General features: G+C 32.5%; 5 protein-coding genes across 8 annotated transcripts; 4 read left to right on the forward strand and 1 right to left on the reverse strand.

Annotated features, from left to right (window-relative positions):
* The first annotated feature begins 1,216 nt into the window (after window positions 1-1,216).
* Window positions 1,217-11,121, forward strand: LOC125048768 (putative inorganic phosphate cotransporter). Its single transcript, XM_047647642.1, has 11 exons — window positions 1,217-1,350; window positions 1,871-1,992; window positions 6,584-6,763; window positions 7,908-8,046; window positions 8,538-8,755; window positions 8,827-8,976; window positions 9,203-9,335; window positions 10,111-10,235; window positions 10,304-10,423; window positions 10,678-10,807; window positions 11,000-11,121. The coding sequence occupies exons 1-11, from the start codon at window positions 1,314-1,316 to the stop codon at window positions 11,029-11,031; spliced, it is 1,386 nt and encodes a 461-aa protein (XP_047503598.1). The 5' UTR covers window positions 1,217-1,313; the 3' UTR covers window positions 11,032-11,121.
* A 5,226-nt stretch (window positions 11,122-16,347) lies between these two features.
* On the forward strand, window positions 16,348-47,563 carry LOC125048767 (putative inorganic phosphate cotransporter). 3 transcript variants are annotated; one of them, XM_047647640.1, is made up of 12 exons: window positions 16,348-16,491; window positions 17,999-18,187; window positions 36,051-36,181; window positions 40,451-40,630; window positions 41,503-41,641; window positions 41,967-42,193; window positions 42,273-42,422; window positions 42,666-42,798; window positions 44,437-44,561; window positions 45,497-45,616; window positions 46,315-46,447; window positions 47,092-47,563. In XM_047647640.1, the coding sequence occupies exons 2-12, from the start codon at window positions 18,160-18,162 to the stop codon at window positions 47,163-47,165; spliced, it is 1,440 nt and encodes a 479-aa protein (XP_047503596.1). In that variant the 5' UTR covers window positions 16,348-16,491; window positions 17,999-18,159; the 3' UTR covers window positions 47,166-47,563. The 3 variants fall into 3 exon arrangements, with proteins under 3 accessions (XP_047503596.1, XP_047503597.1, XP_047503595.1); XM_047647641.1 differs by lacking the exon at window positions 16,348-16,491 and having other exon boundaries at window positions 17,913-18,187; XM_047647639.1 differs by lacking the exons at window positions 16,348-16,491; window positions 17,999-18,187 and adding an exon at window positions 31,568-31,699.
* A 9,535-nt stretch (window positions 47,564-57,098) lies between these two features.
* Window positions 57,099-95,068, forward strand: LOC125048897. The gene is made up of 27 exons (XM_047647851.1): window positions 57,099-57,246; window positions 57,886-58,015; window positions 58,609-58,804; window positions 59,610-59,742; window positions 60,377-60,509; window positions 62,754-63,003; window positions 64,035-64,225; window positions 65,205-65,441; window positions 66,247-66,368; window positions 66,773-66,905; window positions 67,572-67,714; window positions 68,144-68,249; window positions 68,949-69,064; window positions 69,759-69,941; window positions 70,693-70,855; window positions 71,124-71,309; window positions 71,517-71,688; window positions 72,122-72,274; window positions 72,588-72,664; window positions 73,198-73,305; window positions 75,454-75,531; window positions 86,384-86,465; window positions 87,550-87,648; window positions 88,179-88,295; window positions 88,988-89,092; window positions 94,319-94,467; window positions 94,952-95,068. The coding sequence occupies exons 1-27, from the start codon at window positions 57,212-57,214 to the stop codon at window positions 95,066-95,068; spliced, it is 3,714 nt and encodes a 1,237-aa protein (XP_047503807.1). The 5' UTR covers window positions 57,099-57,211.
* LOC125048828 lies at window positions 94,793-120,658 on the forward strand. Of its 2 annotated transcripts, XM_047647741.1 has the most exons (11): window positions 94,799-95,064; window positions 95,856-95,947; window positions 104,439-104,528; window positions 106,345-106,463; window positions 107,565-107,695; window positions 116,751-116,891; window positions 117,505-117,682; window positions 118,009-118,131; window positions 119,410-119,533; window positions 120,094-120,214; window positions 120,479-120,658. In XM_047647741.1, the coding sequence occupies exons 2-11, from the start codon at window positions 95,857-95,859 to the stop codon at window positions 120,642-120,644; spliced, it is 1,284 nt and encodes a 427-aa protein (XP_047503697.1). In that variant the 5' UTR covers window positions 94,799-95,064; window position 95,856; the 3' UTR covers window positions 120,645-120,658. The 2 variants fall into 2 exon arrangements, with proteins under 2 accessions (XP_047503698.1, XP_047503697.1); XM_047647742.1 differs by lacking the exon at window positions 118,009-118,131 and having other exon boundaries at window positions 94,793-95,064.
* A 21,833-nt stretch (window positions 120,659-142,491) lies between these two features.
* LOC125048914 (cysteine synthase B-like) lies at window positions 142,492-143,673 on the reverse strand. Its single transcript, XM_047647876.1, has one exon. It carries the CDS (start codon window positions 143,604-143,606, stop codon window positions 142,629-142,631), a length of 978 nt encoding a protein of 325 aa, XP_047503832.1. The 5' UTR covers window positions 143,607-143,673; the 3' UTR covers window positions 142,492-142,628.
* Between the last annotated feature and the right edge of the window lie 506 nt (window positions 143,674-144,179).

Here is a 144,179-nt window from a genome sequence, read left to right on the forward strand (position 1 = left end):
ACATTTGTCACATTTTTCGGTTACGGGCCCATCTTTATCTTGTCCCTACCACGGTTGATCCGAAGAGATTCGAAGCCATTAGTAACAAAAATATATAATAACGATAACAATGATAGTAATACTAATAATTCTACTACAATTAATTAAATTCTGTAATAATCTTAGTACTACATAGTAGTACAGTAATAAGTTAAAATGAAATAATTGTATTTGTATTCATGTCTATGATAATAAAAGCCTTTTGTTAAACTTTATCTAATTTAACTTTATTTAACCAATTTCTGTAAAGTTGCATATTGTAGATCATTTTTCGAAAAATAAGGTCATAAAGAAGTTTCACTTCTTACGTGTGTACACCTAGTACACGCACATATTTTTTTATACTAAAAACCTTGTGTAACCTTGACCATGCAAGGTTGGAGGCAGTGGGGCCTAGGGAAGACGGTCATTGGCTTATGCTTCGCCAAACTCTTACACATTATTACTAAAGCAGCAAACAAAACATTTACTCTTTTGATGAGCTTTTCGTACAGAGCAAAAAAAACATTAGCGTCTTTCTATAATATTCTTAATTTTGTGAAAACGTTGTAAGTTACACAAATTCCGTATCTCAGACGTTTTTTATTAGCAATATCTCTGTCGGATAAGTACATCATGGAAATATTCATTGATAAACTTATGCACTAAAGTATCATGAAATAATTTTTAATAAAACATTTTTATAAAGATTCGTTTAAGACCACCTGAATCTAGTTAAGTTTAGAAGTTTATTCATAATAATTTTGAACTAAAAATTCATTACACTGGAATTTCTTCGATGCCAATTTTGGGTGATTAAGTGCGGTAAGTGTCATTCCCTCGATAGCTTTGACCTTAAAGATTAGTGATTATCATTAGCGTTGTTAGTTATTTTATTATACTGGCCTCTGAAAGAATTTCAGCATCCTGACGTGTATACTAGCCCACACTGGGATGGGCTCGCCCCACTCGGCCACCGTCGCTGATGGGTCTACGTTGAGTATTGTAATTAATATATTAAGAGTAATTTGATTTGACAATGACTTTGAATTAATTTCATAATAACAGTACCTTAATTAAAAACTTGTCGTTATCAATAACTTGTAATTAGTAAATTCTTACAGATGATCCAATTAAATTCATAATTATGATACAACAATTACGATTATAAAATTTAATTGCTTAAAGATAATGAATGTTTAATAATATCGTACTGTCTCGATCAGTTTATTTATAAACCGGCCTGGTGTTGGCCGTGTTTTCTTGTGCTATGAAAAATTGGATATTATAAAATAATGGTTGCCATTGTGGATAGCATAAACCTTCGACCGAGTGAGTTGAATGTTTTCATAATACTAAAAAGAGTATGAATACAAAAATAATTTAAAACCCACGTAACTTAAACAACTAATTAAAGAAATACGACATAATGAAACAATTTTTAGCCGTGCACAAAGAAAAAAAATTACCAAAATAATTTTTGCTTTAATAACTAATTGTACGTTAACCATAAAGAAAACGTTATACAATTTTACGCGCTTTAATATAATACAATTTTTTTTTAATCCTCTATTTAAGGTGCATGTTGCACTTTTGACGTAGTTAGTTATAGCCAAACTAATTTCGATTTCAAACCGTCATTTGTTATAAATTTAATGAATGAAAACGGCATATCAAAAGAGAATATATTAAAAACCAATATATGTAGCCTTAAACAAGGCTTCCGTATTAATGTTTATTTCGTCACGTTATTTTTTTTAATTAATTAATTTTCTTTTGTCAAAAGAACACATTCTACATTCAAATCTTTTATAACGATATATTTTATTTTAGTATTTTTCTTTATTTTCAGAAGGTCTTGGAGTTCGCCATGTCCAAACACTTCTACTCTTCATGGCTATGTTCTTAGCTTATAGTATGCGCGTAAATATCAGTATGGCCATAGTCGACATGACAAATGAGAAAAATGACACGGTAAGTTAACATATGAGAATTATCGAAACTTATCCTTAGATGTGAAAAATGATAAAAATGTCTATTGAAATAAGGACTAAAGTTCAGTTAGCTTGTTTTGTATATTGATAATACTATCTTCTATTTAAGTGAATATGTAATATGTATATGAATTTCAAAACACAAGACTGATGACACAAACCGACTTTGGTTTGAACCATCACATTCAAATTCGTTTCGGCGTCAGTTTATTATTTTCATCCCCAGAATGGTTCTATGATTATCTATAATTATAAATTTAATTACTTTTTCCATCGAATGCACTTACTGTCTATATTAGAATTTTTAGTGCAAACTCCCCGCTAAAGCTATTTCCTACGCTTACGTAAAGATTACTTGATTAAAACACTCGTTATTAGGTTTTACATTTGTAACATTATTTATATAAAATATTTAAAAAATCTATTGGTCTTTATTGCAAATCACTTATTGTTTGGCCGTGTACATCGGTTTTAAAGAACTCATCAAAAATTCTTTACGCATATTAATACACCATTGAAAGTATGCAGACTACTTCAATCACTTCAATTTCTTTTAATAAACTGAAACCGACATTAGAACGTAAATTTTTTAAATGCCCGTTTTTTTGCAAAAGATTTTACATGTATATCCAATGAGATATTTTTCAATATACAGCACTGAATAACTAACTATAAAGGTTTTAGATATATACCCCAAGTCAAAGAAGAATTTGTATGAACACCAAATATTTTTTTTAATTAAAATGGCTCTAAGTTTCGTTGGCATAAAATTGCTATAGAATTCCTCATTTTTGTGCAAGAAGCGCTTATCTTACAGTTCAATGCCACATGTACTCTGATTAAAAAATAATAAAAATAAAAACCGAAATACAGATAATTAGAGGTCAATATTAAACTATAAACAATTTATTTTTAACTTATTATTTGAAGTGAAACGAGAAGTTGTATGTTATGAATATTTATTGTGTACTAAATATATATTTCAAAGTCGAGCAAATGAATTTGTCAGGATAGGCGTCCATATATGCGCAAAAGACGTACTTAAAGCGGAAGAGATTTTTCTTCGCCGCCCAAAATCAGGCAAATACCATATGTTCTACCAAAAAGTGCTGACCAACTCATTTACCCGAAAGCCACAGTCGACCAACATATCTTTTTCTCCCTTACAGAGTCTAAATTTAGCGCTAAGTTTAACTCCCACATGTAAAAAACGTACTGCATTTGACTATGAAATAGTTTCATCTTCTCATCACAGAAGCGATTAAGCGAAGTAACTTCAAGAATCTTTAAGGTTATCCAAGCGAAGTCCATATATGCGCAAAAGACGTACTTAAAGCGGAAGAGATTTTCCTTCGCCGCCCAAAATCCGGCAAATACCATATGTTCTACCAAAAAGTGCTGACCAACTCATTTACCCGAAAGCCACAGTCAACCAACATATCTTTTTCTCCCAACGTACTGCATTTGACTATGAAATAGTTTCATCTTCTCATCACAGAAGCGATTAAGCGAAGTAACTTCAAGAATCTTTAAGGTTATCCAAGCGAAGTCTCATGACCGATGAACTCCGGCCTGCCCGTTGACCAGATCTGTCTTGTTTTCTCATAAAAATACTTTCTAATTGTAATGTACTTCTCGAGTCGTTGATAAATTAGATAATATGTAGTATATAGGGTTAAGTTGAATTTATTGAGGTTATCCAAATGGGTGTGGCAGTTCACGGGACAGATTAAAGTAGAGACCTTTGGGAACGGAAAATTTTCATACCACAAAGACTAAGAGGTCATTTGATAACTTTGCAACGAGTTTTTTAATTGCGAAGCAAATTTATTTCACGCCTACGTAAAAAATCTGTAAAATATGTGTAAAAACATTTTTCTTTTCTTTCACGGTCGATTGTTATATTTTATACATAAGCATCGCATACGAGGTGAGTTCAAAAAATAACGAGAATTTTCGTTTTATGAAAAAAAAACATATATTATTTAATTTAATTATATTTTTTACGCAAAATTGAATACAAATTCTTTGATCCATTTTTTTTCACAAACGAAAATCACCGAGCTCGAAAAACACGTCTAACGCTGCCACTTAAAAAGTAAGCAATGAATATTGCTGAAAATTTTATCGTACTTCAGGGCCACCAACATAATAAAAAAAATGTATACAGACGGACTCTCCAAACCCGCGAAATTTAAAAATTCTCGTTACTTTTTGAACACACCTCGTATATGATTTCCATTTATTACAACCAACAACTCAATTCGGTTATCATAGATTAAAGATTCACGTATTAAACCCATATGTTGTTTTCATTGAAGTGACGTTTCGCATAAAACAATTGTAAAACGAGACAATGAATTCTTGTTATAGAACTACGTACCAAAACTTGGTAATAGTTCTTATTATTAAAACTTTTAATAGTTAACAGACTAGACGTACCGACGTGACGCGAATTAGTTTGCAATTTACTCAATTTATTCCAATGAAGTTAAAAACTGCTTTAGAATGACTAAGAAATTAAATAAGTTTAAACTTACACTATCAAAGTGAATTAATTACTCTAGTTTTAAGTGAAAAAAATAATTTTCTTTTATGAGAAGAAATTTGGTTGCAATTGGATTCTGTATATACAATAATATTTGAACAAACAAATTATTCCAGCAAATATTCCGTGGCTTAGTCCGTATGATTTAAACCTCGATACCCAGTGAAATAATAGTAATTTTGGATGTAAAGGTAGAATTTGTATCACTTATACGAGTATTCATCCATAACACGTTCCTGAACGACGTGAATAAATAAAAAACTAGCACAGCTTCAGAATCTACTAAGCAAAGTATCTCTCTCTAACATAGCCGTTTCATACCGGGAATTTGTGAAATAAAATATATCCCGAATATATATTATATATATTAACTAATGCCATCTACATTTATACAACAATATTGGATAAAGATTGGCAACACTAGAGGTTAACAAGACGAGTAACCATGACCATTAGAACCATCTGTGCAGGTTAATTAATGTGACAATGAATGCTTAAACTTAACTACGACAGTAGTTAAGTACATAAAAATAAGTAATATCTTGTAACATTCCCTTATTTATTTTATAATTCTTGGGTTATACTAGCTGGTTCTCGTAATTTCTTTCGTTTTAATCGGTCATATCCTTACTTGATAAATGGTTGGTGGTTAACCAATACATAATGTATCAATTCAATATAAAAATTATTCCTGATATTAGCTCCAACAAATAAACTTTTCAAGTTTTATACTTTTTCATTAGGTAGTTTAGGTAGGCTATAGATGTCTATTTGAGTCACATTTTTTTTAATGACAATTCACACCAATTGACCTAGTCCCATGCTAAGCTGGTGAAGCTTGTATTATGGGTACTAGGCGACGGATATACATACATATTATAGATAGATAGACATATAAATAAATATTTAAACACCCAAGACGTAAGCACAATAGCAAATTCTCATCACATCGATGTTCGTCTCAGGCGGGGATCGAACCCGGGACCCATGGATTCGCAGTCAGGGGTACAAACCACTAGACCAATGAGTCGTTAAACACGGTATGTGTTTAACAAGGCAATCCTCTTCTTTCATTACAATCTTTTATTTAGTTCGTCTCGTACTGTACTGTAATGGTAAGATTCAGAGTGGAGACTTAACTCTAAGTATGACCCATATGTCAAATTCGTATTGGACGTTCGGGAGCCTAACGTAAGGTATAAAAAGTGTTTGAAATTTCATTAAATAAGGCTATATATACTATGGGCTCAATCAAAGTACCGCCTTCCTTTACCTTGGAGAAACTATGTGCAAAAACTTAATTACATTGCAAACATAATGCATCTCTTTTTTATCGGTATTTCATTAATATGAATAGTTAAATATAGATAATATTTAGTTTGTTGTTATACACAGATTAATCAAATATTATGCGTATAAAAATACTATAAGCAACACAGTCTTTTCTATTTTGGTGTGATACAAAAATATTGTTTTTAGAATTACATGTTTTAACGTTAATAATAAATATAAAATTTACTAGCTGATCCGGCAAACGTCGTTTCGCCATGTATATCATTTATAATAAAAAAATAGGGGTTGATCGTAGAGGGGTGAAAGTTAGGGGTTGTATGTATTTTTTAATGCTGTATCATAAAAAAATAGAAATTAAAAATTTTGTCTAAAAAATAAAAATAAAAATTTAGGGGTGGACTACCCTTAACATCTGGCGGGCTTATTTGTGAATCTAAACCATTCCCAGATCCCCTTGAAGACACACAAAAAATTTCATCAAAATTGGTCCAGTCGTTTAGGAGGAGTTCAGTCACATACACACGCACACAAGAAATATATATATTAAGATTTGCAAAATAATAAAGATAAACTTTAGCATTTAAATTGGTCTACTTGCAGTGTGAATTGATATATATTGATATTAATGACTTATAAATACTATCAAAACAAAAATCAACAAATGTGAATAAAGGTGTACAATAACTTACGTATAATTCAATGTAAATAAACAAAATATTTTTAATTTCAGTATTTCGACTGGAGTTACAGCATACAATCAATGATCCTTTCATCGTTTTTCTGGGGCTACGTTGTGCTGCAGATTCCTGGTGGTATTCTAGCTAGAAGGTTTGGAGGAAAAGTGCTTATAACGATATCTGTATTCGTTAACTCTTTGATCTCTCTTCTCATGCCAATTCTGGCCCAAGCAGTAAGTAGAAACTATTATTTCGAATCTCAACTACTTACTCTCTTCAAAAAAAAAATGGAGGCTACCACGACAAACAGTTACCACCGCAATCAAATTCAACGTTTTTTATTTTTCAGCGTTTTCGTACTACATAATTCTAAGATTCAGCTAAGGCATAGCATATTGTACGCCTCATTTGCGGAGCGGAGGCAGTTCTCTACTCTCGACATGTCAAAAAACCCAGTCTTTCGAAACTTGAATGACTTTTTTCTCACTAATATAACACTTACAGGATAATATGAGTGTACTAAAATCGAGTTAAATAATCTATCAAGCACATATGGTATTTTTTATGAACAATTATTTTGTTTAACATAGTAAATAATAACATTAAAATCAATCATTCTTGGACGTCCGTCAGTCTGTGTTTATGGATCCATGTATGTGGCAGAGAAATTGGTCGAAAAATTTATCGTACCAGAATACTTTTTTTCTTATTATATAAAGTTATACCCTGGGCTGATTCCTAGGTAAAATTAGCGTTCTAAGTACTGGCGTTTAATTATAATTTGTAAAAAACTAAAATACGACTGTGCATTTGTATATCTATATATATAAACATTTATTTTAGTATATTTTTTCCTCACCTTAGAGTTATGGCGCCACTATATATTTTTTTATTATGCTATTGTTTTTTTTCAATCATTCATGTTCATTTATTTTTTATTTTTTATTATATTATCGTTTTTTTCAATCATTCGTTTATCTATATGCAAGAGTATGTGGAAAATCAAGATTCGCGCATGCTCTACGTAAATTTCGTTTTATAAAATAGCGTGAGACTTAAAGATAATAATTTATTTGTTATTTTGTTTTAAAAAACTTGAGTGTTTGTTTTAGAATTTTTTTTTTAAATGTGAATGACCGCTATGAGGCGTGCACTTTTGGATTTTCCAAACTTTTGAGTAATCTACTCGTACATAGGGTTCCATCTTTAGCTGATGTCATTAGAGGTATTTGCTAAGAAGTGGCAATGCCAGCCAAATGTTAACAAATTCCTAAGTTAACAATTGAAACATGTTAATGCCCTAAAAACTTAATGTCACTTTAATTTCTAGTTGCTCTAACTATTTTGGCTACACTAAACAATTATTATTGTTTGTAGGGTGGATGGCAAATGGTTTTAGTATGCAGAACTCTGCAAGGACTTACTCAAGCGTTTCTCTTTCCATCTATGCACCATCTCGTTAGTCAATGGGTGCCTCTAGAAGAAAAGGGAACGCTGACAACTATTATTTATGCTGGTAAGGTTCAATCTCAAAAAAAAAAGAGTGCGTGTACTTATGTACGCGCGTAAGAAGTTATATTTTCTTGGCTTTCTTTATTTTTTTTAAATGTTAAATAATAATTAATAATAAATATTTAACGTTAATAATTTAATAATATTTAATATTAAGTATATTATTCAATTATAAATTAATATTATTAATAATAATTATTATTATTTATTATTTTATTCATTCAATTTAATAACTAGATATGTGTCATAACCGTTTAACTAAGTTAGGTCTTTGTGAAAAAGCATTGCTAAATTTCTTTGAAAAAATAATTAAAACTCCTTTATTTGTTTAAAAGGTACTACAAAAGTCATTATGGTCATTCTGATAATTTTGTGTCACGGTGCGCGCGCATCGTAAAATTTCACTCTCATCAATTTTTCATAACGCGCCTAAAGAAGTATAACTTCAAAAATACTTCCTTATATTATTATAACAAAATTAATGTACATCTACAGGTGCCCAACTTGGTATCGCCCTGCAGCTTATTGCAGCAGGTTTCCTCGCAGACGCCTGGGGTTGGCAAGCTATATTTTACACTGATGGAGCGCTAGGATTAATTTGGACTATTGCTTATTTGTTTATTGGAGCAAGTGGGCCAGAGGACTCGAAATGCATATCAGCCGAAGAGTCACTTTACATAAGGACTTCATTAGGAAGAGTGGGAGAACCAAAGGTAGGTAAAATTTTCGAAGCATAGTAGAAAACAACAGAAACAAAAATATATATAGAATTTAAATTTTTTAGATGCTGAAAACACCGTGGTCCAAGATTCTACTTTGTTTGCCCTTCTGGGCAGCGGTAGTAGGTCATTGTGGACAAAACTGGGGTTTCTTCACTCTCATGACTGAAATGCCAACGTATATGGCCAAAGTTCTTGGCATGGATTTAAAACAGGTATTTTTCTATGATCAGCTTCTGGCTGGATCAATAATAGCTAGTAGGTACATCATTTTGAACTTTGTTAGCTACGAACTAATCTTAGAATGCAAAGTTTTCATTATATTATTTTTATTACGACTAAGCTAAAAAAGTGAACAAAACAAAATATACTTTATAAAAAAAAATCAAAAAAATTGTTTCATAATTCTGAATGAGCTGAAAATATATAAACCATTTTTAGAACGGTGAACTATCTTCACTGCCATATTTAGCGATGTACGCCTTAAGCTTCCCTATGGGAATCATGACTGACGTTATCGTAAGGAAGAAATGGCTAAGTGTTTCCAATACAAGAAAACTTTCTAATACAATAGGTAAGGCGAAATGTTTAATACATTTCAATTTATGTCATACAAAAAGTACTAATAAGCATTATCGAAACCATTAAAGCTGCATGCCATGTAATTTCACTGCCGAGTTGTTCAACCTGAATCATAGTTAGTTTCAGGCATTGATAGAACTACTATCGAAGTTGGTTTTTATCGATAGATGATAAGAGGTGTGTGACAAGATAGTGGCAACAATAGTTGTACAACTAGGCATTGTTGTTATTTTCGTTTTGTAAAAGTGAAACTTTTTTTCACATTATAGACATTTAACTAAATTTTTTTGGAATAATAAAATTCCATTAAGGGTATAAAAATCGCTTTATTAATCTTAATTGTATACTTGGAAAATTGGAATAATAATGGGAAATAATAAAAGTAGACTAAGTCTCCAACTAATATTTTTATTGAACTCTGTGTCTTAGAGAGTACGACATACATAATACTTAACAATTATTTAGATTATATACACATATTAAATAATAGTCTATACACTACACGGTCAGCTGCTGCGAACTATAGGCGCCGCCATATTGTCCTTGGCTGCTATGACGAGCGCCTTTCACTTTATCCCTACTACGCGGCCGACCGTCACGCGACATGCGACACACAGACGACAGAGTTTGAGACGATGTAATAGAAGTTTCACTTTAATAACAACAAAGGCATAATATACAGGCATTATTTTCTATATTATTATGAAAAATATCAACTAAGTATTCTCAAGCTATTAAGGAGAAAATATATACGTCCTATTTTTCAGGTCTATGGGGTCCAGCGGTGGCTTTAATTGGTCTGTCTTACATTCCCGAGGGAAACATGACATTGGCAGTGTTGATGCTAACCGTCTCAGTTGGTGTCAATGCAGGTCAATACACCGGTTATATGGTAATTATGGTCCTTAAGTAAATAACTGAAAATGTATAAGTTTTACAATATATAAATTATATTTTCAGTTGGTACTGAACGATTTAGCGCCTAACTTTAGTGCGAATCTGATGGGTGTTTCCAACTTCTTCGCGAATATCATTTCTATCATTGCTCCTCTGGTATGCGGAGGCATCATTCAAGATGAGGTAAGTTTTTCTATATTATGAAGACACTCTAATGCAGTACATTAGAATTTGTCAACTCGTAAACTATATTTGATTATAATATATTTTGATGGCGATATAGCTTGATTGCTATATTTGCGATAATGCTTACTTACAACGCGTGGTAACATATTTCCGTTTTAATTTTCCTTCAAAATTAATTTCTTAAAATAAAGCAAACCTTATAATAGATCGTATATAAATACAATTAATTTAAAATATTTAATTTTTTATAGTCTGACCCGGGCGAATGGCGTAAAGTATTCTTCTTCGCATCAGCTGTCTACTTCTTTACCAATTTGTTCTTTATCTTATTTGCGACATCAGAAAGACAATCTTGGAACGAAGAGGAAGATAATGATATCGGTATGTACTCTGCATCAGTTAAATATTGTAATAATAAAAATAAGAAATAATATTATTTGTTTTCGATATAAATAATACCTCAATAAAAGTATGCAGCCTTAAAACAAATATTGGATGAAATTTAAAATGAATTTATGCAAATTATATGCTCAATTATAAATGTTACAATATTTGCAACTTTACTTATTCCAGAAACAAAGGAACAGGAAATAAAAGAAAAGTGAAGAAAATTGTAAAGTTAAATTCAACTGTATTTTGTACCTGATTGGAAAAAAGACTATTTTAAGACACTATTTAATAAACCTAAAAATATACGTTTTTTAATCAATCCGAAATAACCTGGAATATATTTAGTTATTCATACATTCAATATATTCCCTGTAATATATTCTGAATTCGTCATAGTACCAATAATCCAGATCAAGCAAATGTATCGGTAAATATGGTACACAAAATGCTTTTATTTTTTCAAAACATTATTCTCAAGCATCGTTTACTAAAAGGGATCAAAGTTTTATCCTATGTATTCAATGTTATATGATCTTACGATACGTTGTATGGTTTGGAACGCATATTTGATAAAGGAAGGACAGACGAAGGATGGCAGGAAAGCTATGAGCCACAATTATTATTAATTGTTCGAATACCGCCTTCACTTTGTTTCATAATTCGGGATTCGTAAATGTTACCAGGCATTGATTTACCTCTGTATCTGTTTTCTTCATGATTTATTTATTAGAATTTAATTAAAATACATGATTGAAACGAAAATATGATTAATTTTGTGCAATATCCGAAGCGCGGACAAATTTGGTATAAGTAAAAATTACTCAAAAGTCGAATAAAGAGTCGAAAAAAGAAATTTAACAAAAATCCTTGCTGCTCGAGCGTGAGGTAACAAATAGGTGCTCATTTAATACCAGCAATTTACTTGAATTATTACATTTCTTGGGGCAATGGGCTTGTTTGATGATTATAATTCGTAGGGAAAACAAATTTTATGTGTCACTTTGGGTGGAATGTTATATTTTTGGAGGAAATTTCTTCTGAGATGTTGTATTTAACCATAATGTTTTACTATTAAACATAAAAGTTAAGTACAAACACAATACTAAAGACGCTTAGGTACCAACAAAAACAGAATTGTCATACCCTTTTAAACGTACACATATGTACCTACCCAAGTATTTTTAATCATAAATCGTTTAAAAACTCTTCAAATGTAATTATTTAAGTGTAATTATATAATGGTAAACATTTAAACGCGATTCTATATATGGTAATTAAATATTTATTTTACCGATACCGATTCATGGACGTTTGATATTTCTTTTATATATTGGACGAAGAAAACGATATATATTTTTAACGCCTACAGATAACGGCAAAGCAATCACCATAATTTCACACAGAACGTAATTATAGTTGTAAACAAAATGTCATAAACGTAAAGTCGGTACTTAAATATATATTTCAAAAATGTAGACATATATTTAACAAACAAATCTCATCGAAGAATTGTTGATACCTTGGTATTGTCTATATTGATGAGTTTTCCTGTAATCTCATTAAAATGCTGTCAATAAAAATATGACATCCTTATGTACGTGATACCTCACCCGTCCACCGGAACTTAATAGTCTTCGTAAAATATTCACGTACGAACCTAAGAAATACCTAGACAATACAATGTCCGTTCGTGTAGGAAAATTAGTAGATTCGCCTCAAAACATTTAATTATATTGATTGTTCAGTTACAAAATAGTAGTTATTAATTCTCAAAGAAGGTAGAAATAGCATTATCACATTAAGAAACATATGCTGTTCCCTAATTTGTGTCAGATTATTTGGAGAGTAAAAGGAGGGGCAGAGAGTTTTTTAACTGTTCCTCCATTCTACGCCCTTGATTCGAGAACTGTTTTGGTAAGTAGATAGTAAGTATTCTATCATGAATGCAATACGGTCTGCCGATCATCGTGTTTGCCTCTATTAATGTCACATATGTTCTATTAGTCCACAGCCTTAATTTATCCTTAAAACTACGTATTTAGTTTAAATTACAGCTAATCTTTATTCTGGTCATACAATCCTAATATATCAGGAACTAATCTCACCTTGCAACTTTAAATTTTCCCTACAATTTTCCTCAAATAAATTCTATTCTTTAATAAGGGAAGTGTTATATTAAATATATATGTCCGATTTCCGCGTTTTAATTTATATTTATTTCTGGAGGAGGAAATTTTTTATTTATCTTCTAGCATTACATTAAAAATAAATACCTACACGAAGGTCTATTATCCGCAAAAGCAGAGGTATTAAAATAAGTTAATCGAGTAGGGTTTCCCCGTCATGAATAGCAAGAAATCTATGTATTAATCTATTATTAATATGAAATTATTTTTAAGGGGTTGTTAATATAGTAATTGTTAAAATTATGGTGGTACGTAATTTCCGTATTTACATCGCGACTTACATTACAAGCTTTGAAATTTTGTTAAGTTCAATTTAGTTCTCAATAATTTCTCATTTGAAAGTACTATGAACATTGATTTTTTTAACGTAAACCAGTGTAAATAAAGCAGGAATAGTGCAGATATAGCTATATATATATCTTAAATGTTTTCTTGTTCTTGCTTCCCTGTTATTTTGGGGGTACAAAATGTGTCACTGTTGGAATAACTGCATTTGGAGCTATACCTTTTCCCGTAATGAATGTCAATAAATATATATATTAATCTGACACAAAAGGACATAGGTGAATCTTTTTGTGTTTATAATCGTTAAATGGCTATTGAAATTTTTAACAAATTCTATTTCAAATTTAAAAAAAGTGATACAACTAGAACCTGGCTGCACTAACCTCGCTGATAATATGAAATCAAACTCGAAACACTGTGCGTTTGTCTAGATAGCACAAGATCTCTTTTTACACATATAAGTGTAAGAGTATGAGGGTGTTACAATCTATAATAAGTTACCATCAGTTATAAAAGCAGAACAAAATTATGCCCGATTTAAAAAGCTTCTAAAAACTTACACATTTATTACATACAAATAAGTGATTAAAATATAATATGTATATACATATATGTTGACAAGAATGCGATAACACTTAAAATGTTTAATGTTTAAAGAACTTTAAACTAACACCACTCACGGTGTTAAAGAATTGTATTTGATATTGACCAAAATCTGCCTATGAGTGATTTTAGTTTGTAAAAATGTTTTATAAAACTTGTACATACCCTAAATATATAAATATAGGAATAAACTAAAAATAAAATAGTGTTATGAAAAAAATTAAAATAATCAATATAAACTTGTTATATCAGATTATGCCAATAATGCCACATCTAGTAAAAAATCAAATTCGAACATCCGTGTTTTGCTTGGTTGACTGATCAAGTTTATTATGTCTACCCACATTTTTGGTGCTGTTCTGTTTTGTTATTTTATATATGTACCTACATCTGTGCGCTCTAATTTCTAATTTTTAATTTTAGTTTTAAATATGTGTTTCTCAGTAAGTGAATTTTGTATGCAATTCTTATGAGAAGTAAAGTTATTCTTAAACCAAAAAAGTATTGCACAAGCAGTTAGGTATATATTATATGCCTTACATTATACTAGCATCTATAGAAATCGTAACAAATGCAACACGTTTAACTGTAAAACCACTGTTCATAAATATGGAACTATAATTTCCCTAAACCTCTTTATATGAAATATAATATTGAGAAGGGATTTAACTGGACCTCAATAACTAACGGTTATTTGGATACATCCTAAATACACAAACATGAAAGATACTTTCGATTTAGATAAACATTGGTAATTCATGAAAATGTATGATTCTTATATGAACTTCTTTGTAATTTTTTTCTAATAAAATTTACGCTTAAAAAAAGGTAGACGCAAGACGTATATATGTACATTGTTTTAGTCTACACCAACATTATGCCCAGTAATTACAATGGGCTACTTGAGCGAGTTTAAGCCGCGAATCTGGCGCCACGGGAAATTATGTAATTAAAAATATAGATAAGAGATGTAGTTTTTAACACAAATTATATTTTAAAATTCTATTAATTTGTATTTCTATGGTTTAAAAACCTTAAACCACTGTACCCACTTTGACCAGTAAAATTAATTTTATTTCTAAACTCTTAAATTGATGTTTGCAGTTTCAGATGATATAAATATGTTTAATGTATTTTCAACAAATACTTTAATAATTTTTTACAAACCAAAAACTATAGAAGCCAGATATAGCGAAGTTTACAAGAACACTGTTTCTGAATACTTATTATCTAAATATGACTTGACTTCATCTCGGCTTAGTCCTGACTTCGACCGGCAATTTGACAAATTTAAACAGCGCGCTGAATAATTAAATATTTCGTTGGTACCACTTTTTTAAAGATCAAGTTATCTATGGGGAATGAATGAAAAGAAACATCAAAAACTTATTTTTACCCGTGACATTTTCTTTTTTCGAGATGACATAAAAAAATGAGTTGAGCATGACGTACAGAGCCGAGCGAGCCCGCGAGCAAACAACGTCTATGGCGAGAGAACGTTGAGGTATTTGCTACCGCAACTTTTAAATGGACTACCCGGTCATTTATTAGATAGCCTAACTTTTACCAACATAAAAGTAAATAGAAAAACTACTTTGACATGCGTTTGTCGCGCTCTCAAACAATACTGCTATGGTTACATTAATACAAATCACAGTGGTTTTCTAATGTAACATATCAAGATTTTATTATATTATTCTGTAATATAAATTAATTTAAAAAAAAAATTGATCTTCACTTACGTAGAAAATGTATATTAATTTGTGCTTGTTAATATTTTTTCTTTTACAGTAATAATTTATGACTTAACATCCAGCATATTTAAACATTATAAATATATATACATTGGAATAAAGGTTTGTATTGTGTAATATCAATTTTAATCTATTTCAATTCATTATATCCTCGCAATTGAGACTATAAGCCAAAGACGGTCACGTTTCGTTAAGTAGGATAAAAATGTAACAGTCAAACCATTTTGGCTTTTTATATTTCTTGCTTTCTTTTACTATAAGTTTTTCAATAGTAGTCCCTTAAATTCAAAAACAATATTTGTTTTTTTTTATTTTAACCTACAATAATTTGTAGCCTATAAATGTACAAGTTTATTTCTTTAAATTATCTCAATAAAATACAATACTGCAGGTTCATTTAATGTTATAATTTACTAACCCGATAGAAAATAGGCACACAAGTATAGCACAAGGTTAGTAACAATTTCTCTTCGGAAAATAATTAATTATTTCAAGCAATCAATTGAACAAAAGGCAAGCATTGTTATTTTTAAATTATTTTAAACTACCTTGCCATTTTTAAATAGTTTAATTAAAATGTCGGTTAAAATAATAATTGTTAAAATTATTATAGTGCGTTATCTACATCGCGTCTTTATAAGCCCGGAAATTTTGTTGTATGTACTCATCAATTTCTTATTAGAAAGTACTTCGAACATAGATTATTTTAACGTACAACAGTATAAATAAGGCAAGAATAGTGCAGAGATTGAAATCGTTAATGTTCTCTTGTTATTGCTTCTCTGATACTTTGGGGCTACAAAAATGTGACACCGTTGGAAAGACTGCCTTTGGATAGCAATAGACGGTACGTGATTATTACATTTCTTTGATTTTTTTGTTAATTAGCCGCGTTAATATATAAATTATGACAAATTGTATCTTTAGAATATGTATGTTCTAATAATTAACAACTATAAATTATCCACAGAAATTACGTTTTAAGCTTAGATATTTTAGAGACTACAATATTTGATGGAGCTGCAGAATACGCGGGAAGCCAACGTGCCACTTATCCGACGATATTCTTTAAAAAGAAGACAAGGCGGCACCATTTCCCGCGACTCTTGCTTCTCCTTCCTATTATGTAATTTGTTTTACGAACTGGAGGTCTTTAATACGTTTGTAAACGTGTTATGCTGAAGCACTAGATCTAGATTATTCCATGTTATTTTAATATCATTCTGTATCAAACATCAAGATCAGGCTCACCCACTTCCTTGAGATAAACGCTCTTTACATAAAATGTTTCGGTTTTGGGCGTATCTATAATTCATATTTCTACGTTCGTAAATGTATACTTACATTCCATTCATTTTAATATCTAATGAGACGTCAGTAATTCTGTGAAGATCTGAGCCATCCACTTGTATAGCTTTTCATAGAATAACATCTATGTACTCACATGCCCATTCATCTCAGATTAATTTGAATAGAAACAATATAAGACTCGTACTATTGACAAAATAAGAGACCAGTACGAGTCTCCAAATATGTCTAACATAATGCGAAGTGTCAGCCGACCATTATAATGTTGTTATGCAAAATGGAGGCAAAAGAATTCATTAGGAATTTGCCGGAACTAATCGTTTTATTAACAATGGGAATTTTACAATAGTTTTCAATTGTAAATGAAAAATATTTTTGGAACTACACGGATTTAACTAGTGATATCAATCAATTCTACGAGAGGCATCCTCTGTCCTTTTCGTAGTATACCAACATATTTCAAATTAACCTTATTACTTTAATTTTTTTTATTATTTTACATATTAATGTTTTTTTTTTTTAAATTCGTTAAGGTCTTTTAGTTAAGTAAAGGCTTATGAGTTTTTGTACATCAGTGATCGAATTGCAGAGATATTTTTTCGTTTTTAAATAAGATAATTAATATTAAAATTATGACCCCGCGACAGCGGTTGGGAGTTATTAATAATTAAAAAATCAGCCCCTTATTCATAAAAACTAAATTAGTCTCATATCATCTCTATTAAGTCTTTCGTCTGTGGTAAAGTCCCCGTATTGGGATCTTTGGTTTAATATTTCGCCTAAATTATATTTAAGTTTTGTTCATGCCAATATCAAAGTCAGGTCTATCATTAAACTATAATTAATTTTACTAATAGGTACATATATAATTATATACGTATATATTTATTAATCTTCCTTTATTCATTCTAATCATATAATTAATATGAACGTGTTTAAATCAGGTGCATGTCCTTTCATTATATAATAACTCTTTTAATTATTAATCAAGTCATAAATTAGTAAGGACATCATTTTTTGTTAGAAATTTCTTAAATTATTTTCAGATTGCAAGGAATTCCAAGTGCGCGAACATGTTTATAGGGAAATATAAAAGCTGTCGCCATCGACTCGTGCGCAGTCTCTTCCGAGTGTCCAAGGCACTGCCCTTGATACGCGATACCAGACATACAAACGTAGAACATAGTGATAGTTGTCGTGTGTGAAAATGGGTGAAGTGACACAAAATAAATCTGGTGAGTACAAAAAAATATTAACGTTATTTTTTTTATTTAATTTAATTTAATTTATTTTTTTAATCTAACATTATTAAATACATTTATGAAGTTATTTTTTTATAAAATCACGTAGCGATGTAATAACTGTAAAATGTTCATTTATTTAAAAAAAAAAATCCATCTATAACGTAATTATAACACATTTAACTTTTATCCTATTAATGATTGCAACTGCATATTTTAAATTGCCACTGCTTTAAAAATGTTATTGGACAAAGTAACAAAATATTTTTTTTAATTGCTTATTTCTGTATTTTTAGTTTTACATATAGTTATAGCTTTTATAAAAAAACGCAAAAAAATCTCCTTAACTCTGAATCCATGTCATATACATCTATGGGGGCCATACTTCCTAAGTCTTAAGTTTGAATATTGACATAAGAAAGTAATAAGTCTACTTAATATGAAAATGAAAATATAACTTTTAGTAATATAAATTAAAGAATTATATACATAATAAAATATATATTATTGGGTAGCAATTATTTATTAATTTTTTAATATTACTTTGAGTGTCCTTCCATTGTTTCCAGTGAATAATTATTATTTTCGTAAAGATATACCCTGCATTTAGGGTACTACAATTTTTTGTGAGGAGTACAAAGACTAAATTCCGCTTGAACACGAAGGATGTCAATTAATTTATTATTGTCGGCAGTCTTAAATTAAGTTTCTATATATAAACCAAATTTTAATTATAGACGCTTTACTAAATATTTTAGTATCGTTGCGTTATAAATAAATTATCACTAGTGTAAACTATATTCATATTAAAAAGAAATAATAACTCATGTTTATTATATACGTATATAATTAATTGAAAATGATTACCATTTATTTGTAATATTCTAAATGTCCCGAAAATGAGCCGTCGGGCGAAAAAGCGCGTTGAGCCTAGAGTCAATTAAAGTTTTCCGTGTTAATTAAATGTTATATAATATTATTTTAAATATTATACAACAATTCGAAAACTTATTAAGAAACATAAAATTAAATATTACATATGAACAACAACTACGACAAAATAAGGCTAAACTTCAAAAAATGATAATTTAAATTATTTTGCTTTTTATATGCGCTTTTCATTCATAACTCGTCTCTCGCTCGAACGGAAAAGAAAACCATCGTGATGTCATTTGTTGATACCAAAATTGACCACGCGTGCAGACGGTAACCAATTTGTCCTTATAAAGTAAAATTATCATTGAAACAGACACAGTAAAGTGTCCCTTTGCCCCATTTTGGGGTTTGCATGCGTTCATAATCAATTGTTTGTGTACAGGACTAAACCTCTTGTTATAATCAGACAATTAACAATTTTGCCTTTGTGTTTGTGCAATGACCTCTCAATTATTTATGCTCGAAAGGTATAAGGAAGATGTATTCTGAACTTTAGAAATAAATCGTCATAGGAAATTTAGATGTTTAAAATCTTAAACAATGGCAATTAATATGATTAATTAAACTAAATAATGACCGTTTCAAGCTGTGTTGTGTGTTTTTTACGAGTTACGTCTAATCCATTGTAAATTTAAATAAATGGATATAGCGACAGACCTTGAGAGTGAGATTCTTTTGTTTTCTCAAATAATAACATCAACGTGCAACATTTAAAAACATCTTTTAACTGGCTTCAAAGAAAACCGATATAGGTTATTAATTCAACTTAAGCACGTAAATTTAAGTCAGAATTAATTTTAAACCTTTTCAAAATTTAAGTCTAAAATAATAATAATTCTAATTTGTCTTTATCCTACAGGTAAAGGACCTGTTCCTCCCTGTTGAAGTTTACTCCCTGTCCAATAAAATATTTGAAAATACCTATTTAAATTTTTGTACATCGCATATCTACTATATAAAAATAAGTCGGGTTTTCCTTCCTGACGCTATAACTCCAGAACGCATGAACCGATTTCCACGGTTTTGCATTCGTTGGAAAGGTCTCGGGCTCCGTGAGGTTTATAGCAAAGAAAATTCAGGAAAAAATTCAACAGAAAAGCGGGATCACCAAACGAAATGTTACATAAAACAAAGCCATCTGGTGGCGCAACGGAGTTCGCCGAGTTTGCTAGTATTGTATAAACATTGTTGGGAGTAAATAAGCGTTTATACTAAGAATGGCCACCGCAATTGAGCACTGTATAATCATACTTCATAGATTTTTCATATTTTAAATTAAAATTTCCATTTTGAAATATTTACCCAATAAACAATTCCAATTTCAAGGCTGAATAGTGAATATCTAAACATCTTTGCTTAAAGTCGGTTTGTAAAACGTGTCTATGCTGACAAGAATGATTGCTTTTATCATCACGTTTTTATTTTAAATATTTTTCCTAGTACTGTTGTCACATATTGTCATATCTAGTTGCTGAATCTAGTTATATGCCAGCAAGATGACATACTATGAGAAAGTATATTCTGTGTGCAACCTGCGAAAATATCGCTGAGTCGAGACTTCGTTTCTAAGACCAAGATTTATGATCATTTAATGTCAACTTGTAAATGATTTTGAATTCTAATATTAGCAAATAAATAAGAATCATTTCCGATTGATTATAAAAGTTATCTCTGACACATACACCACTCGTTCCTCATTCTTTCTCTCTATATATTATTTCTATTGCGTTACCCTTCAAGGGGAAAGACACGTTGCACATTTATTGCAAAGTTTATGATTGTTTCCAATATGAAATATATTAATAAATACCCGTGATAAGTAATCCCTTCCCCTTTCAGCGTACTCTGATTCTGGTTAGGATATAATTATGTATCTATATAATTCGGTATCAAGGATTTACTATATTATCACGCACTTATGTAAAGTGGCTCTCAATATGATAAGAAGTAACGTAAGTAAAGTAAGTGTTGTTTAACACAATGTTGTTTTTCACGCAGCCACTAATAATGAATCCTTGGTAATACGTCTGTACTGATTCCAGAGATATTTTTTCTAGAAATTATATGCATTTTATATTTATTTCGTATTTTTGTTTGTTATTTTTGGTCATTGCTGTATTGCACATTTTGGGTAATTTTTGACATTCGTTCTTTAGGTATATATATTCGTTTTTAAATAATTGCGATTCTTAAATTTATGTTTTAACTATAATATTCTTATGAAATGCTTATAAAATATTCAGAAATACTGGTAATACATAGAGGACAATAGGCCGGAACGACGCGACATCCCATGGTAGAGTAATTTCATTAAATATTCATGTTTGTTGTATGTCAGTCCGCTGCAATTATTTGTGAATAAATATTTGAGCCTTGAACTCAAACACAGATGTTTTATAACTCGATTGTTAATAGACGGTGTTATTGTTAATATTTTCATAGAATTGTGAAATAATTTTAAAACACAAAACACCTTTAAATTTAAAAATTTGGAGGTAGTTTAACTTTTGGAGCTCATAATAATTTTTGTCAGTATTTTTTATCTATCTTTCTAGATTGACCAAGATTCTCGGTGTACTAAAACGTCGGTATATAAATTAGTATTATGTAAAAAGTATGGATCTTAGCTAGAGTACCCATTCTAAGCTGTATACCGGAATTCCCTTATTTAATGCTGAAATATATAAACTACAGACCATTCTGTACAAATTGTATACAATATATTATTTAAAAAAATCCACTTGCGTGTACTTACTTTTACATTTTATGGTCACGAAATTAGACCTTTTGCCGTAAGTTGAACATTTACTATAATTATATAAATAAAAATGCTATATATGGACGCAATTTCTAATAAATGTTGATTCATTCATTCATTCTATTTAATTCAGTATATGCAATATTATTACAACGTTAAAAACTTCTACCTAAAATTTTCAAAATACGAATTCTATTTGATACAAATGATTTTAAGTAATGAATTATTCGTTTTTACGACAGTACCATTGAGAATGAAGTGAATATATTATTACTATTTTTGTAGTAAAATGGAAGGTTATTTTTGGTATTAATGAGTTACATCTAAATTTTAATTACAACTTAAAATAATACAATTATTCTTACTTGAAACTAGGACCGGTCTGAAATTTTTTTAAATTAATTTCGGTTGGAGTTGTCAGATTTTAAACTTTTTACATGAGATAGCATAAAAATAGTTTTAAAAAAAATATTACAGTCTGGATTAGGCTATTTTAAAAATCCCTTCAGCATTCATAATGCTGTCCTAGTCATACTAACATTTTTGTGTTCGGAAGAGGTTTTGCATAAATGAAAAAAATTAAAAGTTCTTTAATTTTATATTACACTTAATAACTAAGCGATAAAGAAAAATAATTAAGCTATTATTATAAACATTGTTAGTAAATGACCATCATAGTAATGACTTCAAGGAATGTGTAGGTATGCCTAGTTTTATGATTTAGTTATAATTCTATACATAGTTCCTTGCAATTCATTTCAATGATTTTTATTCTCTGTCGTGTTTGTAATCATATTTCCTCTTATTGATATTCAGAAATAAGTTTCGTATTGAGCATCCTAATGGCTAAGAACCGATTAAACATATTGTATAAAAAGTTTTTTTTTTATAGAATAAGTAACCTTCATGTAATTTCTTACTCAAAAATCAATCAAAATCAAAATACGTTAGAATGATTAAATTATTCAATTTAGATGCGTCTAAGGGCATGCTTATTAATGTCAAAAACGTTTACAAAATTCGCGAAACAGCAAGACTACGCCATCCGTTCGCAAAACTACCAGGAGGCCTTGTTCTGAGAAGAACGGGCAAGAAACTCAGCAAATTATACCCTCCCTCTACATTACAATTATTCAAAGGAAAATGTCATAACCCACAACGTCCTTAAAGTCACATAAGTAAAAAAAAAAATGTTCTGTGATTTACCACATTCACCATTACACACATATTCACAACACTTCAAAGATAACAAAACAAATTACAACAATATAACAAGAACTATTGCCACGCGTTTTTGTCTTCTAGGTAGTCATTAACTGTGTAGTAACCTTTACACATTAATGTTTTTTTAATATGTGTTTTGAATCTGTTTAAAGGCAGTTCTAATATTTCACTAGGAATAATGTTATAGCAGCGTATACTTAGGCCCATAAATGAAGTATTTAGATAAATAATATGGCTATATGGGATAACATAATTAATATGCCAATTTATACAACATTTATTATTTACATTAATTTCATTTTATTTTTGGGACAAAACTAAGGTCGATGTTGAGTTATTACAAAACCTTATTTAGATAAGTCTCAAAGTATTATCAAGACCCAATTGAACTAATAAGTCTACTAGGAGTGACCGGATGTACCACATTTTTACACAAGCATTGTCCATAGATTACAAAGATTATCATTATTTACCCACCCTAGCACTCCTAGATTGGGTGTGGTTTGTTTTCCCTCAATTTAAATAGCTGATTCAATATTTTTTGCATGGCCAAGCCAACATTCTTTATTTTGATAAAGAATGTTGGCTTCGAACTCTAAACCCCGGCGGTGCACCAATGGCTTCTTTATTCTATGTGTGCAATTAACACTATAGCTTTTACGGCGACGAAAAACATCAATAAAGAATCTGGCATGTTCGTATTAAACTCAAACATCACACAGCACAAATCAGCATCAAATAGTCTTTTTGACATGCGGGCGTTGAATTTAGTACCAAGTCCCGATTGCATTCTTAGCCTCAGACTCATAACGGGTTGTAGAACCTGACATTTTATTTAACCCATAATTATATGTATGCGAAATCATTTATAGAATAATTATATTGATAACTAACTGTGTGGTGGCAAAACCTGCAGCCAATTTTAAGCAGAAAAATCTGGTTAAAATGAGGGTGAACGCATTGATTGCGTCGGTGTGCAGCAATGTGCAAGTTGTATTAATACGAAACTTAGATTACAGAGTTAAGTGGATAGGAGCTAATCGACCAATCAGCTTCCATCCATCTATAGAACTTGTGTAAAGCAATTAGTTTCAGATAGTCCTTTAAGCCGGTTGCAGTACTTTTAATCTCGTACTTCGACGAGGTTCTATGTAGACTACCTTATAATCCCGAGATAGTACTTCCATTAGATCTTTGTTTCCTTTAGCGCTTTAATATTTTTGAAGTGAAAACTTCTTTAGCGGCGTTGTACACTTTTTTTTGGAATGAGTAAAAAATGTTAAACTCGCGTCAGGACACGTGACCTGATCGAAAATTCGTAAGACGGATGGCGAGTAGACAGTTGGCGTGGCGTATTTAATGTAATATAAATTGTCATGTTTGTGTACGATAGCGCAATAAATAAATATTGTATTCTACCACATAAATGATAGTACTTTTATACTGATTAAATGATAATACTAATTAAAGCAATTCGTGCAAAATTATTCCCTAACCATTCCAAAATATCAAAAATGCACAACGTTAATATTCAAGTTTTTACTTCTACTGGCACTCCCGGAGTGCAACCCGTCGTTTTTTTTTATATAGCACTAGTTTACGCTCATAACGAAAGATTACAATAACGGAGCTAAAAAAATATTAGCTATCAAATAAAAGGACATATTTTTGATTGTTTTCAATAAACAACAAAAGGTTGCATTTTTTTCTACAAACACCGGGATAAAATGGGCAAACGTTTTACATAAAAGTTTATAGAGTGTTACCGTACCTAAAATTGCACAAAACAAAACTGTACGATTTGAACGAGTCGTGAAAAATTTCGCTGGTCTCGCTCCCGAGAGAAATACAGTTTTTGGAGTTACGTGCTTTTGAAGTTCGCGGCTAATATAACATGTAACTTATTGGACTTCTGTGAAATTTATTTCCGCGTTTCCTTTAGACGTTTTGTTCGAAATTTTTAAACGAGTATTTTCCTATTTCGATAATTCGACACCCCTTTATACGAAATGTAACGCGTGGCTAGTTAACTTTATGTTTTTAAGTTTGAATCTTGACGATACAATATTAATTAAAATTATTTAGCAGAACATATTTTGATGCAACAGGCTAAGAATTATTTCTTTCTCATGACCATCGTCGTCAAATATGTGGTGGTTATTAGACTTCAAACCGAAGTTGTCAGACACAGTTCTATATTAAATAACTATTATGTATAGTGATAATAATTAAGTGGCATTCCAATTTTGTATGTGTCTAGCTCTCTGTATATGCCGTTTCCTCGCGATGTTTTCCTTCATGGTCCAATTAAGTGTTACTGACTTACATTGAAACAAAAATCCATTGAAGTACTGCGAGTTTTGAGCCACGACCACTGTTCTTCAATGTTTGTATTACATAGGACTACTGTTTTTTTTATATATAAAACCTTTTCTACTCCCCTGCCATTGTGTCCAGGGACTTTTTCTATATCTAAGCTTCACATCACACGTCTCGCGAAATACGCCCCGGCTACATCTGTTATATTTTTGTTTACAATATTCATGGGCGAGCCGGGACGCAAAGGACTACTGGTTACCTACTGCCAGTTCTATATAATATTAATGTTCTGTTTCAGTATGCAAAACTTTCAAACTATGCGAATATTAATTGCCGTTATGTCCCTGTATTGAGGTATTATTCTATGTATATTTATATGAAAATTATTTTATAATTTACATGTTAAGGATGTTCACAATTAATTGCTTATAAATTGCACTCACGCGACCTGTCAATTATATGTCGTGTATTTCTAGTCTTCTAGATATTTCACGAACAAATAGAAATATAAACATTTATAGTAAAGTAATTCTGTAGAAGTTCCGGTTAATTTTCCTGGTAATTTTCAAATAAATAGCATCTGTTTAATCAGATTAGTGTTCGATTCCCGGTCGTACCGTAAATTCTACTTTTATTTGTAATTAGGAGCAGTGTTGGCCTAGTGGCTTCAGCGTGCGACTCTCATCCCTGAGGTGGTAGGTCGTAGGATCCCCAGCTGTACACAATGGACTTTCTTTCTTTGTGCGCATTTAACATTTGCTCGAACGGTGAAGGAAAACATCGTGAGGAAACTGACATGTCTTAGACCCAAAAAGTTAACGGTGTGTGTTAGGCACTGGAGGCTGATCACCTACTTGCATATTAGATTTAAAAAAATTGATCATGAAACAGATTCAGAAATCTGAGGCCAAGACCTGAAGAGGTTGTAGCGCCACTGATTTCCATTTGATTTGTAATTAATCTCATGGGTTGAACTCTTCAGTTGACACTTTAAGGTCAAATTATGTCCGAGAACAATGAAAGTAATGATTTAGTTCAGCACTTAAGTACAGAGCACTGTTGGTATCAGCGTGCGGCTCTCATCCCTGATATCTTTCTATGTGACCATTTCACACTCGCTCGTACTGTGAAGGAGAACATCGTGAGGAAACCGGCATGCCAACCCAACGAGTCATTGGCACAGAAGACTGATCACCTACTTTAAGATGAATGATTCTTATTAATTGATCACAAAACTAATACAAAAATCTGAGGCTCATACCTAGAAGGTTTTAGCGGGATAGGTTCTTTTTTGGAGTTGGCTTATAACACTATAGAGGCGGCTTTACTAATGATGACCGTGGCGGTGATGAATATTCCTTCTACATTTTAATAGCATCACCGAAGTTGTTTGAGCCAGAAGAAATATCTGAAGCTTTTTAATAAGAATTAAATATATACTTATATAGTCTTGATCGAATATCTAAAGTAAATCTGTATCTCAAGTACGTATTGATAGATTTGTTGCCACTTGAGAAAAATCACGCGCACTACTACTCAGATTTTGTTATCAATGATAAGAATTGAAACCTGCATTGTACTGGTCAAGGAAAGATCGTGAAACGATTTACTTTTGAATGTAGCCCATTGAGATAATCTTTTAGTATTTTTCCAACCTATAGCAATGTGTTTAATATATTATATAAATCTTTGGCAGATAATGTATATTTAAGTTAAGCTACGGTTATATTTTTACTGAAAATAGGAGATGAAAAGATCAGCAAATTTTCTTGCGTTGACTCACTTATTACGCCCAGCAGATTTTTAACAAATTACAGTTAAAATGAACATATTAAACTATTTTATCTTTATGTTAATTAATAAGAACAAGTTACGTAAACAATGATATATTTAGTATTGTCCTTTATTGACATAACTTTTAGACATAGAAAAACACTTATTTAACGAAACGTCGGTTAAATTTAAAATTATGTAAAATAATTGTAAATTTATAATATAACATAACTTCAAATCCGTTAAAAAACTGTTTTTCAATGATATATCTTTTTGGCTTGCCTTTCATTTAAGTAAGATCCTGTTATGTCTTAGATACTTATCTATATACATAACAGGATGTCTACTTAGATGGGTTCCTAAAATCATAATTGCTTTAGACTGTAAAATGTTTTGGTAAAAAGGTCAATGAATGATTTCTTTTAATTGTTGTGCCTAAAAATTATATAAAAACTTATTTTTATTTCCGTTAAAATACGATAAAATTCAACATTGTTTTCAAGTATTTTTTTGCTCACGTAAACACTCAATTTACTTACTAGATTCTAGTATTTTATCTAAATATAATTATATTTTCGTCTTGGTTCCATCTATGGACAATATGCAAAATCGCCTATTTGTTACTCATTCACTCTTAATCTGCTAAATGAAATTTTTCCCACATTTTTCAGACGGTTTCCCAAATAAAATCAACTATCATCCTGCTATTTCATAAATAAGGTTAGTTTTTAATAGCGGATATAATACTTCCTATCGACCTTTCTTCAAATCAATTTAATTAATATGCTTGACCAGTGGCAGTGCAAGGCCATTCCGAAATAACTAATACCTCGGAGTCGCGACTTGGTTCCGGTGATAATTGGCTGTTTATTATTTATTTTCTTAATTGTTTGTTTGTAAATTCTTTATTTATGCGACATATTAATATTTAATAGTATTTTTAGTAAATTGGTATCTCTTGATACAGGGCGAATAAATGTGAAATTATTAAAGGCATCTTGTGTATAGAATGTAGAAAAAAATAAACAAAGACATTGTTAACCCATGGCCACAAGGCCGATAGTACTACTAATATTATTCGTATAGATTATACAATCAAACTAATAAATGTACGTACATTTAATAATAATAATTAATTTAACAATTATAAGGCGCTTTATGGGTGGGTCTTGGACTCAGATTGCATCTGTTTTGTTGTTAGAAAATTGCCTACTATGCCTGACAATATGTCGTCGGTTTTTGGGGAAATACCGGTTACCTCATGATGTCTTTATGGTATTGGCGACAGCCGGGACCTCAGGGTTTAAAGTCGTACGCTTAAGGTCAACACTGCTCTAAATTCTTTTCATCCTGATTCTTCTACCTGTAGCAGGCTTATTAAATCTATCACTGACTTACTGTCAAAGAAAAACTACTAACTATTAGTATAGTAGTTTTTCTTTGACAGTAAGTTTTAGTCTACGTACCTTTAATCACCACTAACGATGTTTGATAAAGTTAAATTTAATTATAATTAATTATTATAGTTTTGTGAATCCACTACCACGATTCAAATGAGCAACTGGAGTGGCGATTTGATTGCTATGATCAATATAAGAGTTTTACCCTTAAAATTACTTTTTAGTAGGCTCGTTTAAAAATATTGTAATATCATTGCAATGTTGCTACCATAGTCGTTGTTTAAATCATTTGGAATGCTAAATTAAACTATATGTATTTTTCATCTGTTAATAATTGGAGAGTATCACTCAACACCTCTTCCACACATAACAATATTAACATAAACCACTTTTATTATTATTTTATTCTCACATATATCGGCACTATATCTTAAACAAGATATTGCAAGTTTTCGATTTGCTTTGTCAAGTCATATTGTCGTTCTCTGTTATCGATACAAATTTCAAGATCGTAATAACATTAATGTTGAATATTGGCAAGTTAAGATTCTAAATATTTGGTCTTTCGTTTCGGGTAATGATCTAAAAAGACAAAACATGTGCGTCCTTGACCTGAGGGACACAATTAACCGAGTCAATTTTCCTCCTAGCAACATTAAGTAGTTTTTCTCAATTGATCATTTACCAATGTTATGAGAGATATCCGTGTTTACTTGTTTACAGGATAGACAATTTAAAATACATTAAGAGCAATGATTATGAGATTTAAAGTCAAACAACCAAATTACATTATATACTTCAATCTGTAAGAATAAGTTATTCATAAAAGAATCAGACCAATTGCAATATTTTTAAAGATTTCAACTGTCTCTTTTCGTCAAAGCATAAACGCAATTTGACAGATAGAGACAAAAGAGTTACAAGTATAATTCGATTGATGTAGTTTTTGCATGAGAGGGTGCGATTTACAACATCAATAACCACATACTTTAAGTAGACATATTTTAAGGCTAAAGGCTAAAGAGTAAGAATATACTAGAATAGTATTTAAGTTAAAAAAAAAATACAATTAAACGTAGAATATATAATTAAAATGCCTGACACGGCACAGGCCACAAATAGTTCCTGACAAAAAAAATTGTTCCCTGTCTAGGCTGACGCCGACTGGTCAGATGCGTTAGAAGACAAATGACAATCAAAAACTATACCAATTTGATGTCACTAAATTAAACTGATTTTAACACACGTCCCACAGTCACACGTAAATACGATGTGTATTACATACACCCTTGAAGCATTCTCTCTGTATTATTGTATAGTCTGTGAAACTTCTATTGGCGTATTGATTTAAAATGTATTTTGTATTATACTTTTTTTTTTAATAGCTCTGGCACGATTTGTGCATTAGCCAGCGTCAAGTATAGGATTTTTTATAATTCGTGCTTGTCTTTAGAAATTCGACCGTGTCCTCAATGTACGGTTTAGGCACTTGCCCGGTACCGCACAATACTCCCAAAGGCCGAGAACAAATTTAAATTAAATTAAAACTTGCCCTCGAACCGGGAATCGAACCCGGTACCCCTCACCTAGCTGCCACTTAAAGACCGCTAGGCTATGAGGGCCCCCAAGTATTATACTTAGTTAAGTAAGCTTTTAGGTTTTCTAAATAAAGAAATAGCTTTTCTAAAACATTATCAGTAATGTAAAAAAATGTCTTTGGGAATTAGCTTGTATTATACGTTAGCTATACCAAAGATAATAAATGTACATAAGCACTATCGGAGTAATAGTTTCCATGAGATATTGTTACGCAAAAGGAAAAAACAATGTTTACTAAATAATCAAATCTCTGGAGGTTATTTAAGGTCCTTTAACTTGTATTTACAAGAAATTGCAACATTTTCCATATCTAACAATTGTTATTTATCCTTATTTTTAAATCGATGTAATCTAGACGTTAGCTATCGGAAGTAATAGACTATATAAATTACGAAAGATTAAATGCTTTTAATTGTTATAAATCTTTGGCTTATTTACGAATGTAAGATTATTTTTTATCCTGCGAGAAATACTTATGTTAGTACTTTCATCGCAAAACTATTTAATTTTATTACCATCGGAATTGTAGCCATACAAAAAGGTTTTATACGATTAGATCGTCATTTATTTATTACGGCATTTTAGCTTATCACGTTAAAACCTAAGAGTGATTTTTTTACTATTTAAACATAAATACTAAATGCCAGTTTATATCATATTCAATACAAAACCCAACATATTTTTTCTCCTTTTAGTTTAAAAATTTGACTGATTTACATTTTATTGTTTTAACATTTGTTAAAACCAATTGTGTAATTGAATATCTGATATTTGCGCCATTAGAGTTAATTAGCGATTTTAATTATTCAGTTCCATTAGTTACCGATAAAGTCATTAACTTATTAATCGTGACCATGTGCGGCAAGCCGTACATTTGGAATTCCTATAATGTTTTTCGCAAATTTAAACGAATTTTTATTAGAAACCGAGTTCCATTTTGTACTTGTGTTATTTTTAAAATGTGTTCTGGATGGCTCTGTTCGTTTCGTGGTATGTGAGAACTAGTTTACATAATAACTATAATAAATATTGTAAGTTACATTTAAACTTTTTAATTTATTAAAACTGTGAGTATAGAGTTTACTAAAGAGAGAGGTGCATGCCCCTGGAGGCTTTTTATTTAGGGAACGAACTCAGAACTTTCGCGTTATCTTCTCGTTACCAACATCTAACAAACAATATCTTCTTATCATGATTGATATTTATTTTATATATTTGATTTTGTTAACCTAAATATAAACCGTCAAAAATGTCTTTAAAATTATTTCCAATCGATTGACAAGTTACGATAAAACGCGATTATAAATATATTTTTATGTTTTATTACTTCTCCTTATCTTTTCGCTTCGATAATGCTGAAATTAGTTTCCTTTATTCGCGAGTGACGCAAAATGGTGTTTAATTATATGAATGTGACTAAAAATAATATGCGTCGAAGATCGACAAGCATGAAGAAAGTTTTCGAAAATCAAAACTCTTATAGTGATGATGATGTTGGTAGGTGCATTTTTTAGTACTTTAGTTTGACTCGCAAGAAGTATTGGTGGAAGTTACTTGCTTAATCCTTGGTAATGATGATTTTTGTATATATGCGCAATATAGATTTGCAAAGAATTGTTAAGAAACTAACGTTTCCTAGATTCGAGGACGTCTGACATATAGAGGCTTGAATAAAATACTAGTTCGAGACTTATCAAAATAATAAGTAAGTCGATTTGGGACGCAAATAAGGCGGGTTTGCAGTCTAAATTAATCAGAGATACGAAATTAAACTCGCACTTTATTCCGCGCACCACACCTATATGGAACCAGCCCTGCGATTCTGTAACTCACTTCACGAACTCACACAGCGGTTTTCGCATCGGCGGTCTCTCTCAAATCAATCGTGAAGCAGTCATTTTATGATTTGGCATTCTGAAAAGGTGGGAGCTTGTACTTTATTGTTTATCAGAATGCCAAATCATAAAATGACTGCTTCACGACTGATTTGAGAGAGACCGCCGATGCGAAAACCGCTGTGTGAGTTCGTGAAGTGAGTTACAGAATCGCAGGGCAGCTGCCCACTGAAGTATTTCCGAAATATTCGATTTAGGGTTCTTCAAGCGGTTCTTCACTTGCGAGCCTTCGAGCAGTGTGAGCGTCGTTATAGAATAAAATCAGACTATTTTATTTTATGAATACTAAAACCAAAACAATAGCTAATAAACAGTTCAACTGCTGTATATTAGTTCACCTGTTGAGAAAGCAAGCAAAATGAAGTTTATTATCGTATTAGACACGAACAAAGACCACATAATGTAAAATAAATTACTAATACCATGACATAATATATGAAAATAAATTTTAGTTAGTTTATGGTCTGTAACTTTTTGCTTAATTACAGGAAATTAATATCAATGAATGTAGCTGTAACAAATGCCATTCAAATAATTTGCTAAGTTCTAAATTTATAAAATAGTACGCAATTAATCTACTGTCATCTTCAAAGACAAGTAATTTTCAATTCTATGGTGGGCGTAGGAGTTTGTTTTATGTGTTTGAATCCGACCAAAACATAACTAATGGGTCGTTTATTACGTGACCGGCAATTTCATGGGCTCTGATGCCGATTTGACGCACAAACTCACAATGGATAATAGTCGATTCATTAAGATCCGTGGTTTTTAAGTGGGTTGTGTATTGGGCTAGTCTAAAGCAATCCTAAACTTAACCTCGTTTTACTATAAATGGTTTGTTTACCGATAAATACAATAAAAATATATATAACTTTTTATGTGCGTAATTAATATGACATAATTATAGTATGAGAGGAGTGTTGGCCTAGTGACTTCAGCGAGCGACTCTCATCCCTGAGGTCGTAGGTTCGATTCCCGGCTGTGCACGAATAGACTTCATTTCTTTCTATGTGCGCATTTAAAATTCGCTTGAACGGTCAAGGAAACCATCGAGAGGAAACCGACCAAAAAGTCGACGGCGTGCGTCAGGCACTGGATAACCTAGCCTATTACTAAGCCTATTAGATTGAAAAATTATCATGAAACAGATTCACAAATCCACTGATTTATTTTATTTATTTATAATTATTATGACGTAAACAAATTTGCTTGTATTAAGCTGAAGTTTATAGAGAATATTTTTTCTTTCCTCAGGATTTGCTTACGCCTTATAAGTAACCTAACATTTTGGACAGTCGGCGACTAACTTCACGTATTGTTCCGCGCCTTATTACTGTTTACCCACAAATCTTATACTCGTAATAACATTTGATAAATTAATATAAATCTTAGTTTGTAAGGAATTTGTTCTGTGCACTTCAGGCACCAAGGTTAAACCCATTAAAGTTTTTTTTTGTGTTTTTGTACCTTTAGTTTATTCACAATGTTTAAGCAATAATAAAAATAAAAAAAGGAAATTGTGTAATCTCAAGAGATAATAATCAGTTTATTTTATTCAGATGAAAGAGTTGCTTTGTGAATTAACTAGTACGTAGGTTTATGAAAATTCTTTTAGATATAAATTTTGAAATAAAATGGAATCCTAACTTCATGTATTCAAGTCAATATATCATGTTTTTTCAATAAATCGTTGGCGCATATTGAATACAGAATTTTTGAATCCAATATTTAGTATGAAATCCTGGCAACTTTAGTTTGGATATTTCGAACCAACCTATTAGATACTTGGGGTTATGAATATGCATAAAAATTCAAACGACCTGTCAAATAGCTTTTAAAATGCTTATATTTGCGCATAGACATCTCTTCAAGTGGTAATGTTTTACTCCTAGACGCCCCCCCTCCCCAGACCTTAATTTATCAGCTATTAGGAGTTTATTAATTTTTGTTATGTTACTGTCTTTAAAGGCCGATTTACATTATCATTAGTGTTTAGGAGAGTGCTTTAGGATAGTACTTTAGTTGAAACATGTAAACGCTACTTGCTTTAGTAAACGCTACGCTAAAGAAATTGCCTTTCAACTTGAAACACTAAGATAATGTAAATCGGCCTTAAGGAAGTGAATGAATCCAACGTAAGCACAGGTCGAAAGCGTGCAACCAATAAAATAGGTTTTGCAAACAAATGGAGAAAGATCACAAAATGTGCAATTTATTTAATTATACTTAATTTATCCATAACCGTGCAGTAGTCTCGTTTGATCAACATTTGAAATCGTTGTAAAAATGAAAGAATTGGTTTTTTATTCAAGGTGGATGTTCGACCCACACCAGAATCTCTGCTATTTAGAGACTGGGTAGCAATACCCACTAAAATAACCTCGGGTAGTTCCTGCAAGGCCGCGTTCAAGAGACGCCAAATAGAAACGATTCTACCAATTCGTAAGCCTAAGTAACGTATGGATTTCAAGATACGGAGTTTCGACTTGGGTCTATACGCTCTTGGCAATGCGGTTGTAGTTATGACCTTAGCGCGTGGCGTAATAATGATCCGCTTGATCGCTGCCCATCTGGTGGCCGCTGGCATTCATGGCATTCTATGTGATATAACGATCTATGGTGGAGCGTAATATGATCGGAACATTTTAAATTGAGAAATACTTTAGCGTAGGGCAATTTTAATATTATTATTGTCGAATACTCATCTATATTAAAATCGGCACGAATAAAAGTTTAACAAACAAATACGTTATACGTTATCATAATAGCCTCGATATCAAGTGAATATACGAAAAAGGAAAGTAATTGAACAGGTTGGGTGCATTGACACTCAACCACGGTCATGTATACATATATTACTGATAAGGATATCAACATGTGTGTCGATTTTAATATAATAAGTATAGTAATTGGCTTATTATGGGAATCTGAAACATCAGAATGCTACCTTTGACAATTGCTCTTTTCCATCGAACATTTTACTTTATTGGATATAAATTGGGTCATATATATTCAAACTCAAAATTAACATGTATTGAAAATGCTATTCGAGCCGCTAGTCCATTGTCGCATAAGAGTTTGGAATTTATTTAGTCGAAGAACAAACAGCAATAGTCATAACACTACTACCGAAAAACCAGAAACAATTAATGAATCTGTACAGTTTAAAATATTGAACAGTCAGCGACTATCTGCATAGACGTAGAACCTACTTTCGCATTGAGTACGTTGACAGTCAAATAAAAATGTTATATATTCAAATTCAAATTCAAAAATCATTTAATCATATTGGTAACACTTTGTACACTTATGACTTGTCAGTAAAGAAATACACATTATTGCTTCTAATTTTACATTTAGTGCCAGTTCTCAAATAAAGGTCGTAGAACGGAAGAGAAGAACTGGCAATAAACTCTCCGCCACTCTTTTTAATCGCCATGTTTTTTTACACAACGTTTGTAAGAAGCTGCAACCATTACACCATGTTCCACATGACATCTTAAGTAATTAATAATATTAACATATTGTATATTGTTTTGCGAGTTAGTTTGATTAGTATAAGTTGCCCGAGTTTCTATCAGTATAAACCTGTTTCTAATTAGTGCAGTAAATAACTATTTTGGAAATAAAATGGTATTAGGGTCAGTTAATTTTACCTATCCTATATCAGTTGCTTAAATAAGAATGATTATTTACTATTTAATTAATTGTTTTTTTATGTTGTATTTGACGGCCTTTTTGACTCGATTTTTTTCATAAGTAACTCGAAGGATAATTTTCACGGTTTTGTATATCAGAGACAGACAGTCTATAAGTTATGAGAAAGGTCATTTTGCCCACAAATTAAAATAACTTTGCTTTATAAAATTTTTTAGTCAACATTTTATAATTTGTCTGTGATTTGTAAATAAACTCTAAACTCAAATGATGAACATTTTGGATTTTTTTTGCAGAGTCCTCCTTCGGGATGCGGCATGTGGTCATATTTTTACTGTTCCTGTCGACAGTAACGTCGTATGCCACCAGGGTCAGCATGAGTCTTGCCATTGTCGCCATGACCAAACCTAACGAGCACGGCTTTCCGGTAAATTAACTTTGTATTAATTACATCTTCAAAGTCACTAACTCAGTTATTCCCGCAATATATATTTAGGGTCTAAAAAACATTATACACGCGTTCTAAGTTATACTTTTTTGTGTAACAAGATCAAAATCTTTTAAAATTTTAATCTTTCGACTTATTTTACGTTTGTAGAAAAAACGACACTAACAATAGAGAAATGGTATATTTAATACATTGAAAGTTTTACTATAACGGATTATTTAGTTAAATAATGTTTATCTAAATATCACAAAAAAAATATTTCTACATAATTAAAGAAATGGTGTGCGCGCGCATCGTAAAAATTTACTCTCATTATTTTTCCCTAACGCGCCAAAAGAAGTATAACTTCAAAAATCTGAAATTTTAAAACGAGAAACAACATAGGTCAGATTTGACCTCAAGCCTGGCTTTCCGGTAAATTAATTTTATATATATTATTTGTATCTATAGCTAAGAGTCACTATCTGATTCCCACGATTCGAATTCCGGCTTTGTTAAAACAGAATAAAACTTTAAAATTCTCACATCTTTATTCACTCATTCGATCACTTGTTAATTTGATATGTCTGTATTTTATTTATATGGAATATTGCTACCTTAGATTTAAGTCTGCTAAATAAAGAGACTAAAGGAAATACTAAGAATTGTGTAAAATCCCTGTGGAAAAGCTGTAATGGCTGTTGTCAACTTGTCGACTTGAAATTCAGTGCCCGTTTTACTTTTATTGGCTCAGGTATTTCGGCGTTTTCGAATATTTTGTGCTGAAATCTGAAACATTCTGGGAGTAGCACATGCTAGAATTTTTATTACATTTTATTTAGGTTAGGTTAGGCATTTTAACTCGGTTTTCGTACATGTCAATGGTAACGTAAATGATACAAAGTTGTAGGGTTTTCAGCTTCCTGAAAATTCATCCAAATTTGTTCAAAAGTTTTAGCTTTATATTCAAATTTTTATTTCAATCTTACACAACTGGCGTATCGATTTACTAGACAAGCACACTTTACTTTGAATATACATCAATAAAGCTATTTACAATATACATGAACTCAAATAATAATTTAGTTAAATTAATTGTAACTATAAATAAATCTATAGATGCGAAAATATAGCCAAACAATTTTTGTCTAGTAAACATCAGAATTGTCGCAGTTTAAGGCCGTCAATATTCAAATATGTTGATTTTGATTGCGAAATACAAATACAAAGTTAAATGTCAATGATTTTCGAATTAACTACTTATTTTGATACTATTGGTCTAAAACAGAAATATTTGCGTCCGCTGTTTTTGGCAAGTTATCGATTTGTTAAATCTTATAACAATATGTATTCTGTAAATAATGATAGCTAAGATTGATTTATATTTAGGATTGATTTATATTTCCTAATGTAACTTAAATTGTAACAACACAACTCAAAGTTCGAATTCATACCTTGGGTATGCAAGTCTATTGTGGACTAAAAGATCTACGTATTATACGTTTGACCTCGATATTTTTATTTAAATTATACCTACTACAGAACTCCTGATAAAATACTTAAAATTCGTGCAAATTCTAGCCATAGTTATGTTATGTTAGTTGCACAGACGTAGTTTTTAAGTAAATTTCGATATTCGCAAATTTTCCCTACATAATAAATTTAATAAAAGGTGATTATTTGCATCTAACCAATTTTCGATTTGTTAGATGATTTGATTTTTAAAAATTTACATAATACAATCTTTGTGAGAGGCTGGTCTATAGATTTCCTGTGGTGATAGGTCACCAGCCATCGCGAGTAAAACTATTCAGCTACCGTTCTTGTTGCAGTAGTGGTACCAAAGATTGTAGTTAGTTATCGCCAATATGACAAAATACGCAACTGGTTCTAATGGTTAATTTACGAATGGTAGCGCTAATTGAAATTTCATATGAAATTTGTGACAAAACGTTAACGTAAAAATTCATAAGAAAAATGTTTCCAACATTCGTAAAAAAATTATCTATCTCATTAAGTTTTGTCGTCTGGAATCCACGTGTGTTGATTAACATCTTATTAATTCCGCTTATCAGCGTTAAGCAACATAAATTCTAGCAACGCTATAACAAACTCTAATTAATTTTAATCTTAGTAAGCTATTAAATATGAGTTGAGACCAATCAGAAAAATCTCTTGTAATATGCAATAAGAAGGGAAGGTGAACTACATTTTAATTTGATATATGCCTTGCGAATGGAGAATGGGGCTGGCACATTTCATTCTGTTTTTTCTGATAGTTCGTCTAATTATTGTGACACAAATTAAACCAGAGATAACTATTAGTTACAAATGCCAAATTTCACTAAAGCTATTACTAAGTATAGTCAGTCTTATCGTCGTATTTCTGACTAGTTGTTAGTAATGTACATAGCATATATTGGAAAAGTCTAAAATTCCGATATCTGATAATTAAACGTTCGTGTACTTTCGGGGAGTAAGGGGAGAACGGAACTAACATCATGCAAGGCCCAATTGTCAGCCTTACCTGCACGCGCGACACTGCGGCGATACCTTGTATCGCGGTACTCCCTGCTAGATAACGAACGAGGCTACGGCGACTGAACAGTGGCGGTATAACCACACACCTGATCCGACAACGGATTAGTAGAGGATACAGCGACCTTGGGAGACCTTGGGACGGCCAACCTCCTGATATGGAGAGACACTAAAACAAAGAAGTACTTTCGTGAATGCAAAGAGGCTGATAAACTATTCATCGAAATAAAATACATTCAGGCATTTATTTAAAGACATAAAAAAAACTCTTAATAAACAAAAAAACACGTATTTAACGGGTATAAACAGTTAGTAATAATTTTATGTATGGTTCGATACTGTGGATAGTTATATATTGAGTTCTAAGAATACTTGATGCCGTAATAAATCATTGCTGTGACATAATACTAATTGATAGATAATTCAATTGTCTAGGCTTTGTAATTCACATAGTTACTTTCATACATAAACAGTCTATTAATATAACAGTTGTTATATCCGGGTTTTTGTATATAGTACTCCGGGATTTTCTATGAGGTCAATAATATAGTTAAGTAAACTGGACACCTTGTTTTTACATAATACGATTTTTTCTTGTCTGTTCTCCTAATTGCTTCTGAAATATATATTTTTAATTTTGTGTTTGATACCAAAACTAAAGATATTTTCATCAACAAAATATCTTTTAATATTAAAATAGTTAAAAATAAAGTAAAATTATAAAAGAAATATCATTCAAATTACTAATAAAAACAAGCGTGAGCTCTTAAATAAAACAGAAAACTTCTTTGTTTGACATCAAGCTGATTAAACATAATTTTCGAAAATACATTTGCATATTAATGAAATATTAATTAATATTCTGTATTATTAGTCATTATCTTTCGGATGAATTAAGTAATTTTTTGAGTTTCTTGAGAATTATCAGAAAGACATACACCTACACAGTGTATATTACTTATGTGTACCTATGTATGTTATACCTATGTGTATATTATACATTTGTAAAGTATGCGTATATACGTAGGATAATAGTTTGTGCCGTCTTTTGTTCTTTGTACTGACTGAAAATAAGAAACTAAAGACAATAAACGTTGTATTAAACTTTAAAGAATGAATAGAGATGCGTTGTTTGACTAAGTTCGTTTCAACTGGTAAACGTTTGTATACGTAGAATGTGGTCCAACAATTTGTCGCAAATACACTGTCTTAGTTTTCTATAGTTCTTGGTATGTAAACATGTGCAGACGTTTAAAGTTTTAGACAAAAATTAGAAGCAAAATCTTACCACGTTATTTGCCGGGAATTATAAATACCTATACAACGCAGGATTATACACCATCATCACATGAAATAATGTCTAAATTAGCAACTGTTACCAATATAAGGTAAACTCGAAACTTAAAATCCGTTCGACTACACAAAGCGTTAATTGTACAATTAATCCAATTTCTTCTTTTGTAAAGTAAGCGATACTAGTGTAGAAACATAGACCCTCAGTCAGCGGAGTGGCTTATATAATAAGGCCGATTTACATTATCATAAGTGTTTAGGAGACTGCTTTAGGATAGTACTTTAGTTGAAACATGTAAACGCTACTTGCTTTAGTAAACGCTACGCTAAAGAACTTGCCTTTCAAGTTGTACTAAAGCACTCTCCTAAACACTAAGATAATGTAAATCGGCCTATACTTAAAGTATTAAATACTTACCAAAAAAATACTTTTTTCAGGTATTCGAATGGGAGCAAAGCATACGAGACACAATTCTATCATCATTCTTCTGGGGCTACATTGTGCTGCAGATACCAGCTGGTCTACTCGCTGGCAGATTTGGCGGGAAAATGCTTATCTTTGTGTCTATGGTTATTACTGGTGTTGTCAATTTGTTTACACCCTTGATGGCAACTCAGGTAATTTTTGCTGTTTTGTAATTCACTAGACTAGTATTTCAATAAACAAGGTTTCCGTAAAGGATAATGTGACGTCCATTGATTTATTTTTTGGTTTTATAAACTCATAGGTAAATATTATACCTATTACATTCAATACCATTGAAGAAAAAACCACATATCAATGTGTGCGTTAGGTGAGTACTATGGTTCTGAGTGACCACACTACTACCACTAGGTATGGATGTGAAGATGTGAGTTAAAGAACTTCCTTAGGAAGAATGATAGACATGTTAAATATATCAATATACTTGTAGACGCTTTAGGCACTTATATATGTGTTCGTACAAGACTATTTATTACACTATACTATATATTCTATAATACTCAATATTATTAAGGTTTCCTAATCAAAATTTTCGGTTATTATCTTAATATATATAAATTACGCGTCACGTTGTTTGTCCGCTATGGACTCCTAAACTACTTAACCGATTCTAATCAAATTTGCACACCTGTGCAGTTTGATCTAACTTAAAAGATAGGATATCTTAAATATATATATATATATACTTCTACTGTATTTGTGTATGTAACTGAAATCCTCTTAAACGGCTGGATCGATTGGAATGATGTTTTTGTATGCGTTTGGGTGGTTTAGATTCCTGGATGGTTTAGATTTTCAAATTAGCCAGGCAGATGGCGCTGCAGTCGGTGCTTACATACTTTGTTTAATATCCTAATCACTTGAAATATCATGCAGGACAACGTCTGTCGGGTCCGCTAGTATCTTTTAAAACTGTCGGGTTTGTATTTATTGCAAGAATTATATGTTCTTCGTACCAAAAAATATGTATATGTATGATGATGTACAGGACTAACTATGATTACAGGGTGACTGGATAGCGGTGTGCGCATGTAGAATTCTGATGGGTCTTGCACAGGGTCTATTGTATCCAAGTATCCATGGTGTCATTGGACAATGGGCACCCTTATCTGAGAGGAGTCGTATGGGAACCATTGTATATTCGGGTACGTTTTTCAAGCATTAAAATATCGCTTAAATTTTTCCTGAAACACGAGAGACGGTATATCCTATTAAATATATTCTAGAAATTAGAAGGGCGAATTAAATTGTAAAAGTTCTTAAAACATTTAATTTCTATTATGACCGATTGCGATCGCCGAATTCTCAGCTTATAAACGTCTGAGACGAACAAACTTAAAAATTCAGCCGCTTCAAATTTTTCCTTATTCTGTTTACAATATTTCTTTTTGCATATATCTGATTATTGTTACCGATAAATTATTATATGTTTCATGTGTTTTGATATCAATTGTTATTGATATATTTCAGGTTCACAGTTAGGAACAATCATAGAGATGGTGATAGCTGGGTGGTTATCAGAGACCAAGTGGGGCTGGCCATCTGTTTTCTATGTAGCTGGTATCACCTGCCTCGTCTTCTCTGTATTGTGGTACATCTTCGGAGCCTCAACTCCTGGAACCAGCCGTTGGATATCCAAAGAAGAAAGAAAGTTCATTGAACTAAGTGCTGGCGCAGCTGACATAAATGAACAGAAGGTAATGCATTTTTTATAATTTACCTAACTCGACAAAGAGTTTATCAAAATGCTTACATTAATATTTTTCTCTCTTTTAGAAAGTGGCAACACCATGGAAAAAAATCTGGACTTCACTACCATTCTGGGCGATACTCCTGGCCCATTGTGGACAAAGTCTTGGTTTTTGGACACTTCTCACTGAAATGCCGTCGTATATGGATAAAGTACTAGGTGTCGCTATAAAAGACGTGAGTGATAAGATTTACCAATCCTTACATATTAAACATTATTTATTATTTTTGTTAACATAAACCGATATTATACAATTTGATGGTATAATAATAATATTTTCTCTTAAAAAAAAATCAAATGAAATTTTAAAATTCATTTTCTGGTAACGAAAAATAGAAGAATGTTTATTATTTAGGTATTAGTATCTTACAAAACATAGGTATAGAATTACTTTATCTAATTAACTATATTATTTACAGAACGGCATCTACTCCGCTCTTCCATACTTGGCAATGTACATCTTGAGTTTTGTGTTCAGTTGGACTGCAGACTTCATGATTAACAGGAATATTCTATCTCATGGAACTATTAGAAAAATCTTCAACACCATTTGTATGTATTTAAACAATTCACTTTTGATTTGGCACATATAATAGACTTTATTTTAAACAATTCGTATCTACAATCCTAATACGTAATACAATAGTATAATAAAATTCAGTAAGTAAAAATTGAGAAATGTGTAGGAATCATAGAATCGCATTTAGTACAGTCATGCTTCCTGCTGATAGAGGACAAGTCTTTGTTTTTAAATTATGTTATTATTATTAATTACTTAAGATGTCATATGGAACATGGTGTAATGGTTGCAGCTCCTTACAAACGTTGTGTAAAAAAAAAACATGGCGATTAAAAAGAGTGGCGGAGAGTTTATTGCCAGTTCTTCTCTTCCGTTCTACGCCCTTGATTTGAGAACTGGCACTAAATGTAAAGTTAGAAGCATTTCATATACATTTCTTTTTTTGACGATCATAAGTGTACAATGTGTTACCTATATGATTAAATGATTTTTGAATTTGAATACACACGAGCAAGGAACGATTTTTGTTTGAAAAACATTCCTGCGCTATGCACATTATAAAAACAACAAAATCGTTTGCTTTGTTCCATACAATTACCGTTACTTTTGCAGGATATTGTTACTGGACCTATATTTATGTTATTATTATACATAACTTACATACTTTTTGATTTATGTGTGTTTAGATGACATAAACGAGATATTTTAGTCCCCTATACTACAACACAATGCATTCTTTCATACTATTGACCATGTTATGTAAATCGTACGGATTAACATAATGTTATCATTGAGCAATTATTATTGTGAATATGTTCCTCCTTTTTGTTAACTATTTTTGAAGTTATACTTCTTTAGGCGCGTTATGAAAAATTGCGCGCGCACCGTGACACAAAATTAACAGAATGAAGTTGCCCACGGAAGATGCTACGGCATTGGACTAATTTAATAATAATTTAATAATAAAACATTCGAATAATAATAGAATTTATGTTACACTTAATGTAAGAGAATAATAATAAACATTTATTTATTTAATTTTTCAAATGTAAACTGAACTTTATTGACTATAATGACTCCTTTTCCAGTCTTTGATTATTTAATTGTAATTAATTATTTGCATGCAATCAAAAACTATTTTTAATTACGGCAAAGAAGTATAACTTCTTACGCGCGTACATAAGTACACGCACCCTTTTTTATTTTGTCTTTTAAAGACGAGTAGAAAATATCTTATGAATTATCTATTATAATTTTATATTTATACGTTTCAAAAGTTTGAGCCATTTATTCTGATCGGTCACAAGTAGTCTGTATGATATAATTAAAGGTTCATATTGGTTATGTTTATTACTAAATTCAGCCAGACGTTTGCCTATATCCAATTCAATGGAAGGTGTTATACATTCCCTCAAGTTGACGTAGGCTCTCTTTACAAACACTAACAAGGCGGCTAAGACTAAGTTTCTTCTTTTACTAACCAATTTTCTTACTTGATATTAAATGTATGGTCAAAAAACTACGAACAGATTTATGAACCGCAAATTTATGGATGTTTTGTCACGTTTGATTATTATCTTTTAAGTATCTCGATACGATGATCAATAGGTTTACGAATAAGGAATCACCATTGTAACCAAGTATTTATGTAGTAAAATATAACTTTTCAGCATTTTGGGGCCCCGCAGCAGCTCTTCTAGGTCTCTGCTACATACCAGCAGGTCATGTACCTTTGGCCGTCGCGATGTTGACCGTCACTGTTGGACTTAATGGCGCTCATTATGTTGGATTCTTGGTTAGTAATTTCATAATTGCACTTAAATTTAAATTAATTATTTAAAAATGCTACATTGATATTTAAATCCTTCTTTTATTCATATTAATAGTATATCTGGAATTAAATATTCCTGACTGGCAACAAATATGGAATTAGTTTAAGTAAAAAAAAAATATGCTCAAAATTGAAAGTTCTATCGAGTGTTTCTAATACCCAAATTGCAGGGAATTTTCATTTTGTTTCAAAATAGATCTTTTTGCATTGATCCGAAATGTATTCCTTTCTTTCTTCAATTTACAACCTATAATAGGTATAAAAATGTCAGTTACTGTTGTTTATTTGGCTCTATATGAAATAGCCCGTATAGTATAGTTATTGTGCGTTCATAACCGTTCGAATAATAATTGATTTTTATTAAATATTAATTCGTATAAATCTACTACGTTTATCAACACACAAAATCAACAGTCAACGATTTTATTATTTTCGTATGCAAATTTTTCGCACATTTTTTTTATAGTCATTAAGTGGACTTTAATCTTCACTTCCTGTTTAACCAGAATACAATTAAATTTGTGTCCTTCAACATTTATTAAAATGCGAACCATATATATATTTATATTTTAATACACTGAATATATTATAAAATTAGATAAAGACAGATAACACTCAGTATAGGCTGAGACTTACCTACTAGATAAGTTAGTGTAGATATTCAATAATAATAGAAAAAAGTCAAATTTCCCAACAGCCTGTAAAGCACACGTAAGCTTCATTAAGGACCAGGCACCACCTGTTGACACGTAAATTGCAAAATATAAAAATAATAATGCAGTGTAGCAATACACTACACACAATACTTGTTATATATACATTATACAGGTTTTAAAAAAGGTCTTAATGGTTATATACATATATATTAAGGTTAATAAGTCTGTTATTAACTTTTACAGATCTCCCATATCGATCTATCACCGAACTTCGCGAGTACACTAATGGGTTTAACCAATGGCTGTGGTAATATCTTCTCCATCATGGCGCCCCTGAGCGTCACCCTAATTGTTCAGGATGAGGTGAGTAGACAGTACCTTCCATGGAATACATATTTATTATATTTAATTTAGATTTAAATGCTAACGCAAGTTTCTATATGTATATTGCATTACGTTATAACGAAATATTGCTGTTTCACGTCGCCAAACATAATGTATGTAGCCCTTTGCATAGTTCTCCGAGAAATTATTCCGAGTGAAATGTTATATCCAAAAAAGTAACAATAAGACGACTCAAGAATCAGGTCGTCTGTATTGTAAAAAAGCTGTCTAGAGGTGTCAATTTCTATGATAAATTGTCAAGGTAACTGAGGATTTCTTACAGATCTAATATAATAATAGGCCTTGATTTATATTTCATAGTTATCCCAACTATGACAAAATGTGAAAACCAGATAAAACATGCTTTGTGTATGTTTAAATGTGTATTCCGTTTTTGGCTCTTGTGTACTGTGTAATTGTTTGAATATTGTTTAATAAGTAGCTGTAGGAATAATATTATAAATTTAAACACATTTTTAATACCGACGAAATCTAACGCTTCCTTAGCGCAATTTAGTTATCAACAGACAGTGTTCTTTTTCTTTCCTTAAAATTAGCTTAACACGCTGCTTAAATACATCTGAAAGAGTAACACATACTTTTTCTCTCTCAAGCTCGCTCAAATTTCTGAAAATTAGGACTTGGATTATATTAAATACATTTTCTCCCTTTTTTAGCACTCTGCATCGGAATGGCGAAAAGTTTTCTTCGTCTCCATTGCGTTCTACTTCCTCAGCAATCTCTTCTTCATACTCTTCTACACTGGGACTGTGCAGCCATGGAATGAACCTAAAATGAAGAGTTCTATCGGTTAGTACTTATATAATTATTCAGGTCAATCAAGTTCGGCAACGACACATGACAGCTCAAATATATCGATTTAATCAAATTAGAAGAAATTTCCACGCATAAATCATTAGGTAGAACTTTAAAGAACTGAAAAATAAATATCATAAAAATTATATTTGGTGAACCTATCTATTATTTTTTATATATTAGTTTATTGATTTCATTTTTAGTATGACTATAATATATGTTATACTTATTAAATTATCTCTTATTTTTTATACATGAAAAAATGAACTATGGGATTCGAAACTGTTAATTTATAGTACTAAAACATATACTAGCCAGCATTTAAAATTTTGAAATATAATTATTATTAGCTAAGGGAAAGCTAAAGCTTTTGAAATATTTGTTTTTTTTTTATAAATTCTTAAAAGGCCGGCAACCCACTCGCGAGCCCTCTGGAATTGAGAGTGTCTATGGGTATCACTTAACATCAGGTGAGCCTCCTGCAGGTTGCAGCCCCCCGTTCTATAAAAAACAAAAAAACGTTAAGCTTAATTGTTGTTCGACTAACATTGTATGTAAGACATGAATTTTAAATAAACATTATTTATGAGTGTGCAAAGTCGTAGTCAAAAACAATAAATAACAATTTTAAATTACAGAGGAGGGTGTCAAAGAGAAACAAAGCGATAAGGCTGCAACTGAACTGGAGAAGATTGAAGATAAAAAGTTTTAAATGGAGTTTATAAAATGCTTTAAACTAGTCATATTGTACAAAGATCGAACGACAGGTATTTTTTGTTAAGACTGTACTTAGATGACATTTTATGAAAACCGAATTAAACCTACCGCTGGGGTTGTTACAAATACGAGTCGTTATTGTTACGAGCGCATTTTGCTTAAACACAATTACAAGTGAGTGTAATTTAACTTTTACTACAGTAGTTATCGCATGTTTTACGATTTGTTAAATATTATTACATAAATAAGGCTGTGTCATAAATGTAACATTTAAAAGGTCCTATAATGTAACGATTTTGATTGAAATCGGTAAATATACTATATCTTTAAAGTTAATAGATTAATAGACATGTGTCCCTTCCTCCATTATGGGGCGTTGGGCTGACAGATTTGTAGTGTGTTAATTAACTGTGTCTGATTAATAGATTTCTTTCTATAGCTGATCGACCTTTTAATTCATAACAATTTTGTCACTGAGATAAATAGAAATACCTCTCAGGAAAGTTACGTAAAATAGTTGCGCAATCCTAATCCTACGATTCAAAGAAGTCAACTAAAAAAACTGTTGTTGTATTATTATTATTCAAATTATTTTATTTAAAGTATAATTTATAAAGTTTGTCTGTGATGTTTGGTGCAATAGTTGTAATTATTGTTGTAGTAACTTAATACGTGTAAACACGTTTGTTTGTTCACTATCACCTCTCACTGAAGTGATTTTTATGTTTTTATGGAAGTATTACAACAGAATATAAACTACTTTTTAGTTCTACGCACATAATATCTAAAAGATATTATTATGTGAATTGAAGTGTGTCTAAGAAAATAAACGAAACTAAGACACCGATCGTACATCTTATGATAGAAAGGTTAAGAGTCTTAGTAAGATTCAGAGTTAAGACTTAGATGAATCAACAAAATGAAATGAAGGAATGACTCCTGTTTGTCAAAATCCATAATATGTATACAGAGACGGTTCGAGTCAAACTTAGACATTAAAATATAGATAATGTAAATTGAAAGCTTTACATTCATATATTTTCAATAAGCTATATAAATTAATATAAATTATTCTTGTAAAAAAACCCATTACTAATACTTACTTTTGAACATAAAGTTATTTTCTTGTAAGCTTTAAAACTGTCAAAATCGGTGTTTTTGCCGCTTTGGGTACAATTAATATGCAAACAACAAGTTCTTGTAATGAATACTTTTCTAAATTTTTCTTAGCTACAGTTACAGAGATTAGGAAGTTAAAAAATGTTTAACAAGTTGACTGGGCCGCTATCCGGCTAAACCTGTATTAACGACAGTGTTTCGAAGTCTAAGTCTTGACTCTGATTTTTCTATGTTATTTATTCGCGTATATTAGAAGAAAATATATTTAATAAATATTGTAATAATTTATAATTTTAACTGTAAATAAATTAATTAAATGGTTTCAAAAGTGTTTGGTTGTGTTTTATTATTGACGGCGCTGTGTTTTTGTAGAAATTATCAAAAATGTTCTACGAGACAAGACGGAATAAATTTTTCTAAAAGATATCATATCACGCCCATAAACATATCTGATAACCCTGGATCGAAGGACCAATATTAAAACGGCACAGTTGTATTGCACAGTATTTCATAAATAACTAATTTAGTTTATTAAATATTTTCGATGTACTCATATTAGGCTGATACGATTTTTTTAACTAATCAAATTATTTATACTACATCAATTAGCAAAATAAACATAATCTAAAGTTCCACAATTTAAACGAAGTCTTAAGCACTTGTGCTAGGCTAAGTTTGCAAAGTTTGTTTGAGAGTAATTAGACTTATTAAGCAAATTCTCTAACAAATATTAGATGAGATTCAATAAAAATATATTTTCACGTATTTAAATATTTCTTTAACAACAAACATGCCTTTAGCTCTCTTGTTTCTTAATTCATTTTAAACGAACTCCTGATTGCAGTCATTATAAAGCTCATTTCTCATTGATAAATCGTTTTTAAAACAGAGAAATTGCTAGCTTTGTTGAAAGAATACCACTATGATTTATGTTTGAACTAAATATTTCCCGGATACCGTTGTAATAAATTGCAACATTGAGATAGAAAACTATGAATTTAACGCAAGATTGGTTGAAAGCTATTTATATTTAAATAAATAGGATATGAATATATATGAAAACTTGACGGATATAATAGACAGACTGTCATTTTCCATTACTGACACATCGTGTTCAGATAACGTGAAAAATACTTTAATATTCTATTACGTCGCATATTAAAATAATTTTCTCGTATATCGCGTAGTACTTTTGCTATTTTTGCGTCAAAGTACCTACTACTTGACATTCTGGTCTAGAAATCCTGCTATGTACATGGAGCTGATCAGCGACGTTAGCGCGTAAGGTGCAGATTAATCTTTATACTCATATTAGTATACGATCTGTGTTAGGTTTGTTCTAGTTAATGAAGCATTTTTTATCAATCCTTACATTTTTTATATTATAACTATTATTAACTAAATACTCATGTACTGTCTCTTTTCATCACAGCGTAAACAAAATTTGTCAGAATGATATGAAGGGGTATTTTAGTTGAGTGTATTATTTCGTTTTTAAAAATGCAGTTACAATCTAGTAGTTCGATGCTTATATCGGTGATTAGCGCCTATATGACCATCATTATTTAGTTTTTCGACATTGTTAATAAAAATGGAAATAAAAGGTCAAGCCCACTGAAATATATTCCACGTAGTAGATAAAAGTCACATTATGCCTGATATATTTAAATAAGTGTCGCGGTAAGTCCCCGGGCCAAACCCGGGTACCAGTAAATTGCCTTACGTGACCCTTATATTATCTGTGGAATGGTTCTAAGTCCCCATCATTTGTTTTGGGAAGCATCTGTTGTGAGATCTAGACAATTGGGGAGGTTGACACCGTACTATATTTCACAACGCAGTAGCGGAATTTAATATATTTTTCACTTGAATCTTTCATAATATTTATGCCGGTAGTGTATCTTTTAACCTAGGTTCTAATGCTGCTATTCTTAGTATGTGTACGTTAGCTAATAAATAAAAAAATAAAATAAATCATTGGCGCTACAACCTCTTTAGGTCTTGGCCTCAGATTTATGAATCTGTTTCATGATCATTTTAAATCTAATAGGCAAGTAGGTGATCAGCCTCCAGTGCCTTACACACGCCGTCGACTTTTTGGGTCTAAGACATGTCGGTTTCCTGACGATGTTTTCCTTCACCGTTCGAGCAAATGTTAAACGCGCACATAGAAAGAAAGTCCATTGGTGCACAGCCGGGGATCGAACCTACGACCTCAGGTATGAGAGTCGCACGCTGAAGCCACTAGGCCAACACTGCTCGAGCTAATAAATATAGCTAATTAATGTTCCCCTGAAATTGACCCCTTCCACCTCTCGTACAGTTTGTACTATACATGGATATGGCTACAGTTTGTACGATACATGTATGGAAATAATTTATGAACTGTATAGATAAACAAATGTTTTTAATTGTCCGTTGAGTGAACTGACAAAAGGTCTTGTTCATGTCAATTCCTATATTGTAAGAAATGATTGGTCTTTTTGTAAATATTGTAATCTAATACTGTTTAATGTTATGTTGTTTTTTGTATGTTATAGTTGCCACATTGGTTTAATCTGTAATGGTAGCATAAAGTGAACGCATCAATAAACTCTCTTTGTATTTAATTTGCTGTTTTAAAGGTCATCCTCGTAAACTATCCTATTTTACGAATAATGCCATATAGATGCTATTTAGGTAACTGTAGTTCTACCGTGAGTTGACTGTGAGAAATATATGTGGTAAAACATTTATGTAATCTTTTAAAGCGCATTAGCACTAAATGCTGATGGTCCTTTAGCAGACTTAAAATTAAAATAACTTACTGGCAATAAATATTACGTGTTACTGTAATTCTAATAATTAGTCCAAAAGTTTGACTGTACACGACGTAGGGCTCAAAATAGGTAAATCTGAATTATGTAACAATATTGCTACTCGTGTTACGTACTTTTTACTATGCACTCAGTATTTTTGCGAACGCGAGCTTTAAGATTTATTGGATTTGCAGTTCTAGAAGCGAATTGAATTGAATCGTGACGTTACTGCTCGCCGCACATGTAATTAGGTTGTAGCACACGTGGTTAACTTAGTAAATTGAGCTTGATCCACTTCTTCCATCGCAGTGCCCCGCGTTAATCCGATAGTAATGAAAAATATTCTTAATTTAAATATAAATTCCTGAGGTTGGTACGTATTGATCAATCAAACAAAGTTAAGAGCTATATTCAATTTTTTATTGTACGGAAAGGAACAGAAAATGTCAACAGATAGGTACTGTTGGACTGACTGAGGAAAAAATACAAATACGTTGGTAAAACATTCCAATACCTCCTTGCATTTTTAATTATATTAATTTTTAGTAATATAGACTGATACACCTAAAAGGTTAAAGGTTAAATGTTGGTGGACTCAGTTTCCGCACTTACAATCTCACTAGGTCCGTTGTGCGTAAAGTCTTGGCTAACTAAGCGAGCCTAGCTCCATCCAGAAGCACAGAAGTCTCCTGGGCACTTCGTAGGCTTCACGGAGCGACCTCACTGCTCCAAGGATTTCTGTACGTTATTTAGCCACAGCCTCGCATTCCAGGACTTCGTGGGTGACTGATTGCCCTGCGCTGAAACAGCCTCTGCACATGTCTGTCGCGCATAGGAATTATTTTTTTTATTAAGTTGACAATTAATTGTCTGCTGAGGCTTAGAAGTCGCTTTTGCGGGTTAACTGCTGGCAGACCATCGTTGATGTTGGAGTTCTGCTGATCTTTGGCGAATCCAGGTTCGCATTTGCGAGAAGGGCGAGGGAAGGAACGGGTACGGGCCAGAGGGAATCATTCCGGAGCCTATCCTCGCAAGCTCGTCGGCAGCATAATTGTCGAGAGATCCTAGTAACCCTGTTTACACTCCAGTAGACTGATCACCTATTAATTTGCTTCATATGTGTTTAGATATATTATATGGTACAAATCTTCATAATTTATCTGAAGATCCCTCCTTGTTACAAATGTAAGCATATGCGAGTGCATAAGAATTCTAGAATATACGACAAGTCAAGTCTAAGTCTAAGGATAAAACATTGAATAATGAAGCGAAATAACATATGGTGCGAGATATCGATACTACAATCCAGCGATATAATAATTCTAGGTCTCCTGTTACAGAGACCAGTCTCTCACATACACTTCCTAATGTTATAATCTTAGTTTAATCATAAAAACCTTATGTATGTGAGAGAAGAAAATAAAGATTATTATTATTATTATTATTATTATTATTATTATTTAACATGGACTTGTATGTATGGGGATATATATGGTTGCCTATTATATTTTGCATAAAAAACACTTTCTTATACAAAGCCTGTAGTGTCCCTACCTTTACTCCGGACGAGGTTAGTGCCCATAAATTACACTTTGACAGTCTGACTTGCCAAGCTCTTCTGTCCTGTGTACATGTCATAAAGCCGTCTTTAGCGACCCTCGTGGCGATTTATTAACCTAGCCTTATCTCTTTGTTCTAGCCGTCCAGAAAACGGTTTTTCTTCCGATTATTTATGTTCCAAAGAGAACGTCATAGAATAAAAGTTATCATTTTAATTTATAAAACGTTATCGCTGAAGAAATAGGATAAGTAACTAAGCCGTGGGAACTATTGTTTGTACACATAATTTCAATACATTGACACTTTCCAATTATTCACAGGCCGTAAAATAAAAATAGAAAATTAAAGAAGGGCTTTATAGGAGGCCTTGATACCCTTCTTCCATGAGAAAAATGTTACAGAAAAATGCTTATTATTTTGCCTATAATAATGTGAAAAACACTTAAAAATGTTAGGCGTTTGTAGTTACAATATCATTTTGCCTCATAAAATTACTTTTTGCCGATTTGTAATAAAGCAATAACTAGAAGTTCTGGAATTCAATTTTAAAATACTTATACTAGTAATTTAATAAATATTTTTAAGTGGCATATTTTGATGAAACTAGGGTAAAAAGATATCTAAGCAAGATTGCGTTGGCTGAAGTTAATTAAAAATTCCCAGTTGGTCGAGAAAATAGTTTACCATATAAATATTCATAGGAACGCTTTGATCCTTTTGAAAAAGTTTGAAGTAAGGGAAAACTCGCTAGGTATAATTAAACTTTATAGAATATTACAGTGTTAAATGAGGAATATTGACATCTTTTCATAATAATATTTCATTTTTAATTTAACTAGTAGCCAGAAAATAATATAACATTTATAACGTGACACATATTTTATAGATGAAATCATGTCTTTTATTTAAAATGATCTTTAAATAATAAAAGTGATGTTCTGATTCAAGTGCCATACTTTCTTTTGGTAAGCAAAATGAATCTTCACTCCCGAAGAATATCTGCAGCGGTTTCTTTTGGTTTATTACTTTTTTTTACAGGGGTCAAACAGGGAGGAGGCTCGGAAATACTTCAGTGGGCAGCTGTTTCCACATAATGGTGGTGCTTTGAAAAACGCTCAGTTGTGGAACAGCGAACTTCGAGGTGATACGGGTGGAATTTCGTAGTCTGCCTCGACGTCCGATGATGAAACTCACCTGCAGGTATTAATCCGAACAACTACTAATGGTACTAAGGCTGAGTGTGATTGACTGATCAAAGTATTTTTAAACTTCTTAATTTACGCACTTAGTAGGTTTAGTTCTTTAAGTTAGCAATTCAGAAATAAAGGAACAAAGGATATTTTTGTCAGATTTTTTGTTTACCTAACGTTGCAAGAAACATCACAACGTTAATTCAATATATGACAGATATTTCAGGAGTAATTGCTGTTCATTGACTCTGAAATTGACCTGTCAATCGCTGATTGCCAATCGTGCTCATATTATTCACAAACTGCACAAAAATGAACAACATTTAGGCTGTTAAATAGTCTGTCCCAAACAAAGCATTTGATTTTCAGCTTTTGATTTTTGAGGCAATATTTTACATTCCGTTTTTCGTATTACTTTCACGTTTGTCCTTCCACAACCAAGGACTTTAAAAGGCAGTTGCGCGCATCACTATCTTTATAAGAAGCTGAGCCTTTAGCACGAATAAAACATAAAATCGAACTGTTAAATAAAATAATAGCTATTAAATTCTATATAATTCTAAACTATGGATAGATTTTAGAATTTTCTCCATGTATGTTTTAGGACAATATTAAAGCATTAACATTGTTGGAATATATTGTATCTATGAAATATTATATCCTAATCCGACGCGTTCGAGCTGTCAAAACCTGACGTTGACGTTTTTATGCATGGGTAACCTGCCCCTTATGTAAAATGGCAATACCGCTTACAATAATAGACTTAATAATTAACAATTATTATTTTCTCATTAAATATGGGTTAATACGTTTCAGGACGAAACCCATATTTATCCCGAAAAAGAACCAAAAAAATTTCGGTTGTCTGTAAAGTCGGTTTACTGACGATAGTTGAACGTGACAACGTCATAAGAAAATACTGTTGGAATGGTTGCATTCTTCAAAAGAAAATTTTAATTTTATTTGTTAGATAGATATTTTGTATGGATATAGAGAAGGAAGTAAATGGAAATCACAATTGAATTGATCAAGTTACATTTATTTGTACGCATAAATACAATTATGTCAATTTTTGTGTGCAAGCGAGAGCGCGGAACGAGTGCTCTCGCTTGCACTTCAAGCCTTAAATGGAACGCCTCAGAGGTAACGCATGAGGCATGTTTTTTCGTGCGTGCAGCCGGCTCCATCGAATTATAAGACGTTGTCACGTCAAAAAGGACAGTGGCGCTTCAACCTGTGGGTTGGCCTTAGATTTCTGTATCTGTTTCCTTAATCCTTTCAGGAAACCAACATATATGGCCATATGGATATATGGACATATTACGGCCATATGGACTTATGATTGTTTACTTAAATAAGTTATTTACTATTATTACTATATAATTATGCATCGACGGCGTGTGTCAGACAAAGAAGGCCGACCACCTAATTAGATTGAAAAAAGATGAATAAATCAAATACCTTGTTACAGAGCCTAACAGGACCTCGATCGGATTTCTTATCCCGCTCAGACGTCGCAAACAGCAACAGTACAAAAATGCGTAAGGTTTAATTTTTTTCCGAACCAATTCGACTTAGGGTCCTTCAAGAAAAGAGCGTACCAATTTTTAAAAGGCCGGCAACGCACTCGCGAGCCCTCTGGCATTGAGAGTGTCCATGGGCGGCGGTATGACTTAACATCAGGTGAGCCACCTGCCCGTTTGCCTCCCGTTGTATAAAAAAAATAAAAACAAAAATTTATTAACCTATTAATTGTTAAACACTTCGAATAACATACAACATAAAATAACTATGTTAGTTTTAACTGAAGACAAACATTAAAAGTTCGCTAAATCCTTTGAAATTTTACCAAATCGGAGAAGCTTCTCGCCTTCAGCTCTGATGTTAATGTAATTAAAACTTGGATAGAACTGCAGAACTATAGAAGATTTTATACAAAGTCAACTGCATTTTAACAGGGTTTTATTCAACAATTTCGTTCGCCATTGTTTCGAATGGCTCATGAATTTTTAATTTGCACTACTTCCGGTTGAGAGCTCTTTTGTATTATATATTGTAATTTGTCCTAATTAAATTTAATATATAATCAGCTTAATTTTAAACATTATGCATGTGCATTGATTGTAAATATTGTCTTCGGTATTTAGTAATGAATGCACATGAAAATAATTTTTAAAGAACCTAAGATCGAATTTCCATTACCTATACAGTGTTACCGCATAAAATCCCAATTCATATTACACATAAACTGCGAATTCTAAATTTCGCCACAGTAGAGGCGGCATAACCCGATAATTATTTGAATATTCCGTGTTAATTATTTAATTTAGAGGTAAGATCAAAAAATAAAACTGTGATTTTCACTTGTTATTTTCGGTATTTTTTAAGGTTCGCTGGTCAAATTTGCGTTATAATTATATTGTAATCATAAAATTCATATAAGCATCTAATATATAAAAAAATATTTACAACAATAAAAATTAGACACAATTTTAGTAAGTTGATATGTACACAATTTTCATTCATTTATTTTTTACGTGTTTTTTTTCTCTGATGTAAATAAATTCCTGATTACTAGAGTCGATTGTTCTTATGACACATTATGGTATAATTATAAAATACACATACATTATGAGACTGATAAAAGACTATTGTGTTTGTTAATTATTTATTTTTTTAATTTTTTTTTTAAATACATAATAAACTTATTATTCAGTTATTTTGTAGGTATAACAATGATTTCTAAAATATATGTGATGAAATTGCAATTTGTAAGTAAATCGACACTACAGCACTTTTGTTTGAACTTTCGTTGAAACTCTGTCATTACTTAGTTCTATATAACTTCAAGAGAAGCCGTTTCTATAAATATTTTTATGAAGAAGGTTAAAACTTATTAAAATGCCATCTATGGTATATCCAGTGAAACTTCAAAATCTCGACAACTATGTTACGCAATAATTTTCGTTCACTATTTAGTTAAGTAAAATATTTAGAGATGGCGCTAATAGAAATAATAATGTGCTATTAATTTATACATTTTGATAAATATTTAATTATATAAAAACTTAAACTTATTTTATTACCTTCATATTCACTTTTAATATAATTGTTACGGTTAGTTAGTTCGAAAAATAGTTTTTTATTTATTTTGCTAACACTCTCCACAGATGGCGCTAATGGATACGTACGTATAGTCTGTATATTATTCTACGTTTAACATTTTTTAAATGCAGTCTATGTCTATGATAAAAAGTTTGACAATTTGTTCTCAACAAGGATTTTTGGAATAATTAAGCATTTTATTTAAGGTTTTTCCTCGGCTGTATAATTTTACTAATGTATTTGTTTTTTAATTATTAATAATATTAATTATGGGTGATACACTACCCTTGTTACCTACTAGAGGGTAAGATAAGCTGGAAAATATTTAGTTTCAGTAGGTTGTTTGTTAGCATAAAACGTATTAAAATTAACTAATACAGTATAAGTTACAGCTGTATGTCTTATTTTATAAATGTTAAATGTTATATATTTTATTTAAATATTAACTAAAACCTGCCACGATTTTGAATTATTTAATTGAATTAAATAATTATAACCTATGATAATGTAGCATTACTAATGGTGAAATATTATTAAAATCCAGTCCAGTAGTATGTATTTATTCGTTACCAATTTACACACCTTTCGTCTTTATAATATTATTACACATAGATTAAGTATACGTAAATATAATAATTAAATCTCGTAGTTTTTGTAAAATAAAAATAATCTATGCATCAGCGATGCTCTATGGTTTACACACATTCATGATCACGTTTTCCCGGGAATCGGAATAATAAGTCAATAATCATGGACGATTTGAAGACGATCTTGGATCTTTGCGTGATTAAATAAATTTCAACGATTTTTTTAATTTTATATTTCTTTGCATTCACAGCGTTATATTGGGCTAGGCGACTAGCCCACACACAAATATATTTAAAAATTATGTTTTGTAATAATTTAAAAATCGTCGAGACTGTTCATTGACGTTCGATTTCAGAGAAATAATTTGCGCAGACGTACGACCGGTACTTCGGGAAGTTTTTCGTGATGTCGAATACCTTCCTCCACTCGTGTCATGCCTGACTGAAAAGGATGATGAATCAGATTTAATTGGACAATGCGAATGGGTATTTTAAATCTTACATTAAAAACGACTCATCTTATTGAGCGTTACATTTATAGATATATTGTAAATATGTGTTTGAGCCTTCTCTTTTCGGTGTACAAGGAGCAGAGTTAACCTATTGGAGAAGCTTGTTATTAGCTTTATTGGTAGCTGTGTTTTCTTTTTGGTTAAATTTGTGGGTTTGAACCTCGGCCGCGACCAATGCATGTTTTCTTTTCCTGCGAGGAATTAACTTGCACGGTAAATAACATCGTGAAACCATAGATTCTGTTTACCAAAATTATCTTTGTTTTGACGGAAATGTTACGCCAAGAAGTTGTGGCACTGAATGTATACTACATACTATATATAAAGTACATAAATAAGGCGTAATGTTATTTATACATAACTATATTTTTCTACATTTATATATTTGTATATACACTGTCTGTAGTCTATAAATAAATTCTGCTGGTAGTAATTAAATTTGGTTGGTACTTTGTTTTCATTGATAGATATTTAAAATAATTACAATTTCAGACTAGGTATGCCTTAGTCACGATAGTGCTAATATTTCGTTTCGTTCTTTATTTCGTTCCATTCTTAATTTTCCAGATCGATGAATTTTCATCGGAGTGTAAAGAATTGAACGAAAAAGAAAAGAAGTTAAAAAATAAGTATGCAGAGCGGTTATCAAGAGAACCCCTTCCAAATATTTATAAAATGTATCCAGAAACTGGAAGTGGTGATCAAGAGTCTTGGACCATAGTTAGAAAGGATTTGAAGCCAACTATAGAACAAGATGCCGCTTGTATGTGGTTATTACCCTTTATCAAAACCCGTTATTTATCGCCACTGCCTTATTAACATTAGGTCGAGTGAACGCCACTCTTGTTAACAACGTAAAGGGCGTATGTATATGTCACCGTAAAATTGTAAACACCGTTAGATTGTAATATATCTCGCGAGATTGTAAACTGTCGAAAGATTGTGAACCTCAACGAACTGCTTACAATTTAAGGTATTATTATTCGGTAGTTATATAAAATTGTTGGGAAGTAAAATTAATCTGTGATTGACCAAAGAAGTTTGAATGATAACTAAGTAGTGTAGTACAATCTACCGAATAATAATACGTTAAATTGTAAGCAGTACGCTGAGGTTCACAATCTTTCGACAGTTTATAATCTCGCGAGATAGATTACAATTTTACGTTAATATATACATGCGGGAGTCATTGTTCGCGCTAAGTCTCGACTCTGAATAACTGACCGTACGTTCTAGCTCAGGTCATAACCATATTAAAATTTTCGAGATGGTTTCAACAGTCAACTGATACTATATTCGACGGTATTTTTAATACCATAATTATATAATATAGCATAGTATTTGTTGATTTAATTTAATTATAATTAAATATGTATCTCTTAATGCCCGCGACTTGTATACCGTATACCGTACATTATTATCTGATTATTTTACTCGGCACCTCTATCACCTACCGTAACATATTTCAGAGTCATTATATAACACTGATTCATTTTATAAGAGTTGGAAGTATAATATAAATACTGTAATGAATTAATACTCCTATAGATGATCCAATACAATTTTAGGTGACGCAAGGTTATGGATAAAGAATATACTTAATAGAAGTTCTGGTGATTTGACAAATAAACCCTATGAGCCTCATATAACCAGCAAAACTGTGTTGCTTCCGGTTGAGAACTCGACAATACAATCGTACAGGTTTGTTAAACCACGACATTAGAATAAGTTTAAATTACTTTGTGAGCATTTTTTTAGACGATTATTTCGTTTGATTGTGATTCGTTAACAGATTGATAAATTTATGTAATAATACTAAAAATCACAAAAGATTATATTATATTTGAATAAGAGCACAGATAGGTGAGATTGTAAAGTACAAGACACGCGAGACAAACTCACCGTTTGACCAATGATAATAAAATGTATCGCGTCAATGTCTTTTAATTTCAAATCTATCCTACAAGGCCATTCTTGTTTTTTTTAAATATAATAATGTAATAATATAAAAGAGAAAAAGTTTTTAGTTTTATAACTTAATTTCAGATTCAATTGCATTTTATTTTATGCGATGCTTATTATGAATTTTTTTTTTGGTTTTACTTGAATAAATAAATTTTATTTGACAGTTTTAATTGATCATCAATTTTATGGAAAAAAATATTTTTTATTTAGTGATACGTATGGGTACCGTCGGATGTGAGATCAGTGATACACGTGAAATGCATTGGTTTGATTCATGTTGAAAGAAATAAAAAATTAATATGTGCCCCATTTGTAGGCTACTAAACTTTAAAGATAACATTGGTGCCTATATCAGTTTTATTTCATGTAGTATCGGGGAGGCAGTTCCACCTCCACCCCCCATGCCCCCGAAGCTTATACTGCAACCTCCATTACCAGAGTACATGATTTGCGTACCTCCAAGAATTGAATTTGTCAACTTCACTCTAGGAAATGTGCATACGGTAAGAACTTGTAGTCTTTATGTAGGAAAGAACAGTTTTAAAAAGTAGTACTATCCATAACAAAAAATTTTGTAATAATGATAATATAAAATTACTAGCTGCCCCGGCGAACTTATTTTCGCCTTAATAATATGTTTTTTTTGACTTAGCCCACCTTTGAGTAGCTATGTTAACGTAAAATTGTAAAAACCGTTAGATTGTAATCTATCGGTTATCGGTTATCGGTATTCAGTAGATTGTACTACACTAACTTAGTTATCATTCAAACTTCTTTGGTCAATTACAGATAAATTGTACTTCCCAACAATTTCATATAACTACCGAATAATAATACGTTAAATTGCAAGCAGTATGTTGAGTTGACAATCTTTCGACAGTTTACAATCTCGCGAGATAGATTACAATCTAACGGTTTTTACAATTTTACGGTGACAGCTACATCAGCGCGCGAGGTGCGTTCCGTTTCACAATTTGACGGTTTCACTTCGATAGATTACAATCTACCGAATAATAATACGTTAAATTGTAAGCAGTACGTTGAGGTTAACAGTCTTTCGAAAGTTCACTATCTCGCGAGATAGATTACAATCTAACGGTATTTACAATTTTACGGTGACATATATAAGATGAAGAAACCCCAGCATTTTTCAAGCTCCATCATCAATGTAGCTCAGTAGTACCAAAGTGAATGTTAGGTTAAACCTAATGGGTGTGATTTATTTTCTAACAAAAACATTGAAGCTGATGATCAACGTTTCACGTTCAGCGTTTCACGCCTAAGCAGATTTATAAATTGTCGCTACAAACCACTTTATTTCAACTGGATTCATTTTTTTAAGTGCCATTCCATAATAATTTTAAGTACATTAAATCATGAATGATAAATTCGTATTAATTAAAGACCAAAATGTGAGATTCTTAGATATTTACTTGTTATTTTTGCAACCAAAGTCGTATCAAGTTTTCGTTGGTGAAATATTCGACATGTTAATTTCACCTCGAGCGTCCAACAAAATCAAATTGTGACTTCGTCAAAAATACACCGGGAATTTGATTGATGTGTGTGACTGAAAAAGTTAGAAATAAAATATGAAGCCCGCATATAGATTCTGTTCGCTTGTTTCATAAATAAAAATTCATACTTGATGTCAGATACGACGACGAAAAGTATGTTCGTGTCTATGCCACATATCAAAATTATTAAGTGTGAAAACTGGTTTTGTTAAATTTTAAGCAATAATGATTTGGCACTAAAAGTATAATAATAATAATAATAATAATAAAATATTTATTTGTTTTCTCTCACACAAAAAAATACAGACACAAAATACAAATTTCAGCATTAACAGGCAAAATCTGTGTGAGAGACTGGCGACTGTACTAGGATACCTGTATTACAGATTGCCAGTCCCTCCGCATCCGGACCGAATGGAATTTAAGTAGGTACATCAATTTGATCGAGAAACTATTACAAATATTACAAATATACTCACATTTAAGTGGGTGTATGTGATGGTGCATGTATGGTTTAGTGTATGTAAGTGTTAGTGTATGTATGTGTTAGTGAATTTATGACTTAGTGTATATATGTCTTAGTGAAGCATATATGAGCATGGGTGATAGTGTACCTATGTACTCGTATACATAAAGTCCTTCTTTTGAAGTAATAGAAATACAATTCTACAATTAAAGGAATATTAAAATAGTTAAACATAATGATGGTATAAGTTATAACATTCTTGTGGTTTACTGGCAAGATATACCTATTGTCTTGTTTATTAGAAACCTAAGGGTTTATTCCTAAAAACTAAACCAGTCTAACACTAACACTTTTAATTAAAGTACTCTTTTGTCTCTTTCCGTCAAATTGTGTTCACACTGTGATGAAAAGAGAGACACTATATTTTATGAATAATAGGGGTTAAACGATCAGCTAGAAATTGTTATAATTTAAATTTCACCTTGACTCTTTACTAACTTTGCGAGTGAATAATAAATAGAGCATATTCTAACATGCCCTAAAACTATATTTACAATAATATTGCTTTTTAATTTTAATTAATATTTTATGGATTAATTTTTGCATGTTCTATGAGACTATGTTGGTGCCAAGACAGACTGTTGTATGATTCGCTATAATTGTCCAGAACAGTCATAAAAAAGTTATACGTTACTTACGTATACTGCATCGAGTCTTGAACTTCATCTTCGGGGTTTTAAGTTAATAAGGTAATTATTTTTTAGGAATCAGTCCGTCTTATAAACATATCCAAGTTTGAGTTACGTCTATCAGTGTCGCCTCCAAAACGTCGTGAACTAGATATAGAACTTTGTTCTCGTCTGGTGGTAACTTCAGGTTCAGCTGCGGAATTTAAAATACATTATCGTCCTGTTGATGTGCTGTCACTCACCGACGATCTGCTAGTGAGAGTTTCTTCTGGGAAATCCTTGAAGATTCCAATCGCTTGTTATATGCAACCGCCAATACTTGAAAGTAAGTTTTTATGGCTGGATTTAAATGAGTTTTATTTTTTCGGTTATCTATATATCTAAGGAACGACTACTTTAACGAACGCTGCATAGCGAAGTGAAAGAACTTTTTAGCTTAAAAAACCGTTAATTTTCAATTAACACTACAGTATGGCTGTAAACGATGTGTTATTTGTTTTATATTGTTGATAAATGATACCAGACTAATGTTTGTATTGTCACATTATGTAAGAATGTTATTACAATTATTGATAAATCAAAAAGAATTATTATACAATATATTGTAAGATTCGGTTCATATTTATTGCACGATTAATTGTTGTATCCTCACAGTTTTATTAGTCTCATGTTAACGAGAATTAAAATCTAGTCTTGTTTCAAGATCTGTCAAACTAATATTTCTATATGAAGTTTGACATAATTTACATCGCTCTATTTATTTATTATATATTTACATACTCTTTAAAATACAATTACACGAATCGAGCTGTCACGACTAAAACCGTTAAATTTTCTGACTAAGTGAATGTTATGCACTGACTCAAATGTTCGAGTTAGAAACACCTATAAATTATAGGAACAAACATTTGTTTTGTCACTTTTATTGTTTGTTCCGATTTATTGTTGTTTTCATACTACTTGATACAATAGAATCGAAAGTTTTGAAAAGCTTGCAGAAATAGTATTTGAAATAAAATTTAATTGTTAAGCGTTTATAAATTTATTTTAAAGGAATAATTTTTTACTGTTAAACATTCTTCAAACTTACATAGTATTTACCTTTAAATATAAAAAGCTGAATGTAAATTTTCAATTTTGAAAGTTATCCATTTAAAATTTTCACTAAACCATTTTTATTTAAAGCTTTCAAACAATAGAAATCTATTGATATTTTTTTAATAAGAAAATTTACGAGTAAGGTAAAAACTATAATTTGATATATGAGGCCATATCTCTTTAAATCTAATTGATAAAAACTTCACACAAAAAAGAAAAGGTGAAGATAAACCTAAAAGAATAATACATGTTTTTCAGTACTTGTACCAAACTTGACCTCAATTCATATGGAGTCCATGAAGACGGTAAAACTAACACGTGATGTACTAGATCTAGGGTCGAGGCTTTTAGGAGATGTTCATCGAGCGTCGTTATTATTCTTCTGCTCTGAGAAACATGCGAATTTCTTTTTGCTACCTGAAGATGCCTGGCTAAGCTTCAGTGTTGATGTAAGTGTCATCTAAACAATATTTACATGAGTAATTAGATATTTAATATTTTTCTGAAGTGTAGGGTAAATAATAAATGAAAAAGATTTGTAACGTTTACAACGTAACGTTACGTACATATAAATCAATTATTTATATGTCTATGTACGTACCCGTACGTCAATACCATGTTATTAGTGTTTACTTTGAACGGATAACCCGTGAACAGTTCACGGGTTATATATTAATCACAATTAATTTACATCAACGCAAAATCAAGTATGTAAGGTTACCAGCCCACCATTTTGAGCCACCTCAAGTGTGTACACTCTCTGTACTCTCAATATGTATATGTATATTGTAACTAGTAGACTCGGCCAAGCGTTGCTGTGGCTAAGATTTTTGTTATATTACATAGTAGTAAACTATTCAAGAGAAACGACAGGAGAACTCCAATCCAACATGCTTTTTTGGTGGTTATGCCATTAAATTGTAGCTTATGTGAAACGTTGGAAAATTATTTTGATAAGGATCAATACCTAGGTACGAATAAAGAGCCTTTTTTAGCGGTATTTTAATATTGTAATAAAAAAAATTATTAAACGGACGCTTTTTGTGACGTAACTATAAAAGATAGAGACATGCTGTCGCGACATTTTTTTTAGATAGTGATGTGTCCTGAAAAATTGTAATACATCATTTTGTTCTATCATTAATAGTTTTCGCAGCGCACGCGATTGAAGGAAGTTTTTTGTTTATTTTTTTACATCTTGGGTTAGATTATTCAAGTTTTAGTAAGCATCCCTAATTTTTTTTAAATAAAACATAGCCTATGTCACTTGGGAATAGTGTAGCTTGCCAACGGTGGAAGAATTTTTGAAATCGGTCCAGTAGTTTCGGAGCCTATTCATTTCAAAGAAACAACAAATCAAACCTTTCCTCTTTATAATATTATAGTATAATTAACAAACTTCCTATAACTCGTTATACGTTTCAACAGATTGCAGCTAACTCTAGTAAAGGTAAAACAGTTGGAGGTGCAGCCAGTGATAGCTTCTGGCTCAGTCCGGTTCGCTGGTCAGGAGGCGGGACCACGAGGGCCTTAGCTGTTTGCTACGCAACGGAGCCAGGGCTACACACCACAGCTTTGAGAATAATTTGCTCCACGGCTATAGTGCGGTCTTTGAATGTGGTGGCTGATGCGTTGTGGTTCAGGACGGATCACATTACTTTGGAGGTGGGCTTATTAAGGTCCACTAACCCTTTGAACGTACCAATTCTTAAAAGGCAACTAACTCGCGAGCCCTCTGTTATTGAGTGTGTCCATGGGCGGTTGTATCACTTAACGTCAGATGAGCCTCCTGCCTGTTTGCCCCTTTAATGAAAAGAAAAGAAAACACCGGTTTAACGAGCCAACTGGCATTGGATGTGTTGTAAAGCTGTAAGTGTCAAGTTTTTTAAGTTAAAAAAACGTGTGTGTATACGCGTTAGAAGTTATACTTTTGGCGTAACAAGTTAAAAATCTTTTCAATAATGTTATACTACGTTTGTAGAAAAAAAGGCACTAACAATAGAAAAAAGGTATTTAACACATTGAACGTTCTATTATAACGCATTATCTAGTTAAATAAAGTTTATTTAAATATCACAAAAAAATGATTTCTACATTATTAAAGAAATTGACATTTTTTATTTTAGCATGCAACTTATACATATTGATATTTTCTATTTAATTCACGTCCATTGGTTGGAGTTCAGTAGAGTGTCAGTCAGAGTCAGGTGAGTTACAAGAGGCTTATGATTGCTGAAGTATAATACAAAATATATTCTTGTTGAAACATTGTCTAAATATCGTACAATTACAGCAAAAACAACAAATGTTGACTATAGCTAACTTCAGGCTGTCGGTCTTTTGTGACTGTGTGCGCGCGCATCGTAAAAATTTACTTCTTGATTTCTCCATGCCAAAAGAAGTATAACTTCAAAAATCTCGTTTATAATGGATAAAGAAGATTAATTATTCTCCATTTTTCATCTTGTAGGCTCACGATAAAGATTACGATATACGTAGTGAGGATGATGAAGCATGCGAGTATTACGTGCGTCTCGGTACAGCTTTTCCAAGCCGATCGTTATCTGCTACAGTGGAAGTTTTGAATCACAGGTACTTTAATTTATAATCTGATTCCAAAATGCAAATAAACCATATAGACAGATCGCTCAAATCTTGTTGAATCTTAGTGAATATATGATAGAACGTGCTGCTATCTAATTGATTGGAGTGTTAAATTTAGTAGTTATGGAAATAAAAATTATTAATTATTATTTCCTCATTACTTGTTCGTAATAACATGTATTATTGAGTTTTCTGACATAATCAAACCAAACAAATAATAGTTCCTGCGGTATCGAGGACCGAGGAAGGAGGACCAACGAAAACAAGTTACGCTAACAATGATTACGTCTACTGGTCCTACTTTTTTAAGTCAAAGGAGTTTAAACAATATAGACCTCATTATCCTTCCTACCTTTACACACTATACATATTATTATTGTATACTTTTCTAGTCCAGTAACGTACCCCTATTACTGGAGTGTAAGACCTTGGGGTGTTTGTTCCTGCTGGACCACATCTCAAACCTCACTGTTCGGAGAAGATGACCTCTGCGATGAGGCGAAGTACAATCGGAGTGAGATGAAAGTAATTAATAACAATATTTCGTACTCAAAATACCAAAAAAAACCGAGTAGTAAGCTTAATCCCGAGTTCATGGGTTTCAATAATGGCTGTGCACTAAAAATTCCACGTATTTCAAACGAAATAGGCATATAAAACTGACTAACTTAGGCATTTTTAGACAAGTACCTACCTAAGTCAGTTTTATATGCCTTATATTAAATCCATAAACACAGTGATTTTAGCGGAGAAATCACTTCGAGGCGTTTGATAAATACACTAAACTAGCCGTTTCGCGCCCGCTTTGCTGGACGAATTAAAATAAATTTTATGTTTCATTATTTTATTTTTTTTCATATTTTTATTATACTTCTTTTTAACTTCCCGCTAAGAAAATTGAAATATTTCGAAAATCGAGTTTTTAACAGATGTTGACGTTTTGCGGTTCTAGGAAGCCTCTTTTGTTTTTATTAGCGGGAAAAATTTTCATAAAAGTAAAACAGAAATAAAAAAATGAAGGAACGTTGGAATTAACTTTTTACTATTATAAAGTTGGATATCAAGCTGGACGGAAAGAATGTATATATAATATTTTTATTACATCTTTTATCGTTCTGTAGTCACTATGATGCACCTATTAGTTTTATATTGATTTTTCATAGTATTACTGAATGTTCTGCACTTTTACAGACAAAAAATGTTGCCAGTGAAGACGCAAAAGCAGTGAGAGTTGAGTCAGCTCAAGGTCGTCTCTTTCCAAGGTCGGTGACTCAACTCATGATCCGAGTGCCTGATGTTGGTCAGGTTCTAGGCATCCACAGAGCTGTGCTTATGTTAGTACAATTAATATTATGCTATAAAATCAAATTATTTATAAATATGTAGAATTTGTCTGTCTCAGCTCGGTATCGCGGGACGTTTTCAAAAGATTTGGTTTTCTAAAAGATTGATAATAAATATATAATTTACTAAGGGACAATAAAGTATTCTAATCCCGTTTTTTTTGTTACAAACCAAATTACAAATCTTTTCTCATTCTAATATTTGTGTAGACATAAAGCAGCGAACTCAAAATCATAATACATATTAATATACCAATAGTATATGATAAGTTTTAAAGTCTTAATAATTAATCATTGTTTATAAATGTTTCTATCAAAATAGTTCAAAAATGAATAACAAAGGAATCCCGTCACACAGTTTTTTAAATTTTGAACACAATTACAAATTTATATTTTAAAGGAAAGCAATTTGTATTGCAGGTTAATTTTAAAGGAAATTCCAAAAGAAAGTTTTCCAACTGATTTTGATCCTATGATTGTGAAAACTGATATCGTAAATGAGGAAGGAATACCAGGAGTTTGTTCGGTAACATTTTTCGTATATTAAAACTATAGTAATCTCCTTATGTATAAGTCTTAAACACACATATTTACAAATAAATCTACTATATAGAATATTATAATAACAGAATCATTCTTACCTCCAGGACGAGTTCATCGCTCATTTTGAACTTGATAAATTTAACAATAAATCTTTTAAAATTTTTAAACACCTGGGTGACGTTATAAAAACCGCTGGAATGGCCTACAAGCGGGAGGGCCACGAACTCAAGCCTATAGAACCCTCGAAAATGATCACGCACGAGTACCACCACTGTACACAATAAGTCTCGCCTCTCTCATAACATAAGACTACATCTCCTGGCCCACTCCACTCCTGCAAGGCCTATATGCCCGCCCCAGTGCCTATGTGCAGTGCATCAAGACGCGAAGAATCACACCGGCAGCACTCTACCCGAACTGGATGATGTCCGCCCTAGAAAAGGAGCAGATAGACACAACCTCAATTCAAAGGGCATTACCTAACATGTACCGGCAAAAATTGTTTTCGAGGAAAAACTCTTCGTAAATAAATTGTTGCTAAAACGTGCCTTTACAGTTCGAGACAAAGTCGCTCAACGCGATTGATGGTTTAGTCGTAAAACGTTATACTCTGTAATAAAATTTATATTTGGAGTAAGTTAAGTAGTAAAATATTGTCTTGAATTAATTGAATAATTTTTAGAGTTGGACACGCGAACTATGTGATGTAGTTTGTTGTCAGCTTGAAGTATGGTGGGAGGTGGTGCCCGTCAGATTTGTCCTTGAACCGTCTGTGTTAAAGCTTAGGCATTCGAGAAGGTAATAAATTATTAAACACAAATTATTTGGTATATTTCAATAATAGGTACTACTACTAGTACAAAGATTATATTGATAAACGTGCCGTGCGAAAAGAGATGAAAATATTTTTTTGTTTGTCAAGTGACATTAGAGTGATAAGGATAAGATATTGTATAGCTATTAGAGGAATATAGTACGTTTATGTTTAAGTAGGTATAATTTTATGTAGTAAACTTTTTATTTGACCATTTATTACAGAGCAGTGTTAGCCTAGTGCCTTCAGCGTGCGACTCTCATACCTGAGGTCGTAGGTTCGAGCCCCGGCTGTGCACCAATGGACTTTCTATGTGCGCATTTAAAATTTGCTCGAACGGTGAAGGAAAACATCGTGAGGAAACCGACATGTCTTAGACCCAAAAAGTCGACGGCGTGTGTCCGGCACTGGAGGCTGATCACCTGCTTGTCTATTAGATTTTAAAATTATCATGAAACAGATTCAGAAATCTGAGGCCAAGACCTAAAGAGGTTGTAGTGTCACTGATTTATTTCTTACATGAAGTAGATTAATTACCTACTTACTAATTCCTTAAACCAGTAATTTTCTTAATAATATCAGTAGTTATTTGCCGGGCTTAGAAAGCATGCTATAGTTTATTTATTTGGCGTGGAACAAAAGAAACGATTACTTAGTATAGTCGAATGAATTTTTTAGAGTCAAATCAACGGACGTTTGTATAAAAGCGACACAGTTGTATGGTGTAAGTGGTGTAAAGGCAAACTGGAACGTCAGTGGTGCGAAAACAATAAATTTACAGCCGGGAGAACCTATCGCAACTCAGTTTAATTTACAAATGCAACCGCTACCCAACCATTTTCCCGATACAGATGTGATTCAGTAAGTAGTGCTACCGACTGCAGTAATAAAAGGAAAAATATACTAGTATTATTAAGTCGTAAAACAATAATAGATTTTGGCATAAAAAAATATACTGCATTTAATGCTTTTTAGTTTGATAATACACTATGCCAGCCGCCTCTAACGTTTAGTAGATGACGCACATGCATATTACTTGACCCTGAGTTAGAGTCCCTATGTAACGCAACCCTTTAGTCCGAATAATTAGGCATTGAACTTGACTTTAAAAAATGAAATATTAGCATAAATATGTCTCTTGCACTCCATATAATTCAATAAACCAACAATTTATTCAAACGCGGTAAATTTTCTTATTTTAAGTAATTCTGGAGGAATGATAGGCTAATGGCGCTTAATGCGCCTTACATACTTTTTTTTTATGGCTCTGGCACGGTTTGTGCATTAGCCAGCGTCAAGTATAAGATTTTTATAATTCGTGCTTTTTGCCTTAGAAATTCGACCATGTCCTCCATGTACGGTTTAGGCACTCGCCCGGTACCGCACAACCCTCCCAAAGGCCGAGAACAAATTTAAATTAAATTAAAACTTGCCCTCGAACCGGGAATCGAACCCGGTACCCCTCACCTAGCCACTTAATAAGACCGCTAGGCTATGAGGCCCCCCCTTACATACTTTCTCTTCATTGTGAAATATGCGTAAATGTAATTATACTACTACTATTACGTAATTGGCTACAAGCACAAAAAATGAGTAGTAATATTACAAACAGGTTAAATGCAGAGAGTAAAGAATGGAAATGCTCAGCTTTCATACAGAGAAATTATGATACACGTCACCCCTCTTTGCGGCCTGCATTTAAGTGGTTGGGCTTAGTATCACCTGGTGCTAAGGTCCAAACTGAGTTAAAAGTGCATAATGATACCCATCAACATGTGAGTATGTAAAATCATTGCTTTTCTATTTATTTGTAGGTTTTATAAGCAAAATGGCTAGTCGTAATTGAGTTTGTAATTCTTTCCATAGAAATCTATTCAAAATAACATGCATTTTTGCTGCACATATTTGATTGCATATTTTTGTATTACAATTCGTTCTAAGTGTAAGGAAGTAGGTTCTACGTATTACATATTTTTTCCAGCAAAGTCAAAATATTGTTAAAGTTTATTGTTGGACCAAATGTTTTTCATAACTAATGTTTAGATTTGTTGGTGGACAACGTGTATTCGATGGTGGGGCGAGCGCCGCGTAGCAAACGTATGCGCTGGTCGCGAGCCATGCCCACAGTGCTACGAGCGTAGCTGCTCCTGCGCATTGCTAAGTCCTACGAGAGGAGCGCTTGCGCATGACCAATCTGTTGTGCTCAAGTATAGCGTTATTGCGCCTGATGTAATTAAACATATTGTTAATTATTTAGTCACAAAAAATTAATTACCTACGTTGCATATACATATCTATATAATATAAAAGATTTTGTTTTGCTAACCTAACCAAAAGTAAATTTCAAATTTCTTTTAAAAGCCTTTAAATTGTCTATATTACATTATTATTTAACGAATTTGAAATATTAAAATTCACAAATAAACCTTATTATAGACAGATGGAGTGGTAGCCACGCTGGTGCAAGTCCACCGAACATCTGGTGACGTGTGTATGGTGCATACTGTTGCGGGAACAGAGGCAAGGGCCACTCTACTCGCCTATAGAGTTCTCGCACCACGTGTAGTTATGCGAATCATGCCGTGTCTCGGCGATAAACATGGCCATTGTGAGTAATGTTCCTAATGATTTATAAAAAAAAATAATGTTGTGTTTAATAATTATTAATAGTTAACCCCTTATTCATAAAAACTAAATCAGTTTAATTGCAATTTTAATTAAAGAACTCCTTCGTCTCTGTCTCTCAATTTGTGTAAAGGCTATGTTGGAAAGTGAATAGATAGATAGTAGTAGATAAAATATCTACAAACTTTTCGATAACTGTATTCGTGTCGATAAGATAATGTCCGCTCCTGGCATTTCATAGAAATTTCCCCTGCAATTTGTCCAATAAATTCCCGAATCGTATTTGAACTATTTACACAGCGGTATTTTATACAGAATGTTCATTACACTATTCGATTTTTCGTTCATAATGCCGTCTTAATTTTAAAAATTATTCACACAGGGACTTAAGATTTTTTTTAATATTCTTTTTACAGGTAAAGTATGTTCGTTAGAAACTGATGGTCGGAAAGGCTGCGCTGTATTAAGGCCCAGTTTTGCACTAACTGTTGGGTTCAGAAGCTGTTACCGAATCAAATGTAGCAACTTAACCCCTCTACCTACTACTGTCAAATGGCAGAAGCCTATTGGTAAATTTTAAATTGAACAACAGTCATTATGTTTGACTATACATGTTTATTAGCCTAATAGTGAATCTAAGTATAATTAACGTACAAAAAAATAGAAGTGATGTAGTTTATTTGAAAAACTCAAAATTCGATATGCGTCAAACTTAAATGTCAACTTTTTACTTTGGTATGCGACTACGGAGTAAAAGAAGATTTAGACAACGTCAAACTCAATAAGTTTTTGACAGACGCTAAGTCTTGACTCGGAATATTACTGTCAATATGACGTCGACTTTCTTATACCAAATAAAATAATAAACTATAACATTTTCAGATGGCGAAGATACTCTTAGAGTGATATTCATGCCTAACGACTTTGATCTAAAACCTCATAGTTCTATAAACATACAAGTACGTTGAAAAGGAAATACAGTTTTATTTAGTGTAACTTGAATATCTATTATCATTAATACACAAATTAAATTTACAGGAAGCGTCTTAATAAGTCAAATTGTGATAAACGCATTTTAATTCGTTTGCACAAAATATTGTAAAATATTGAATATTAGCCCGGCGTGGTGGTTATACGAACTAAAATCATTATTGTTTGCTACGCTTTATATCATTATTTTATATAAAGTATCAACATGATTACTACCGAACTATAATAGCGTAACAGTATTGTAACCATAACTAAAAAGGTAATGTAGCACTACTGCGACCGAATCCTATGATGGTTCTTTCTGCAGATACAGCCAAAGTTTACAAAAATATGGGACCCTTGTGGTGGCGAATAAAAACACCACAACTTTGATAACAAATAAAATACACTGACACCAGATTACAAAGCGTTTACATAACAATTATTTATTATATTTAAAATGTATTATATTTTATAATTTTGGTGTCCTTATTACTTAATTAATAATACAATGTTGTGACAGGTTGTTTTAGATCCGCGAAAAGTGAGCCCCCGACGTATATACAGTGTACACGCAAATATTGGCCACGCATATCAACCAGTACATCTTCTCATTGATGCTGCTATATCGGTAAGTTTTATGTATTGATATATTTGTCCGTCTCTGTAAATAGTACTTTACTGTACTTTAAAAGACTGCTCTAGGATTTGTTTTTAAATCTAATATATCAAATTCTCGTGTCGCGATGTTTGTAGTTAATCACCTACGAAACGGCTTGACAGATTCTCATGAAATTTTGTGTGCATATTGGTTGTGTCTGAGAATCGGACACATCTATTTTTCATCCCCCTACATGTTAAGGGTCCACCCCTTAATTATTATTTTTTAAGTTTTAGATGGAATTTTTTTCTTACTTTTTTATGATACAGCATTAAAAAATACATACAACCCCTAATTTTCACCCCTCTACGATCAACTCCTATTTTTAATTATAAATGATTTACATGGCAAAACTACGTTTGCCAGGTCAGCTAGCGAAACTATAAATTTTTTTTTAAGTATATAATCACCTTATACTATGAAAAGGAACACAGGTAACGAAATATTAAAGTGACATATTACATGGAAAAAACTAATTTGACTTTTGAAGTAAATGTGACATGACATTTCTCACAGACTTAGGTCCATTCTCTTATTCGTATCTCAAGTCACAATCTCGTTTTTATCGCTGTCAAATTTGTCAAACTTCATATAGAAAAAATGATTTGACAGCTCTTACTAGATTTAAATTTGATTGCCATTCTAGAATACTATTCTATATGTATGTGGATTATCTCGAATGCTACGCAGACATAACCATTTAAGTAATAAATAAAATCTCTTAGACATAAGCTTTTATTGAGTCCACAATAAAAATACTATAAGATACATCTTTGTCACCCGCAAGAGGTTTCTTGGGTTCGATTCACCAATCAATTTCTGCCACTTTGACAAAGTGTGAGCTTTAGGCAATAGGCATGCGTGAATGAAATGATATTACAAATGGAGTAATGTGAAACAGAAAGTGTTATAACTCAAGAAGAGAATGAATTTATTAAATTCAAATATTTCACACCGTCAATATATTATATTTTTTTTACAAGTATATGCAACATTATGAACACAGCTGCATGATAATTGTATTAAATATTCATAAAAAGATATTAAAAGAAAAACTTAAGGAAAAGCCATAAAATCACAAAAAGAGATATTGTCTAATATGGTTTACCTATACTGGCGAAAATATAACAAAAATAAAACATAAAAATACCACCAAAACTGCCCTGAATCACGTAATAGATAAATGGAACCACGAAGTGTACCTCGTGATGCACTTCATAGATATTGCATGCGTGTGAACATAAAAGGAGCGATTTGTATTTCAAAATTCGAATATAATTTTTCAACCTCATCTATTCCGAGGTTGGGATTCATGTATCAGAAAGCCAAAAAGCCATAATTGCAAATATATTACTCTATGCTTGAAAGCGTCACTGGCATTACGTTAATAGAATTACGTGGTTCCACACTACGCATTACTGAAATGTTATACCACATCACTGTTAGGCTATATGTTGTAGTTATCGGTCCATTAATTTTGCTTAACGTCAGCAAGGTTTTATCCCTGTCAGCATTGCTACGGAATTATAGTCATCTTTATCGGCGTATAATAGATATTAGGCGTAAACCCATTATTTAAACATATACATATAACATTTAAGTAAACCATGCAATGGAGCTACGTGGTATATAAGTAAGAATGAAAGGGTAATTTCTTAATTTATAAGTAAATTAAACAAATTGAATAATATACAAACAGAAAAGAAATTAAAATGCGGCTAACTTATGTTACATATAAAAATGTTGTTGTTTGTCTCGCTAAAACTTGAGAATGGCTGGACTGATTTGCCTACTTATGATTTTGAAATATTTGTGGAAGTTTAGGGAAGGTTTAAACGATGGGAAACATAAATAATAAGTAAAGAGAAATAAAACTAAAACTAAAAACGACAATCAATTGTCTTTCTAAAAACGGCAATCAATTTTCCGATAAAAACTGTTCCTAGCTGGATAGTGTGTTGGTTTTTCAGCCTTCGATGCTGGTACACGCCTGATAGTTGGCTGCCCTACAAATTTATCATTTATATTAATTTCGGACATTTAAATTAAAATTCATTGGTGAAGTGGCACGTTGTACTAAAAATTAATAATTTTTGAATTGATGAAAACAATTTTCAGGGCCTGGAAGTTGTCATCGATATACCGCTAGGTGGCGCTGAAAACACGGATTCGTTTGTATCTATGAAAATGATGGAGGTGAGAGAATAACAAAGCTTAATAATTTAAACACCAGATTTATACGCTATATGATAGCTAGCTTAAGATTATACGTTGCGTTGAGGGAAGAAGAAATGAAATTTCGACGTGGTTTGAATTTGTGTTGCAACTCAAAGGGAATAGCTAACGGCTTACACGCCATAAGCGTAACTAAGATACAGTACTACGAACTAATAGACCACTTGTCTATTAGTTATATATGCAAGATGTTAATTGTCAAACTGAGTATGCTCTTGCTGGTTGCAAATAATCCTTAATGAAGCATTGATGCGCAATGCAGCTAATGCTTTCGCAACGATTAGTTTTTTTTTTCAAAACTATACTTTTGATGCTAAAAGCAGTGATTTAGGCCCGGTTGTCAATTGTAAATAAACATTATTGGGACAGTCGGCTTAAATATGGTGTATAGTCATTACCAAACCTGAGGTATATTAAATTAAACCAATTTAAGGCAGTTCTTGTTGTAATTTGTTGCCCGTTGAAATATGATACGAGTTGGCCATGTGGCGTATTTTGTTTTAAATAATAAGCAAGTATTTGTTTATATTTTTTTATTTATCGTTTACATATTATAAATTAACTAGGTGTACCTATTCTGTAGTAATACCAAAAAACTACTTACGGGTTTAAACTAGGAGCCTGATGAGCCACAGTACATATTCAATTCATTAAAACTACTGACTTAAGAAAAGAAAATATATCTCCGATCGAAGCAGCAGGGAAAAATTATTAACTATTTAATTGAATTATCCTTTTAAAATCTTTGAATTTCAAGACATAACAATGAGACTAAATACGGCAAAAACGTGAAAGAAAAAATGTATAATTTCGAAACAATTAGGAAAATTCTTAAGTTCAGAATCGCTACTGCACAAGTGTCGATCACCAACGTTTCTATCCTCAATAATTTTACGTTATATAAATTAATTTAAAATTCCCTATACACACACCAAATCATCAAAATCAGGTCAGGTATGTTTTAGTATTAACACATGTATAAAAAGACTGGGCTTTATGTGATTTCCGTATGTGTTTCGGAATCATTTGTTATTCCTAAAAGACGATAAGGCGCCGGCTGACGCACGCCTTTGAATTTTTGGGTCTAAACCATGTCGCGGGACGCGGGTTTCCTTACGATGTTATCCATCACCGTACGAGCGAGTGTAAAAAAGACTGACAGAAAGTTCATTGGAGCACAGCCGGGGATCGAACCTACAACCTCAAGGATATAAATCGCACGCTGAAACTACTAGGCCAACACGATATATATAAGGGTTAAACAAACATTTACCCTTTTTGTATCTAAACAGCAAATATAAATTACCGAAATAAAAATCAACTTGTGAAGTGCAAAACAGTGTAAGCAGATATCCAATTTACTTAATTGTGTGTTGAAATGGAATACAACCCCAATATCAGGATGGGCTTAGTCCAGGATCACAATTTACCTAATGTAGCAGATAAGAATTTTGAAACCCTCATTAAATAAGATTCAATTCAACCCTTATTAAAAAACTAGCTCACTTCCGGGAAGCTGTTAAAATATAATAATAAATATTATAGGTGTAAAAACCACCTATATAAATTAAGTTTTGGTTTTTCGTAAAAATAAGTCCCATAATGGTCATTATCATATAATTATAAATAGTCTATTACTCCGTGAACTAATAAAACACACATTTCTTTGGAACAGTAGTAAAACTATTTTTCAAGCCATTAACTAGTTTTACTACTGATAATACGGTATAAGGGAAGTGTTTGTATAGATACATTAGTTGTGCAGTGAATAATAGTGCTCCTGCAAACATTTTCAAAATTATTCATAAATAATTCTTTTATAGCGTAACCTATAATCAAAACGTACTTTATGTATGTAATACTGTATACAACTAAACAAACATAATAATAAAGCTGATTGTTTTTAATCTAATACAATTATTTACAACGCATATTAGTTATAATGTGTTTGTAGTGCACACAATTTTAAGTTTTTTTATGACTTTTTCAACGCGCTGGTGAACAGAAAAACTGTAAATAGTTTATGTTTCCACCATACTACTGTAAACTCGTTTTTATAAAGTATAATGAAAAAAAATAAAAAATAAAAATAAAAAAATCTTTATTTTTCTCCACAATCTTACATTGATATTAACTAAATATTAAGAAACAGATATATTGTCGCAAGGAAACATTATAAGATTGTGAGAGACTGGTGACTGAACTAAGCAGGGCTTGTATCTCAGACCACCAGCCTCTCCCCACATGGTGTAAAAAGTAACCAGTAACAAGAGTAAATTATTAATAAGGACATTTTACAGATGTAACATGGAGAAAAGAGGTACCTAATTAAAATATGTAGGTGTGCAATCGCGCCGATATAACATCCGTGCTAATTATTATATATATTATTATATATATATATATATTAGCACTTAGATAAATATATATATATTAGTACTTAGATAAATAGATAACAGTACATAAATAAGTATAAAAATAAATAGTAAATCAAAAATAAGCTATAAATTGTAAGTTAGACCATTGGTTGGATTAAGTTTTCAGTCTCATCATAGTTGAGACCTTGTATGTAGGCAGTGACCTTCTTTTTACAACTGAAGGATAAGAGTAAGTGAATATTCAGCTTGCGATTTAGTTTGTTGTAAATAAAAGGGCCGAGGTAACAGTAGAAGCGGTGGGAAAAGGCAGTGTAGAGAGAAGGAAGGTGAACAGGGGGTGGGCGGCGAGCAGATCGAGAGGAAGAAGGACTAGGTTTATGTTCGTGATGCTGTTTGAGGGCTGTGTTTAGGATGAACAGTTGACGTACAGTAAGTATCTGAGCTTCCTGATAGAGGGTGAAAGTAGGGAAAAGAATGGGTTTGAATAAGCAAACTTTTAGAAGAGCCCTCTGGGCACGTTCCAGGGACAGCAGATGGGTTTTGGCTGCACCACCCCAAGTGGTGATAGCATATAATAAAACAGATTGACATAATGCTAAATACATCATTCTGACTATATGAGGCTCGGCAACATGACGAATTTTCTTAAAGATAAACATGAGTTTGCGGACTCTACCACACATATTCATAAGATGGGCCTGAAACGTGAGTCGACTATCTAGTGTGATGCCAAGATACTTAACCGTACAACCTCTCTTCAATGTAGCGCAAGAGCATGGAACAGAAGGAACAGAAGAATGTGTATGGGCAGTTAAGGAATACGGGATTAAGGCTATGGGAGGAGTATATATGGAGAAGGTAAGATAGCAAGTTTTCTCTATATTAAGAGTTAATAAATTTTGGCGCAGCCAACACGAAACGATATCAAATCCGGTCTGTGCATAAGAGAAAGCTTCCCTCCAGCTTTTTGCAGAGAAAACAAGAGCAGTATCGTCGGCGTAAGAGACCAATTTGCAATTAGGTATTTTCAGGGAACACAGATCATTCATGTACACTAGGAACAGCGTAGGACCAAGAATGCTGCCCTGGGGGACTCCGAATTCCACTGGAAGGTAAGAGCTGACATGGCCATCTACCACTACACATTGACTCCGACCGCTGAGGTAACTTTTAAATAAGGAAAGTTGAACTCCTCTCACTCCAAGCGCTTCCAGTTTCTGTAGAAGGATTTGGGCCGAGACAGTGTCGAATGCCTTCGCGAGGTCTAAGAATATGCCCAGACACTTCCTATGGCTGTCCAAGTTCCTAACTATGTGATCGGTTAATTCATGGATGGCATCCGATGAAGATCTTTTAGCTCTGAAACCGAATTGGTTCGGAGAAAGTAATTGTTTATCTTCCAGATAACTAACGAGACGTTTGTTTATTAGGCGTTCAAGGATCTTGGACAGTGCTGACAGAATAGAGATGGGGCGATAGTTGTCGACACTGCCACGGTTGCCGGATTTGAAAATGGGATGCACTATTGCCTTTTTAAAAGCGGATGGGAAGATTCCCGTACGCATACTTAAGTTACATACATGGGCGATTGGTGTAGCTAATATTTTAAGGTTGCGTTTAAGTATGGCAGACGTGATGTTGTCCCAACCTGCAGCACAGCTTTCTTTCAAGGAATTTATAGTGATTTCGACTTCTTCAATAGAAGTGTCGAGCATGACGAATGATTGGAGAGGAAAAGGAGGATTTGGCCGTAATGGAGGTGGAGAGTCGTGTTGATGATTGGATTGTATATTTAAGGCAAGCGATTTTCCGATACCCACAAAGTGAGAGTTAACATGGTTTGTTGAGTCTTTTGGATTCGCTCTACATTTTAGGAGGTCACTTGGTCTATCATGTTTTTTATTAAGATTACTAACGTCTTTTATAGCTGTCCAAAGTTTTTTGGTGTTAGTTCCTGCATTTAGTAGTAGACCTTTTTCATAATTCTTTTTTAATTTCTTCAGTAGACTATTACAGAAGTTCCGGTATCTGTAGTATGTTTTACGCAGAATATCATTTTCAGGTTGCTTTTTTAGTTTGTAATGCATTCTATCTCTATTACGTATACATTTAAGTAAGCCTGGGGTCATCCATGGCTTGATGATTTTAGTGCGGTGAGAGCGAGTCATTACGGAGGTGTGCATAGAGATAACTGATTGAAGAATTTCTATCAAATTGTTGGTTGCTTCTTCACAGTCAGTGTTATTGAGAACAGATGAAAAATCTGTATTCAGGAGAGACTGTGAGAGGCTATCATGATCCACTTTTTTGATAGATCGAGTAGGAGCAGAGTAGCGTTTCTTTATATCTAAGGACATTACTACTGAACTATGATCAGTGATTGAAGAATTGATGACAAGAGTAAGAGCAGTAAGAGGTGATTTAAGAATACCGTGATCAAGACACGTAGAAGAAGGAAAACGAGTAGGGAAGGTATGAGTTGGGAGAAGCCCATGGTAAACCAACATGTTGAGATAATCTTCAGCTTCTTGGTTAAGATTCTCTGGAGTAATATCAATATTTATGTCACCTAAGATTATTATATTTTTGAAACTTTTAAGAGATTCTAGCAAGGTATTTAGAGAGTTAATAAAGTTCGTTTTATTTTTGAAAGCACTTGGTCGATAAATACCTAAAATTGCAGTATCAATATTAAGTTTAATTAAGAGAACGCTGGCTTCTGCTACAGAGGGTTCTTCAATTGAGATGCCTGTAATACAATTTTTATAGTAAACCAGGACTCCGTCATTTTTATTAACTGGGTTACAGGAAGAGATGCTGGAGAAACCTTTTATGGTTGGTATTACCGGGTTGCTTTCTAGAAAACATTCAGTGAGAATGATAATATCCGGGATAGTATGAAAATTTGTAAGTAAAATTTCAAAGTTCGCGAAATTTGCCGATAAGCTCCGAATATTTTGCGTTATAATATTTAGGACTTTATTATGTTTAGGTAAATAGTTTCGGACTTCATGTGGATCACAGCAATGGCTTGAAGCAACCGATAGATTATCGATGTTGTTTAATAATTGTCTATTATTACGATCGAATTTTGAAGCCTTGAGTAACTAAAAGTAACCAATTTGCTAGCACAATACAGTTATTAAATGGGAATAGCAGTGTAAGGTCAATGAGTGCAAGCACAGGTTTACTAAACTTAAGGATATATGCACGCATTGGAATTAGAGTACAATTTAAATAGTATATATCAGTGAGATAGTCATAGATTATGTATAAGAGAAAAGTGTCTACAATATTTGTGTGTGAATAAAGAGGTATGAAATTAATTACGTGAGTAACAACTCTAGAATAATATTTGAAAATTGAGCCTAAGGAACCAAATACTATCAGAAATGCTAAATTATATAGGTATATTATATGAGGAAATATAAAATATAATATAATACATATGTAAAGGCGCGTCGGCACTATAGCACAGTTACAAACAATGATTTTACCTAGTACTAATATCATAGTAATTAAAAAACTAAATCTAATCATAAACAAAGACGGAAATACGTCGCAAGGATCTAGTTTTTTGGCTGGGGGCCAACCAGCTGACTTTCATTAGTAACAACAATGAGTTTGGTGTGGTCTGCCTGCCTCAGCAGCACTCGGCCTCCGGAAGTCCAGCAATACTTATATTTTTCCGTCTTGGCGTATTCTCGAGCTAGATAGTATAAGCGGCGTGCCTGTGCCGTCAGATGCTCGGCGATGTAAATCGGATGTTGCGGACCACCGACGATGGTGGAGTTGAGTTTGTTACTGCCTCTGTTATGTTCTTTGAAAGCCTTCAGAATTCTTCCCCTCGTAATAACTGAATTCAGGGTGCATACCAGAGTGATACTATCAGACTTTGACGGGACACGGCGGATATCAAATATCTCAGACAACGAGACTTCCACCGATATCTCCTTGAAAAGCCGAGTGACAACAGATATCTGCTCATCCTGAGACAGAGTTCTGTTTGCCAGCCGGATGTTACGAATTTCCAGGGAGCTCAGCCTAGAACGACGGTCCATATCCTCTGTTGTGTCTTCAACCTTAGATACACGCTCAAGGAAAGATTGTGTTTGTTTTTGATGTGAACTCAATTGTAACAGCAAGTCATCATACTTTTGCGACAAAAATTCTATAGATTTTTCTGTTTCACTCTGCGAAGCCAGAATTTCTGTGTTTTGTCGCACAACATCCTGCACGTACGTTTTTATTTCTGACAATTTCTCATCAGTTTCCTGTCGCCACATATTAATCGTGTTTAAGAATTTATAGATTTTTGACTCTTCCGAAACTCCACCACATTCGCACCGCCTTCGCTTCGAACGTTGAGTAATGTTGTCATCAATAGTGCTAGTATCACTTAAGTTTAAGTTTGGAGCGGAGCCATACTGTACATCTTGTTTACATGGACTTCTAATCATTTTGTGATCGCAAACAGAAGAAGCTATCCGTGTCAGTGCAAAAATATAAAGGCGACAACACTTAAAGTGATGTGCGATTTACTATTAATCTTATGGTATAATTAATAAATCACTATTGGGCCCAGTACTAGCCACGCCTCCTTTAACTTGCTCGTACGCAGGTGGGCGTTACTGCTAATTAGCCACTCGAATTGAATTGAATGAAACGTATAACCTTTAATTGGTTTTATAACTTTATTCCATATTGTTGTATTCCATTATTACTAAGTCAACTATTAATTATTACTAAAATAAATATTTTTAATCTATTAGATACGCATAAGTTAATATTTTATATTGGGACCGAGAGTACAAAATATATGTTATTACGTAATTATCTTTCGTTATATTTTTGGATACAAGTTACAAACGTATAATACATTATACCAGACGAGAAACTTGATAGATTTCAATATATTTTATTCTCTTGGGCAATTCCCGGCACATACTGCATTTGCGTTCGACGGTCTGCTCTTTGTTAGAATGAAAGTTATCGAACTTGATTGAAATTGATTTTTAGTCCATTGATATTATTAAATATCATACTTTACAAAATAATGTCATTATAAAAGTACGTTACTTGGTTTGCCTAATCTTTTACTTAGTACTTAAAAATAATAATAAATTGTTTTATATATTACTAACTAAAGATCACTAGAAGAATAAGACTGTCAAGTAACATGGTTGCTTAGCTACTTTAGCCATATTACCAAGAGAGAACCAAATAGTCTCGACAATCTAGTATTGTTAGATAGAAGTGTTAGCAGAAGAGGTCAGAGTCCATCGCCAACCCGACCAAAACCGAGCAAATTGCCAGAATTATGGGTCTCATCATAATACCCTGAGACAAGCGGAGGATAGAGCGTGTGAAGGCAGCTAGTCAACGTATCTGTTAAGGCTTTTCAAGACAGGCATGACCTTCATCAATGAACAAAGAAGAAGGCACTATAATGAACCACTGGAAAACAATTCTTTCGCGAATTTGGGATAGCCCTTGGGTGCGTAATCGGATACGTTTGTTTAGTGAACTAAAGCGGAAGAGAAATCGTGAGCCAATATAGTTTATCTTGTTTATATAAAAAGGGATGTATGATAATGTTATACAATTCGAAATATCATAATCTTAAATTGTGTCTATTCTAGTCTTATAAGGAATATCTAAAGTAAATCTTTGAGCATTGCAGTGATCACGTCTTATTGAGTCAATCGTTTATCCTGAATTGAAATAATGCACGAGTAGCTGCCTTGGCACCGCTTATACTGAACTGTATATTTGATAATACATTACGATAACTGGTAATTGTAAACCAAATTCAATTTTACAGTAGCTTATAAAAGGTGTGGTGCCTGCCTTTAATTTGGTGAAATTTTATGAAAAATAAAATCTTTTGATTTTTATGTTTTTTTAAAAGTATTGCTGCTTTTACTCTTATCTCATAAATAAAGTAAATCAGAGGCACTACAACCTCTTGAGGTCTTGGCCTCAGATTTCTGAATCCGTTTCATGATCATTTTTAAATCTAATAGGCGATCAGCCTCCAGTGCCTGACACACGCCGTCGCCTTTTTGGGTATAAGACATGTCGGTTTCCTCACGATGTTTTTTCTTCACCGTTCGAGCAAATGTTAAATGCGCACATAGAAATAATGTCCATTGGTGCACAGCCGGGGATCAAACCTACGACCTCAGGTATGAGAGTCACACGCTGAAGCCACTAGGCCAACATTGTTCTTTCCTTTAATCATGCTTAATTATTGCGGCACACCTGCGGTAAAATGATACAGCCATTGTATCCTTATTTCCATATTTGGTACGGTAGCTATAATGTGCGCTACCTAAAATGTTTTTCGGAAACCAAACACAAAATTAAAATAGTTTTATATAATAAATTTAGGTTTCCACTCTGACCAAATACAAATTGTTACAAAACAAAACCAATTAGCCTGAACAAGTCCTGTTTGTGAATCACTAATCACAGGTTAGCTAATTACGAAATTGTAAAACGCGTGAGGGACAAAGGGAATGGTTTAAAATGGAAATGTGGAAAAATATTAAAATAATTCTGTTGGATACTAATTGACGTGTCATGTTTCAATTGAACTCTAATTTAGCTGGAAATATCGTAGAAATTAATAGTTATCCATACAGATAGCTAAATTAGCAAGACTTGTCTAATTCACGCTATACTCAATTCCCGATTCGTATTTGAATATCACAACACTATTATCCCTTTGCTGCTGCGGGAATAATTAAAATTAATTGCTCCTCAATAATAGCCTATAGATTGTAACAATCAGCTTAGACTATCGCTGGTAATGCGCCTTTACGATCAATAGATGTCTATCTTTATGGGAAATGAAGTATCCTTTTAGTTATATACAGATTATAGAGGTCTGTGGAAAGAGAAATAGAGGACGTTTAAATATCTTTCGATATTACTGTATTTGATTAAAGGGATTGCTAGATTTTAGTAACACTTCTTTAACGTACATGCGAAATGTGTATACAATTTATATGTATTAGTCAGCGAGATTAAACAAAATATTTGAACGTCGATATATGTAAAGAATGTGTTGCAATAAAACCAATAAAAACTATTGTCATTAGTATTCTAGCATTAATGTTTATGACCATGTAATAAGGCACAAAAATTCGTTTAAACGTTTACTTTTATAGACTAACTCGATCAATATTTAAAAGACATCGATTCTGCAGTTTTAATGCCTTTTATTTGGCACCTATAATGGGCACCTTGATATTATGCTATGTATACGCAATTTAAACTCTGTACAGTCGCCAAACATAGAACAATTAGCACCGAAATTAGGCAATATGGTTCTAAGTTAAATTAAAAAATTAAAATACAATAAAAAATTACACAAAATAAAATCAAAATAGCAGCAATAACAAACAGAAAAAAAAATCACCAGCAAAATAGCGGATTAGGTAAGAGATAGGCTTAACAATGCTTTCTTTAAAATTACTACCGAATATATTCAGCTCCGGATAAGTACTGTTTAATCCGTTATAATCGCTAAGAATTCAATTGTTAATACATCATAATTAGAGTATCATCATATCATCGTTTTAAATATTATCAGGAAATATATTCGTAGATTAATAAACCCTGCACTAATTATTATTAATTTCGTTTCAACGAAGACGGAAGAATTATATACACAAGGAAAAATAAACTTGAGCGTTAAACTTCTGGTTTCTTTAGATTCGATCGACAAAAATAAATCTCCAACCAACGAAATTAATTTATAATGGCTTCGATTTTCTATGTTCACAAATAATTCACTTAATGAAACATAAATCAACGTGTAATTAATTTCAATTTGTACACATCAAGTACGTAATCATATTTAGTAAATAATTATGGAAATCGGATGTTAGCTTTGTCACCTGATTAGGTTTAGCAAATATTTTGAATTTGAAGATGTTTACAGGGTAAGTTCAAAGGCAAGATAATTAGAATGTTTATCTAAATAATAAATTACCTTAATCGAGGTTTTGAGTAATAAAAGTCGAGATTAAAGATGAAAGGAGTTTATCGGCATCGTCATTATAATGAATGAAAAAGCTAGTACTTTCATTAGAGTACTCGGTTTTTTACTATCTATAATATGAACTCGATAAGATAGAAAGATATTATGAACTCATTTTAGTTACGTTTAGGTTTAAGTCGTGAGTAGCAGAATTGCTACCAATAATATAAATTTTAATAAAAAAATAATGTAAATAAATGGTTTTTATGTGATAACTGAATCTTTGTGTGTCGGATTCCTAAGCACAAAATTCAGTGGAAATTATTAAAAAAAATGAGAAATTGTCCCATGCACAAGTTAAAATAGAATAAACACTCAATTGATATAAAAAACAGAAACATTTAATTGGAAGAGTTTAGAGAGTTAATAATCTTCTTGATTTCAGAAAGAAACATCAAGAGATATGAAAAACTTATCACCCAAAGAGTTTTTCGAAGAAGAAGACCGAAAGCGGGCTATGCGAAATGGTTATATTTGTTTCCTTGCTTTAACAGTACTGTTTTTATTAAATATATAGTAGTTACAAAAATACTTTAATAGAAAGTTCAACATTTGTAGGAGACGTATACGCTACCAATACAGATATTTTGCATACACTGAATGTTTTAAAATAAATTTCATTATACATATTGTAATCACCTAAATAAGTACATAATTGTGCCGATCGCTCAATATTTTATTTTAGTTTTTGTACATACATTAGCCGTACAGTTTCACTCGCGTTAAATTAATTGTAGCATGATATTGATTACCACGGCCACGAAATAATTCTTCAATTCCAACCAGTTGTTTCTTAGATAACCGCGTTCAGCCAAAAAAGCGCTTAAGCTTAAACTAATACAAAGTATAGATACTATTACTAGCCAGTCTACGTTAAATTCTCTATTCTGGCTATTTAGTCATTACCAAATAACATTAGCTGTTAAAACTGACATGAAACCACAAAACCTTGTGAGTAACATGTATCTTCTCAAACTCATTTTATTTATCAGTTTTTTTAAGAAACTAGGTGATCAACTAGCAGTACGTCCTAGAAACAATTATATTAAAATCCGTACAGTTTTATCTAAGCCATAGTTAACGGTACATTTCCTTTAAATTCGCAACCGCAATGATAATGGCTGCTCCATTTATTGCACCGTTTCATGCAATACGTTAATAGTTTCAGTAATAAAAAGTTACTTTTAAGTTTGTCCAGGTATACGTAAGTCACATTAGATGCCGATCAGATTTCTATGAAAGTAAACATTCATTTAATCAATAAATAAACATTCCTAGATATTTTATTACTCTAAAGCCATTTAGGCTCCGGTTTAAAAAAAATAATTATCCGTAATAATTAAATAATTATTATGGGAAAGAAGCCTCAGCAGGAACATCACCTTTGTTCCCATCACCATTATTGGGGGGTGACTGCCCTTCAAACTTAGCCTTTGAATTTTTTTTATTAGTACCTCTAGTTTCGATTGCTGTAAGTAGATCAAAAATAGTGTAACAATTTTTTTGGGTAATTTAGAAACATAATATAAGAAAACTGCATTTTATTTACAGAAGACTTGTGCCATTGTCGGTATAAAATGATGTACATTCCGCCTGTGAAGGAGTCACCGCCTCAAGACATCGATGAAGAATATCATTGCATGGATATTAGTAAGTTCATATAATTAACAGTGTTATCTGAAACTACTGAAAGAAAACCCCAAAGGCACGTCTACAACAAGTGATTTATGATGTAAAAAATAAAATATATACACACGAGCCCTTTGATGAAGGGATTTCGAAACAATATTTGATGCTACTTGTAAGATGCCGCTTTTTTTAATGGGATTTCGCTATTGGTCTGAAGTACTTTTTCTATACCTTGCACAAGGACATCTACTGCGAGACCCAGACCTCGGCCTGTGAGAGATGAACGTAGTAAGGGACCTTGCCTTCCCAGGTGGGCGGCTTAAAGCTCGTTACGGCGACTTTTATAACGTCAGCAGGTCATTAAGCCTGCTCTCCGGATTTACCCTCCTCGCGAATAACCAACTAAACTTCGCGGACTTTTTGGGACTTCCCACAGAGTCAATATAAATCAACCAAACCATCAAAAGTTGTACAGCAAATTGATTCAGTTGTATTAGCTTAACCGTATGCTCTCAAGAATTTGTAACAGTAAGAAATAATATTTTCCACAGTCACCGAACCTCCAGCATTAACCCGTGTCTGTCCATGTGCATACAAGACAAAGCCAATACTACCTGAGCCTACGGAGACCTATTGCCTTCAATTTAGAAGTATTCCCCTTAAAACAGGTAATAAATTGTATTTTATTTACTTACAGCATCATATGTCAAATAAATCACCAAAACTATTTAAAGAATAAGGTCCTATAAACTCTTAAACTAAATTCTAAAGCAACTAAATACATATAAAACACATATATACATACCTACATGTGTAATAAGTACCTTTTGATTACTTTATTTGTATTCAAGATCCCAAATGCCTTTTTAAATAATAAATCACCAATAGATGAACTATGCCGCAAAAACATCGAATTGTAAAACTCTTTACAGTTTCCTAAAATTGGTGATAAACAGAAGTGCAAACTGTCGTGTGTTGCAAACAGGTCTAGAATGTTCCGTAATGCCGTTCATTATTTATTCAGTTTCACCACATTACGCATTGCGAGCTTTTGTTTTAACTAATTACAAACGATAAGCTTGCACAGTGGTGACTGAAAACATTTATACAAATCCAAATCAAAGTGATAACGCATTTAAAAATTTCCCATGAGAGTGGGGTTTTATAGAATAATTCGTATCTCTGGATTTTGCGAAATATTCTTAAGATATGGGTCTTAATTTAATATGAAAAAGGCCCTTGCCTTTACAAATTGAGGGCTTTGACACAAGGGCAGTTAAGAATGGGTCGCGTTAAACACAAAATAAATACTTTGTATTATAAAAAAAATTGTAAAAATATTAATAACATTTTCTTACAGTTCGATCTAGGGTTATTACAATTCGAAATGTGTCATCAATATCCGCGAAAATAACAACTGCTGTCCGTAGATGGTCACGAGTGCACAAGAAAACCATTAACATAGGTAAGTTTATGAGTTAAAAATTATAGGTTTATTATGTAATTCCAAACAGTACAAGATTAACACATGAACAGTGCAAAACTGAAACATTACTTAAATTACTAACAGCAATAACATTATTATTATTCACAAGAGGTAGTAGTTACCATAAAATAACCACACACACACCCGTTATACTAGAAAATACTACTTCTTAATAAATCAAATTCATATGAAATAATATATTTTAACTCTTAACAAGAAATTGTATTTAGACGACCGTGTCAATTTTAATGTGTCCTTACGAAGTTAACCCCAGATGGGAGGGCAACTAAGGTAAGAACGCCTTGTTAAATTTAATTTCAACTAACCTCTGTTGTGTTGATGTCAAGGCCGCGTTGCCATTCGCAATGGAGATGTCTTTGCAAATAATGTATGTGTTGCTGACAAGTAGTAAAATTGGGATTTATCATATCTTTGGAATAAATATGAGACCGTTATGTTTTTGTAAAGGAGTATTGTTGCTTTGTGTTTCACATGTGTCACAGCTTTTAATAAGGTTTTTCCGTTTTAAAATAATCTTCTGTTCATTTGTTTTGAGGCTCGAGGTAACCCACAGGAATAGCAGTAAATCCCAAAAATCTAGGATATTCTAGTGAAGTCTTTGCCAGAAGTGTCGTGGGTCGTGGGGTCGTGGTAATGAAAAATTCAACTTTTCGTTGACAACACTGTTACGTCATATAAGAGTCATCATCTTAATACTTGTTTGATTTTTGTGGATAAATAAAATAACGCGTAGCAAATAAGACATTTTCCCATTTCGCACTCTAAAACTTTAAGTCTCTTTTGACTCTAGAAGTAGTATAAGATTTCTTTATATTCAATGTTTTAGAATCTTTTATGCATATACACTCGGTGTATCATTTTTGGCAACAATGGTAATGTATATCTGAATAATAATTGTCAAAATTGTAATCTGTCTTTCCGTACAAATATTTACATTTCACAGAAAAAAATACGGTTTTCAATGTGGTGAGTAATATAAATTATATTCGTCCACAGAATATAATAGAATAAAATCGTTTTATTCGTTTTATCTGCAACATAATATGCACTCATTTCCTTCAAGTGCGCTCTTTGTGAATACTGGCCTCTAAAATACGTTGAAATATTCATTCTCAGTTACGTTACCGAGTCAGGTGAATCCAGGTCAGCTTGGTTTACTTTAGACCTATTTACTGACAAATAACTTCTTGCCTCTATAAATTTAGCAAAATAAATGCAACTTTACGTACAATTATTTTGTTCGAAGTAATATTCTTTCCAGTAGGATCTTTAAAACGCTGAAATGCACTTTTAAAAACAAATCGATAGATGGTGTTGCTTGATTGCGATTGGATAAAGTCACCTTTTGACCAATCACATCGAAGCTACGTGATTTATTAACACTGTGCTTTGTACAAGTTTTACGATAACTATGGGACGTGTGACGTGTTTCTGAAAGTAAGGTGAAAGCTTTATATATATCATTATTCATTATTGAGCTGTGTCTTAAAAGAGGATACTAAAGAGAATGCTTAGATGATGATGGCCATGTAGAACGGATGAATGAGAAGCGGTTAACAAGTAGGATATACAAGGCAAACTTGGATGGTGAAATCGGATTGGGTAGGTAGGTCTAGTCTACATACCTGGACCAAACCCGGAAGGTACTAGGTAAAAGTACCCATAACCTCTGAGCATGCATGGTGAAAGGCATGAAAGTGGGCGATGCGAGAGAGGTATGGCAGTACCGTAGTAATTGGAGATCCGTGGTCTCTGCCTTGATTATATAAATAGATACATAAAAATAGTTCATTACTATCAAGTAAGTATGGATTAGAAGGCCGATCGTACCCAAATCGAACTGGGTTATACGCACTGTCGTTTATTTATTTACACTTATCGCACAAGAATAATAACAATAAACTTAAAAAACTTCTTGCAATGGGCGGCCTTATCGCTATCAGGCGATCTTTTCTAGACAACCCTAATTTTAAAAAAACAATAAGAAAAAAAATGGGAAGAAGTGCCAGAGTGCGAACCTTAATTTATAACACAAAACTAACAATGAAATCTAGATATTAATAGACAACTACCAACTTATAAACTTACCAAAACAGAGATTAAAGAAAAATTATATTTATGATTATTAAGAAAGAGGTTTTAAGATACCTTACGCTTACGAACTTAGCCAGGGTAGTAATAACACAAATGGAAATAGTATCGCTGTTAAAGTTGCTTTTCTAGGTATATTTTTCGTTACTGGTGTTTTATAGATATGTTATTGTCACGATAACTTTTCAATACCTAACTTTCAAAACAACTATTAGTACCAAATTTTATTTATCTAAATTACATGAGTACAAAGGTCTCCACCATTTTGTGTAAATTTTTTAAACATCGAAGTTGTCTAGACTTCGTAATTACATCGGGACGCTTTCGATTTCTTTTCGTTTAATCACTATTACGAGACGGGAGTACTAAACACAGATATTTCTTATTCGAAAACTATACATTTTATAATTATATTTCGTTTTATTTCACTATACGAAAGAATTTATGTATATTACAATGAACACACGCTTTAGTGGTTTGCAGTTAGAGTTGAACAGTCGGATTGATCCAATCAAATAAAATACTTACAGAATATTTTGTTCCGTTTTATTTTGTTATATTAATAGTGATAAAGAAAACTTTTAATTCCTATTTTTTCCCGGTACCATTTGGTTCGCGTGGGAACCGAAAAGCGTAATCTGATAAAAGTTTATGCAACGTTTGCATAATGTAAGTTTATTTATATTCATATTAGGAATTGATATTTAATGTAATCATTAATAAAAAGTCAGATAACCACTGATTATATAGATTGAAGTACGTCATTGACAAGAATTCTAGCAAAAAATAATTATTAAACTTCTTGGTGATACAAACTTCGCGGAACTGAACCCTGAGCATCGTAATGAACCATTGTAAAATTATTTTCTTTTATGTTATGCTTATATTCTGATATAACGCAAAATGTGTATCTTTAGAATCGCTACAGCGTTCATAATTCGAATGTACGGGATTACACTTAATAAGACGCGACTTTGATTTAATTTATTTTATACTGTGTAGAGATTTATTAACATGATAATTATTGTTAAAATTATTTACGTAATAAAAAATCCCATCGTCACATCATGTTTGACCACAGACTCAATTTTGTCAAAATCAAATCAAGAACAAATTTTATATAAATTTATTATATTATATTTATAAAAAAGCTCTTTAAAGAAAAGTTCTACAACAATATTTTCTCAAAACTTTACGATTGAAGGCTTACACGCCGCAAAAGTTTGTAGCGATTTTCTCACTTTCCATTTGAAAGAGACGTTTAAAATTCTATTTACTATTTTATACTAGCTTTTAGCAAATAGGATAGTTTTTAAAGCTGCTTTAGAAATGATATTATTTTATTAAAGCATTTTAATTAGATAATTTATCATCGTCATACTAAAAAAGGAACTGTTTTTTTTAGACTTTGTAATTGATTCATTTGCTACAAATTTTGGGCTACTTCTATGTAGGACAATAATTTTATCTGTCTTAGACTTTACGACTAGACGAATAATAAATAATATAGCGTTTACGTATTGATAAGGGAAGTTTAAGACAAAATTAGTTTGAAATTGTAATTTAAAACACAAGGGTATAAGATTGTTCACACAAACATTTCACGTCGTGAGAGTACTTCACTGTTATGGTAAAGCTATGAGGGTCCAAAGCTAAAGTCGCAATTACAAGCCCACCCGTGTCCTGTTCCTTTGAAGGAACCTCATTTCCTACACCTCCTTGTTTTACGTCATTTGACGCGTGAAAATCACTCGTGAAAATCTTTTCTTTTGAAGGCAATGTGACCTTTTGCGGTCAAAATTGGTTTGATCGTTCACTCGTGATGTTTGAACATTATTCATGTTCACATTTTTAGTTACTTATATAAAATAACTGATTACATTACATAATATATTTTAAAGTACCGAGTGCAACTTTTTTATATCATTGCGCTTGAGATAATATTATGCCATTGGGTTACCTGGACTTATGTATTAAGGATTTTGTATGTAGTTTAGACGTGGTAAAAGAGAAGTAGCAAAAAAATAATTAATGATAATATTGACCAGTTGGTGGTATCCTTATTATTGTGCACATAAGTTACGATATCTTTAATTGCCTTTAATGTATATAAAAAACTTTAAGGTCAAAGGGTAATGTTTTTACCAAATATACAATCCCTAAAAACTAAGTTTCTTATGCTTTGATTATGTTCGAGTATCTTCATTCTAGACGTCTCCAATTTCCGAGTAAACGAATAAAACCACCTTTAGCGAGCTCATTGCCAGTCGTGACAGATGGGGGCGCTGAAGATTTGTCCTGAATCGCTCCCAATCGCTCTTCAATCGCGCTTCTTCTTTAATACTATTGATTTATTTGAGGCCACGAATTCTGCTAGTATAAAATATGTAGTCATCGAATTTTACAGATCTGCCGTCGATTTAATGAAATATTTCAAGCGTTTCACATACTGTTACACGAACGTACAATATTATTTTTCTTAATACATTACATGGTGTGTCAAATATTAAGCAGCGTTGTTTTGGTGTATTTGAAAGTGAATGGATAAACATATCGTATAGTTAAGTGTATCGAGTATGGATTCGGGCTATCCATAACATAATGGTATCGGCGTCAGTCTAGACTTTTCCAAATAATTACAATATCTGTAATGATTTGAAATAAATGGTACAAGTTCTAAAGTTGTTCACAATAGCGGGCTTTGTTTCATTTAAACAAAAAGCGTTATTAAAGATTGTAAGACACTCACACATCTCATAATCTGTGTTTCTTTATTATACCTTGTTGAGGAATGGCGAAATAAGACTTGTCATATTACTTTTATCCTTTATCTTTAATAATGTTATAAAAATTGAAACTCAGAGTGATTGTCAGCATATTTTATGGCCGAAGCCAAAATTTACGACGGTTTACTTAGGCCTCTTACGCGTTTTAATACATTTTGTAAATTGTATTGAAGCATTTGTTTCCTTAACTTAATTCCAAAATGAATTGAGTAATAAAAGTTTAGACCAAAAATATCGCGAAAATGATAATTTATTATTACATGTAAATTTTAAAAAAGACATTTATTAAAAAAAAAATAATGTGCAGATAAATGGGCAAGCGACGTTGAAGAGCCAGGAATTGTCATAGAATGTGCAGCATCACAGCGGATCTTATCACCATGCGGTCAAGTGGATATTACCGTTAGTGTATACGCTGACTGCTGGGGCTTATACCACGACCAGGTTTTGATAAAGGTAAAAAATAATCCAGGGAAAATAGGTAGATTTTCGAAACAGTAAGTCGATTTACTTACCTAAAAAAGTGTAGGTTCTCAATTTCAACTCATTATATATACTTATACAAGTTATAATATAGTATTTTACCCAGTACTCGGAGACGTCTTGTCCAATTTGGAAAATATTGAATCGGTATTCAGGTGATCAGGTCAAGATCTAAGGATGGGATTCTAGGGTAAATCGTACCCTTTAAACTATGTTTCATTTACTTCTTAAATCCTATTTTTGTAAGAGGAATTACGCAGTTGAAATACGTTTTTCTAGTGTATTTTTCTATAATGGGTTATTAAGAATGTTTAATAGTATTTCATATAAACGTCCGTAACTAGAAAGGACTAACTATTTTTGGAAATAAATTTTCAATAAAATGTACGTGACCTTGCTTTATAATCAGCATTTTCAGAATGACTAGCAATGTATTCTGACGACAATTTTACAATAGATTGATCGCTTGGACCCTTTGGTTTTGGACGTATGGATAGAAGCTGTAGGACCACCTTTGCTCTTCCCTTTGCAAGGTCTAAACCAGGATGATGATACACCTGCTGTATTGTGGTAATTTTAACATATATAAAAAAAAATCTAACAGTGTTGCTAGTCTTGGTTGCTAGTCTTGGTGTGCTAATCATGACCCCGGTCATACGTTCCAACCCTGGCAGTACACTAATGATTATTACAATATATGCGCAATTTATAATTGCTTGGTGAAGAAGTACGTCGTGAGGTATGTCCTAGACAAAAAATCGACGACGTGTTTCGGGACATGCACACATAGGCTGGTCACGCACTTGCCGATTATGTCTGATTGCAAAATCGTTTCTATGAGACCTATTCCCTGCAAATCAGAACAGAATTTGACACCTTGATTATCCATATCAGCCTAGCGATTCTGTAACTCACTTTTCGAACTCTCACAGAGGTTTTCGCAGCGGCGGTCGCGCCCAAATCAGTCGTGAAGTAGTCATTTTACGGAGTTACAGAATCGTAAGGCAGTCCAGAGCTAGGAGCTTTGCCTAACTATACACAAAATAATCCTCACTCCTTATCCATATCACACCACAACTCCCACATCCACAAATATGTTTCCACAATACAAAAACCATTAAAGCTCCGTCAATCTATCATTTTTATTTACTTTGGAAATAATGCTTCATTTTCACAAAAAATCTCTTTTGCGGTCACTTCCGGTAACGTGAAAGATGTTACTAGATTCGTCTTGATTGGGGAGCTAGCGTAGGAAAATTTATTTCCCACTTGAAATAGCTGCAGTGCAGTTTTTCCTGTCAAAGCAAATCCTTTTAGTTCTTAATTTTTTTCAAAATACAATTTAAAATATTTTATTTCAGGATGTCAAAATCAGACCCGCAGCGCGCGTTGCATGTATCGAACACATCAAGATGTAGTGTAAACATACATACGTACCTTATCAACGAACACGGTAAGATTTCAGCCCCTACTAGTATAGTAGGTACTAGTAGCTCCCACTCCTAATGAAAACTCAACAACATTTGCCATTGTTAATTAAAAAATGTATTTTTGTTTAATATATCCATTATTCATAAATCACAAAATGTATACAAAATTTCGCATATCATTTGCCAGTACATTTTATACTACATTCGTATTAAATACGACAAAGTAACCTAGAGTTAACCTAAAGTTATTACATAAACCCGGTGACTTACTCCAGGAAGTTCGAAATGTCAATGACCTTTTTAATATTACCTGTTATATCTGCTACACAAACAAGGCGTATCAAAATATGTATATTTTCACAATGAACGTGGGCTGTACTATATACGTAAATCAATATTTTAGTTTTTTATATGTCAATACTCTAGTATTGTTTAATTAACAAACTAGAAATAATGATACCTTTTGTATTTTGATGAGGCATTGATCACTGTGCCTTTTGTCTACACAGAAAATGATTTCCTTTAGTAAACATAATCTCATTGCATGATACATTTGTATAGGTGTAACTCGGTGACCAGATTTTTTGTATACATAATATCCTGTGTTATGAAGTTACTTAAAACTAGTTTAACGCTTTTACGGTATCCAGGGAAAACATTTAGAAGACACATAATTAGTAACTTATCAGTAAAATAGAAGAAGAAATGCTATTGCCCTAAGGGTAAGATTCAAAGTCTAGATTTTGCGCTAAGTATCATTCCGTCAACGATGGAGACAGTCCTTTTTTATATGTTTGGACAATTCACACCAATTAACCTAGTCCCATGCTAAGCTGGTGAAGTTTGTGTTATGGGTACTATGCAACGGTTATACATACATATTATAGATAGATGGACATATAAATACATATTTAAACTCCCAAGACCTATGCACAACACCAAATGCTCATCACATTGATGTTTGTCTCAGCCGGGGATCGAACCCGTGACCCATGGATTCGCAGTCAGGGGTACTAACCACTAGACCGTTCGTGCCGGGACTAAGCGCCGAGTGTGATTTCCCTGTGTCAAAAACATAGGGAAGTCGTAATTAGCGCTAAATCTAGACTCTGAATGGTAACCTACGAACCTTGACTTTGTACGTCTAAAACTTCGCAATCGCATTTTTTACTTTCAATTTTATTTTAGATTTACCTTGTTTTTTTATTTTTTTTTATTTAGTTTAATCTAGTCATAGCTAAGGCATTAAAGGCTAGATTAAAAAGTCTATGTTTGCCATCATATAAGAAATAAGACAGTTTTTACGAATTATATAAGGATGATACCAACAACAAATATTGTCACCCTAGAAGCACGTGAAATGAATGTAGATCTCTATGATCCCTCATTTTCCATTTTCATGTTTGATTTAATAATGATTTTTGTTGTTACATTTTAAATTGAAAAATATTACATATTTGGACATATCAATTTCAGAGCACTATTTATACCACCGTATAGTGTGAATAGACCGAAATACCAGACTTTGAATCACTGTGAAACAATTTGTGAAAGATAGTTGAAAGGTACATTAGTGATGTGCGTGCTTGTGGACAGTATGGAGTACTGATAGTGTTACATAAAATGACTAAAACTTATTTATTTCTACTAATGAATAACGACGACAAAAAAATCGTAGATCTTGAAGGACTTGTGAAAACATAAAGAGATTCGAAACGACTCGATTCGGTGAATAGTTTTGTTGAAAACCCTGGCTAATTTCTGAATTAAGTCCCGTGTGTTACGCGTATTCTTAACAAAGCCTGAAACAGCAGATTTACGATTTTACTTGTTTTTTTTGTAAAAAGCTTAGTCTATCGTGAATGTATATTATGTATAGCTGTGTTAAAAAAAATTGTTAACGTTTCAGCATATTTTTTAATATAAAAACAAATGTCAGGTATTAGGGATAAATTAAATAATAAATTAAATATGTAATGCAGCGTTGTCTGCTCGTTTATATTCATATTCGGTCATATGACCATTCCTAATCTTTGAAGTTTTCCTTTAGTTTTCAATTATTATGAAATTAAGCAAGTACGATTCCAAGTTACGTGAAACTCAGATGTATCCGTACGTATGTAAAAAAGCTCCTGCTTTTTATGCATGTTCTCTCGATACTCATGTAAAATCCCTTATAACTACAAAGTCATCGAAACTCTTGGAGTAGTCTAAGCGCGACATACTTAATAATAATAATAATAATAAAAACTTTATTAATGACAGAAAGGTTTGTTACAGAAATCAGAAATCGCTAGTCCCCACACTAGGGAGGCCCTGTGTTGTGGGTAACTAGAAGACAATTATTTCGTGGTACATGTTAAAAATAGTTTAGAAATGTGATATGAAAAAATGATAATAAAAAATAAAAAATACCAATAATAGTTATAAATTTAGTGTTACGTGTGAAGTGAATGAGTGAGTGTGAGAATAGGTGAGTTTGCGCATGTATTTGAGAATGTAGCTGAAAGTTGTTATGATCGTGCACTGTGTCTGTGTTTATGAAACCTCAAAGTCATACCAAGATATGTAGTAATGCCTCTGTGGATTCGAAATCCAATTTGGCTAGTGTAGTTTCTATGTGACTCGCTAATTTGTATCTGGATAGTTTTACGATCTCAGAGTCCATAGATTTGGAGAATTTGTTATAAAGGAAGGGGCCCCTAAATGCAAAGGAGCGTTGTCCAAATACAGTCCTTCGTTTTGGCGTTGGGAATGCAAAACGTCTGTTCTTAGATGTGTCCTGAATTGTGAGCCCATGAAATCTATGATATCTTGAACAGGTCGCCAAGATGTAAAGCTTCCTTACCGAGAGGGTTTTTGTTTCTAGGTGGAGTTTGACTGTGGGGTATCTAAACGGCCTGCGATAGGCAACTTTAAGGATTGCTCTCTGTGCACGTTCCAGCTTAAGCAATAGAGATTCAGCCGCTCCTCCCCATGCCGGTATACAATATGTGAGAATGGACTGACAAAGTGCTAAATAAATTACTCTAACAACCTCGTCCTCCGCTACTCGTTTCAGTCGATTAAATATTAACATAAGTTTTCTGATCCTTGAAGACTGTGCATCAATGTGCTTTTCCCAAGTGAGGTGTCGATCTAATGTTATTCCTAGATATTTTATATTTTCGGTGTATTCGAGAACAGGACACTGGCATGGATATTGGTTATAGCACGTGTGGAGTTTTATGACTGGTAGGGTCGTTGGGCGGGAGCGATCTGTTATGCTGAAGCACATAAATTTGGTTTTGCTGAGATTTAGACTAAGCAGATTGTTTTGAAGCCAGTTGGAGACGCAATTTATACCTTTCTCTGCTAAGACAGAAACCTGTTCCCAAGTTTTAGCATGAAATATCATAGCTGTATCGTCGGCAAATGAATAAATATTTCCGTTGTCCAGTGGCAGACTGCACAGGTCGTTGATATATATTAGAAAGAGGGTCGGTGCAAGCGCACTGCCCTGTGGTACTCCAAATCTGACGTATTTCTTGTGGCTTGTGTGTCCCCTAAGACTAACACGCTGTTGCCTATCCTTAAGGTAGGAAGCAAACCATTGCAGAGCCACCCCTCTCACTCCTAACAGTTCCATTCTTCGCAGCAAAATGCAGTGTGAGACCGTGTCGAAGGCTTTTGCGAGGTCTAAGAAGACACCTATACATACCTGCCCCATATCCAATTTCTCGCTTATATGGTCAGTAAGATTACTGACAGCGTCTGCAGTAGATTTTTGTTTTCTGAACCCGAATTGGTTGTAGGAAATGAGCGATTGCTTTTCTAAAAATGAGAGCAGCCTCTTGTTCACTATTCGTTCTAGGATCTTGGCTATGACTGGAAGAAGGGATATTGGTCTGTAATTAGAGACTTCCATTTTGTTTCCTGACTTCCAGATTGGGGTTACATTGGCTAGCTTCCAAGCTTCAGGAAAGGTGCTGGTCGACATGCTAAGGTTACAAAGGTAGGTTATAGGAGCCGCGAGGATGTTTTTAAGTCTGATTATCAGTTCGCTTCCTATGTTGTCACAACCTCCAGCTGAGTTACCCTTAAGTTTGTTGATAGTTGCACGTATTTCCTCTTTGTCTGTTGGATGTAAGAAAAATGAGTTTGGATTGGATGGCTTATCTATATTTTTTGCTAGCTGTTCCTCAGATGTATGTAAGTATGTGATAGTCCTTTCCGCTAAACTATTGCCTATGTTTGTAAAAAAGTCGTTGGCTTTATTTAGAGCTACCACAGGATCGGGTGTTATTTGAAGTAGGTCAGTGGAATGCGACTCCTTTGAACCTATGTGGCATATACTTTTTACTGACTCCCATAGTTTTTTGGTGTTATGTCTGTTCTGCCTAATCGTGCTTTTTTCGAAGTTTTCTTTAAGTTTCTTTAGAAGGTTATTGCAGAAGTTTCGATATTTTACATATTTATCCAATAGTTCAAGATCTTTGGGATGTTTTCTAGCGGTTTTGTGAAGAGTGTCTCTTCGTCTTACACAATTTAGAAGACCAGCGGTCATCCATGGTTTCCTAATGGTTTTGGAGTTTCTTGCTGGTTGTATGACGGTATGTTTTGAGATGGCATTCTTTAGCGTATCGTTAAAGGTTTCAACTGCGTTATTTATCTCTTTGATGTCATAGAGGTGTTTCCAGTCAGTGAGCTTTAGTTCTTCTGTAGCTCCTTCATAGTTGATTCGGGTCTTGTTTCTAATGGCCTCAGGCTGTGGTGTTGCTATGGGGATGGTGTTAATTCCTAAAATAACGCAAAGGTGATCTGACACTAATGATGGGCAAACTGCCACTTTAGCTAGGAGGCTTGAATTTACAAGAGCATGATCTAAGCAGTTTCCTTCTCGTGTTGGAAAGGTGTGGCCAGGTGCAAGCCCATGGTAACCTATAAGGTTTAAGTATTGGTCTTTCCTGATATCACTTGACGATTCTTTTATATCAATGTTTATGTCCCCTACTATGTAGGTAGACTTGTTTTGAATTTGATTTAAGGTTTGATCTAGCGATGCCAAAAAATTGTCAATGTTTACAAAGGATGGAGAACGATATAATGTTACTATTGCTATGTCATCATCGATTGTCAAGATTAGACAATTGCTTTCAGAAAAAGTAGGTTCGGATATCTTAACGTTTATGTCCGGCTTATGGAAAATAACAATACCATCACATTTGTTAATATATTGTGTTGAGTATTTGCAGATATATCCGTTCAAACAGAGTCCGTCAAAATGTTGATCGATCCAGCATTCGGTAAGTACAATGACCTCTGGATCGAACCCGAGCCTGGCAAGAAAGAGGGTAAAGGCGTCGAAGTTTTTCTGGATACTTCGAATATTTTGTGATACGATTGATAGGTTGGGCCTGCAGAGGAAACTTTTGCAGTCTTCAGGATGCCACAAAAGCTCGCTATCGCTGAATTTCGTGCCATCAATGGCCTGGATTAAATCATTGCTATCGAATTTTATAGACACAAGTAGATGGTGGGTTAGAGAGATATTTATGAATCCGTAAAAAGGAATAGCCCGAGTAATTGTTGTGGTCGGACAGTATATTTTTGAGAGTAGAGGCAATAGTTATGTGTGTGAGTAATGGTATATGCCGGTAGAAGACGTAGTACTCTTTATAAAACAAAGGAGTTGGCTGATTGGAGCTTGTTATTAGGTATGACAGTGCTTGCTGTATGGAGTGTGTGTTTGAGAAAAAGTATGCGTAATATATTAAGTGAGGTCTGGAATTGATTTGTATGATTTGGTGTTGGTATGTGTGATACATCATATAGGCGAATGCAAGAAAGACTAGTCATCCTTGAGTCGGATGGAGTTGTTCTTCGGAGTTGATGTGCCTGTAAGGGGCTCCTTCTTGACGGCGTACGTAGACCTGTCCATTAGACACCCAGCATTACTTGTAGTCATTTGCTTTTGCCCAGTCTTTGGTTACGTGATACAGTCTTTTTGTTTTCCGTGATAAATACTCAGAGACATAGATAGACGTCGCGTCACCGGGTATACCGAGAAGATTAGATGATATTGGTTTGTTGTTGTGTAATTTGTAATATTTTTTCACAGCACTTAAGATCTCGGTTTTACGTAATGTGTTAGAGAATTCCACTACAAGGCTAGATATAGAAGAATCCTTGCGGTTGGGCACCTTCACGACGTCCCTTAAGTCATGGTTATCAATCGGGATATTCAAGTTTTTGCAAAGACTTATAACACATTCGTATAGCTCGCATTTAGAATTACGACCATTTTTAGGAACATTCCGCACTTCCACGCAGGTTTTGTTTAGTGATCGTGTAATGTAATCCTGTCGTTCTTCGATCACTTGTACCCGACAGTCCAATGATTTCCATTGCGATTGTAGGCTATCTATCTTTGTTTGGAATATATCGATTTTCTCCGATAGAAAATCGATAGATTTTTCGATATCCTGACTCGTAGTATCAATAGTGGTCATCTTGGTGGATATTTCAGACATGCACTTTTCTAAAGAATCGAGGCGGTTATTTTGCTGTCTGTGCAGATTGTCCATCTTTTTGCTTTGTTCCTTTTGGAATGTGCGAAGCATGTCTTTTATCTCTCTACGGAATGTGACAAATTCCTCGACATTATAATTTGCGAGTCGCTTCTGTTTACCGGGGAGCTCAGTCTCGCGATCAGATGCGTTGTCACGACTCTGAGAGTTCATTTTACAGATCCTTTTAGCAGTAATTAATAACAAAAAAAAGAAAAAAAAGAAAAGAGGATCAAGACAAAACACCGATTTGAACTCGGGATTATTTGATGAGGCAACGACTTCCGCAATCGGCTAACTGGTTAATTGTATGTAACTTCGAAATATTGGTATAGATGCTATTTTCTAGTGACGTTTGTCGTGAATGACTATAATATACATCTTCTGTTAGTCATTTAGGTATAGATTTTCATAACCAACAAAAAGAATCCACAACACAATAGTGTCACAAGTCACTATAGTCACAATAATACACTTCCGAAATCACACTTTTATAAAAAATATAGTCGTTTTGAACAAAGTTAGTCGCGTATAAATTTTATAAATTATTGTTCTGTTCACAGTTTATTTTGAGTCTATTTTTGACGGATTTTGCACTAAACTATGTATGTCCTCGTTACTTTGTGTTAATATATGACTTTTAGACACATATTTGAACTTTATTTTCCACAAATAATATTTTTAAATGAAATAGAAATACGGAACTTGTGTTGACACGCGCAACCTGCACTACCCACTCCAACTTACACTTAAACTAGTAAAACTCTTGAGCTTGAGAATCTTAGAGGTAAGCAATTAAAGTAGATTTTTGTAAACCAAAAGCCTTGTTATAATAATACTAAGCTTAATAACCTTTGAGAGCTCGGGACTTAATATAGCAATGTACCCAAGACCTAATCCCCAAATTCCTTTTGGCTTGTGCAAATTTTTCTCACGTCTTGCTAAAGTCTAATACGGAGAAAATTACTTGTTATACGGGACAGATAGGTCAAACGGTTGTGGCGTACCGAAATATTCATTTTCCTTTTATTAAAGACTTGAGGATTCCTGCGATTTTGTTTATATGAAAAAATGCTAAGTGATTTTTAGAGCTCTCCGTTCGGCTTTGCTAAGTATATATATCCACAATTAGGACACGGAGAAAATACAAATTTGCCTTTAATTTAAATTGTTTTCTGAGCATGTAGGTTATTGGTGACTATTATTGATGTTTTATATTTATATATACAAAAATGAATCTCTATTTTCCTTAATCATCGCATGATGCGTGAATGGTTGGTACAGTTTCACTAAATGTAATTTAATGTTATTATTATTATTAAGAAAAGATTTTATGAAAGAAAAATTACTAAAGATTCATCACTGTAATAAATTGAGATGTAACAGGCATACAAACTCACTCATTTAATCATATTATGAAGATAAGGAAATGACAGGGAATTTTGTGTAACGTGGTTTTATTAGGTGACAGGTTTCGTGTTATGAATTTCCAAGATATATTTGTAGACTTGGCATATTTTCACACGGTTCCCTTAGGGAATAAGGGGTTCCATAAGGGAGCGTTCAAGTATTACGTTACGAATTTTGGGGGTGGGGGTCCTTTTGTAAAACGTTACGATGCGGGGCGGGGATTGAATTACGCGTTATTGTTAATATTATTTTCGCCTCTTCAGTATTTTACACCTCATAATGGTAACTTTTAGGTATAAAGAGTCACTAGGTGGTCACGAAACGTTTTAGTATACTTGGGTACAGTACTGTACTTGGGTACTGAAAATCGTTACGGCGCGTCACATGGGGGGGGAGGTCAATAATCTCCAAAAATTGCGTGAATTACTTGAAGGCTCCCTTATCCGGAATAAGTTGAAATATTTATAAGGTAGGATCGAAATAAAATAGGTTAAGACCAGTAGGTGATAGGTGAAAACCATTTTGAACTGTAGTTTCTGTTTTTCCTATTTTCCAGAGTACCCTCAAGATCAACTACCGTTCCGTCTATACATTCGTTTTTACGACGTTCTCCCACGCACATGTCCTTGTGTCCCTGCAACAGATTGTAAGTATTCTATATAATATATAACTAAATAATATAAGAATATCAAAGTCTTTATGTAATAGTTTGTTCTACCCTCTCAGTTGTTCTAGTTCGTAGTTCGTAGTTCTGTAGTAAACAGGTAGGGACCTGTTTACTACAACTTGAAAGTTCCTTAACGGTACATCTTTACTCTGATATAGTTTTATCTAAACAAAATAGGTAGGCGCTTACATATAGTCCGCGATACCGATATTTTGCATGTATCTTCTAATGTATAAAATTATCGTGTCACAATGTTTGTTCCCATACTCCTCTGAAACGGCTCGACCGATTATTATGAATTTTTTATTCATATTTAGTAAGTCTGAGAATCGGCTACTAAATATCTTTCAAACCCCTAAGTGATAAGGGGTGTCCACCCCAAAAATTTTATTTTAATTTTAGACTATTTTTTTTGTTTTTATTTTTTTATGATACAGCATATAGAAATACATACAACCCCTAATGTTCACCCCTCTACCATCAACCCCTGTTTTTTATTATTGTTGATAGTTATTTTTATTGAACTTGAAAAATGTTTCTTAGAAATAATATGGCAAAACAACGTTTGCCGGGTTAGCTAGTTTCATTATAAAATCTGTCATAAAAAACTGGCTAACTTGAAATAGAAGAACTTAAGATCTTCATATAGAAGCCCAATTTTCTAATGACCTAGCATTTAATCGATAATGACTTTTATTAGCTGTTTAATGTTTTCCTTTATAAGTCTCCTTTCTTATTTAGAAAGATAGTTGGCCTTAGATATTACTATTTTTTCAAAGTAAGTCTAAACTATTATAAAGCACTTAAGATTATTGAAAGTATCGAAGAGAATCTGTTACAAGCATTCCGTTAAATAGTTTAGGTAAATAATTTGAAATACCAATACCAATAATGCTGAAATGCCGCAACAATATTTATAATGAAATATGATTTAGCTAGAGCAGTGTAAGCGTAAAATTTCACCGTTAGCAGCATGAAATATAAAATCGGAGTAAACGTTAGCCACTAAGCGAGGCTCATAAATCTTCCGAGGCCGATCGTTTATCCCAGGAAAAATTAATGATGTTTGGCAAACCTCACCTATGCTGTAAATTATTTAGCTAACGTAATATGTGTATCGGCCAGTATCTATAGCTTATGAAAAAAGTGTTAACCTAATCGTAGAGTGCGACTTTTACCCTTTCAAGTTTGACCCTTCTAAGTTTGACCCTGACTATGCCAATCCGGAGTTTTCGTTTTACAACGGTTCGCCAATGCTGTGCACCCAAATCTCTTGTTTTCTTTTCAAACCCTAGTTTTGACATGTATTGCATACAGACGGCTAATAATTATGCCAATTAAAAAATCGTCCATGAAATAGCAATACTGGGGCTTTCAGTTCTCTTTCTATGCAGAGATATTACATTGCATTGAATCGACTGCAGGCGGGGGGGGGGTCATCCTTGAGGAAGATACGACTTCCATTTGTTTAAAAAAAGACCATACTTCTCCCTCAAAGGACTGCAACGCACTCGCTAAAAGGGTATCCATGTCTGACCTTTTTGGATATCACGTAGGCTCCTTTCCCTCCAATAGCGTAAAATAACCAAGTGAAATTTTATTATTAATAATATACTCCATTTTAAGTATATTTTAATAATATTCTTTATTTTTCTCCGAGATTATTCTCGGTACTGTAAAGGTTATTTAAACAAATCGGTAACATAAATTAATGATTACGTCTACTTTAGGGCGCGTCTTACAAGCGATTTATGTACTAATTACGATATAAGCCCACAATATATAACATTTTCAGCGGGATCATACATTGAAGATTCTGAGAAGGAAAGCAGCTCAGTATATGTGGAAATGGATACGGAGATCGAATTGTTCCTCGCCCGGGATTACGGCACGCAGGACCATACTTTTTATACAGTATGTTCATACAGAATATTTCTATTGTCATTTAAATAATTATGATATTTACCTTAAGTCTAGTATTATATAGATATTCAGACATAAAGGCATTTTAGTTAAAGATTCCCAAAACTTTAAGGTATAAAAAAAAATTCAGGATAAAGAGGTTATTGAGTTGTAGTAGTATGCTTACTTTGAGTGTAAGCAACTTTTAAATCATTATTAGTAAACTCCCTTTTAACAAATCTTAATCTTAATATATAAAAATCTCGTGTCACAATGTTTGTCCTCAATGGACTCCTAAACTACCGAACCGATATCAATCAAATTTGCACACCGTGTGTAGTTTAATCCAACTTAAAAGATAGGGTAGTTTAAATCTCAAAATATAGTCGCAATTTTAATTTATTGCTAATATTTGTTTATTATTTGATACAATTCTAACAGATGGCGTTGTGTTAAAAGTACCTACCAACGTTTCACATAAGTTCTCCTACCGTTTCCTTTGAATAGTTTACTACTATGTAATATAACAAAAATCTTAGCCAAAGCAACGCTTGGCCGGTCTGCTAGTAATATATATAAATTACGTGTCACGTTGTTTGTCCGCTATGGACTCCTAAACTACCGAACCGATATCAATCAAATTTGCACACCGTCTGTAGTTTGATCCAACTTAAAAGATAGGATAGCTTATATCTCAGTTTATACCCGCAATATTATTTTATTGCAAAATATTTGTTCATTATTTGATAGTCACAATTCTAACAGATGGCGCTGTGTTGAAAGTTATCAACGTTTCATATAAGCTACAATCTAATGGCATAACCACCAAAAAAGCATGATGGTCTCCATGACTGGTGTTCTCCTACCGTTTCCCTTGAATAGTTTACTACTATGTAATATAGCAAAAACCTTAGCCACAGCAACGCTTGGCCGGTCTGCTAGTAGAATATAATTTTCAAATTAAATTACCTACTTGTGAACGTAATGAAAAGTAATGTTAGTTGGTGTTAATTTTGTTTGATCATGAAATCCTATTTTTTATAACACATATAGGTATTACTTTTTATCAAAGTTATCGAGTTATCTTAATAAAATCCTTGTTAATTGTTGCAGTTCGAACCAAAAGAATTTACAATTGACGAAAACTCCAGCGCTGCTCCGCTTGTGACGCTGTCAAATGAACCCGACCCACCACCATCTTGTGGGATTCTGATGAGAATACTACCAATAGGTAAAACGCGGGGGTAAGTGCAATAATACTATATATACTATATATTACATATCATTTAATTTCGTTATAAACTACATATTCGTATAATAGGTTGTCATATTTTCGCTAAACCAGTTCGTAACTTAGATGCCTTATATTTACTTGCACAATTCTAACAGATGCTTATATTAATAAGACATTTAAGAGATCAGTAAACGCATCATGATAGCAAATCGCTGCTACTTTGGCCTTCGTAGATATTTCCGATCGCGACTACTCAGAAAGAATACCAAGCTAGTTATCTACAAAACTCTGCTGCGACCAGTGCTCACTTATGGTTCTGAAACCTCGCCCCTTAGCAAGAAAAACGTGATCTCTCTCCTTATTTTCGAGCGGAAGATTCTTCGAAGAATCTTTGGTCCAGTTTGCGACGACGCGACGGTTTTTGGCGTAATCGCTACAATGAAGAACTTTATAATATCCTAGACGACGCCAGCATCGTCCAATTCATAAAATGCAGGCTCAAGTAGCTGGGACATGTGCACCGAATGACGACCGACAGAACGACAGAAGCCAAGCCCTTACTGAACTCACAACCCGGTGGCAAGAGAAAACTCGGTAGACCGAGGCTACGTTGGTGGGATGGAGCTGTCAAGGATCTCGAAACAATAGGGGTTCGCAATTGGACGTGGGGAGCACTGGATAGATTGCGATGGCAAAGTGTACTTGAGGAGGCTAAAGCCCACAAGGGGCTGTATAACCATTGATGATGATGATGATGATGTATGTACATTGTACATTAAAATAGGGTTCTGTCTGTTCTTAGTTCTTACCCTCTCATATATTTACTTATCTAGTGCAGCTTGCTAATACGTTTTATTTGATAATAATTCTATTTTTATAGTTATTACTAATACGAGATACAACCTACATAAAAATACATACACCGATAATTGTACAATAAAAAGCACAATTAATTAAAAAAATATAAAATAAAAAAATAAAATAAAATAAAAAAATATAAAATTTAGCCAGAGTACAAATAAATAGGTCTACCTACATATATAATACATACACTGCATATACTACCGATACTCCTAAAACTTACTACATATAAATTAAATTGAAATATAGTACGTACGGAAATCAGATATGTTTTTTATTATTATAAATTTAAAAATTAACGTTTAGTAACAAAACACCCTATACATGCCAACCGACAACACGGAAAATTCATAGTAACTTTAACATACTGTTAACTTACTCAGAGCAATTTCGAAGTAATCCTATTAGCCTTTGACAAGCTTTATGCAGTATTATTGTCGAAATTCATCTTGAAATAAATCCGTATGGAATATATTACAAGGAATATACAAGGTTCTTAAGTTTTGATATTTATAACTTAAATTGTTGCCATTATGAAACGTGAACGAAAGATATTAACATTTAAAAAGATATCGTGATATCGATATCTTTTTAATGAAAAACCGTTACCATGGCAACCAAACCGCAATCTTAGTCCTCGTGCATAATAAGGTCGCAATTGCTTCAATTTGTGTATAAACATATGTTACGGTGAGTTGATGATATTCCTGAAGTTTGTTCATATTGTAGGCTTTGGGAATTGTCACTAAACACATGCTCGCACATATTCTCACCCTCGCACCACACACAATACACTCGTAATTGTATTTTTTGGTGTTCTATGTCTGGAACCTCAGGCGTAGTATTTTTTCAGACAAAAGCGTAAAAAGACGAACTTATTCTATCTAATATATAAAATTCTCGTGTCGCGGTGTTTGTAGTTAAACTCCTCCGAAACGGCTTGACCGATTCTCATGAAATTTTGTGTGCATATTGGGTATGTCTGAGAATCGGACAACATCTATTTTTCATCCCCCTAAATCTTAAGGGTAGTCCACCCCTAAATTATTATTTTTTAATTTTTAGATATTTTGTTATGATACATCATTAAAAATACATACAACCCCTAATTTTCACCCCTCTACGATCAACCCCTATTTTTTATTATAAATGAAATGCAAGGCAAAACGACATTTGCCGGATCAGCTAGTATTATTTAGTAACGAATTAATGTTAATTTTATATAAGATTTAATATAAAGCCGAAATCTTAATAGTGAATTTCTTCAGTGGTATCAAAATGTAATATTGATAATTCTTAACATATTCTATATCCATTTATAAGAACTGTAACTGTGGTGTGGACTTTATAAATAAATTCTAAAATTTCAAGCCAGTATCCCTGGTGGTCACTTAGATTTGTCGCACTGAAATATTCATCAGTACAGCGGGCTAGTATTTCCTTGGAGGCTGTGCAATCTCAAATATTTATACTGCAACAATTTTAGGTCGTTCCTCCACTATCGACTTGCTACTGTAAGTACTATCCTACATTAGTATGTTGGATACATTTAGGACTAGACCGATACTTAAAAGAAAAAAAAATGTGTGCGTGTACACACGTAAGAAGTGAAACTTCTTTATGACCTTATTTTTCGAAAAATGATCTACTATATGCAACTTTACAGAAATTGGTTAAATAAAGTTAAATTAGATAAAGTTTAACAAAAGGCTTTTATTATCATAGACATGAATACAAATACAATTATTTCATTTTAACTTATTACTGTACTACTATGTAGTACTAAGATTATTACAGAATTTCATTAATTGTAATAGAATAATTATTAGTATTACTATCATTGTTATCGTTATTATATATTTTGTTACTAATGGCTTCGAATCTCTTCGGATAAACCGTGGTAGGGACAAGAAAAAGATGGCGCGTAACCGAAAAATGTGACAAATGTGTGTAAATGTTTTTCCAACGCCGATAAAGAAGTTTGACTTCAAAAAGCAACATGGCGCGTAACCTGCTACAAAATTTCTCCCATACGTCGATAAAGAAGTTTCACTTCAAAAGATGGCGCGTAACGGAAAAATGTGACGCGTAACGAAAAAATGTTACACTAAATTTTTTTCCAACCCCGATAAAGAAGTTTCACTTCAAAAATATTACTAAATTTACGATATTCTACGATACGGTTGGCACATCATGGATTTATTTACGTTTTGCAACGATAAAACAGCATTATTTAACATAATACTTTGCTAACAATATGTAGACCGGGTAAAGGGTTGGTTAAATAAGATTGAATCAACATTATTGTAAGGGTTCAGATTTCATTTGAATATGGACCAACAGCTGACGCGGCTCACGTGGTTACTCCAAATTTTAACAGATGAAGGTGCGCCATACATCTACAGCTCACGAGAGTATCTTTATGTTTGTGTTGTTATTTAAACAATGAATCAGATTTGAATATTGCTCTGTTATATTCATTTCTGGCTTCCTCTCAAAATGGAAGAAGACTCCTTCGAGCCCTTAATTATCGCGGTGAGCCTTGAGATAATCCCACTACCAGACATGGTGCAGACATTCCGTACTTATTTATATATTCACTACTTTTATTGTGTTTGGGTATAACTGTAGAGCTGGGGATCCATAGGTTTGTTAGGCTCTTAGTTATCACCATTAATTTAGTTAACTAGCGCAGCTTGCTAATCTATATAGTATACAGATACTCCTAACACTTAGTACATATAAATTTAAACAGACATCTCCCAGTCCACTGACTGCCAAGCTGTACAGTAAGTTCTGCTTGATATAACACAGAAAGTAAAAAAAAGCTATAATTATACTCGTCAATTTATTTTAACTAATTCCCATTGTAGTCTATGATTTCGAGCTGAATTGTCGTAATTCCAGGGGTCTAAACCAGCTATTCGAAGTCTATGAGTCAAATCTTTTTAGTATAGCTTAAACAAAGCTGGTCCACATATCTTTGTTCCATCTGAAAGCGGACATACCGGGAATCAGGCTCAGCTGTTTCAAATGCATTTTTTAAGAACACTTTGGCAGTGTTACGGACGAACAACCACTGGAATTATAGACCTTTTTGAATAGAATCACATGTTTGCTTATTATTATTATGAAGTTTAAATAAAGACATTTATTAAAAGCGACTTATCGAAACACGTCTGGATATTTAATTCTAATGGTGACAATTTTTGTAATAGATCCGGTAGTTTTTTGAGTTGTTTCGTTAGAAATATACATAAATACAACCCTGTTGAGTACGGGGTTCGGTTGGCGAATAATGAAAACGACCTTCTATTGTTATAATACTAAACTCGCGACCCTACCGCTCGCAGCCCGTGACTGCCATCATGGGTCGCTACACTTTAACTAATGTGCAATATACATGTGTAATAGTGTTTCTAATGTATAATATAATTATAGATATTGATAAAGTATGAGATAATAATAAATGAATCTACATGACTGCATTTATTTTAAGCGATATTTTTCCAACATTTGCAATGTTAACGATAACTTCTGGGCAATGTATCAAGTTAAACTTGAACCATATTGTTAGTTAGACCTGCTGCCATATGGTTACTTAAACCGCAATATTTAGGAAGCTTAAGTACTTATCGACATATTATCACCAACAAAACCTGATGACTTATTTTTTTAATTTGAAATAAAATTAGGAGTGCGTGCAAAGATACTATATACCTCGGCTTAATTATAGATGATAGAGTAAATTAGAACCGCACATTCACATACCATCATACCATCGCGAAAAAAAAACATATACCGAAAAAGGTCACTAAACCATATGATTCCAAATTTTAACTCCTTACCAGAATCATTACATGCAAAACTGACTAACAAAGATATCAGATATAATCTTGAAAACTACTACATTGATGACAGTATAAAAAGTATTGATACAAATAATGAATTATTCTTCTTTTATTTTATATTTACTTACTTGTACAAACATAAACTAAACTTTTAAAGACAGACACTTGATACGGGCGTCAATAACAGGTTTCTTCAGTCGCACTTTGTACAGAATACTTTAAGATTGTAAACCAATTATCATTTATCATGCCTTGTTTGAAATTTCTATTTTTATTTTGTTTCATTTAAAAAATAATTATTGAAAAAGTTAACTTTGTTGTTAAGTATTATCATAGTATTGTAATGTATGTCGACGCTTCGGTGGAATTGTGACCAATTTGTGATACACCGTCACATAAATTTCTGTACTTTATTCTTCTTTCCATACGTACGGTCTCATGCATTTTTTTATAAATAGGGTTTATTATATTAAAATGAATAAACGTAAGAAAATGTTTTAAAACAGTATTAAAAATTATGGATTATAAGTGAATCACGGTGCACGTTTCAAAGCTTGTTGATACAATTCAGTAAATATACTGGAAACGATCCACCAGATTTTAAATCCTTTTAAATAAGAAGATATCACAGTTGAGGTTTAATTGGCTCAGTCATTAGGATAAGTCCCCTGATAGTTGCGCGTATAAAACATAAACTTAGCGTCCATTTCCGCATATAATCCTAAAGTATTCTAAACGTAGGTAATTTGTTGTGAGTCGATTTACCTAACTGCAAGCCAAGCCAAGCAAACTTTCAGATGCATTAAGCAATAAAATACATTACAGCTCACAATGGTGGTGGTACACATATGAATCGCTTAAAAGATTTTGTAATGTACATATGTTCCATTCAAAGTAGTAGGTATAATTTATACTAGTTACTTTTTGTAAAAAACATTGGGTTTCAGAAGTACTGTCCTTTCATTAAGTGAATTGAAAATGTTTTCTTTAATGTGTTTTTTATATACTAAAGAAGGTAACAGCTCGTACCTACTTTTCCATGCGATTGCCTATCAGCAGGTAGATTGGGTTTCATACATGTCCAGTTTATAGCTAGTATAACTACTTAAGCAATGGTTTTTCTCTGGGCAATAAATACTAATATTATAAAGAGGTAAAGTTTGTGAGGTTGTAGGGAGTAATCTTTGGATCTATTGAAAAAATTATTTTACCTATAGAGAGTCATGTTATTTATGTCATATGCCCCTTTAAAAGACATTGTCGTGGTACTCGGATTTGCAAAGTCGGAGAAAAACGATCGACTGAAAACATTTCTTGCGAACGCTGCCTTGAGGGATATATGATTATTTTTTATTCATATAAAAAGCTCTACGACGTTTCACATGAGCTTGATAGTACCTACTAAAGCCAGAATAATATGTCTAACTTTTGTATTATATAAAAACAAGTTCTCAGCAACGTCATTTGTCTAATATCTAGAATAATTGATGCGGAAAGTTTAGGTATAAAAAATTTAATGTGTACAAGGCACAGTTGCCCGCCTGACGCCGGGCCCTAGTAATAATGTCGATATTGTCAAATCATCTGTGTAGCATACTTCAGGCGAGCCAAACCTTCTCGATCACACTGAAAATAAATTTGTGTTAATGGTACTCCCCGTGGCACGGTAAATCAGAACTATTCATAATGTATAAGTTGGCCCGTCTTTGACTTATCCCACAAGGTTTTATCTGTAATTCTGTGGAAAGGTTACATATTTTTTAATACATTTTAAAGAAAAACACATAAATCAAAATGTACTGATAAATTAATAACCATATTGTGAAGTTAGAGAAACAGATGAAGAGAGAACGCACAGAATAACGAAAATAAAACAAGAACAATAAAATAACAATTCTTCAAAGGTTTTCATCAATTGAGTCGCATTTAAAGGAAAATAAAAATGTGTGCATGTACTAGGTGTACACACGTATTAGAAGTGAAACTTCTTTATGACCTTATTTTTCGAAAAATGATGTACTATATGCAACTTTACAGAAATTGGTTAAATAAAGTTAAATTAGATAAAGTTTAAATAAGGCTTTTATTATCATAGACATGATATGACAAATACAATTATTTCGTTTTAAAGTTAAATTACTGTACTACTATGTAGTACCTACTATAAGATTATTACAGAATTTCATTAATTGTAATAGAATTATTAGTATTACTATCATTGTTATCGTTATTATATATTTTTGTTACTAATGGCTTCGAATCTCTTCGGATCAACCGTGGTAGAGACAAGAAAAAGATGGCGCGTAACCGAAAAATGTGACAAATGTGTGTAAATTTTTTCCAACGCCGATAAAGAAGTTTGACTTCAAAAAGCAACATGGCGCGTAACCTGCTTCAAAATTTCTCCCATACGTCGATAAAGAAGTTTCACTTCAAAAGATGGCGCGTAACGGAAAAATGTGACGCGTAACGAAAAAATGTTACACAAAATTTTTTTCCAACCCCGATAAAGAAGTTTCACTTCAAAAAATAGTTCAACCTTTAGACAGATAAACAAAGAGGTTGCGCATTCTTAATATATGGGCAACTCGTAAAAATTCGTAACACTAATATTAAACCTGCATTACATTTAATTATAATATTAAGATCAAATTTTAGAAGTTAACACCAGATAATACCTCTGTAATAATTAATAAATTCTTTAATTAAAATCAAACATTTCGGTCCTTACGCCTTTAGCCATGATATTTACATCAAAACGTAAGTACCGACTTTACATAGGCCTAAATCAACAATCTTAAAACCATTTGTTAACTTTGTATTGTAACAATTATTTGAACGGAAAATCTTGTTAGTCCCTATGGAATGATAAATAGAATGCCATTTGTTTTATACTTTTATTTATTATTTAAAAATGGTCATATAATCAATTATATTTTACTTATATCTCTATGGTTATATTGACATTATAACTCTATGGTTCCTGGCCTTCTTAATAATCATCGTCCACACTATTGGCGGCTTACTTCCAGGTCGTAAACTGAACCTTTTATTTATTTAGAAAACCTTTACGCGTACTGAACATATATATAATTTTAAAATCAAAAGCAAATTATATACAGACAGAATGCGTGTAGGTTGTTGTGTATTTGTGTGTGTATAACTAAAGCCTGTGTCTTAAAATCTGCCTGATTCAGTGACATTAAATGTCTAAGAATATCTTTTTTGAAAGAATTGCCACGCAATTAATTGAGTATGTCTAGTGTTAAATCTTATAATTGATAGCAAGATATAAATATATATGGACTTGTTATTTTATTTAAGCTTTCGAAAGGAATGAGAATAGTCTAGTCTTAGAAATAGTAATTTATTTAATAAATAAATAATATTTTTATGTTTGTTCATTTTTTATTATTTCATTATGAAAGAAAAACATGTTGCAATAAACTGGTCAATTTCATAAAAATTTCTCCGAAACAATACAAACCTTTTGAATTCGTTTTTAGTATTGTATTAGTGTACATTTATTAAAACCAACGTAGGGTAGCACGTATGAACTCGTAAAGGTACTTCTTAAACTCTGAGGTGCAAATAATCAAATTAATTTAGCAATGTTATGTAATTATATGTAATTTTATATAAAATCAACTCTAAGGATATAAATTTTAAACGATTCAACTATTTCCCTTCTTTCATTTATACTCCGTACCGCTTATTTAAAACAATGGGATAGAATCAGGTTAAGTCAACAATGTGCTCGGCCCATAGACAATAGGTTAGCTAAGTGAAAAAGACTTTATAAGATAGAGGAAATCTCTTTTGTTATTCAAAGTTTTTTCAACTTAACAAGCCACTTTCCTGAGACTGTTTTCTTAAAATTTTCTCGAGTTTCTTATTCTTAAGCTTGGATTTACACGTTGCCCTGATTGTGTGGAATTTAAAACCGAATTAATATGTTGCTTGTTGAAAGTAGTTTAAGTGGTGTTAAGAGTTCGCTCACGTCGTTGACATAGCACGTAAAATAAATTAAATAATTATTTTAATTTTACTCATTTTTAGGATAAAAGTTCATTGACCGCACAACCCTATTTGAAATGACCTCAGATTGTATGTTTCTTAATAGTATGTTAAGATGTCGTAAATTTTTAAAACTAAGACATTCTTGACGACATATCTTTTCGTCGTACCAGCAAGCGTCAGTTGCGCACATCGAAAAATCCATTTGAATGTACGACGGGTTGAGAGTCTCACAGTTAAACCTCTACGCCACATTTATGTAATCCATTACATCTAAATGTATGCAGGACTTATACACACACAAACACACAGAAAATAATATATTTTAACTAATAGGCCTAACTGGTATCGCCCGGAGCCTCCACCACTGATCGTCCGTTTAATGGCGATTCCACGGTCCCCAAAATTATTAGTTCTTCCCACGAAATTGCACATTCAGATCTGCGCTCTGGATCTACCAGCGAATGACATACTCAGGTAAACAGATAAAAAATATTATACGTAACACCCATTTAATATAAGACGTCTTATTTATTTCCAAAGTGACATTAGAATGATAAGGGCAAAGCTTGTAATAACTATTTGTAGAGAGGCCTATGATACAAAGTAAAAAAAAACGCATGTGTGCAATTCACACGTGGTAGAAGTGAAACCATTAAAAACAAAGTTTTTATAATGAATAATATGTAAATTATACTTTTTTCACTAACTAAATGTAGGACTATGTTAAATTTTCATTTATAAGTTTAATATCAATATCAATCTTTAATTTGATGAAAACTAAAATAATGGGAGTTTGAAATTCGATGATTATTACTTATGTAATTTTTTGCACATCTATGCTTTTTTTAATTCAGAAAATGATTAAATACACGCCAATTTAAAGTTTATACACTGCACAATTCTTCCCATCTCATTCTCTCCCACGCTAAATCCTACGAATTTATGCGTCTGTCTCTTTTTACTGTCGCTTTTTCCGTTGCATCCGGTTTGAAATCACAACGATTCTAAAGAAGTTTCACTTCAAAACTACTAAATTCATACCCAAATACAAGTTTTATTACTTATTGTAAGTATTATATTTTCACAGAATAAGGAAACATATACGAGTCATGAATACCGGTTCAGGACGTCTTCAAACGTATGCTGTTACTGAAAAGCCCTGGTTTCTTCGCATTCCTCAAGAGCAGTGTTTTGCTAAATGCATAGGCTCAGGTCTGGGGTCACATACGCTTGATTTAGAATTATTCCCTGGTAGTTCTACTGAGGTAAGTGAAATCATTATTATATTACAAGATTTGCTTACGTCGGGAAGCTTTCCTAGCTAGGCCAAATCCGTGAACAAGGTCAAATTTAGATAAATCTGGATTTGATGCAACATAATTTATTTGGTTTTTTAAAAATAATTTTTTGGGTCATATTTCTATAGTCCATGTATCATGGACTATGTATATGTATAATGTATATGGATAACATGTATTAAGTTTCAATGCCAATTAAATATGAGATAAGATAAATAATAGTGTAAATACACAGTTCTGTTTTTAGCAGTTGCACAAACTACTTTTTTAATCATTAAATATGACCAATCCAGGTGGCGGTTGAAGTCGCAATAGTGACAAAAGATATGTGGCCGAAACCAGGAGAAGTATATGACTCCTATAAGAACGATACAGCTGAACTAAAATTCTTTGATGAACAGAACATCTTTTTAATGGTATATTATGATATTTTCTTACCTCAAATGTATGTATGTAGTTAATAATAACACGTACCAATAGTGCTACGACTTTTCATCTTGTTTTTTTTCTGTTTTCTTTATAATATTTATCAATACCCTATATATATGCATAGAATCATCATCCCAGTTTCCTTGCTATGTTTACGTATCAGTAAGAACAAATTGCGCATAGGAACATATAGCTGTCGCTAACTTAACTAAAATAGAAATGTAAAAACTGCATATATACTATGACTAAAACATAATGAAAATTACTAAACAAACAATTATAAATAATGCTTGTACAGTAGATATTTAAAGTATTTCTCGGAAGAGCGTAGACTATATCTATGAGCACCCATGAATTTAAATTTTTTAAGTTTTTGTGATGAGATGGAGGTTTTGGATTGAAGAGGAATAAATAAATATATATTATAAAAAAAATAATGTGTACAAAGATTTTTTGTGTATTTCCTAAAAATACTGAATACAAGTAGACCCATAGAGCCCGTGTACATTTTTGTTACCTAGCAAGTATAATGTCAAGTCCGAAATATTTATTGTTTGTAAGGTATTTTCATATATTATATGATAAGGTTTATATAATCTTCTATTTAATTTTATATAAACACTTCCTATAAAATATTATTATAAAATTAAAATCTCTTTATTTAAATTTTAGAGTGTGCTCCGTGATTTTGAATACATTCCGCTAAAAACTTTTTGAAACTAATTTGCAAAATTGCGTTTCACTGTTATAAACTGTAAATTAAATAATATCTCCCAATTTCTTAAGTATTTTAAACGTTTGACTTAAGTGGGCTAAAATTTATATGATAAATACATACAGAATTGACTACATTTTAAAATAACAGATACTTATGACTATACATTTTACTCATACAAGTACTATAAACTAAGTAGTTATGTAATTTTCTATCATAAAATTTATTTTCACTTCCGTACTACTTTATAATAAAGAGCGAATGACTGTGCCGTGTTACAAAGTGGAGGTAATGAAAATCGGAATCAAAACTTGAAACTGTATATTATTAGAGAAACAAAACTAGCAATCGGAAAATACAAATCGAGAGTGGAATGCAATCGAAAAGTAAATCAAAACAACCCCATCGCCTTTATATCCAAAAGGACTATTGTTACGAAAGCGCATTTTTAACTACGTGTCTGCGACTGGTATTTCCAATTTATTTGATAGTACCTACACCAAAGGAAAATAGATAGCGATCCAATTAGTTAAATTAAATTTTATTTCAGTCTATGCCTTTGCACTTGAACGTAGAATTTCCGAAGTTACAAGTGGAGCCAAGTAAAATCGACTTCGGTTACGTAATGGACGGAGATTATAGGAAAACCTACTTCACGCTAATGCAAACTAGTTGTATGTAATTATTTATTTTATTTTTAAATGGTTCTTAATCTGTCAGAATCTTTTTTATGTAATAATTACAATCCTTTAAGCTAATCTATAGTGTCAGAGTGTATTTATTATTCTTTTATAAAAAGGCTTATGCGAGTATCCTACATCGTTGATTTTTCGATTTTTATTACTTTTATTTATTTTTAAAAATACAATTATGTGTGTTTTAAAATCTGCACACGGTTTATATAAGCTACCACACAATTTTGTATAGATATACCAAAAAAAACACAAACTACTATAGCTTCACGTCTTTTTAAGTCGGTTACTGTGTCTTTAAATACAAAACAACGTCAGATTACTAGAATACTTAAAGTCTTTAAATTCATCTTCGCAGAATCAAATAATTGTTTATTTTCTAATAAATAATTATTCTCAATTTAAGTAAGCCTTTGTTACTAATTTAAAAACATTTGTAATTTTTAAAGCTTAAACGTTAAGCGTTACGTTGAATATCAATAATGGTCTGAAATATTTTCAGCCGGAAAGAGAGTTTTTGATATAAGGTTTATTAATTTCAGCCACTATAACGATGGAAGTGGCAATAGAAAGTCGTGGGGATAAAGAGTACCGGATATGGCCGCCGAGATTAACTCTTGCGCCTCGCACCCGAGAACGAGTCTACGTGCAATTTATTTCAAGGTTCACTATTGTATCACTATACTTATATGAAGCGGAGTAGTAACCTCTAGGGCACTACATTTCAGGCTGTTTCACAAGGCAACATTTCTTTATTTCTCTAGCTCTGGACTCTTTAATATTCAATAAGTCAAATATAAAGAATATTTTGTACTTTCCAAAACGATCTTATTATTTTCTTCTCAAAACTCGACTTTTTCTAAAAGTTGTTCGAAATTAAAGTAAAATAAATTGTTTCCTGCCGTAAAGTAAAGTAATATTTTGTAGATGGCAGCTATGGCCCGCAGAAAGCACAGTGCACATACGTGCGCTCACCACGGCAGGCGTTTGGTGTATGACTGTTGTGCCGTTACACGCGCAGTCCACGCTCGATCGCGCAACGCACCTACCCGCACACGACTATACTGATGATTCACGCCTGTCTACGCATTGACGAAATAAATAATTTTTGAGAGTACCTACTTTTTTCTTTGTCATATGTCTGAAAATGTGTTATTGTACTTATAATGCATATCTTGCCGCTTAAGTCAAATACAATTATTATTGCAGGTGGTTTTTGTGGAACAAAATTGATATATTTTAAACTATTATGTAAACCAATTATTAAAAAGAAAAGAAAAGATAAAACTTTATTACACATAATAAAAAATGATGTTTATTTAAAAGAGAAAGTGATATATCTATCACGCTAGCTATTTCCATAAATTATGCACAACTACTAATACTATATATAAATGAACAACTATGAGTACGGTAAAAGTGGTAAAATAAAGACAGCAAACGACCTGTGCTACTTTAAAACGTTCGAATATAGTTTGGGACCTCGTGCCAAACTTCTTGTTATTGGTTAGTTACGTAAGCGTCCCAACGCCTTCTAAAAGTTTATTTGTCATTTCAATATGGTTTTGCTCAAATTTTTTAGTATTTAAACTTTTTGATATGGTTTTAGTAATAACGTTTAATTATTTACTACCTGAAATTAACGACGTAGTCTCTGTATATGGCATAAAGAATATCTTCATAGGTCAGTAGCGCGGTTCACGACGCCCTCACAATCTAATTGTACCCAAGTTACCAATTATGGTTAAAAAAACATTGAGCGTTGGGGGAGTGCTGCGGTATAATAGACTTTCACAAAATATAAAAAGTACAGACAGCCTGGCAATATTTAAATTAAGACTAAAAGACCATCTCTTGAGTGATCCCAGTTATCTACGTAAATGAAAGTCCACCCAAGTTCTACTTCGCTAATTCATCCTTGAAGCTCTTCAATTGACCCACGACGTGATAAGCTGTATCTTTAGTATATAAGTTCTCATGTAAGTGACTATTGTCTGTTATGAGAATAAATGTTTTTAAAACTAATTAGGTGGTAAACCTACTATAAACTTCACTCTTCCAGGCCCATCTTCGCCATTATGTATGATTAAGGGAGAAATGGATTTTATTAAACGTACAAAATCACGTATTTTGGGCCAAATATAGATTATAGCGAGGGAAAATATACTTGTAATGATAGCACCATCTCTGACTCAAGATTATATTATTAATTAGATAACAATTAGGCAGAACCTTACATGATTGATGTATGAGGCTTAGTTCCGCCTAATTAACTTGTTGGCTTAATTCCAAGCTTTACCAACCATACCATGAGATAACATTAATTTGCGTTTATTAAAATATCCCCGTATTGGCACTGATCCAGTGAACAGTTATTGCTCCACAGGATCGTGTATTTCGGCCACAAATGGTTCGGGAGACCACTGTCATGGTAAATGAGAATTTTTAAGCTTTACTAATATTTACTATTTCATAATATACTTAAATTCCATAGATCGTTAACGTGATTATAAATTTTTCGTGATAAATCGACAGATTAGGTATTGACATTTCATAGGATTGATGATGTACAGTTTTATGAAACCCGCACTTTTCAATGTTTTTACACGCTTTATATTAGCTTCACCTGTATGTATGTATGTATGTAACCGACTCCTTTGGAATCGATTTTGACCCACTTTAAACGGACAGATTTTATTCAAATTTTGCGCACCTGTCAAAGATCGATGACAATGCAATAATCCGAAAAAAAAATTAAACTAAAAAATAAATAATACTTAAAAAAAACTAAAAAACACGCTTTTAAAGCACATCAAACTAAAAAGTGGCGTGGGTTGCTCTACAGACGAAAAATATGGCACAGAGCGCCCCACGCTTTTTCACAATAATACCAGTATTTTTTGTTTTTTTTAAACTATTATTTATTATTATCACATAACGTTATATGCGAGCAAGCTGATTCAATGCTTACAATGACAAATCTCCAACAAACACACAAACTAATATGTCACGCCATTGTTTATAAAGAAATTTCAGAGGTAAACCTAACCGCGATGTGAAACTACAAAGACCGCAGGCTAAACAAAGTCTTAATTATTTCTTAGTTAAAACACTACCTACTTAAAATATTCTAATTACACCTATCTAGTTTATAAACTTGCACAAAGTCGTTATAAGTTCTACGCTAATAGCGCTTCTATATGCAGTCTTTAACTTTCATATCTAAGATAAATTTAGTTTCAGTATTACCTATCACGGTTTAAAAAGTTTGAAAGTACCTACGACCCCATCTCCATACTTTCGCTATACTTAGTATCGTGCTGGTACAGTTTTTAGGCTCAATAGTAAATATTGAGACTCTATAGTACTTTTTAGGATGGACTCTCACGATGTTTTCCTATACCAGAGGAGCCATGTCTGCACTAAAAGAAAATCAATTGATGTATACATTTTATCAATTGTATAAGACGCAATAATGTTCCCAATGTCCAAGGCAGAGACATATACCTTTTCTCAGAAGCACAGCACTGGTCTTAATCACATTACTATGTTAATTTAATTATGTGCGGCTGTAAGCCACTTACTTGAAAACGATTCTTAAACTATTCGAGCGCTTGCATTAAACTTATTAACACACTCGGTTTGCTAAGAGCAGTTTCGTTGAGCTAAATATGTTAGTAGTTTATATAACTGTAACGTTGTAAGGGCTGTTAAAATTCAAATGAGTTGAAATATAATTATACGAGTATTTGTATGCGAAACGTATGATTGGCAACTAAATTGGAATATAGAGTAAAGTATAGAAGTCAAGCACATTCTAGCGAAACTCCTTGGTGATACAAAGTTCATGGACCTTTGATTTGTGTAATACTTTATAATTATTATAACATTTTTACCTCTTGAGCAATTACTAAAAATATATTCGTGATGCAATGGGACATTGGGCAGACACATTTCTGCTTCCATTGCTTTATTACGTAATTTTTGACTTCAACAAAACCACACTTAAAATATATTTACAAAACGCAATAATATTAGCTCGATTAAATTATTTCATTTGCTAAATTTCTAAAATGTTCCACTTTCAATAGAAGGCAAATTTAGTAGCGGAAATGAAGTTGCGCAAACTTTTGAATTTCGAATTTTAGAATAGTTTACTTTTCATTTTAGCAATGTCATTTTTTGCAAGGACCAACTTTGCTCTTTGTAGATTTTCCATTATTTTAAAAGGTGAACAGAATTTGAATTAACAATATTTTATATAGGAATTATAAAAGGCTTATTAAGGTTACGCTCCGCAGCCTGTTTATTAATTGTTATAATAAAACCTTTTTTAACTTTTCCCGCAAGGGAACGTAAATCACAATTTATTTAAATATGAAAAGGAAGTTTTTTTAACCGACGTAAAAAAACAAAGGTTATCAATATAATATGTAATAGTTTTTTGTGCATATTATTGTTTTGAATCAAGTAATTGTTATTTTAAAAGTATATATATGCATAGTACGCAATTCAATATATTATGGTGCTCTTACCATATATACACACCGTAAACTCTCCAATGATTATGAATGACCTTAAAGTTGAAAAATATTTAGACAGAATTGCTTCTTCAAACAAATGAACATTCAGAAGAATGTCTTAGACTCAAAAAGCCACAGAAAAAAATTGTTGGGTCCCAAGCCCACTTGGAAGTATACGAACTATAGTTATTCTTGTAAATTAAGTATCACTATAAAGCATTTCAAAAAGCTTTTTAAATCTCACATTCTATGCAGTTTGAAAAGCCTTTTAACTCTGTCCACTGTTCCGGCTTATCGATTGGATTATATTAATTATAAAAGTTTAACAGAGACAAAGGGAAGTTTAAAAGATTAAATTCCGATAAATATCCCCAAATGTTTTGCTTATCTGGCCTTCGTTAATATATTAAAACCATTACAGACATTTCGGAAGCTTTCATTATACGTCGCTCTTTTTGTGATGAATAAATCGGTACTTACTACTCGTGTATTTAATTTACCAGAGCTAATAATGCATTTAAAAATAAGTGATGATTTAATTATTTATATAATCTGTGCATGAATAATGTATCTAGTTGATATGAATTGTAAAAAGCTTCGAGTTTAGAAGAACACAATTCTCTCTAGACGAACACTTAGCTACATAAAAAGCCTTTATTACAGCTTTTGTCCTCTGGTGTGTGTCGTAGAGCTTTGGAAACTTTAAGACTCTTAGATGAGAGAAATTCTGCGCAAGTTTTTTGTAAATCAGTCTCTGATTATCGTATCAAGAGACCTACTCTTGATCGCTTAATTCGACATTTAATTTAGTTTCATATATTTTATGAGAGCATCTTTTCGAGATAAATGCAAGGTTGCCTAATGTAAGTATATTTACTTTATGTACATTATATAATAATCAAAACAGACACAATGTGTAAAAGAGTTGTTTCTTGTGGACAACCCAGATAGAGATTGCCTAAAAGGAAAAAAATTAAAGATAATGGATATTGGTTTAAACTCTAACACTTTTGTTTATTAAATTCAAATTGACCACCGAACTGACTAAATGAAGCACTAACCTATCAATTTTCATCTCATCGTAAGCACAATTTAAAAGAGAAAGCCAAACAATAATGAAGATACTGAGAACTTATTCAATTGTCTTTATATATTTATTGGTTTGTTTTCGTGTTTTATTAAAGCAAATGTTTCAGGAATTATTCAAGGTAATGTAAATTATATTTTATTTATTTATTTAATAATTAGTAGTCTTACAGCTAACGTTCATATTATAAAACAAAACACTTAGACAGTACAGAAAGCCAATATATAAGTTTTCATAAATAAGGAGACTATCCTTTTTAATTTGTATTCTCGTTTTCGGTGGATTTTAAAGCCCCATTACGAGAGACATTTTAAGAAGAGATGTAATCCGGTCATATTAAAAGCTCATAAACCTTATTCCTAAAAGGTTGGCCGCCACCAGATAATTATTTAAATCATAAAAACGCCACCTGCACATTCACTCGCAATCATTTTTATGTAGAATAAAGCAATTTTTGTATGCCTTTTTTATATTTGATTGAATTTTTTTAGTAAAAAAGAAAGATGTGGGAAATGTTTTGCACCTATTTTTAAAAGGTTATTCATAATATATTATAAAAGTATATTTATTTAATCTACATATTGATGTAGATAAAATAAATAAGTTTTAATGTTTTTCTCCTCTCTTACACAAATTATTTTGAATTTATAATAACGATGACTACAAAATTAATAATCAAGTACACAACATGTAATTACTAATTCGATGCCTTGGTTTCATGAGTTCAAAGTAATTTGATCTTGCGGTTGTAACATGAAAACATAAAAATAAAAATTTATTTAAATTCGACGAGACACTTGATTTAATATACTTATTTGTGTACTGGAACAGATTTTTATGAAAGACAAAAGAAAAGTAAATATTTTATTAAGTTATTTCTTCTTTTATTCTTCTATCTTTCATATCAAGGAATTAGCTCGTTTCGTATTTAATTATGTTAAACAAAAACCGTTTTAAAATTAGTTTAATAAACGTAGGTTTATTATAGGTAGGATAAAACATAATCATGATTGAAGTATGAAGTTTTAGATTTAGTATTAATGGCGGCGGAACATCAAATGAATATCAAAGTATGTCATAATAAAATACATTTTTAATCTACGGAAATATAGGTAAGTAAGGTTAACGTAGAAAAGTCTTACGGCTAAGCCTCAAGACTGAAGCTTACTTTTAAGTTATATTCTAACTAATCATTTTAACTTCACTGCTCAATAGTAATAGGGATTTCAAAGATTCCAAATACCCAACGCGGTCGATTTTTCAACCTAAAACTCACACCAATTCAATCATAACAATTATTGTAAAAAATATGCGTTTCAATCCTGTAAGTGTATTTTAGTGTCCCCAAGATCTCTACGGATTAATACCAGCGGCTAAATTTCATCATTGGACGTCTAGACTAAATGTAAAATTCCACCCGTTCCATCTTGACGTTCTATGACGGATTGCTTTTTAAGAGATTTCTTACCACGCACCACTCCATTAAGTAATAGAACCAGATGCCGTTCCAGGTATTTACGGGCCTTTAAGAGAAGAGCGTATCACTGCCTTAAAGTCCGGCAACACAAACCTCCTTCGTCCGTAGGCGGTTATTTTTTTTTGGAAACGCTTTACATTTAGGCTTAAAGTAATTTTATCGTGTAAACCAACTTTACTCGCAAAGAGATGAAGCTAATATGACATTGCGAACATAAACTTTTTGTTTTACGGTTTCCCTTTAAGAATACGAGATTAGGCAAAATTCTACTTTTTTTGTACGGAAATTACCGCCCTTTATGTTACGGACATCTCATAAACAACGTGAATTCAGTACGAGGAAAATATTTTTATCTTTCATAATAATGTTATGGGTTATTTCCTTGGAAGTTTGGAAACTTTTCAAAAGGAAGCTGGGGCTCCGGCTTGGAAACATCTGATTGAAAACCGCGGCCTTCATACAAATTCCGAATTATGAATAAAAAAACGTGTCACCTTTCATATTACTGAAGTTATACTTCTTTAGGCGCGTATGAAAAATTGATGAGAGTGAAATTTTAAGATGCGTGCGCACCGTGACACAAAATTAACAGAATTAAGTTGCCCACGGAAGATGCTACGGCATTGGACATAATTTAAAAACAACATTCGAATAATCATAGAATTTATGTTACACTTAATGTAAGAGAATAATAATAAATATTTATTTATTTAATTTTTCAAATGTAAACTGAACTTTATTGACTATAATGACTCCTTTTCCAGTCTTTGATTATTTATTTGTAATTAATTATTTGCATACAATCAAAAACTATTTTTAACTAGCTGGCCTGGCGAACATCGTACCGCCTAACAGTCGATTCTTTATTTTTTTTAAATACTTTTTCTGCTATTCGGGCCACCGGTCTAGCTAGTAAGATAAAAAAAAAGCAAATTGATAAGACAACAAATACATTATGTCAAAAAATATAAATTTACCTTCCCTGAACCCCTCCACGAACACTTGAACTTTATGAAATGGTATTAAAGTTCAAATTGACTTTTAAGTATTATTATGTATGGGAATATAGAAAAGTGTTGTTTTTAGACTTTTTCACTATTTTTTTTTAATTTTTCTCCCCGTAAGAACCATCCTCGTACTTCAAAGAATATTATAAAAAAAGAATTGGCCAAATCGGTCAAGCCGTTTTCATGTTATGTCGTGACAACGGAAAACGGGTTTCATTTTTATATATAGATATAGATAATGCCAAAGAAGTATAACTTCTTACGCGCGTACATAAGTACACGCACCCTTTTTATAAAAATATTAGTACCTTGCTCATTATATACCAGGGGTTACTCTAGACTTAATTAATAATCGTTAAAAATAAAATATAATTGTGATCATGTTTGTATTAAATATATTTAACATACATGTTCCCAATGGGGCATAGGTTTTGTTTATGGAGTAGATTTTCGTTTTATAAGATTACTAGCGGACCCGACAGACGTTGTCCTGCATGATATTCCAAGGGATTAGGATATTAAACAAAGTATCATAATACTATGCCGGGCATACAAAAAAATCATTCAAATCGGGCCAGCCGTTTAAGAGGAGTTCAGTGACACACGTAGAATAGAATATATATTATATTATATAAAGATTACGAATATTTTCGATCATTTAAATAATAAAATATAATAAATCCTATAAATAACACAGTACAACAGTGACATCACAAGTGACGTGAAGTCAAATTTTCATCAACTATAGATATATTAATCGTGTCAAACTGTATAAACAAGAATCTGAGCTTGTATAACTTTACTGCAAAGAGTTCAAGTGGAAAATACAACTGTAATTAATTGCGAATGATATCAAGCGAAACTCGTAAGTTGGGTGATCCCGTCAAGTAAGGATGAAATTGATATAAACTACTAAGTAGTTCGCGTGATTTAGCGTAAACACTAGTTTACGCTAAATCACGCGAACTAATGTTAATCGCTGACTATGAACGTACCTCTGTGGTTGGAGTAGTCGCCAGTGAGAGTTGAGCGCGCACGCTCCATATGTCTATCTTACTTCTTAATTTCATCAACGCATTCCTACTTATAAATGGTGTAATACTTGCAGCTCCTTGCAAATATAAGATAAAACTTGGCAACTTAGAGCGGTAAAGAGTATTCTGCCAGTCTTCGTTCGTTATACGCTAACGCCTAACTAACCCTTGTCCCTTGTTGTCCCATGTAACTTTATCAGAGAACCGGCAGTTAAACTACACACAGACACATTTTTTATTGATGTTTAAAGTGTATATAATGATACCAACATAAATATATAATATTTTGAATTTTGACTAGATATTTTATACTGTTAGTGGTAGAGAATCAGGCACAAACATGTAACCGAGGAAATGATGAATCTGACACTCACATGTGCCACGCATAGAGCGGCCAAACACCGTTTGAAGTATGAAAATATGTTTATTACATCAAGGAACTTTTTAAAAATGAATATTTTACTCTGAACTTGATATAATTGAATACATTTATATTCAAAAGGTAACGGGTGTAGACTAACTTTAGCTTAAACGTTAATAACAGTCGTAAATTAATGTCTTAACTACGTAACTCAACACAGCTAAATGTCCGCTGGTAACAATGTTACAATTAACAAGAGGCAGCAGAGTAAATATAAGTCAATTTGCCAAGGACTGAGACCGCTGGAAACGTGGGGCCAGTGACAGTTAAAAATATTTCCTCTAAAAAAATACTGTGCGATAAGCAGCAGGTTTAAGCAGGTCTTAAGTTCTAGTTTAGATATTTGCTTGGTGTGAGTAGAGTTAGACGTTTTTGATATTGCAAAAGGTGCGATAAAACAATTTATGCATCTCATTTACATGTTGAAATGTTTTAAAGTATTTACAATTTAATAGATAGAATCGTGCTTTATCCGTATACTGCGTGATGACCGTGTCTTAGTGTTTAATACACATGATATATAGGTCAGGTTACCAAAACTTCCACGAAACGCACGACAGATACAATAATCTACTCCATACATACGTGAAATAACTCGTACTTAATTTTTGTTGGTGACTTTTTCCGAACCATCCTAAATCATATTATAGCATTAAATGGTTAAATGTTTTAATTTTTATTAAATACAAGCAAAAATGCGATGACAAAACACTATCTAAATCGCGTCACGCGTAGCCCTACGTAAGCCCCTGCTCACTACAATCACTAACAATCCACTGTGACAGTTTTATATAAGTAGGCTGTATAAACTCTGTAATATAATGTTTATCCAAGATTCTTATACTGATTTATAGTTACATTTTTATGCTTGTTAACGACATGCTTTATGAACTTAATAATCACTGCGCATACCAATATTTATAGAGTTAAAAATAAGGTAAATAATTACGCTTATAAGTATTCAATTGCATATTATGAGGTCGAAAAAACCAAAATGGACGAAATACGTCATAGAATGGTGTGATGGGAGAAGGAAAAGAGGCCGTCAAATAAAGAGATGGAAAGAGTATCTGCCGGAAGGATGGAGAAGATCTCTATAATAAGTATGCTATAAAAAAATAAAGCTAGCTAAAATGTATGTTATCGCTTAGGTTAAAAATATGTATAAATTTAGTTCGTGAATAAAGGATTTTATTATTATTATTAAACTGCTGTTATAAACAATGTAACTATAAAGTTAACTAACCGCTGTTAACTAAACATTGACAACACATTAAAGGTTTCAAAGCAGTAGTTTAAATTAACCTTAAGCAAACACTTTGTTGTTAATAGGGTGTTAATTGCGAGTTAATTGCTTGCATTTCACTGTAACTAATTTTGCACAAAGCAGATGCAGACTATGAATACGTAACCCATGAAATATATTGCGCCGATACTAGCTTTGGGGCCTTGACTTGAGGCACCAAAAACTACAACATTTACTACATGTATACACGTTGCGCAACGTATTCTATATGAAAATTTAAATAATCCAGTGGCGCTACAAAACACGAGTCTTGGTCTCTGATTGCATCCGTTTGATCATTTTTATTTCATAGACAAGTAGATGAGATCAGCCTTTTGTCAAATGTCATAGATTTTTGGATTTGAGACATGCCGGTTTACTCACGATGTTTTCCTTCACTCAAGCGAGTGTACGATGCACACAGAGACAGAATGTCCATTGGTGCACAGCTGGAGATTGAACTAACTACCTTCGGTATGAGAGTCGTATGCTGAAGCCACTACTCTAACACTTTTTTTAAAAATAATCTACAATTAAAATTAAACGAGTGGCTTGAGAAATGTACTCTCAAAACATCGATTACATGGTTGGTATCTTCGAGGCAGATTACGAAATTACACCTTATCATATCGATGTTCCATAAGTAAGCATTATTAAAGGCACTTATTGCCGAGCACCACAACTATGTGGAACCATCTGCGGTCTTTCAAGATAAGAGCGTACCGATTCCTAAAAGACCGGACGCACTTGCGAGCCTTCTAGCAATGTGAGTGTCCAATGTGTGTGTATATCACTAAACATCAAGTGAGCCTCTTTACCGATTGCCTCTTCTACTATAATTTTGTTTAAAACTATATTGATATAGTATATTTTCTGTCAAGCAAACTAAATATTTAGGCGTTAAAATTTGTAGGTACATGAGGTATTTTTATGTTGTATGCTGATTGGAGGCCCCTAACCATTTAGAGCCCGAATCGATACTTGGGGCCTTAAATTGTCTAATTACTGCACTGTCAGTAACTATTGCTCATTAGGTGGTTATGATTTAATGGCTCACTAATGGATGGCATGTCGTGTATTGAAATTATTGTGTATATTATTCTCCATATTAATTTATTAGAGAATATTACGCCTAGCGAAATGGCACTGATAATTAATCATTTAATAAAGCGTTATATAATAAGTCATATAAAATAGTTCTTCGACAATACCATAGCTTATTTATGGACGTTGACTAATTAACACAGTAATGACATATGTATTGTATTAAATACAAGTTTTTAGTTATCTTTATATTTATAAAAGACCGTACCAATTCTTAAAAGGCCGACAACGCAGTCGCGAGCACTCCGGCATTGAGAGTGTCCATGGGCGGCGGTGTCACTAAACATCAGATGATCCTCCGGCCTGTTTGCCCCCTGTTCTGTAAAAAAAATTAAGCCATGAGCCACATTTACAGAACACATTTCCTTTATTAAAATTAATCATTTTATTTTTAAATTTGGCAACATTAACTAGTTATAAACGCGTTCAACAAATTCAACAATATTTTTATAAAGGAAATTTCCAACAAACTTTTTTATTTTTTACATAACCAGTATTACTGTCTTTGGTTATTTAACCAAATTTATGACTTCTCCCACATTGTTCCTTATTATAACTTTATCGACATATTATGCTCGCTAAAAAAGGGGTCTTGCGGCTGTTCTTCAGAAAAGTTACATCGTTAATTGTTGGAAAAGTCTAAAGTTTTACTGTGAAAATGGTTAGCAGACTGTCCGCGATATTCCTCTTATCGATAAACGCCTCAAAACTTTAATATAACTGTATTTAATACTCGTGTATTCACGTATATACCGAATTCAATGCAAAGAGGTGGGATCTGCTGTCGTATTTTGAAATGTCAAATGGATGTATCTTATTTACTGACTCATTGACATTTTGTAGGTTTTGTGACATGCGGAGGACCGACCAGGAACTGTGCGAAATACCTTTTTTGGTATTACATACAATTACAAGATGATGCAAGGTGTATAACTAACACTTGTCTCATGACTTATTTGACAGGATATTCTTCGACGCTGCAGCAGTCCGGTTCTCCTGGAAGTAACTTGTAAGCTCTGGCTTTGGGTTCAACCACCAGACAACCCACGATTTGCTTATTTTCAATGTACAGATAGGCCTGAAAATTTAAGGTTAATATGTAATACGAAATACATAAGAAATGTTATATGGATACGCTTAAAATCTATGCAATAGCTTAAAAAGGCAATAATTTTTTCAGGTGTTGTTAAAATTATTATTCATATACATTACTCGGGCCGTCAACAAATAAATACTAACTGTATATGTGATGTGAGGCTTTATTTATCAGTATATTTATATGAAAATCTAAATCAATTAAAACTTTTTATTTCGGTAGCGTCACTCAAATTCATATATAGAAAAACTATAGCATGGCTTAGCTCAACCTATATAATATATAAAATTTGATCGTTATTAATATATGTGACTGACACTGGACGTTAATCTAAAAAAAACAAAAATCATTGGCGTTTAACCTCTTTAGGTCTTGGCCTAAGATTTCTGGATCGGTTTCATGATCATTTTTAAATCTGATAAGCAAGTAGGTGGTCAGCCTCCAGTGCCTGACACGCGCCGTCGACTTTTTGGGTCTAAGACATGTCGAGCATACGAGTAAGCGACCAGCCGCGGTTCAAACCTAGTACCTCCGGGTTGGGAAACACGCTGGGGCCACTACGCCAACACTGATTTATACAACTCAGTAATGAATGAAAAAAAATAACTGTTTAGTGAGTTATCTATTCCCTGAACTCATTTGTCAGTTGTTTGTAAAATTCTGAACGAAAACTTTGTGTAAATTTGTTACCTCAAAAAAGGTTTTATTCAATATTGTTACAACCGTTATCAGTTTGGAATTTTATTTAACGTAATGTCATAACAATTTTATATTTTAAAACAATTTAAGGGAATTAGGCAATAATTGAATTAAAAAAGAATATTTTAGTGTCTGTAAAATAGCTTTATTGTTGTAAAACTGGAGTCTATCATAAGATTTACAATTTACATTATGTTTTTATAAGCGAGTAGCAGTCCTGATTAGAATAATAAAAAAAACATATGGTAGAGAGTGAAATGGCAATTCATTTTAAATATTAAAACTGACATTAGCAAACATTTCCTTAAATTTTCATCGAAACTTCGAGAAGAACTACTACCTAAACTTAAAGTTTTTAGGCTTGGTACATGGAACATGGCACCTGTTCTGCGTTTGTCGATGACACAGTACAACGGTCTTCAAAAGTATTTATATTACCGCCTTTTGTAGTAATCTGAAACCAGTACGGAAGACAAATTACTTTCGGAGCTTGTTAATCTACTAGAGACAGCAACATCGACCTTTAAACCCTCTCCAAAAGATACATCAGGTTTGTTGAGATGAATTAATGCCAAAATGTTTATATTAAATCTGGAGTACACGGCATTTTAATCACCCCTGACCCTGAACGAGGGGCAATTAAATCTCGGCTGTTTATTTTAATTACATAATTCTATTTTTTATGAAACCTAGGTGCTTTCAAACGTATATTACAGTATTAGTATTACAGCGCTGAAGTAGCTGTTTTTATTTCATACTCTTTCCCGGGACTTATGAAAATAAGATCCATTAAATAATTTTTACTTGACTAAGTTTGATAAAAAAATTTAATTAGAAGCTTTGCGTTTAGCCGGCTTACATTCGGTTCAGCGAGCTGCCAGACTTATTAATTAATAGTCGTCTTATAAAGGAAAATCTAGGAATTCTATAATTGTGAAATTTCAGATAACTGGTGAAAGCTGTAAATATGAAATTAAATATTAATTCAGTTAAACGTCGCAGGTTTATTTACGTAAATTTGTAGTAAAACAGTTGGAGATTTTCGAGATAAACTCCGCTCCTTTCATAAGGCTAGTAAATATCAAGAGTTCTCATAACTTGCTTCAAGATTATCGCAAAAACTACAAAATAAAATAGTCTGTGTTGAACATACCTACTCTATACGTAATGATGGGCTGTTAATTCATACTTTCATCCCTTTGTACTTAAGACAATTTATGCAAATCTTTCAAAAATCCCTGTTCACTAATGGTTTTCACAGTTAATCTCTTCAAATATCTCGAGAATAAAAATGTTAAAAGTGAAGCCGCTGAAAACCGTTATATATCACGAAGAACACGGGTATATTTTTAACAAATACACAGCCTTACTAACTACTTTTAAAAGTTTTTGAAATCTCTTAGGTCGGGAACAATTGGTCACCTATAATTAAGAAAATATATCTAGAAAGTTTGGCACTCCAGTGAGGTGTTACGAGTTTTAATAATATAGTTGTTTAGATATTCCACTATTCAAAGACGAGATAAATTTGATTAATAAGAGGTCGTATAAAGCGCCTTTGGGCTATACGAATGCAATTTCACAGCCAGATAGCGGATGTCTCTGTTAACGACATGAGAGTCGTTACTTTGGTGCCATCGGGACGTTGCGAAATACTTTCAGTGATAATTCTGTCTTTGATATAAAAGAGATACAAGAGGTTCTTAGATCGATTAAACACAAAAGTAACAGTCATTTTTAATTTCTCTTGGTTATTGAGAAATGGGGACAATGTGGAGTAGTGTCAGACACATAAACGTGATCGTGTACTTATTTAAAAACATCAACGAAACGTGTATAGTAATGTGTCTGCTCCACTTCATGAGGTGACTTCTTAAAAATGTTTTATTGTAAAGACAAAAAGAACCAAAAATAGGTAATATTTATTAATTAATTTATTTATTCTACATTATTATTCTATCTTTACAGTTATTACTAATGCGATAGAACGACACATAAATTATTCCCACACAATTAACCTACATAACATACTACATATTACAAAAATATATTTATATACATAAATCTTATAACGACGTAACGAAGCAACTCTTGTGAACTCAGCCAGTGTACAAATAATAGCGGCGGAAATTATTTGGCTAAGCCATCTAATTTTTCTTTGAAATTAAGCAAATTTTAACACTCCGGGGGTATAAGGCTCTTCAATGTCACACAACTCTGACAAAATCTTTAACACAAAGAGAAAATGCAAATTAATTTAACAAAAAATTGTTTAATTAGTGGTGGCCTTACTTAATTATACAGTCCCTTTGTCCGACACTTCAACTTTAAAAAAGTTGAGTTTTTTGGATATGATACAAAACATGTGTTCAGGAAAGTGAATATGATGTATTCTTTAAAGAATCTTGAACACATTTTGAGTGCTATATTTTTATTCAAATAACAAGAATTATTATTATGATTTTAAATAATATTACGTCATACCGTAGAGATCTTTGTCACAGTGGAAATGTGAGGTGAAATAGACTGCCACACATGTTAGAATACACAGCCTCTAGAATTCTATTCTGGGAGCGTTTAATCTTATCCCAGATGTTTCGCGATTCTTGTGCGTTGGACAAGTTGGGTATCCTTACCTTTACAAACATGCTGGACGCGCTAAAAAAACCTAGGTAGATTAAGTAACATTCTTTATTAGACATTATACTAGAATGCTTTTTGGTACTTTTGGGGAACTGTATGTGAATGTATGCAATGTAGTAGGATTCAGATATAAATGCAAAGCTATATTTTGTCTTTGACTAATGTACATGGATGTCAAAGGTCACCTACATGAAAGAGAGAAATAAGGTACACGTTTTTATTTATCGCTGGGGTTGCCATATCGTATCAAATTTCATATTCCTCACGGGAGGGGTACAATTAAAGCATCCAATTTCGGATCACACATAACTCACCGTGATGGATTCTGTAATATTGTTTTCCTATCGTTACTTATAAATCTAAAAATATAAGGGTTTGTGAAAATGTATTCGTTTTTACATTAAACTCCCAAGCGAAATTAGAGAATAATCACTGAATAAATTCAAAACTCTCGTTAGACGTAAATTAATCAATAAAGCTTTTTATAAATTTGACGATTATTTAAATGATTCTAATCCTTGGGATTGATTTGCTCCAGTTCATACAATTTGTATGACTCAAAACTTCGTGAGTAAAAAGAGTGGCGGAGAGTTTCTTGCCCCTTCTTCTTGCCCGCTCTACGCCCTTCACTTGCGAGCAGCCCTGCGATTCTGTAACTCACTTCACGAACTCACACAGCGGTTTTCGCATCGGCGGTCGCTCTCAAATCAGTCGTGAAGCAGTCATTTTATGATTTGGCATTCTGATAAACAATAAAGTACAAGCTCCCACCTTTTCTAGGTAGTAAATGTAAATTTTCAACATATTATCTGTTGACACGTCGTACGTGTACTTCGTTACCAATATGAATAAAGTTATTTTGAATTTGAGTTGAGTTTGAATATTATTTTATTAAGTCCAAGGGGCACATACGCCTCTGGGACCGTTAATTGTTATATCGATTTGTGTATGAAAATGACTTTTTTCTTGCAAATCTTCATCCATTTGCGTTGACTTACGCGTTAAAAATAAACTAGCGCTAAGTGACTCTGAATCTGAAGGTGAGGGTAAGAATAGTCGAAACTACGCGTAAGCTACGACTTCAATAAATATTAAATTAATAATATAAATAAATACGCTTGATTAATGAAACTAATTACATTTTTGACTTGTTATACAGACGCTAGTCAAAATCCATTACATTTCTACGTTCATTCATTACATCTCGACTTTAGATCTTACCCTAAAATTCGCTCGTTAATTGCTAACTTTTACTTTTTTAATTCATGACTCATTCAAAATTCAGCGTACAAAACCCCGTTATAAAATTAATAGAAATGCAAAATTCAAGTTAAATAATTACCAAATATAGATTAGATTCTCAGAATTTCGTAATGGATCTAAACATTATCCAAGGGTGTCTGATTTGCATCAAGTATTATACAAGTTTAAGATGTGGGTCTCATCCCAACTTATCCATCTAATCAAGCGCTTTGTTACATACTTGTAGCTTCAATAAAGTTATACACAACTTCTCTAGACATCTTCATATTAAAGTTACAACATTCCGCCCTCAGCTTTACTTACAAGTCGGAATACTTTTGTGAGATTTAACTATTGTACTTCGATTAGACCGAAGACGTCGCGTCGACTGGAATGATATTTTTCTAATTTAAATACCTTTTATCTTGAGTGGTTGGTTGGTTCAACTTATGAGAATGGATTTACAAAATTTCAATATTTCCAATGTTAAGTTGTTTATGTCCCAGAAGCCCTGTTTTGCAATGTAGCTTTATCAGTTGTAAGATCCTTTGTTAAATATACAAATTATGCTGCTCTTCTCTTTGATGTAATGTACGTAACGTAAACCCAAAAAAAAAATTATTGTTAATTCTATACACATAACAGATCAATTTCGTTAGTATTAGTCATCTATTATTATTATATACTCCGTATAACAAAGCAAATTTGAACGAATCGTTTAACTTAAATATAATAATATAAATGAACCTCAATAATTGTATTTCAGAAATGTGATTTATGGTTGAGAATTTAGTAATTATAAATTGAGTAATATTTTACATATTTTATGTTAACCTGTCTAAGGCGAGAATTGCAGATTCGGCACCCCTCACTGGGGTGAATTTATGATATTGAAATCCCTGAGGAGTATCTTTGAACCCTCATATTTCATTTGATGCGCTTTCGGTTCAAATAAAACAGAAATGAAGATATAAGACGATACAAATATGCTTTACTTTATTGAATGTAGCATTGAAATTATTTAAATGTATACGAATACTAAGAGCTTTACAAAATATTTACTGCCTTGCGATTCTGTACGATTTCACATTCTGATAAACAATAAACTACAAGCTCCCTCCTTATCAGAATGCCAAATCGTAAAATGACTGCTTCACGACTGATTGGAGCGCGACCGCCGCTGTGAAAACCGCAGTGAGAGTTCGAAAAGTGAGTTACAGAATCGCAAGGCAGAAATCTAACGGCTAACTAATCATGGTACCCACCCCACATAGGGCGTTTTTTTTTTTGTCGTGTCTAAATCAGCTTTTACGGGAATGTTTAAGGTCTCAAGCAGGTTTTATAAAAAATAATGTAGCTACACCAACTACTGGGCGTCACTAATATTTAAAACACTAGCCATAGGTAATTTAATTGTGTATACAGTATAACTAATAAACTTTCGTATTTTTTACTGTTTACGGTTGGATATAACTATTAACTAAATAGCGTAACTCAAGTAAGTTGCTTCGCGTTTCACCCTATTTATATAAGATATTGAAATAATATTTTAAAGAGCAAAATATTCACCAGTAAAAAATATATTTTAAATTTGTTTTGCTAATGTGCAAAAATTGATTACTGATTGAAACTATATTTGCAGTATATACAATCTGTAGGGTAGTTAATCCCGTGGCCATGATATTTTTTAGCACTCAACGATCGTTCGTTTTTACAACAAACAACATATTGTATGTAGTACAATGGATAGTTCCCATTGACACTTTTTACAAGAGACGATGCTTTTGTACGAAAAGAAGGGAAATATCGTTATAGTAGGCAAAAGACCCCACGAGGGCCATCACCTGTCCTCAGGTCCTGCCCTACTTACCTTTTGACCTCTCATCTGATTTGTCGCTGAGACGTTTTTTTTTAACCTTCTATTATCTAGTTTAATATAATGATCTATGTTTATGTGCGTGCCTAAGTCGATCTGAATAAAAGGCTATATTATTATTACGTTTTATTCAACAGGAAATCCTTTCGTCATAAAATAATAATTTCCTGAAACTTTACGATGAAAAATGACGACATCCATACGACACTTCTGAACATCTAAAAAGTACACAATCGTATCGTAAATAATAATGAATTTGTTATTATGATTATATTTACGTCCCGGTTGCTGAATTAAATTATTAACTGATGAAATGGTCGACTATATCGTTTAATCGGCAACGTTTAGCGATATAAACAGCTTAACGCAGAGTCATTCCACGATATGGCTCTGCATTAGTGATCAAATCGTAGTATTGATATACTGTTATAGACTAACGTTTGAGGGAGCGTAATTATTTAATAGCCTTGGCATGATAGACATGTTTGGCGTGCTTTATGACTCCAATATAACATTGATTTATGTGTTATTTGTTAAACTGTTATATTTTGTGTTGTATAACTGTAAATAGTCGATGCAAACAAATAAATAATGTTTAAATATGTCTGTGTAAAAGTTCTAAAACTGTAGCGGTAATTAAGAAATGGCATATACGTTATGAAGAAATGCCTCATTACGTAAACGGGCTTATTTTATAAAACAACTTATGCCACAAATACAACTTGTTTTCGACTTGTGCGTAGCGCTACTTATGTTACGAGATTATTTTGTCCACAAGCATAGACTACTAGATAAATACATTAAGAAATATTTATTTATTGACATTCTTTCTTTTATTATCTTCAAAAATTGTTAGTGAATAATTAAATTTAGTGCTAAGAATGTGAAATTTAATCTTGTAATGTGTCCGAAATTTTTTCTTATTTCTTTTTCCTTATGCTTTATGATTCCTATGAGGTCATGCGTTTGAAGTTTAGATCCTACCTGAGGACCTGGATTTTTTAGATGGTCGCTGTTTAAACGGAATACGAAAATCACACGAATTTATGGCCCAATCTATTATAGTATAATTATTAGAATAATAATAAAAATATTTCAGAATTATTACACGCTGCCTTAGTTATAATAAGCAATCGTTATCTAAATGATAACAATTGATATAATAAATTAATATTTGTGACAATTTTTAACACATTATCGCTACTCATAAATTGCTAAGTAATTACGAAACATTCTTTCTGATTGGACAGAATCAGAATATTACTTTTAATTAATTTAGCATAAATATTTTCAAGGGACATGTGCGAAGTCTATAAGCCTTTGTTAAATTTCATAATAGCAAAATGATGTCTAGTCTATTTCTCTAAATCTATGCACTCCTTAACGAGTGTCGCCTGACTCAACTTTTGGCTTTGATGATATCTCGTCATATTATATTATGGTACTAAACTCACGTATCGCAACCGCTCTTAGCCTTTCATAAACATTTACGGACGTACATATGCATGTATATTATACAAACATCAATAAAGGGTTCACACGATATACGACATACAAATATATATGTTATATTATTATCATCTCGCTACGAGCTCCGAAGCCCGTTATTCAAACTTAAAATACTTACAACAGCCCTGCGATTCTGTAACTCACTTTTCGAACTGACACAGCGGTTTTCGCATCGGCGGTCGCTCTCAAATCAGTCGTGAAGCAGTCATTTTATGATTTGGCATTCTGAAAAGGTGGGAGCTTGTAGTTTATTGTTCATGTGTATGTATAAGTGAGTTAAAGAATCGCAAGGCTGCTGTCATACCATTTTTATCCGACTTCTCGAAGGCGGTTTACGAGGCGACGCGAAGTTTTCTTGCAACTGCTCAAAACGAGTTTGCTAAACGATCCGTAGCTATTACGACCGGCATTTTTGATTCTGATACCAGGCAGTAATTAAACTAATATTTTTTTAATGCAGAACGACAATATTCTGATTAAAATTCACAATTGCCTTAGCACAACTCTGAATTGTACCTACCCTCTGTCAAAAGAATTTGCATTGGCGCGACAAAGCTGTTTTTTAAAATTGACTTACAGCAAAATGAGTTGACAAAAACTCCTAATACCAAGTTCATTTTAATGTTACCGTTGTTTTCCTAATTTCACTATGGTAATTACCAAATTCCAGTATAATAATAAATATAAACTTTTCTTGATTGTTCTTTGTTCTGATCATAAGTTAATATTTTTTATTTCGTTTTTGATTTTTTCGAATAACCTATTAAATAGAGAGCATTATACGATGACGTCATATATAGGTACTGCCTGAAATATATACATATAGTCATTTGTATGATGATGAGCCTTTTCCTCTGGGCCCTCTATTTTCTTTGCCGATAAGTAGGGATGTCTACCGATTCAAATTTAATGACGTGATACCTGTATCTTATATTCCATAATAAACATATTTTATTTTATATGTGTATAAATTCGGGAATTCGCGACGACTCATTGGTCTAGTGGTTAGTACCCCTGACTGCGTATCCATGGGTCCCGGGTTCGATCCCCGGCTGAGACGAACATCGACGTGATGAGCATTTGGTGTTGTGTCTTGGGTGTTTAAATATGTATTTATATGTCTATCTATCTATAATATGTATGTATATCCATTGCCTAGGACCCATAACACAAGCTTCACCAGCTTACCATGGGACTAGGTCAATTGGTGTGAATTGTCTTTAAAAAAAAACATTGTGACATCGTTGTCGAAGTCATATTAAAATTCGGAATGTCATTTCTTTAAAAATTTACTTTTAATTTCCATAAAATGTGTATATATCTTAAAACATCGAATAATAAAATTATTTTGAAAAACACAGCAACAATGAATATAAATAAAAAGCCACTTTTAATTTCCTATGGTATTATTATTTGTTAAAAAACTTAATTTCAAATAAATCTGATCTAATTATAACTTATTCTATTTTTACCCCTAATTATTACACTCGTGAGAATAACTTACATAAACTATTAATGAACTACATACATTAACAGGCGTTTTTAATTGTCTGTTGAGTTAATTGACAAAAAATTTGCTTCATCTCAGTTCCTGCCTTGCGATTCTATAACTCACTTTTCGAACTCACACAGCGGTTTTCACAGCGGCCGTCGCACTCAAATCAGTCGTGAAACAGTCATTTTATGATTTGGCATTTTGATAAGGTACCTCCTTGTAGTTTATTGTTTATCAAAATGCCAAAAACCGCTGTGTGAGTTCGAAAAGTGAGTTACAGAATCGCAAGGCTGTACCGTAAAAAATACTTTATTTCTATTGTATTTTAATTTATTACTTTTGAATAGTATGTGATGTAAATGTTTACCGCATTTAATAGTTTTAAAATAGTTACCGCATTGGGGTAATTTGTAATGGTAGCTTATTAGCTATTAAGTATTTAGTTAAATAAATAAATTTGACGTTAAGATCTTTGAAGCGTTTTGAAGTGATGTAGCTCTTATTTACGCTTTTATCATTTATACGCACCATTCTTTACGCTTAATTACAATATTGTTCTATTTAAACACTTATCAAAGTTTACATCAATGATTCAGGTACGGGAGTATACTTAAGACCTGTGTCAAAAAGAATGGTAACGACCCATGCGTTTTTAGGTAATTTGCCTGATTTGAGCAATTTGACAGCTGCACATACATTCGCGCCACTGGTATATCCTACGTATAAACCTTCTTTCTTTCCAATTAAATGCATGTATTCCTCAGCCTCTTCATCTGTGACTGTAATAGTATCATTCATGATATCATATTTAAACAGATCTGGTACAACACCATAACTCGATCCTTGAAGTGTATTGGATGCTTTGGTTATCGGCTTTCCTTTGATTGGTTCACAACCGTCGGGTTCTACAACGTAGCATTGTATCTTTGGGTTTTGTTTCTTCAAGAATTTCGAAACACCCATAAAAGTACCCGACGTTCCAACAGCGGTAACAAAAGCATTCACTCTGCCCGCGGTTTGGTGCCAAATTTCCGGGCCAGTGCTAGTGTAGTGTGCTTCAACGTTGTCTTCATTAAGGAATTGCTTTACAAAGAATGCTCCAGTTTTCTGTTGCAAAGCTATAGCTTCATCTTTAGCTGCCATAAGATCTGCATTAGTAACATTGCCATATGTGCCTTCGACTTGTGGAACTCTAATGCATTTAGCTCCAAGGGCTTCCATATGGATTGCACGTTGTACGGTATTGCCTTTAGACATGGTTAGAGTCAAGGGGTGCCCCAAAACTGAACAAGCCACTGCGAGGCCGCATCCTTGATTACCAGATGTTGCTTCTACGACAAGGTCTCCAGGCTTAAGTTCTCCTCGTAACCGTGCCTTTTGTATCATATGGTACGACGCTCGGTCCTTAATAGATCCGCCTGGATTCATGAATTCACACTTGGCTAATAGACGTCCAGGACCTGTATGGAGACGATCCAAAGCAACTAATGGAGTGTTACCAATGAGTTCCAGAGCTGATGCTCGTACATCAGTTTGTTTTTCACACGCCTGACCCATCGCTAGTGTGTTTTATCACTTAGAATTGTCGAACTCCGATCGATGTATTTTCGCGTACTGCTGAAATATGTGATGACAAAGCTTATATACTAAAATACTCGCAAATTTATAGTATAATTGATGACCGTTATATATTATAAATGGTGCGTTGCAAGATTTAATCGGTTAGATAATTTTTATTATATCGATATAAAATTGATAAAAATGTGAGATTATCGATACCTTTCTTAATCTTAATTAAATTTATTTTTAAAGTACGTTAGCGTCACGATGATTTATATAATACTAAGAATGACTATTAAAAACTTATATTCAGTGTCCTTATCCAAATCCTAATCTGTACCTTCAGAGCTGAAGAATATTTTTACTTTATTCCATACTGAACTATGTACTGTAAAACATTTTTGTATACATGTATATTTACGTATACTTGTGCATCATACACAATATACACAAGGCTTAAAGAATATAAGTGTTAATGCAACCTTAAATTTTCCATATAAAATAAAGTTACTGCGGTGCCACTATTTTCAATGATTTCTTATTTCAATTTTATTTATCTTTTACTATTTT

The sequence above is a fragment of the Pieris napi genome, chromosome 4 (assembly GCF_905475465.1).
Source record: "Pieris napi chromosome 4, ilPieNapi1.2, whole genome shotgun sequence".
In the NCBI taxonomy this organism is placed as follows: domain Eukaryota; kingdom Metazoa; phylum Arthropoda; class Insecta; order Lepidoptera; family Pieridae; genus Pieris; species Pieris napi.

Coding starts and splice junctions, on each gene's coding strand:
- LOC125048828 (XM_047647741.1), top strand. CDS start 95,857: ATGTCAAAATCAGACCCGCAGCGCGCGTTGCATGTATCGAACACATCA. Junction 106,464..107,564: donor AGGACCATACTTTTTATACA/GTATGTTCATAC, acceptor TAATTGTTGCAG/TTCGAACCAAAAGAATTTAC. Junction 120,215..120,478: donor TACGTGCAATTTATTTCAAG/GTTCACTATTGT, acceptor AATATTTTGTAG/ATGGCAGCTATGGCCCGCAG.
- LOC125048914 (XM_047647876.1), bottom strand. CDS start 143,606: ATGGGTCAGGCGTGTGAAAAACAAACTGATGTACGAGCATCAGCTCTG.
- LOC125048897 (XM_047647851.1), top strand. CDS start 57,212: ATGGGTGATACACTACCCTTGTTACCTACTAGAGG. Junction 64,226..65,204: donor GGCTAAGCTTCAGTGTTGAT/GTAAGTGTCATC, acceptor ACGTTTCAACAG/ATTGCAGCTAACTCTAGTAA. Junction 66,906..67,571: donor ACAATCGGAGTGAGATGAAA/GTAATTAATAAC, acceptor GCACTTTTACAG/ACAAAAAATGTTGCCAGTGA.
- LOC125048768 (XM_047647642.1), top strand. CDS start 1,314: ATGGTTGCCATTGTGGATAGCATAAACCTTCGACCGA. Junction 8,047..8,537: donor GACAACTATTATTTATGCTG/GTAAGGTTCAAT, acceptor GTACATCTACAG/GTGCCCAACTTGGTATCGCC. Junction 8,977..9,202: donor TTGGCATGGATTTAAAACAG/GTATTTTTCTAT, acceptor AACCATTTTTAG/AACGGTGAACTATCTTCACT.
- LOC125048767 (XM_047647639.1), top strand. CDS start 31,594: ATGGTGTTTAATTATATGAATGTGACTAAAAATAATATGCGTCGAAGA. Junction 42,194..42,272: donor CTGACATAAATGAACAGAAG/GTAATGCATTTT, acceptor TCTCTCTTTTAG/AAAGTGGCAACACCATGGAA. Junction 44,562..45,496: donor CTCATTATGTTGGATTCTTG/GTTAGTAATTTC, acceptor TAACTTTTACAG/ATCTCCCATATCGATCTATC.